At 44.3% G+C, this 122,500-nt stretch overlaps 5 protein-coding genes across 8 annotated transcripts in view; 3 read left to right on the plus strand and 2 right to left on the minus strand.

Annotated features, from left to right (window-relative positions):
• Window positions 1–14,497, plus strand: part of adcyap1r1b (adenylate cyclase activating polypeptide 1b (pituitary) receptor type I) — a 24,377-nt gene extending 9,880 nt beyond the window's left edge. The window contains exons 3-14 of one of the 2 annotated variants that reach the window (XM_069723120.1): window positions 2,161–2,257; window positions 4,159–4,272; window positions 5,241–5,344; window positions 5,458–5,555; window positions 6,723–6,855; window positions 6,961–7,114; window positions 7,265–7,325; window positions 7,412–7,481; window positions 7,584–7,675; window positions 8,852–8,981; window positions 9,071–9,112; window positions 9,777–14,497. In XM_069723120.1, coding sequence (XP_069579221.1) covers window positions 2,161–2,257; window positions 4,159–4,272; window positions 5,241–5,344; window positions 5,458–5,555; window positions 6,723–6,855; window positions 6,961–7,114; window positions 7,265–7,325; window positions 7,412–7,481; window positions 7,584–7,675; window positions 8,852–8,981; window positions 9,071–9,112; window positions 9,777–10,142 — 1,461 coding nt within the window. In that variant the 3' untranslated portion in view covers window positions 10,143–14,497. The remainder of the gene's footprint in view (window positions 1–2,160; window positions 2,258–4,158; window positions 4,273–5,240; window positions 5,345–5,457; window positions 5,556–6,722; window positions 6,856–6,960; window positions 7,115–7,264; window positions 7,326–7,411; window positions 7,482–7,583; window positions 7,676–8,851; window positions 8,982–9,070; window positions 9,113–9,776) is intronic. The other variant, XM_069723121.1, reaches the window with a different exon arrangement.
• A 3,434-nt stretch (window positions 14,498–17,931) lies between these two features.
• On the minus strand, window positions 17,932–39,622 carry ghrhrb (growth hormone releasing hormone receptor b). Its single transcript, XM_069723122.1, has 13 exons — window positions 39,298–39,622; window positions 33,210–33,318; window positions 27,268–27,375; window positions 23,231–23,331; window positions 23,006–23,103; window positions 22,733–22,865; window positions 21,770–21,923; window positions 21,609–21,669; window positions 20,634–20,703; window positions 19,716–19,807; window positions 19,492–19,621; window positions 19,350–19,391; window positions 17,932–18,376 (listed from the first exon to the last, which is right to left on the minus strand). The coding sequence occupies exons 1-13, from the start codon at window positions 39,397–39,399 to the stop codon at window positions 18,182–18,184; spliced, it is 1,395 nt and encodes a 464-aa protein (XP_069579223.1). The 5' UTR covers window positions 39,400–39,622; the 3' UTR covers window positions 17,932–18,181.
• Window positions 39,623–49,180: 9,558 nt separating this feature from the next.
• Window positions 49,181–57,407, minus strand: cyldl (cylindromatosis (turban tumor syndrome), like). 2 transcript variants are annotated; one of them, XM_069723116.1, is made up of 15 exons: window positions 57,167–57,407; window positions 55,783–56,213; window positions 54,350–54,607; window positions 53,936–54,014; window positions 53,670–53,842; window positions 53,349–53,505; window positions 52,544–52,685; window positions 52,083–52,193; window positions 51,893–51,984; window positions 51,741–51,804; window positions 51,508–51,640; window positions 51,132–51,240; window positions 50,859–50,977; window positions 50,520–50,733; window positions 49,181–50,089 (listed from the first exon to the last, which is right to left on the minus strand). In XM_069723116.1, exons 2-15 carry the CDS (start codon window positions 56,191–56,193, stop codon window positions 49,905–49,907), a joined length of 2,247 nt encoding a protein of 748 aa, XP_069579217.1. In that variant the 5' UTR covers window positions 56,194–56,213; window positions 57,167–57,407; the 3' UTR covers window positions 49,181–49,904. The 2 variants fall into 2 exon arrangements, with proteins under 2 accessions (XP_069579217.1, XP_069579216.1); XM_069723115.1 differs by lacking the exon at window positions 57,167–57,407 and having other exon boundaries at window positions 55,783–56,836.
• Window positions 57,408–57,747: 340 nt separating this feature from the next.
• Window positions 57,748–110,364, plus strand: zc3h3 (zinc finger CCCH-type containing 3). Of its 2 annotated transcripts, XM_069723111.1 has the most exons (13): window positions 57,748–57,806; window positions 61,628–62,927; window positions 63,107–63,267; window positions 86,509–86,668; window positions 92,756–92,901; window positions 96,266–96,341; window positions 96,812–96,967; window positions 97,597–97,666; window positions 100,531–100,662; window positions 106,087–106,250; window positions 106,361–106,518; window positions 109,328–109,406; window positions 110,193–110,364. In XM_069723111.1, the coding sequence occupies exons 1-12, from the start codon at window positions 57,761–57,763 to the stop codon at window positions 109,357–109,359; spliced, it is 2,601 nt and encodes an 866-aa protein (XP_069579212.1). In that variant the 5' UTR covers window positions 57,748–57,760; the 3' UTR covers window positions 109,360–109,406; window positions 110,193–110,364. The 2 variants fall into 2 exon arrangements, with proteins under 2 accessions (XP_069579212.1, XP_069579211.1); XM_069723110.1 differs by lacking the exon at window positions 110,193–110,364 and having other exon boundaries at window positions 109,328–109,607.
• A 5,267-nt stretch (window positions 110,365–115,631) lies between these two features.
• mafaa (MAF bZIP transcription factor Aa) lies at window positions 115,632–118,859 on the plus strand. The gene has a single exon (XM_069723112.1). The coding sequence runs from the start codon at window positions 115,714–115,716 to the stop codon at window positions 116,644–116,646; it is 933 nt and encodes a 310-aa protein (XP_069579213.1). The 5' UTR covers window positions 115,632–115,713; the 3' UTR covers window positions 116,647–118,859.
• The last annotated feature ends 3,641 nt before the right edge of the window (window positions 118,860–122,500 follow it).

Genomic DNA, 122,500 nt, shown 5'->3' on the forward strand with positions numbered 1-122,500 from the left:
CATATCTTTTTAAACATAAATTTCTCAGTCAGGATATCTACAAAATAAATGATTAATTACAAACCTGCCTTCAAGACTCTCAGAGGTGGTGATTGTAGTTCATTATATTTTATTTGTATACTGCAGTTCATTTGATTTCTACTCGACTCTAAAACCAGTTAATTACGACTCGCATTTGCGCGTGAAATTTAAGTCTCGGTATATCGACGTATGGAAACGAAGCGTGATCAAGTGCAGTCGAGCAGCTGCGCTCCCGTTTTTGAACGCCCCCCCACCACCAGCCATGTGATCGTTTAGCAGTCATTACACAGCTGCACACACTCCTACACACAGCCGTGTAGCGTGAAGCCGGTCGTGCTGGGCGTACACCGTTTGCCCTAATTAGATATAGCGACAGTGATTCGGGGCCGACAAGTATGATATAATTAGTCACAGGATGTTACACGGCCGAGAAAAAAAAATTACAAAAAGTAAATTAAGACTTTCGGAGACTCGCGCGGTGTGTTTGGCTTTTTCCGGACACCTCATCATTTTAACGACCGCGCCACCGCCGAGTTCAGGCCAGATGCACCTCGTCTGAATCAGAATGATGTTCGCCGGCGGAGTTCAACGCCACGGAGAGACGTCGTTATTAGTGCCAAGTGAGAACTCAGAGGTCAGACGGGTGCAATGGTCTAAAATATTCATCATTTTAACTCTGGAGACTGAATCTCATCTCAAATTCAATAGTATACCCAACCAAAATAATAATAAGAAAGACTAAAATTATATGATTTATCAACGCACGTAGGTTTTATTAATATTTATCCACCACCCTTAATGTTTCTTTAACACCTCCACAGATTATACCTCATCTTTTCATGACCTGATGTTAATTTCAGCGACTTGAGGTTTGATCAGGCACATGAACTGAAAACATCTGAATAGATGTGCAACAAGTTTTTAATAAAGTGCTTTTACTTTATGAAAACAGAAAAAAAGAACCAGTTTTCTTTTTATATTCTGAGACAAACTGATTCAACCAGAAAGAAACTTAAAAAGTTGTGTGATTTTAACCAGTTCAAACTGTATATGAAGCGAGCAGATAAAAAAACACGTACTGCTTTAACAAACGGAAAAAACAACATAATTACGATTTTCTGAGATCCACATCTTATAATAATACTGAGGCTGAAGTTGCAGCCCACAGTGTGACTGACTGTTTCCATGCCAACGGTACACTTCCTGTTTTCTTGTAAAAGTGTACATCCGTAAACATGAGCGAAAACTTTTTACGCAACATTTTTCAAAATCTTTTGTTAAAACAACAACAAAAACCCCGCTATGATACAAATTTCCATCTTACAGCTAGCTTATAAAGGAAATCAGGTAACGTCATAATGATCTGTCTGCTAACCGCCAATAAACATCAGGAGAAGAACACGTCGCTAGTAGAGATGCCAATCTCACGACTGTATTTACAGTCTGCGGCTTTTATTGAAGCAAAACCGCGAAGTCGTTGGTTCAAAAACCAAAACAGAGCCGAAAGGAGCTAAAGCGCTCTGAAGACTGATGTTTGTCATTTTCATCACGGAGGTAAAAACAACAACAACAACAACAACAACAACAGGACAAACTGGTGTCTACGATGTAACTCATAAAGCTGCGACGTGGCGTCTCCCCGGGGGGCCGTGCACCAGCCTGGCTTAGAGCAGCTCTCAGCGGGGGGGCTGTAATCGAAAGGCGTCTCTGGACTCGACCTGAACGTCTGGAAGTCGTAGATCCGGGATCTTTGGCGGTCGTCCCGAATCTCTCGAAGCCACCGGAGAGCACAAGTGCAAACTAGTTGTGCGTTTCCTAACAGATGGGAGCGACGCCTGGCACGGTCCGGTGTGAGAAGTGCGCGTCTGAAAGCTTTCCCCTGCCTCGTTTCCCAGAGAATAATGGCCCCCTCCACCCGGTCAGTTAGCTCGGGGGGGGGGGGGGAGTGCCAGCAGCCCTGAAGTGATTTGTTTAATTGGTTGAGTGTTTAAATGGATCCCAGAGTGGAGAGCTCTCCCACACTGTGGCGTGAACCGCATGCAGCGGCTAATGAAGCGGCCTCTTCCTATTCCAACTTCCTCTCTTCATCTGCCCGAGTCTTTCTTTCTAATCTGTGCTTTGTCGGGTTTTTTCTTCCAGGTTTTGAGCCAACAGGTGCCCACGAACTGTGTGATCAAGCGGGAGCAGGAGAAATGCCTGGAAATGATGGCCTTCGAATATTTCAGTCCAGAATTTGGTAGGTTTTTGTGAGCGTGTGCCGTCACAGTCTTTGCTAGTTCAGAGCGGTTTGAAAGCAGGAAGTGACCATATTTGGACGAGCTGGGGGGGAGGAGCCAGTGTTGGATCTGACTGATCTGATTGGAAACCTGACAACACTATGTCCCGCCCACCGATAGCTGTAACCTGACTGCACCACAGACCTGTCAATCAAACAGACACGCCCCCAAAAACAGGTCTTCTTGAATCTTCTTTTCTAATGAATGAGGGATTATTTTCAGATGGACCTCCAGAAAACTAAGAAGAAGGAGTGACTCTAGCTAACAACACCGAGATAACTGATGGACACATTTGATTCACTTTGGATTTGATGAGAGAAGTTGAATGGGAGTCTATGGAGCCGGAGGCTTTTTGGAGCCGACCTCTAGTGGCACTCGCTGGTATTGCAGCTGAAGACACTTCTGGATCGGAACCATTTTACAGACCTGAAGCTACGAACACTTTTATATATAGACTATGTGGTGAACCCATGTTGGATGTTTGTGGTCATCCAAACAGGGCCTCCCTACTCAGACGATCAGATATTAAACCCATCTTGAACATCCGCCCCCCTCCCCTTCATGCTAACCAATGTTTTTGTAATAGCTTTAAACGAGAGCTAATGATCAACAATCTTCAGAGTCTTCACACTAATAAACTGGAGATAATTCTACAAACTGCGGTCGACGCTGACCTGTTTTTCTGCACCGAGAGATAATTAGAAAGACTAAACAGTTTGCCTTTGTGCTCGTTTTGCAGCATAAAAGAACAAAAAAAATAATAAAATAAAACTGAGCAGAAGAAATTACTGCTGATGTTTCTCTCTGCGCCTCCGTGTCTGGAAGCGATGGGCGAGAAGGCTACGGTTGTCAGTGGTTGATGAGTGAGTGACAGGCGTCTCTCTGGCTGATTAGATGACGGATGAAGGGAAGATCAGACCGAGAGACGCTTTGTGCCAGTCCTCCCTCTCGACCTCGTTATAAAGACTAAAACGGAGCTGCGGGAGGTGAAACAGCTGCTAACGCACATCAGAAAATAATAATAAAACAGAAAGTTAAAGGAAACAGAGGCCATTTGAATGTTAAAATTCAAATGGAAGAAAAGCATTGCGGCAAACTATTTATAGCTTTTAGTTTGAAAAAACTAAAACATTCAATGGCGTCTAAATGACACTAAACTGAGCCGTTACGTTAACAAAGGTCCTGGTTTTTAAAAACAGCTTGTATTATTATTATTTTTTTATTTATGAGACAAGAAACCTGAAAAGTGACACGTAGACTCCTCAACCAGCTCGGCAAAACCGGGAGGCCCAGAGCAAGCTCACGTCAGCAACGTATTTGACGTAGCAACAAAAACTCAACTACACCCGATGACAACGTAAATAAACTGTAGAAACTCAAAATTCAACACATGAATTATTCACTGAGACAAAAACAAACAAGAAAAGGGAGAGCAACTGGACTTTATATCAACATCTAGTACTAGTTCAAAGGTTTAGGTCACCTCTGATCCCTCCCAGCATCGTCATGGTTACTACTCAGGTGTGAGAAACAGTGGTGAATGTACTGACTATAGTTTTAAGTTTAAGGGAGGAGCGTTAAACTGACCTTCAATATTCTGTCATTAAAGAAAAGAGTTTAATCTAAACTAGATACACAAAAAAAAAACCAAGCAGGAGCTGTAATGGTGAATTTCTGTGGCCCCCTGCTGGACAAACTCGGAAACTGCAACGTCCCTAATACGTGTCAATGAGAGCACATCAGTATATTTTATTGATCTGTTTTATTATTGGCGATAAACACAATTTGTGATTTGTGACTGAAACTCTGTTTGTCTTTCCATTGTTTATTGTTGTTGTTGTTATTGTTGTTGTGTCCTCAGACTGCCCGTGGTTTTGGGACAATCTGACGTGTTGGCAGCCGGCCAGGATCGGCGAGGTGGTCGAGGTCAACTGTCCCGAACTCTTCTCTCAGTTCTTCAGTGAGGAAGACTTCGGTCAGTTTGCAGTGACACATTCCTCATTAACTCTGAATCCTCGTCATATTATTGGATGTTTGAAGGCTCCCTATTTGTTTTTGGACCGTCCTGACTTCACAGGACGTTTTCAGGGTCAAGTTTTGGTATTTTTTGGGGGGATGGAGTTCAGTTGAAACTCGAGGGACAGTTTTCGTCCTCACAAATATGTCCAAGGAAGGACATCTATCCACCTGCTTAAACAACACCTACAATAACACAGTTTACAGGAAATATGCCTGTGTGGGTGTTTATTTTTCTTCAGAGCGGAAACAATTCACAACGATGCATCACGATCATTTCCTTTCACCGGACTCATTAATGGATCCTCGAAGGGGATTTCCAGTTATGAAGGAGTGGAAAAATACATGCTTTTATTTGTTCCCAGAAGCTTCAAGGTTTTAAAAACCAAATTACACATAAATTACATTTTAAAGTTACTGTGGGTCTTTGGAAACAAAAATATAAAACATAAAGTTTTACATTTGAATGCAGAGACCAAAGTTTAATTCTAAAAAGAGAAATATATACTAGTCATCAAAAAACACTCCTATGTAATCATCGTACGGAAATACTGATGAGTTAGAAGGAGCTGATGCTGTCGGACAGTGAGGGAGAGGATTTTAACGATATTAAAGCCACTGGAGGTGAAATATGTACGTTAAGGGGCACTATTTTACAATATTATGCGGCATTACATCTTAAGGTAGCCGAGCAGGAGCCGAGTCAGCGTTTACCTGCTCGTATCTTAAACTGTAGTTCAGAAGGAAAATAAAAAGTCGCCACCACCCCGACGATTGATTATAACATAAGTATACAGCAAACACAAGGTTTCTTTTAACACGTCTTTGGTAATAATAATCACCATCAGAAAGGTCGGCCTCTCTTCCTGATTTTAATAATAAGTCAGAAATCAAATAATCAAATAATAAAGTGTCGTGTGTCCTCAGAGTTGGGGAAGGTGAGTCGTAACTGCACCGAGTACGGCTGGTCGGAGACGTTCCCCCACTACATCGACGCCTGCCTGCACGAGGAGGGAAACAGCACCAACCTGGTGAGTCTCACGGATTTAAGACTTTTTTAAATGTTTTTAAATTGGATGTTTTTCTACATCAGTTGTTGTTTTGTTTTTTTTAAATTTGTTTTTATTGTGTTTTCCCGTTCCAGGGCCTGTATTACGTGTCGGTGAAGGCTCTGTACACGGTGGGCTACAGCACCTCTCTGGTGTCCCTCACCACCGCCATGGTCATCCTGTGCAGGTTCAGGTGAGACCAGATCAAATCGGGGGCCAACTTTCATTTCATGAGTTTTAAAAATTCAAAATTTAACAAAAACAAAACACTACTGAAAAAAAAAAAAAAAAAAAAAAAAAAAGGCAAAACAAATAAATTAACAAAATGGAGCATTGAAAAGGATCAATTGATATTCAATCAAATAGTTTAAGGTGACCCTGCCACGTTTTAGAGAAGCCAGGGTTGCTATGGTAACGTCAGTATCACAGTTTGATGGTTTATTCTTTTTATTATTGCGACTGAAAATCTGAGATTTGAACGGAGAGAAACTGAATCTTCAATAAAAAATTTGGATATCTGAAAAAAACGAACGTGAGGTTGTCAAGGACGGATATCCACTTTCTGAAGTGTTGAACCATTTTATAAAACACACACACACACACACACACACACACACACACACACACACACACACACACACACACACACACACACACGTCAATAAAATATTTAAAAGTGATATGAAGTTTATAACGGCTGCAACAACAAGATAACTTCCTTCCCCACTCTTGTCAGATTCAACTACTTTTTTTTTTTCCATTTTCAAAATTTTTAAATCGACGCTTCGTCCATTAATAAATTAATTTTATGGACTCGTGTCGCACTTTTTAAATCTCATTTACGGTAACACGTACGACCGGGGTCAAAGGTCACGTGACAAAATATGATAAATTCCACGTAGGACGGATGGAAAACAAAAGTCAGCAAATTATTTCTTTCTAAACGAACATAAGTAACGTACGCGCCGATTTATCTCCATGTTACTCACGTTAGGTTACGTACTTTAAAACTGTCGCTGCTTGCAAAATGGAAGTCGTGAGCTTGTGTTTGCGACACGAGAAGTCGTGTTCAACGTACGCTTGACTTTTCAAAATCCGGAAAAAACAACAACAAACAAAAACACCGTTGCTAGGCAACGGCAACGTGGACGGCATCCAGAGGCGCGCAGAGAATGTAATCCAGGAAACGCGACAGTCACAGAGGGGAAGAGATGAGGCCGGCGGGAAGACGTTACGCCGTTTTCTAAGTTACGAAGAAAAAAACCTCGACGTGACTAAAGTTAGTCCCGTCCTCGATGAGGGACGAACGTTTGATCGGAAATAAAAAGTTCGTCCGTCATCTTCTGGTTTTCCGCCGCAGGAAGCTGCACTGCACGAGGAACTTCATCCACATGAACCTGTTCGTGTCCTTCATGCTGAGAGCCATTTCTGTCTTCATCAAAGACGGCGTGCTGTACGCCAAAGACGACAGCGAGCACTGCTTCATACACACCGTGAGTATATATAGATATAGATATATAAAAGAAAAACTCTGGTTTCCTTGGAGATGTTTTTATAAACACGACCCCTAACTGTTTTCCTCCGTGTGGTCCTGAAAGCTGGAGTGTCGAGCGGTGATGATCTTCTTCCACTACTGCGTCCTCTCCAACTACTTCTGGCTCTTCATCGAGGGCTTGTACCTGTTCACGCTGCTGGTGGAGACCTTCTTCCCCGAGAGGAGGTACTTCTACTGGTACATCATCATCGGCTGGGGTGAGACGTCTCACACACACACACACACACACACACACACACACACACACACACACACACACACACACACACACACACACACACACACACACACACACACAGTTTGAAACGCGCCGTTGTTTTCCATCCTGGTCCTTCTGTCTCCGACAGGAACGCCGACGGTGTGCGTGACCATCTGGGCGGTGCTGAGGCTGCACTTCGACGATAAAGGGTCGGTTATATATTTAATAAAGAAACGAGGTTAATGAGCAGATGTTGACGTCTTCCTGCTGAACCCTCTTGCTGTCTTTCTCTCAGGTGCTGGGACATTAATGACAACGCTGCCATCTGGTGGGTGATAAAGGGACCGGTCCTGGCTTCCATCATGGTAAAACAAACAACAACAACCTGGGTCATTAAAAAAAAAAAAATTCTTTCATCGAAGATATTTTTCTTTTAATTTACTTTTTTTTTCCTTCTCTCCTTTCAGATCAACTTCGTGCTCTTCATCGGCATCATCATCATCCTCGTCCAGAAGTTACAGTCCCCAGATATCGGTGGAAATGAGTCCAGTATTTACCTGTAAGTCCGACTTCTTAGTTTTCTGCTGCTTGTATGAACTTTAAAAACAACTTTAAATTCCTTGTATGTTTTTTCTGATTAATGCTCAACTAATTGATGTGGTTACGCATTACTCAATAAATATATACTTACTACTTTAGAATTTAATATAATTAGAGTCCTTGAATGTCATATAACAGTTAAAAAAAATAACTAATTCGATTTATTCAAGGACTCCTACTGGTTGAGTATGAATTTAAAGTATTTTAGTTGAGTATTTCTATTTTATGCTCCGCACAGATAAATATTATTTTTTATTGTGGGTAAAAAAAAAAAACATTTCCAGATGTTTTATAACCACGCAGAGGAGAGGCTGTTGTTGTTGTTGTTGTTGTTTTGGCACACAATAAATTTAATGAAGACTATTTGATGTGCACCCGTCTTTGTTGTGCGCAAAATAATTTTCCTCATCTTGTAAAATATAAAATATAAAATCTTGGATTTGGTTGCAGAGCTGATAAACGGCTCTTCTTCAGGAGGTTTTGTGTCCGAATGTCCGTGACTGTGTCGTTGGTGCTCTCGTTGGTCTTGTTGGAAACGTACCTGACAAGCTGGAGGAAAACAAACAGTTTGTACTCACAGTTTTCTTTGGAGACTCCGACATCTTGCTGGCAGCCATGTTTTTGTTTTTCTTACAACTCCTCCGTCCGTGGGTGGAGGCTGCGGTGGAGAAGCCCGTGGTGGCGCTCTGAACGTGTGCAGCCGCAAAGCTGGCCAACCATACAGTCTGAAGCACCCTGTCCACAATATCATCCAAAGAGGTTTTTTAACCTTTCCTTTTGACTTTCTTCTTCTGCTGAGTTTTTACCAGCGGTGGACGGACTGTGAACCCGGAGCCACACAGCGCCCCCTTCCTCTCCGGAGTGTGAACTACAGATTAAAATCCGACCCCATTATTCAAAATCTCTAATAAACTCTGATCATTATCGTCTCTGAAAGGCTGCCTGGTGCTGCTGTGGCTGAAACGGACGCAGCATCAGATCATGTGTTGTTTCAAGGTTGTTGTTGTTTTTTTATTGACTGATTTTACAGTTCAGAAGCACTTTTCTTGCGATGAAAATGACTACAAATGTGCACACAAACCTCACGATTAATGGTGATTAATGGTGTGTATACGTGGTGGTGTTTTTTTTGCAGGAGGCTGGCCCGCTCCACCCTGCTGCTGATTCCTCTGTTCGGGATCCACTACACCGTGTTCGCCTTCTCCCCCGAGAACGTCAGCAAGAGGGAGCGTCTGGTGTTCGAGCTCGGCCTCGGGTCCTTCCAGGTGACCGACAGGAAACAGAAACCACCTCCGCGCAGCCGACATTTAGAGGTCATAACGACCCTTCATTAAAACCCTCTGTGTCTCCTCAGGGCTTCGTGGTGGCCGTCCTCTACTGCTTCCTGAACGGAGAGGTAAATCTCCTTTAAAAAACAAATATTCACACTTTCACACATATCTTCTTATTTCCTCCCCGAAGCGCGACGTAGAAAAAAACAGGACAGAAAAGCGTCACCGAAACACAACAGTTACACACGAGAGATGAGATTGTAAATAACGCTCATTATTTTTGGTTTTAAAATAAAGAATGATTTACTTTGCTGCTTTAACCCTCGTCTGCAGCGCCCCCTGCTGTGTGGATGTTACGCCTGGCAGTCGATGAGGCCTAATTTATAATAAAAACCTTTTTCCTAACACAATAAAAAGGCTGGTTAGTAAAAAAAAAACAAGAAAACTGTGAGACAATCGAAAATAATTCTCACTTCGTATATTTTTACAAACAAAATTTCTGCTGATACATTCATTGGTACGAGTGTCGTCTTCAGTTTAAAAGGTTCGGCGGCTGTAGAAAAGATTAAAAGCACACTTTAAGTATCTCATTAACATTTCTCCCTTTTTCACTTCACAATGCTGCAAGTTTTCTTCATGTTTTTCTTACGACAGGAAACGTGACAATTTTTTTTTTTTTTTTTTTTCTGTCGACACAAAATCCTGTGAAATGATATTTTCCAGTTGTGAACCCAGAAACAGTGAGCTGGTGTCTTTCCAGCGAGGTCCATTAATAATGACCGTGTGAAGTATGTCCCTCAAGGTGCAATCGGAGATCAAGAGGAAATGGCGCAGCTGGACGGTGAACCGGTACTTTGCTGTGGACCTGAAGCACCGGCATCCTTCGCTGGCGAGCAGCGGGGTGAACGGCGGCACGCAGCTGTCCATCCTCAGCAAGAGCAGCTCGCAGATCCGCATGTCCAGCCTGCAGGCGGAGACGCCGGCCACCTGAGCGCCGGGGACGGGGACGACGGGGACGCCGCCGCCGGGGACGCCGCCGCGCCCGCCCTCCTCCCGATGACCAGCCTCACCGACCCGTTCCTCAACCCGTACCCCGACGACATCGTCATGGAAACCCAGCTGAACTCCAGCGACCCCGAACAGCCTCTCGTCTGAACCCCCCTCCCCCCCCCCCCCCCGAGGTGCAGCTGGAAACTTCCCCCGAGACGTCGTCATGCCGACGTGGATGAATATTTCTGTCTGTATATATGTCGTGTTCGTGCTCCAAGTCGGGACCGGCTCTCCGTGTCCGGGTCGTTCCAGTCGGACTCTCTTTAAAACATCTGAGCTGCTCGAAAGAGGTTCGACAGAAAACACGGGGCCGATGTAAATACTTTTAAAAACATTTTAAACAAGAAGATTTGTTTTCTCCGAATTGTCGTAAAAAACAAAACAAAAAAAACCCACGTGAAACGTCTTCTGTAGGTTTCGGAGAAACTCGGGACTTGTTATATTTTGAAGACTTGTTGCAGGTTTCCACGGAGACTCGAACGGAGACTCGAACGGAGACGCGGTTGTGTTGCATTATGGGACGCGTCGTGTCGATCGGTTTTTGGGGAGTTGAGGATATTTCTGCCTCTGCTGCTTCAATTTTGACCATTTAAAATAAAAAGGATCCGTCTCACGTGGGTCCCGTCAAACATCACACAGCCGGAGGAACTCTTGAAGACCAACTGGACAAAATATCTCAACTGAGTCGGTTACGGGCGACTTCCACCATCACATCAAATTTGAAAGAAAATGGCTCTTTTTCTGTCTTGTGTCGGTGTTATTAATGGAGGTAGGAACGCCCGGAGCGGCTCATTTCAGTAGCATCATCCCGCGGCGCTCCACGTCCCAACAGCGACTCGCTTTCTGTTTTCTATCCAGGAATCTTTGTTTTCTGCTTCCTGTGCAAACCGATGGATTTTTAAACAAGGCGACGGATGTTGAAGACGGCCGGGACGAAGGACGGGAAATGTCGCGACAGCTGGGAAAAACGTGGAAAAGCAGAATTTTAATTAGAGGGATTTATTTTCTACAGTTGTGATGAAATGATGTTAGAAAACAAAAACACACGACGACGTTTGACTCGGAGGTTTTTCCACCTGAATACGACCACAGACACGAATCTCCTTTTAAGAATCTCACCGGAGACGTGTTGTTGTTGTTGTTGTTGTTGTTGTTGTTTTTTAAACAGCCGTTCATACGGAAAATGTCAACGAACTTACGACCGGAGCGCCGCGAGTTCAACTCGCTTTGCATGAAATTTGCATTTCTTATCCGTATAATTTCTCTTTTTATTGGACTTTTTCTTTTGAATTCTTTGGTCAGAAGTCTGTTTTTAATCGGACGTGGATGAATTTTCTCTTCAACGACCTCCTGCAGGAACGTTTCACAACGTCGTGCCGGTCGACGTGAAGCTGCACGCCGGCGTTTTGGAAGATCACATTTTACGATTTGTTTCTGAAAAATCTGTTAATAATCTCGGTTTGTTTAAACACACTTGAGACGGATGCTACTTCCAGAGAGGGTTTTTATTTAATTACATTTGTTAAAAACTCGGCGGGTTAATTTCTCTCTTTCCAAAGACGAATGATTCGACTCCTCGCTGAGTATTTGAAGGCTGACTCAGCTTTGCAACTGATGTCGCTGCAGATTTTTCCTTTTGGTCCAAACTCAACTGTCCTCCGAACGTCCGACTCGACTTTGTGTCTCCAAAAGTGCCTTTAAAGCACAAAACAAGTAGTTTGGCTTCTGTTGATGAAAAACGAAACTGCAAAGTAAAGAAAACAAAGGGTCTAACAAAGTGCTTTTAAGATGCTTAAGACAAAATCAGTGTTTTAAACCTGGAGGCCTTCGAAGTACTTTAATGAATCTTTTAACGATGAGCAGAACATACGACCGAATAAAGCAGCGCTACGATATATATTGACTTCATACATACAGGAAGTCGATGTACGCTACACTACGTCACATGTACACAGTAATACACATGTTCTAGTTCCTTGTTTGACAGGCATTGTTTATTTCTCTACGGCAAAAAAAAAAAAGGGAAATTACTGGACTGGAAAAGAGAATTTTTTTCTTTAAGATGTTTTTAAATTTCTAAAAGTCATTTAAATTTGACACAATTTGCTAATAATGTCTTTAAAAGACAAACTGGATCTGTAGCTCCAAACCAGTGAATTCTCTGATTAGCATGAGATATATTTGCTTTGTTTCTTGAATACATGTTATTTATGAGAAAAAGCACATCTCAGTTGAGCTTTTTACTGTGGATGAGTTATTCTTCATATCAGCTGTTTGAAGTCACACAATAAACCTCTTTCTGGTGATTTTCAGGTAAAAAAAAGACGTCTCGAAAACTGACAGAATTTCTTCAAATGATAATTATTCAAGAATTGATGACATTTCCAATTATTATCAACCGACTAAAAGCTATTTTAAAAATATTTATTCATGTTTTCAGTTGCAGGTTTGAATTTTTGTGACAGTTTTGTCAGTTTAAGGACTCCATATTTCACATCTGGATTTTAAAAACAAGGTCATGAGTCCAAACTGAAACCAACAAAAGCAAAATATTGTCATTTAATCACGTCGACATTTTTACATTTAAATTGAATGGTTTTCTACTTTTAGAACAATTTATCTCTCCAGATGATGATTTACAGTAAATGCTTTTACAGTCCTTATTTTATTATATTGTATCATCATATCAAACAACAGCCATGTGTTTGGGTTAAAAACTGAGATAAATATGGCTGAAAGGTTTTTAGACGTCCAGGTTACATATAAGGTTTATTCGTCACGTTGTGAAAATACAGTTTGCTAGAATTAACGTTACAAAGGCCGTTTTTACTTTTTCAGTCGAATCACAGGAACTTTAATTAAGTTGGTTTAAAATAATTAATTATCTTAAAAAAAGAAAAAAAAATCCATCAAAGATGAAAAATAATTTTTCTATATTTTTTAAATAACTTTTAGTGACCAAAAGATTAAATAATCATTCTCCATGTTTTAATGTCAAAGTAAAATTGTCACCGAAATTACGTGGAAGAAAAGTTTATGTGCAACTTTGATGTCTAAAAAAAAAATGTTCAGCCGTTAGGTTATGAAGCGTCTTTTGGATCCTGCAAACATCCAAATCATCCTAAATCCTGGGAGTCCAGACCACTCAAGGGCAAAAGCGAAAGGAACGAAGGGCTGACCAGAAACTGTACTGTCCTGTTGCTGTGCTGTGTATGTATTCAGTCAGACCTGCGATAATACCAGTGCAGATCCAACAGCAGCCATAAGGGGGCACTGTTTCATCGGCGGTGAGGCGGGGGTGGGGGGGGGGGGGTGAAAGGGCTGGACAATCACTACTGCTGCTCTAGTTCACGTCATCAAAACAACAACATTAAAACAATACCAACGAGGCTTTTTGTTTTGTTTAGTTTTGTCCCGATCACGTATTTATGAATCATTCTGCGTCGGTGTTGATATGGGAGCTGGAGCCTTATATTGCCAGTACTATGTTGATGTCAGACAAAAGACTTTGCTCTTTATTTTAAGAATAAATATTCATTTCAACCTGTTGTTGTTTTTTTTAAACTATGAAGTAGTTAGTCGAAGTGTTTCAGAGGTCTGTAGCCGACCCCTTTGTGTGACTAAATAAACTTGCAAGTTTAAATGTGTAAAGACAGAAACAAGCTGCCAACGTCTTGTAAATGGAGTTCTCTGTGGTTCGAAGTGAATAGCTGTCATTTAAAAAAAACTTTGTGCCGTGATTGTTCTCCTATTTTGTTTATATTATTGTTATAATTTTTTTAAATGGTGATCGTGTTTGCTAAAAGTTTAAACGCCTCCTGTGATGCCTCTGTACTCTCTTAACAGGCTGATGCATGTGTGTTAAATCGTTGTTTTTTTTTTAATCTCATTTGACCAGCAGATGAAATTGAGGTTTCGAGGCTCTCAGGCCATTAAAGGGAATCCGAGTCCATGTTTTTAAAATCCACTGGTAATGGGCGGATGAGGCCATTACAATTACGGGGTTTCAACTGTGAACGATTTCTCAAAACCGTCAAATACTTTTCCTTTGAATGTTAAACCGTCTGCAGACATGAGGAAAAGTACAATTAAAAAACAACAACTGCTGCACTTTCTTTTCTTTTTTTACTGCACAGCATGACAAGATAATTTATTTCCTAAATGTCATTTCCTTTCTTGACGGTGGTTTATCTTTATTGAACTGCTTCGTTGTGCTTGATTTCCTGTTTGAAACTGTTAAAGGTGAAAAAAAATAAATAAACAGGGCTCGGCAGTTTGTGTACTGATGGCTGAATGTAAAAGTAGCTTCAAGCACTCTGCTGTGAGCTCGTCTGCTTAAATGAGCTCCTCTTTTTGATCTCTTTAACTGTTTTTTTTTTTTTTTTCCCTTTGGTGTGCACATTAGAAGGTTTTTTTTTTGTACATTATGGAAGTATCAACAATAAATGTTTTTAACTTGTTGGGTCAATGTTGTTTGTTAAATGCTGTGTTGTACCTCAAAGGATGTGGTTGGCGTCATTCTGTTTTTACTTTTTTTTTTCTTTTTTTATTGTCAACAAAGTCACATGAAAAGACCAAATCAACCATTTCTGAATCCCGTCTGTGGCACACGGTCTCATTTGTTACTCTGTAAATGTACATCTTTAAAAAAATAGCTCACATATCAGCCAAATGAACTGTGAATATTTGGAGTATGGATACGTTGCACGGTAAATGTTTGCACCCTACCGGGCGAAAGACTTCGAGTTAAGTTTGAAATGATTGGACGAGCTTTAACCAATCAGTGCGCGCCACTGCTGCAAGTACATTTAGAAAGAAACGCTCGACTTCAACACATCGACTGGATATAAAAGTTTTCGTAGCTTCCGGGTCTGAAAAATGGTTCTGATCCAGAAGTGTCTTCAGCTGCAATACCACCGAGTGCCACTAGAGGTCGGCTCCAAAAAGCCTCCGGCTCCATAGACTCCCATTCAACTTCACTCATCAAATACGAAGTCAATAATTTTTTTTCACAAGTTATCTCGGTGTTGTTCGCTGAAGTCCATCTAAAATGAAACTTTTGCTTATGTTTACAGGTTTTTTTGTAATTACATTTTCAGCAAGAACCGATGGGATTAAAGCCGAGTGCCACACGACAGGAATATAGAAAATATCGAGAAACATTGTTGACAATAAAAAAAAAAAAAATGAAAGCACTAGCATCGTCCTTAACCGTCATCCCCCGTCTCCCAAATAAACAAACACCAAACCAGAAACTGGTGCTCTTGTAGTAAACCGGAAACCTGGAAGAAAAACATTCACATCACACTCAGAAAAAGAGAACTAACACTTTTTCATTGTTCACACTGGAAAACTCGTAAAGAATCTATTGCGAAAAGCTTTCTTAAAAAAACAACAACAAAAAAACAACATTACACCTTAACACCCGGTTAGCCTTCGCTTCCTCGCAGCACATTTTTTAAATACGACGAGTACAAAGTTCGTATCTTGAATCCGACACAACACAGAAGCACATCCGTTATGCTGCTCTGCAAAAAAGCATGTTTTTTGTTGTTGTTTTTTTCTATCACAATCTTTAGTTACACAGATTATGAAGGCAAAACTTCCTGTTGGTTCAGTCCACCTGGAGGAAGGCACTGTGGCGTCCAAAGATGAGGAATCCTGTTTTCCTTTCCATCGGACGATACCGTACAAACATACATCTGCATGTAAAGTACCGTATTTGCTAAATGCCGGTCAGGTCAACGCGCAGAGGAAAAGTACCGAGAGGAGATCCACAGGAGAGGAGATCCACAGGAGAGGAGATCCACAGGAGAGGAGATCCAGAAGCAGCTCATTCGGTCTCTAACACTCTACAAACCGTTGCTAACGAATAGGAGCACGTACAGGAACGTTTTCTTCCACATTTTGCGATATTACAGCATATAACAGTGAAACATGTACGATACAAAATCAATGTTCAAACAAATCTTTCTATCAACAACGTATAATCTTTACACTTTGTATTTTTACAGTAACAAGGCCATTTACAGCCCAATCGGACGCCAAAATGTCGGGTAGCTACGTTGGTCCGCGGAGAAAAACGTCGTAGTTTTCGCTATAATTTTAAGGACTAACTAATATTGCGTAATACCTGGGTTCCAGCGTCCGGAGGTGGACGTAAGGGACGTTGGATGGATTGAAACACAGGACTCAACGTGGTTTTTATCTTAAGTCACGTAAATAAACGTACGTAGCGAACGTAACTTAGCTTCCGTACGTGACGCTCCTGACTTAAGCGACGTACTTATTTGGTTCCCGACACGTGACCGCGTGGTTTTGGCGCCGAAACCTGGAGGCTGCAGGACCACGAGCGTTAAACGACGTTAACACGATGCCTTTCTCACGTATATCCTACGTCTGTTTCTGAGCTCCGGTTGTGCACGTACTCAGACATTAACGCAAAACGTAAGCGAGGTGAATGATGACCTGGCGGAGGTGTGACAGTTACTCTGGTGCGCCCTCTAGTGGAGCCCTCCCGTATCAAACCGAGTATGTGAGGGATCAAGTTTACCACGCAAATGTTTGTCAACACGTAGCGTGGACGCAGGCTGATGAGAAGAAAAAAAAAGGTCCACATTTTTTTCCGGCTTCTCTTCAAACTGAGGATCCGTTCCGGTGAACCTACGACCTCTCGCTCCGCGGACCCACGTAGCCTTTTACACATTTTGCCGCGAGACCGGGTTTGTACGAAATCAGCTCGACGAACCGTAACGTTGTCATAAAATACACGTAAACTCTAGTTCAGGTCTATTTACATTCACACAAAGACACAAAAAAAACAAAAACAATAATCCGACAAATAAATAAGCTTTTACAGTCTGGTGCTCCAGATGTGCAGCAGGTGCACCGTGCAACATGTTGCATGCGTGTTGGTGGCAACATGGCCGTGGTCCTCCAAATAAAGAACGTCTTATTTTTAGAAACCTGTCTGGAGTCAGTCACAGAAATATTAACACGAACGGATGACAGCGATCTACTGCATGATGTTTATAAAAATAAATAGGTATCTGAAACTGAGGAGCAGTAAGACCTTTTGAAGTGTTTGTTCTTTTCTTTTTCTTAATACTGTGACGTCATGTGACATCACGTCATGTGACATCACGTCATTCTGCTGCTGCTTTAAGTGCAAATTTGGAAACCTGGTGGATGAAACGTGTCTGTAAACTCACTTCAGTGACTTTCTATCGACGGCGTGTGAAGAATAAATGCTTTGCAACTTCTGCCAAGACGTACCGAAGGGTTTCACATGAATATCTTCGTCTGTGGTTTCAAGAGATATTTGATGTCAGTCTGAATTTCTGCGCCATATTAAGGACGCCACTTTCAGAGGGAACCGATCGGACACGTTCGCTCAAATTTCTCCAGAATTGACGGCCGTCTTTGTTTGAACTCCAGAAGGTGAAGGGCTGGACAGCTTTGAGCAAAACCTGAACGGAGAGCTGAAGGGAAACTGGAAACCGAAGGACTCCAGAATGAAGAAAACCTCCTTCGACACCATACCGACATTTGCGACAACGGCAAAAAAACAACAACAGCATTTCCCGGGAAACGAAGGGCGGCGTTTTAACGTAGCAGAATAAACAGAAGTTAAAGACCTAAAGGAATTTAAAAAAAAGATTAGAACTGGAGCGTTAAAGAAAAACATATTTAGAAGAAAGAGTTACCGAAGTTTTATAGATACGTACGGAACCGCGTTAGAACGACACCGACGCGTTTGTATTTGTTTTCCGAGCTCACGAAGCTCTCCGGGAAACTTCGGACTCAACTCGACACGCACCAAAGAAAAGCTCCACAAATACTAGAAGAAAAAGAGTTTTTGTGCTCTCAAACAACAAAGATTAAAGATCTGAAATCTTTCTGCCGACTCTTATAATCGATGTCGCCAACGTTTAATGTGCGTAAGATGTGTTGAATTATTAAGTTAAACTGACTTATTTACACTCGTTCTGCAAAAAAACAACCAAAAAAAAGCTCGTACGGTCCAAAACTGAAGAGGAACCTTCAACATTCGACAATCAGGCTGTTGTGGTTTGGTCTCCACGTCCGGCCGCCGGGTGGTCGGCACCTCGGCACCGCCGGGTCGGGTCGGCACCGCCGGGGTCTCAGACCGTGGACACGTTGTTGCGCGTGAGGACGTGCGTCTCCGAGCCCGGCCGGTCCTTCGGGCTGGATTTGTCCAGGACGGATATCTGAGTGACGGTGCTGCTCTCCGTGAAGAAGGTACGCCGTCGTTTACTGTAGCTCAGGTAACTCTGAGTCTGCCACTTCCAGAACCGCTTCTTCAGCTCAGCCTGCACCTGGAAAGAAATAAAGAAATAAAACCACAACACGGGAAACAAGTACTCAAAGACGCCAGCTCGAATTTTAGTTGTTTTTTTTTCTAGAAAAGACGTTTGGGTGTCAACACTGAGCTTTTCACTTGTAACGAAATGCAGGAAACACAATATTGTGACGATAAGACGAGGCCCTCGGAGCATCAACGTTTTTCTCAGATGTATTAATAAATAAAGAAAAGAAAATATATGACTAAAATTGTATTATCTTAACTTATTATCCATCAAAAAAGGAACTTCCACGGCCTCCACTATTTAACATTTGTATTCTCACTGACATTTCCTTCACTCTTTTTTTTCTCCTATTTGGGTGGAACGAAATACACCAACTATTCATTTTAAAATAAACAGTAAATCCTCCTTAATCACAAATCAAATCAACCAGAAGACGTGAAATCACCGGCGCTGGAAACTCAAAATGTTAAAAAAAAATGGTTCCCAAGATCTTCTTCTTACAAACGTTAAAGCATTTGTTCAGCGTTTTTAAAGCACATTATCCTGCTATAAAATTAGTCATTTTGGGAACATTAAAAATGACTTGAAATAAATTCAAGATTTTGGGGAATGATGATCTGACACTTGAGGAATGTTAACAAAAAATGTTTATAGAGAACTTTATTTTACCTTTAACAGGAACATCGTAGAAATAACTAAAAAAAAACATCCATGCAAAACTACAACTGTATGTTGTGTAGTATTTGTGTCGTATTTGTGTAGTATTTGTGTCGTATTTGTGTAGTATTTGTGTCATATTTGTGTAGTATTTGTGTCGTATTTGTGTAGTATTTGTGTAGTATTTGTGTCATATTTGTGTCGTATTTGTGTCGTATTTGTGTAGTATTTGTGTCGTATTTGTGTAGTATTTGTGTCGTATTTGTGTAGTATTTGTGTCATATTTGTGTCATATTTGTGTAGTATTTGTGTAGTATTTGCTTACCTCCCCGTTCAGGAAGCAGTAGAGCAGAGCGACTCCGAATCCCTTCAAAGCACAACGACATTACATAAACCTGTTACATATTAAACTCCATTTATGTTTTTATTTTTGTTGTTCTTCTTTAAGGTTCGGGCCGGAGTTTCACCTGGAAGGATCCCAGACCGAGCTCGATGAAGAGTCGGGCCTCGGCTCCCGTGTTCTCCGGCAGGAAGGCGAACACCATGTAGTGCATCCCGAACAGAGGGATGAGCAGCAGCGTGGATTTGGCCAGTCTCCTGCAACACACGCCAACACGCCAACACATACATGTGGGTTTTTTTTAAATTTATTAGTGCCGTATCACGGAAGAGGATATTTATTCTGTCTCACTTGAAGTGACTGGTGTCGTTCCCACCGACACCCGGAGACCTGAGCTTCTGGACCAGGATACGCATCACGTTGATGAAGATGATGAAGTTCACCTGCACGAAACAAACAGACTTGGTCAAGCGCCTCGTTATTTATTCTGCAGACATTTTTTCTTGCTGAAATTTTGTTTTGTTAACATTTTAAACTGAATACAGATAGATGGATGGATAGTTGCAAAAATAATATGTAATATAGTTATATAAGTATTTCACACCTGAAAAGAAGAATTTATGCATTATTACATGAATGTTTCCACCCTGAGTATTTATTTTTACAAGCATGTATTTCTGCCGCACATAAATTCACAACTTTTAAACATTGTGGATTATAAAGCAAACAAAACCTTTCGTCTCCGCAACATGCTTTTTTTTTTTTCTTTTCTTTTTTTAAATGGTGGATCATCTAAAAAATAATAATCTTGCAGCGACGTCGCTGCACTGTTGATTTGGGAGGTTGTGACAGCAGGTGTGTAGGAGGTGTGCAGCTTATTATTTCTTCACCCAGACTGACAATAAAAATACCAATCAAAAAAATAAAATGAATAAAACCCAAAAACGATGCAACAACTACGTTTCGAAAGTACGAAGTCGCCGGCCCAAATCAAATTCTCGAGGAAGAGCGGAGACATAAAATGAAGTGTTCAACGAGGAGGATAATGGCGGCTGTAATCAGCCTCTCCGTGAAACAAACGAAAGCACATCAGCGGGGAAACCAGGAAACGCTCTGATTAAGTCGTTTCCGTGCAGGAAATGAATCAACTTCCCCCCCGACTTGTTATTGTCGCTCACAAATGTGAACACGATGCCGAGTCTCCAATAAGCTGCAGGACAGATCCAAGATTGAGGACTTTTATTTTCCCCACTTTAACGTGGTACTCACCAGCAGCGACGCGGTTATTGGAGCTTTTATGATCCACCAGATGAAGGCCACGTCGGTGTCGTCCCAGCACCTGAGACGCACAACACGTGTTCATGAAATAAACAAGACAAGTCCCGGGTCGCCAATATCGTCCGAGACGGACGGCGGGCTCAAAGTCGGACCGCCGAGAACGTCGTTAGAAATGAAAGAAAAGAAATGCACTCGTAGCTGGAGCGTAATAAACAGAACAAGATAGAAGAAGATCAATGAATCTTGGTTTTCGGGAAGCTTCTTATTCCCCCAAAGAATACATCACGTAATATATTATTTTCAATTTCATAGGAACATTTGGTTTTTCTTTCCCATCTATATCGTTTTAAAGGAAAATGTTTTGACTTTGAAATATTACGTTTTCTTGGAGAAAGTCAAATTCAGGCTACAGCTAGCCAGCAGGTTAGCTTAGTTTAGCACAAAGACTGGAAACGGGGGGAAACAACTAGCCTGAAGCTAACAGCTACAATTTGCTGCCATGGGCCGGACTACTTCCTGAACAGGATCAATAACTAGTTTGGCAACACACGAGAGGAGTTACACTTCAATATATCTATATGTACATTTCAAAAAAATGTTTCCTGTAATAATGTATTCAATAAAAATTGTAGGATATTTACCATCAGTTAAACATTTATATCAGTTTATATCACTTTTCCCATTTTGCAGTTTATTTACCATAAAATAAACCCCATCATTTACATAAAACCCTCTGAAATATGAACTAATGCCTAAAGGTTGTTTTTGATCAGTGCAGTTCTCAACGGGCAAAACAATGGAGCATAAATTCATATTTAAGCTGTTTAAAACCTAAAAGTTTGACTGTTTTGGGGCCTAAAAAGAGGAAACAAACCAGAGTAGACGTGTTTTTGATGCCAGATATTGTGGCGGTTGGATGCACAAAAATTCGGAGGTTTCCTCTTTTGTTATTTGACATTTTCTCACCCTTTGTTGTCGTAGAAGTTCCGGGTGAGAATCCAGGCGGTTATGATCGTCGTCGGGAGACCTGGAGGACACAAACATAGGTGACCCCGCTCGTAAGGTGGACGGTCGAAGAGGACGCTCGTAACGAGAGACGGAGGAAGAGGAGAACGTGTGGAACCCACCCCAGCCGATGAGGATGTACCACCAGAAGTATTTCTTCTGGAAGACGAAGGTGAGGGCGAGCAGCGTCTGCAGGTACATGCCCTCCACCAGCAGCCAGAAGTAGTTGGCCAGGATGCTGAACTGGAAGAAGGCCACGGCGGATTTACAGGACGCCTGCGGGACGAACGAACAAGAGTAGTCATGGTAACGGCCTCTCCTCATCCGCCTGTGGGTCACTAGGAGGTTAAATATTGATAGGATAAGGTAAGAAGCCATTAAATGCAGAAATTCTTTGCTTGTCACCGAGCGGCGAGCGGCAAGTTACGCCTTGCTGGTTCGGAGCGGTTTGGCCACGCCCACCTGAGTGCACCACAGGCCTGTCAATCAAACAGACACGCCCCCCAAAACACATCCGGTTTGGTCTCATAATTAATGTGCAATTAATTAGTAGATTTACTGGGTATTTTGATCGCTATTGTATTTCGACGGTTTATTCTCACCTGGCTTTTTTTTACTCAAAAAATGTTGTTTTTGGTGTTTTTGTTGGAGCCTGTGCTCCATCACAGGCTTAATTCATCCGCTGCCGACCGCCTCACATCTCCTCTAAATGATGTGCTGATGCCGGTTCCTCCCGGACACATAAGAGGGACTCTCACCTTCACTCGAGGCAGGAAAACAGGAAGAGAAACACTCCATGCTCTCAACAGCATCTCAACTGATAATAAGCTCTTCATATCCAGAAAACAAAACGTGCTCATTATCTATCAGCTCCGGTTTAAAGCAGTTGATATATATTTTTTCTGCAACTATATCTTATTTTTATTTTTTACCTTTATTATATGTCTGTATGCAGGACATTAAGTAGTGTGACTTATTTATTTCATTTGTGGTTTCCTACAGCTGTTGTTTCTGAAATAAAGGATTTGAGTCCTTCAGCGGTAAATATCGACCCGTTGATGGATCTGAAGGGTTTGCACGCTCACCGTGGACATGAAGCAGTGGTCCAAGTTTTCGTCTGAAAAAAGGACGCCGTCTTTGATGAAGACGGCGCTCGCTCTCAGGATGAAGGAGAAGAAGAGGTTGATGTGAATGTAGTTCCTGGTGCAGTGAAACTTCCTGCAGAAGCAGAGAGAGAAAAGACTTTAACTGAAAGGATTTTTTCTTTTTTGTCTTCATTTAAACTTGTCCGGGAAAAATATTCCTTCATAATTGTCCCCTCGGTTGTTGTTTTTTTTTAGAGAAACATTCAGCGTTACCTGAAGACGGTGAAGACAAAAATAGCGGATATGAGAGAGATGAGGGAGGTCGCGTAGCCGGCGGTGTACACCTGTTTGAAGTTGGAGAAATATGCTGTCTGAAATACAAAAAAAAATAAAAAAGACGAAAGAGAAACATTCATCAACTGAGGAAATAAACGCACCTCCAGAAACTCTTTGTGCTTATGAACTATTTAGATGGAAGGAATGGATTGAAACCTCTACCTCCGGGTCCGGCTCCTGATCATCTGCAAACACGCAGGCCTCCTCGTAGGACGGGTAGAGCTCGGACCATCCTTCTTCAGTGCAGTTCCTGTAAATGTAACCTAGAAAACACGGGAATGTTTCAGTCGATGAGAAGTCACTAAAAAGAAAATCCTCGGTAAACCAAATGATGAAGAACAGCGGATTTAATTTCAATTCTTCATTTTCTTTGCTGTGCTTCCCAAACATATGCAAACAGACGTAATATTAAAATGACTTTATATAAAGGAGCCACCGGCAATGAAACAGAGCACAAAAGGAATCTGAATGCAGACTGAGATAATTCAGCTTGAACTGAACAGAGGAACAAAACATTCCTCTCGAGGAGTGGTGCGTTAAAAACACCAACATACATTTGTGTGATATTTTGTCAAAACTAACGTAATAATTATCGTGTTATTTGAGGTCGCAATGACTTCTGACCACCAAAATCGAACCAGTTCATCCTCCGGGACCGAGAGAGTCTTTGTGCCAAATCTTAAGTAGTTCAATTACTTGAGGTCACGGTGACCTTTGATCACAAAAACCAAACCAATTCTTCGTTGGGACCAAGTGAACATATAATCATATGGAAGGGTGGAAGGCTTTTGCCGGCAAAATGCTCTGACAAGATTAGGCCGAGATAAAGTCACAGTGACCTTCAGCTACCAAGATTTGGTCCCGTTCATTCTCAAACCCAAGTGAATGTTTGTGCCAAATTTGAAAATATTTGAATAAAATTCCCTCAAGGTTTTCCTGACGTAGCCCACTTACAAAATATGGGTGAAAATGAGGTCATAATGACCTTTGACCTCCAAAATCGAACCAGTTCATTCTCTGGACCAAGAGAATCTTTGTGCCAAATTTGAAGAAATTCAGTTGCGGCATTCCAGAGATAAGACACGTAGAAGAATAAGTCGACATGAGGTCAGTGACCTTTGATCACAAAAACTTAACCAATTCTTCCTTGTGACCAAGTGAACATATAAACACATGGATGGATGGAAAGCTTAACCCGTTCATCCTTAAACCCAAGTGAATGTTTGGTTTCAGCAGCACATTAACATTTTCAGCCTGTGTGTGAAACGTTTTGATGATTGAATCTCAATGAAAAGGAAAAATATTGTTTGAATTTGGGTAAGAAACCCTTTAAATAACCCAGACTCACGAAGCCTGATTAAAGTTGACTTGCTGCCATTCGTTTGAAACCCTCCGGCATTAACATGCATCCCTCCTCCTCCTGATGATGATGATGATGATGATGATGATGTCTTGACTGATGGGATAAATTCACTCATCGCTCTCACACCACGTCCTCTCGCTCGTAAACACACGAGCACAGATGTTCTGGTGGGTTTTTCTCAGAAGCCAAAATGACACCGCGGCTCTTCATTTGGATTCAATAACCTCCATCTGCCTGCTAATGATGCCGGCGGCTGGAGACGCACAATCCTCCCATGGAGAGGGGCACGCGGCACACACACGTGAAACACACTCCTACAAAGTGAGGCTGCTAAAGAACCATTCAACGGATGCCAAAGGTCAAAGGTCAAAGGTCAAGGGGGCTCAGAGGCGTTCAGGATGTTTGTGTCCCAAATCTATACCACGTACTACTTTTATATGTGTAACTTAGACCGACCGTACTGTTTATAAAGGTTGTAAAAGACATCCAATTATTTATTTTATTTTTTCACAAATATTTAATTCTTGACTTCATTTTATTTACATTTTTTTTCCAGCTGTGCGTAAATGGACTGAACTCATATAACGTTTTTTTTTTTTTTACAATTTGCCTCCCATTGACATGGTAGGTAGGTATATACTTTATTATACATATTTACACCAACGGTGACACAGCCGCCACATAACCTCCTTTATTTCCACTCAGCGTCCATCAACATCACACTGTTCAATTCCATTTTTGGAAACCGTGAGTTAAAGTGTTGTTGTATATTTAAGTAAAAGAAAAATAATATCTAAACTTTGAAATATGAAGCTCTGTCTTTCCAGATAAGTATTACTGGAGCCTTGAATTTAAATGAGCTGAATTCCCAGCTGTGTTCTCCCACAACGGCCCGCGGTCAGATAACGGAGCGCAAACTCCGAGGTCACCAGGTAGGAATGTGCGTTTCCAAAAGGGAGAAGGATGCAAAAAGTTTACAAAAACAAAGAAAAAGCTCTCGGTTTTCACGGTGCGGAAAATGCCCGTCCGGCAGCGGAGGAAGAGGAGAGTGTGGGTGGATTTATCCGATATCCAGCCGTGTTAGCCTTGGTGCTACGCGGCGCGCAAGAGCCTGCAGCTGGATGTGAACAGAGGGTTGAAGGTCGCGGCTCCGGAGAGGCCGGCGGAGCTTTCCTTAACAACAGGCAGCGCCGATTCCTTCCTCGTGCTCTCGGGATCCGCCGGCGAAACTCTTTTTGATTTTTCCAATTCATTGTTTTCTCCACTGGATCGACAGCACAACAAGCAGCGGCGGACTCATCCGAGGGTTGGGGTTTTTTTTCTGCGGAGGAGGAAACCCAGCGGGGTCCAGGAACCCACTTACACTGAGTTATGAGGTCGTCCGCGGCAACCTCCGCCTCCCTGATCCCTCCACGCAAAGTACAACGCTCAGCTTTTTTTTGCTTCTTCTATGCTTCGGTGCGATCTTTCATTCTCGATTGGAAATCAGTCAAGTAGGTCGTTTGCACCGAGCATCCCACATACTGAGAAAAACTGTTGTGAAAACTACTCAGCAACAATAACTGGAAGAGTGAACACATCATTTAGTGTGATTGCGGTCTTATTTTGTCCTTAATGATAAACGATTTGTTTAAAAGCAAAGCCCCTAAATTCATCCCTCCACCGTCCCACCCGCAGTCCTGGTCGTCAATACGAAACATTCAGAGCATCATAAAAGGTTTAGAAATATCCATCATCAGAGGAAAGTTACAGGCAGGACTCGTGCAGAAGCAGCAGATTAGCATGCAATATAAATAAAAGATAAATAAAATATGTAAGTAAAAGAAGGAAAAGTCCCTCCAGGCCTCATTAAAATGCATCTCTGCATGTCGCATGATCAGCGTGAGAAAAAACATAAACGAAGAATTATTAACGATGTATTTGTCTGCCACAAAATAAAGCTTTATTTTTTGTGTGTGTTTTTTTCTTGTTTATATTAAATGTAATCTGCTTGAATAATCTAATTTCCCTTTGGGCTTAAAAAAAAAAAAAAGCTCTTATTTTAGATTAAAAGTTAAGGGATTTATCAGGTTTTTGAGGATTCATTGTCTGGAAAGCGTAAAACGTAGATAAACTCTATTTGATGAAATACAGAAATATATGGATGATTTTCTTATTTCTCAGATCAAAATTTATGAGATGATTGGCTCAGAAAACAAAATGTTTCTTTCCTAAAGTGGTTCTCACTTGTTTAGTTTGAATTTTTTGTTTTTTTTACAGCCTCATCTTCCACGACGCTACATGTCCACTGTCCTAATTCATGTTTTAATCCTCTCATTACGTCCTCGTGTGTCTGTCAGCTACTCAATGAGATCTCGAGTGGACTTTTGTTTTTCTTTATCGACCCGCTGAGGGGCTGGAGGGGGGAGGGGAGGGGGGTGTCATTGTGCATAAGACAGAGATGCTTAAAGCACTCGGCGAAGAAGGAAACCGCCGGTCCTGAGAGATCTCTAAATATAACGCGATCACTCTGCTGCGCTGCAAAAACTGAAAGATGCATGAACCGAGCTCAAGATCATGACGCTGTTCAAAAATCTGCATGTTTTATTGGCTTCTGACAAAAATGAGAAAAATAAAAGTCTTGACGGACAGCTCGGAGGACGGAAACACGGGATGTCAAAATGTCCCTGTGATGAATATTTGCTGTAGTACTCAACCGAGAAAAAAAACAAAACGGGTTTACAACGTTTAAATTGTCCTCAAAATGTCAAACTTTCGTACAGTTTGTTCCCTTTAAATAAACACATTCAGATTATTTTTCCACCTGACGGCCCATAAACCTCCGTGTGCGTTTTACCTTGGTTGTTGGCGAACAGCTGAGAGACGTTGGCGCACGAGACGCTGACCACCAGTCCCACCTCGGCACGGTACCAGCACCGGATGTCGTCCCAAACCGTCGGACAGCCTGAGACGGGAGGAAAACGTTTATCACACGTTAAAATGGAGTCACGATCAACAGCTGCAGAGTTCACGGAGCGAACTAAAGCATGAAGCATCGATTTTGGAATTTGTCCGACTCCATCTTTGCTAGCTTGGAGCAGGAAGTGACCATATTTGGGTGAGCTGGGGGAGGAGCCACAGGTGGAGCAGACTGATCTGATTGAAAACTTCACCATCCTACGTCCCGCCCACCGATAGCTGTAACTTGACTGCACCACAGGCCTGTCAATCAAACAGACACGCCCCCCAAAACAGGTGTTCTTGAATCTTCTTTTCTAATGAATGAGGGATTATTTTCAGATGGACCTCCAGAAAACTAATAAGAAGGAGTGACTTCAGCTAACAACACCGAGATAACTGATGGACACATTTTATTCACTTTGGATTTGATGACAGAAGTTGAATGGGAGTCTATGGAGCCGGAGGCTTTTTGGAGCCGACCTCTAGTGGCACTCGCTGGTATTGCAGCTGAAGACACTTCTGGATCGGAACCATTTTTCCAACCTAGAAGCTACGAACACTTTTTTGGTGACGACTGAAACTAACGCCGACATACTGAAAGAAGACGGCATGCCTTGGGGGGTTAAAGAGAGAGAGGGGTAATGAGGAGCCCGTCACTCCCTCTCCGCCACCACAACACATCGTACATCAAAAGCTCCTCGGCCCCCCGTGTCAATTAAAAGAGCCGCGACCGTCACTCATTCATAATGAAACACAGCTCCTGGATCTCCTGCCAAAGCTGCGATGACGCAAACATCTCGCCGGATAAACGCGGCTTTGAACTCTCCTTTAGAATTGATTTTCTCGTAGTTTTTTTTACAGCGAGCCGCAGACGACTTCTGGTTTTATTTTTTATTTTATCTGCTGCATCGATTAAAAGATCGGGAATGACCCGCTAGGTTTAAATGAATCGCCACGACGACGTCGGTGTAAAAACGGACCCGCAAAACCCAATATCTAAAAAAAATAATTAAAACTGAAACCTCTAACAAGCATATTCGTAATCTCTCGAAAGGTGCTTTAAATCCCGAAGATGACTCTGCTCATCGTTGTCTGTTTCACGTCCGACGCCCTCTCGTTTAATTTATTCGGTTTTCTTTCTTGCCAAGAAGCTGCGGCTGGTAAACAAAGTCAAACCTCGCCGTGTCTTTGTCGGCATTCAAGGACGTTAATGCGACAAATAAACATCATGGCCGAGTTACGAAAGTGCCGTCGTCACTCTCGAAGGACGGAGCCGTGATGACGAGGACAATCAGACCGGAGTTAAACTTTATGGGTTTTTATTCCTCCTTTGGATACAACTTCACCGCCCGCACTTCATTTTCCAATGTTTTTTCCTGCCGCTGCCATAATATATCATCTTTATGATCGTTTTTTGGGTGATAAAGCAGAAAACAGAGCGGACGAGGGGAGATTTCAAACCGACAAAGTGCTCCAGCAGAAATTCAGGAAGTCCTTTGTGTAGATTAACTGACAGCTCATGGAAACATAAAACTTTAGTTTTATGGTCTGTTTAAACTGAACCTCCCATCTAATCTCCGCAAACACAAACTCTGCAATCTCCTTCGCGTCTTAACGGTCTCTGGAGGGAAAAGATCCACGTCGGGAGCCGAGGCGACGGAACGGACAGCAAACGGCAATGTTGTCCTCTGGAGACGTGAAGTCTCGAGTCCTCACCGGTGGTTTCAGAGCCAGATCACAGGAAGTCCACCGGTCAAGTTGTTCTCTCCTTCGGGATCCACTTGAGTTTGAATATTTCAGAGGATTCACGGACGGTCCACGGCGACCGTCTCCACAGCAACCGTCTCCTCAGCAGGACAACAACAGGATAATCAGTTGAACAAAAAAAATGCTGGATTGACTGCAAATTATTTTAACTTCAATAATCAGCTGTTCTAATACGTTATTGTTTGATTGACTGATCACATGTTTTGTTTAAAGAACTTCAACGCCATAAAAACTGTAATACGTCCTGTTTCTGGCTCTCAAGTTGTAAGAAATTGTCTTCAAAATTAACTGTATATATTTGTCAGCAGTCCGCTGTGACATCTTTAACCGTCTATTCAAAAATCATCAATTTACAGTCAAATGAAAGTAAATTCTGACATTTGTTTTTTTTATTGTTGATTGATTTCACGTCATATTTATAGATCAGTCTTTTCTACAGTTAAATGTATTTTGTGACTTTCCACCTCTGGTATTAAGTGGAGATACGAGGAGGGCAGGACAGTCAAGGAGAGAAATGATGTGATGGAAATGCCAGCGGCGGAGAGGGAAAGCCGTGTGGAAACACGTGCACATAAATTCTTGCTCGTTAAGCGTCTAATGAAAAGCTTCCGTTTTGTAATGGAGAAGACTGTTAACCTCCCGTCTGTTTATTTCAGTTATTTCCTCGTCTCCTCCGTCGCTGGTGTTGAAGGTGTAAAAGAGTAATCAACCCGAAGTAGACGAGACATCTGCCCGCCGTCCTTTCAAAGGACAGTTGTTGATTATAAAAAATAAAAAAAACGAGTGGTAAAAACGGAAAGTGTTTTAATGACAAATAACGACAGTAACAGCAGCCATCGTTTTAGCGTACGAAGCATCGTAATTTCCCAATCATTATTTTTCCACGAGCCGTCTGCCTCGTCTTTGTCCTGCCCATCTGTTCGTCCCTTATTCAGTCACATCTGACGGATCTTCCTCTCTTCAACCGCATGAAATAAGACTGAAAGGAGGTACAGTTGAAGCGGGTTCCACAATTCATCCAACAAACACTCTTTTAAAAAGTTATCCATGTTGGAAAAAAAGAAATTCATTGGGAATTTCCGTTTTTTTGTCGGAGACACAACGAAGCCGGTTCTTTAAAACCAAGTACGACTTCCATATGTTCGTTCATATTTTCATTCTTGCAGTGTTCGGCAAGTGTAACTTAAAATGAACGCATCTGTGTATAAATTACTTTTTGGTGCTTTTAAATTGCTCATTTCTGGGGACAAAGCATTAATTTCCAACGAATTGGTTGCAAAATAATAATAGCCTACATCTGAGGAAAATGTTGATCTTCCCGACGGCTTCATCTGTGTCTTTGTGTTTCCCGAACAGTGACGTTCTTCACGGGTTTCTTATGTTGAATTAAACTTCAGTGGACATAACTGTGCAAACGTTTGTGATATATTATCGTAGATTTAAAGCAAAAAGTCTCCCAAAGAAAGAACAAACTTACACTGCTTCGAGTCCACATTCACTCCCCATGTCCTTTTCTTTCTGCTCACCTGACCCTGCAGCCCTTTAAGCTTCTCCTCAGGACAGTTGTGGTAAAACATGGCTGAATATTCATGAGTCTTAAGCTCATTAAAGGTGCTTTGAATGTGGATGAGATGTCCACTTTGGCCGAGCTAGTTTTTCATTTCTTAACATTTTCTCAGACTGGCTTTTATACAGAATAATTTATACTCATTGTTTGATATTTGATGACACTCAATCAGGTCAGCCACAGAAAAATCAGAGAAGAAAACATACTTGTTTGTAATTTTGAGAATATTGCACAGCTGAAAGACAGCAAAAATAAGTCCAAGGTTCCTCAAAGTTGAGACGGTGCCATCCAGAGAAACTATAACGTGTTTAGAGTCAAGTACATTCACATCTGTTCTGTTTCATGTTAAATGTAGAAAATTACAGGTCTTCCAGGTCTTTATGTCTTTGAAGAGTCACTAACTGATTTGTTTTATCTGGCTTCATTGATATAATACAGCAGGACGTCATCGGCATATCGACATTTATGCAGAAGCCTTCCAAAGACAAAGTAGGTGAAGTCCACAGAGGTCAGAGGTCGGATGGAAGAAAGTGAGCACTTTAAATGGGGGAGTTGTGTTTGAGCTCATGATGAAGTAAAACTCAATGTGGATTTCTTTGAAGTGTCCCAAACCATGTTGGAGACGCGAACCGCCTTGATAAAACGTCTGTACATAAAAAGTATTGGACCCAATACAGAACTCTGTGGAACTCCGTGACAAACTTTTGTGCGAGTGGAAGAGTCAACCTGAACAATATAATTTGAACCGGCCTCTAAACCGCTTGATCACAAAGACATGTTCCGGTTTCCGTCATAAAATGCTGCGGTTAACAGCGTCAACAGGACAATTACAGAGTCGAGTCCATCGAGGCAATTAGAAGACCATCGATGACTTTCATCGGTTCTGTTTCTGAGCTCTGATCCGTTCGACTAAAAAAATATCTTCAAACAGACCAATACTTCGTAGACGGTCACATAATTGACTTGCAACGACCTTTTTGAGTTTTTTTTTTTTTTTAAGGCGGGTTGGTTCAGTAGCGAAGGTCTGTAATTAGGTAAGAAGTCTGAATCGGGAGACGGCAACCTTAAAAACACCCTGCGGTACGTAGCCGGTTAGAAAAGATAGACTGAGCTCATATGGAAGTGTTAAATACAAAAAAATCAATACAACTCCATAAATAAAAAGCAGAGGTGGTGTTTGGACTCTAGTGGTGGAGGCTTGATAGCAAACTCAGAATTAAACGGAGGTGGCGCTCAAAAATTTGCACTAAAAACATCATTTTCAATGACTGATTGAATCTTTTGTAAAAAGCTGTTTCTCATGGGTTTTTTTATTTAATTTTGGAGCGGCAGCTCGAACGCTCATTGTCACGTCTGTTTCTGTGCACTGATCACAGGAAAAGGTGGCAAACGATGTAATTAATTGTGAGCCACGCCAGCTGTAGCGGCGAGCGGCCGGTCCCAGCGGCGAGCCGGCAGTCTGCCTCGGCTTTTTACATAACGAGCTTTTTCAGAGGAGAGCGCCGAGAGCTGCAATGGCCTCCGGAGGCGTCACTCAAAACGCTTCAACACAAAGACAATTCGTACTCCAGGTGCGATCGACGACGCTCAGCGAGTCAGACGGCGTCTCGGGTCGGGAAATGAAGATGCCTCCTGCTGAAGGACAAGCTGTGTCGGAGTTTGTTGTTTTGTTTTTTCCTGAGGCGGTGAAGGGAGGATGAATTCAGTCGGCTCACCTGCTGCAGATGTTAAACCTGATCAGTTCCCCTTTGATTGTTTCGGCTGCTATGCCGAGCGAAGGACGGTAATTTGATAACAGGAAGCAAATGAGCTTCGCCGTGCTTTTGATTAAAGAGCGGCAATTATCAGTCATAGGGAAGGCAGCCAGACGGCCTGGTGTGTGTGTGTGTGTGTGTGTGTGTGTGTGTGTGTGTGTGTGTGTGTGTGTGTGTGTGTGTGTGGCAGTCAGTTGCACATTCAGGTGTTGTTAGTCTGACACTGTAGTTTAATGGACATACCTGCATTATTGTTAAGAGTCTGTTAAAGGGAGATTACAACCAAAAAAAGTCTTTAAAATTGTGCTCGACATGCCAGTGTTTGTTACTAAAGCTACACACAGACTAGATATAAAAGAGTTCGTAGCTTCCGGGTCTGAAAAATGAGGCCTTAAGCTGCAATAACAGCGAGTGCCACTAGAGGTCGTCTCCAAAAAGCCTCCGGCTCCATAGACTCCCATTCAACTTCTCTCATCAAATCCAAAGTGAATAAAATGTGTCCATCAGTTATCTCGGTGTTGTTAGCTAAAGTCACTCCTTCTTCTTAGTTTTCTGGAGGTCCATCTGAAAATAATCCCTCATTCATTAGAAAAGAAGATTCAAGAACACCTGTTTTTGGGGGCGTGTCTGTTTGATTGACAGGCCTGTGGTGCAGTCAGGTTACAGCTATCGGTGGGCGGGACGTAGTATCGTCAGGTTTCCGATCAGATCGAGTCTCCCTCATCGGAAATTAAAAAAACGCCGACCGACCTGTTTGTGCCGAGCAGTTCTTCTCCTCTTGCTTCAGGATCAGGTCGCACTCTTCCTGAGCCTTCATGTGCTGAACCACCAGAGCACAGTCCGGGTGGATGGCGTCCACCTGGCGGGGCGGGGGTGGAGGTGGGTGGGGGGGGGGGGGGGGTGTCAGACTGATACTTCAACACACTCACAGTCAGTCAGGTGATTTAATTACAACATAAAATCACTGCAATCTGAGGAAGAAATATGAGATTATATGATAGTTATGTTCAGAATATTATATTAAGAATATTATATTCAGAATATTATATTCAGAATATTATATTAAGAATATTATATTCAGAATATTATATTCAGTCGGCTGCTTTGCATCTTTTCTCTTGCAGGACTCATTCAGGAAACCGTATTAAATCCTGTGAACGGCAACCAGACCTGTTGATTGTTCAATCATCACCGAGTCGACCTGAATGCCAGAGACGAACCTCTAATCGGCACTCCTGACAGCAGAGACGTGGGTGTTTGACATCTTCCCCTTTTTAAAGTCCTGACATCTTAACGGTCTCTTTACGCCTCCTGACGAACGTGGAGGCAGAAAACCTGCAGAAAATCTGAAGACGCTCTATAAAGTCACATCTGCAAAGAAAATAGGAGATTCCTTTTCACCCTGCATCTGTCCAGTTGTTGTTTTCTATGTGTCAGTCCGTGTGTGTGTGTGTGTGTGTGTGTGTGTGTGTGTGTGTGTGTGTTGTTAAAACTAAAATATTAAGTAGGAGATTTCTCTTTGACTCTTTGTTTTGAGTTGAAACTGATCAAATAAAAGAGTACAAGTGACTTTCTGTATTATTTCAACCCCATTTTCAAAAACAAAACCACATCTGTAACCCAATTAAAAAGTTCTTTGTTCATGGAGAATAAACGCTTCTGAAAACATCCTCTAAAATGTTTTAATCAACACGATCTTCCGTTTCGCGCATTATCCGTTTTGTTCAAATCACGTCAACTACACAAAAGTTGTTAGAAGTTAAAAGTGCATAAACGTGTTTGAAGGCCTGTTCGCGTTAACATGCTTCTCCGGTGACCTCCTCCGCTCGACATAAACATAAACACATTCAAGCACGTAAACAAACAACTAAATAAATAAGTAAACGCGTGCAGGAACACGTCGAAGCAGCAGGAATTTACCGTAATGCTAAATTTTCTTTCATGTTTTTAAAGCATTTTTTTCCCAAGGCCCGGTTACGGAAGATCATTTTTGCCACGTTTCACCCGTCAAACTCAAGAGCCCCGTGAGACCGGAAATTAATCTGCATTTTTTAAAAGTGAGTTATTTGGGTGACAATTTGCGCTGCTTGTATTCTTACAAATCCCCTCGTGTAAAGACTTGTTTTTAATGGCATGTAAAGTCCAGGTTTAATTGGGGCACTGAAGCAGCGAGCGGCGTCCTGCTTCTTACACGCTCGCGCTTAAGTCACTTACAGGGTCCCGAAGGGGGAAAAGATTACACGGGATTAAAACGAAACTATAAAAACTAAAAAGGAAGAAGGCAAAAGAGAAGAGAAGTCGATAATTTTGTGCAGCAGAACTGGTAATTATCCTGCACTCAGGTCCGGCTCGGCAGCTTTATAAACCTGATGAATAACCATCCCGGGACCACAGCAAAACGTGAGATAGCCACGCTTTGGCCTCTCCAGGCGTGACAGTTTCACGCTTTCGCAGTAGTGGACCAAAAATAAAACTACTGCACGCTTACAGCCGTGTGATTTACGGGAAAATGGAACTTTTAGGGAAAAAAACCACGGTCTGGATTTCGGAAATCACCTCGTGGTTTAGGGTTTGTAAAAAAACAAAAATCAAGTCAAGAACAACGTTGTCGCCGCCGTAGATTCAGGCCACGCCCCCTCTGACCTCCCAATACCTCTGAAAAATGTCCTACTCAGTCACATGATTCTGAGTTACTTTTTACGTCCACGTAAGTCTTACACTTACAAAAAGGTGAAACTTGTCACGCCTAGAGAGGCCACAGCGTGGCTATCTCACGTTTTGCTGTGGCGGACGGGGCGTGTCAATTTCACGCGTTGCCGTGACACCAGGTTGAACTAACGCCATCGGTAAATGAAACTTTTAGGAAAAACACTTGGTCTGGAAGAGCAACGGGAACGACGACGGAGGCTGAAAATATTTTCCAACAGCGCTTTATTATCTCTAATCGTCCCGTTTTCTATTTAAAGGACGATCAGATAAACGTAAACACACGGCTGCACACGAGGGAGGAGGATTGACTCTGAAAGGACTCAATATTTCCACCAGGTCAGTCATATCTGCCGCGCGAGGTTTACGGAACAAAACTCCTTTTACAGAAGTGAGATATCAGCTCGACATGTCGACTCACGAAGCGCCGCGACGCTTCTTCTACAGTTCAGAGACTCTCGTGTGACGATGAAGGTGTTTCATCAACTTCAACAGATGCAGAATAATCAAAATCACACTGTCGTGAAACTGAGAGAGTTTGAGGTTGATTATTGTATTATTGTGTGTGTGTGTGTGTCTGCGGTGTCATTTGAACTCAATCATGGCGTTAACCGGGTCGTTATCGCCCGTCGCCTGCGGCCGGCTTTTAACTGAGCCGCCATGGTTTACATTTTGAATTTCACGTAGACACAGAGGACGGTAATCAGCAGGTCTCCCATGTCATTACTGCACGTTTCATGTTTTCAATTTACATTTAACCTGCGGGTCAAATCTTCCCAGTTATTCTGTTTTTTTTTGCAGATGACACGTTGGATTCATCGGATGTCTTCCCGCTTAAACGACTCACAGTATAATTTATCGTGTTTTCTTTTCCTATTGAGATTTAGTAGTTGAATATGAAGCCACAGCTAATTAGCTTAGCTTGAGCACAAGGACTGAAGGGAAGCAGCTGGCCTGGCTCGAAAAAGGCAAACAAGCACTTGTAAAGCTGATATCTTTTTTTTTTACTAATGTTCATATTTCTGATGTTATTTTTGTGGATGATGATCTGATCTGTGAAGCACACGTTAGCTACGAAGAAGCCTGAAGTCCTTTTGGTTTTTCAGAAGGAGATAAATCGGATTCCAGTTTGTTTGAAACTTCCCAAATAATCACAGATCAGATTTGACGCGTCTGGACGTCACCGACCCATCTGCGTGGGTTGCTGTGGCAACGACGTATATGCATAGCTACGCTGGTGACGTAGCTTTTCCAGCGAGGGAGCGAAGTGCCGGCGGACGACTTATTTGGGCGTCGGTCCACCGACTTGTCTCTACGGTTGGTAGCGTAGATTCTGCTGACTCTGCAAATTATGTCAATTATCGTGTGTCGCGTCGCAAGTTACGCAAGAAATCCGATCTGAGACGCATCCGTAGAAATACAATTGGAGTCGCATTTCAAACCACCTGCAAATGTGGTTTTGGATCCAATTTGCCAAAAATGGCATTTGAGGTGTATTTTTTTTTTTTTTTTTTTTTTTTTTTACCGTCCAGACTTAATTTTTTTTTTTACTGGATACGATCCGGATTCGACAGAAAACCGATTTGAGCGAGCACTCGTTTTTGTTTTTCATAGACTTCGTTCTTATTCATTAAGTTATTCTTTGTTTTTGTTTTAATTGTTCTCTGCAGCACAGTTTGAGTGACATTTCTCGCTGCTTATTGGCCACCGTTAACTAAAACTTCAGGCCTTCCTACACACGAGACTCGACCTGCAATTAACTGGAATGATAATTGATTTCTTTTTTTAAACATTTTTGCAACATAAAGTTGTCGATCTATCTCCTTCGAAGCGTCCGAAAATGTTTTATCCTTCTTTTCACTTCCAGACAGAAGCAGCTCTTCGTTTACGACTGAATCGCTGTCGCTCCTTGTTAGTCTCAAACATCAACTGACCGCCGGCAGGAGAAGGACGGTCGCTGGATGTGGAGAAAAAAAACTGCCTTGACTGTCTTTACTTTTATTTCCTCATTTCACCTCGGTTACCTGTGGCCTTTACAATTGATTTTAAGGTTTCATGGCTTTGTTCTGAAGGCGGAGACGACTCGCCTCGGGGGTCGGAGACGGAGGGCGGCGGGGTCGAGAGCTCGGGAGCTCTGGAAGAGTCGGCCGGCGGGGAAATCAGATCAGGAAGCTCCCAATGTGTTTAACGACGTACTTTTTTTGACCGTGTGATGGCAGGCGGTGACGCTGGTGTGCTTCCATCCTTTTTATGTAATTATATCAAACGGAGGTGTGACGGACGAACCGACTTCTCTGCACCAAACGTTCGTACAGAGTTTGTAAAAATCGACTTTGGAAAGGTTTAAAACTGCGATGTGATTATGAGTCGTTGGGGGCTGCGTGGCTTGTGTTGCACTTTTATTCCATGAGATTTATTATATATTCGGATTCTGCTCGACTTCTTCTAAATTCATGTCGCTGCCTGTCTTGGCAGGGAATCCCTTGAAAAAAAGAGATTTTTAAATCTCAATGGGAACCTTTCCTGGTTAAATAAATAAATGTACTCTTAGATCTTAATTAATATTTGGGGGCGCTTTCCATTTCATGCTACTTCACACTTCCGCTTCTCTTAAAATGGAAATCTTGTACATTTTTACACCTAAATTCATCAGATTTTGTATTTCTTACTTCCTTTTTTCAGGTATTTTTATATCATTTCTATCTAATGTCGTAACGTCGTGGTCTGTTTTTTTTTTTTTTCTTTTCTCATCGCTTATTTCCAACCGATCTGGACTGTTTTTTCGGGGCCAAATGAAGATGACGTACGCTGATGAGGAATCTGACCAACCTGTTCATGTAGATAAAGACTGATTGTATCGTACGCATGTTTTCAAGAGAAGAAAATGTCGACGCAAAACAAGAAAAGGGGGCGTCTCACACCGAATCACTCGCCGCAATCAGGTTCGACGCAATCAGTTATGCAGCGGGTCAATAGGTGACGACACGCTTCCACCGAGCTGCCATCAATAGAAAAGAGATCTATCATGAAATGAAGGAGATCAAATAAGCTAAAGGAGCGCACGACAAGAGAATCATTGACAGCCTCCAGGATCGGGTCACGACCTCAACGCCTTCTGAAAAGCTTCTGAATCCGAGTTTAAATATGGATAAAAAGGAATAAAACCCTGTTCTTCATATATGCAGGAAAAAAAAGGGAGAAAATATTAATGCTTTCTCTTTGCTGTCTGTCTGAAGGCGGCCGAGTCAAGTGAGCGTTACGGTCTTAATGGAGTCACAGGAGACGCCGCTGCATCTCCTTTTTATTGATTTCATATTTATTTGAGGTACGTTTTCCATCACACCTGAAAGAAAGTACAATATAAAGTACAATACGTCAACTTGTATTTGTTTTTCGAAGGAGGACACCAACAACAAAAACAACAAAAAACCTAAAGTCTGCGGAGAAGTCTGGACCATTCAAACCACGTGCCCATGAAATGACGCCATGATTAGTAAATCACGTGACACTACTGGAGCCAAATTAGTGGCCCATCAGGTAACCTAATAATGATCCTGATTCACTTCAGAGTGACATGACAAACATGGAGGCAGCCCTCTGTGGAAATCTGTAGGAAATCGCTTCTAATCTGCATTTAAACTCACATAAATAACTTTTTTTTTCCTTTTCTTTCTGCCACAATAAAACAGAGCAACTTATTTTATACATAAGGTGTTAATAATTGCATCTGGTAGTTTATCTGTGATGTATTTTAAAAATCTTCCATTATAGACTAAATTAAACGTGAAAAATATGCAAATCTCGTGAAAAGTTGCTTTAATAAAGCTTAAGAAATATAAAATCCGAAAATAAATGAATGAATATGCAACGAAGCAATCACGTTCATCCTTTTTTCAAAATACAAATCTTGTTTTTTTCTTCACTAAATGAAACTCGTATGAGACCTGACGAACACTTTGCTGGGACATAAATCATGTAAATAACTCTTCTATAAAACTGACAGATGATTGGCACCTCAGTAAAAACGCAGATTTGTTTGGTGTGTTCACGCGCAGAGCTGTAAAAAGGCTTCATGTCCGAAATTTAAAAAACCCCACAGCGACACCGACACGGATCCAGGACCGGGACTCACCGTGTTCCAGCCCGCCAGCTGCAGGAGGAGACCCACGTGAAGCACCGTGTCCGTCCATCCGAGCCACGAGCCTCCAGACACGGACACACTGCGCAGGAACATCTCCGAAGGTTTGTTCTGAAAAGTCCGCACACAAAAGTACAAAAAAAACAAGGTCCGAGAATGACGTCAGTCCGCGACAATAAAGAAACTATTAAATCTCCACAACTGGCGACACATCCACGAGCCGTGCAGCGTCGGTCGGGTGTCTCTCCGGTGTCCGGTGCGTGTCACGGTCCGCATTACGCGCGTGGGAGGGAGAGGAGAGGAGAGGAAAGGAGAGGAGAGGAGAGGAGAGGGAGAGCCGGGACTCGACTGAGCCGAACAAGGTGCGCTCCTCCCTGAAAAAGGCAGAGACGCAGCAGCGGCGCGGAAAGACGCAGCAGCGGCGCGGAGCGGAAAGACGCAGTAGCGGCGCGGCGCGCTGCTGACACATCAGAGAGAGGACAGTCCGCACCTGCACGACTGACAAGACAGAGTGACGTCACTCCCCACCTGCAATCAGTGACAGACAGTGACTTTATAGTAACCTATAATTAAATTGGCCTACTTAACGGTCGTCTATTTGAACGTCCTTCTATGGCATGAAAGAGTCTGAATATTAATACAGGATATCTGAAGAAGTATTCACATCCTGTATATTCCTAAAAATACCAAAAAACAATACAGCAAAGTAAAACTACTCAATTACAAGAAAAAGTCCTGCATGAAAAACGTAAAAGTACAGAACTATTAGGAGTAAAATGTAATTGAAGTATCAAAGTAAAAGTCTTGTTTCGGTCCCTGTGACTAATACGTGATTACATTTGACATCATTAGATTATTAATCTATTAATCATAAATGGAACTAGGAATCTAAAGAACTACTTGGTATACAGTTTTATACCCAGATAAATGTGAGGGGTCGTCAGATAATTACTGAGAGAGGAAAGAAGAAAAAACAAAGTTGTGATTCCACAAATCTCTTTAGTTTTTTTTTCTGTGAGCTGTCGAAACATTTGAACATTTATTGAAATGAAACTACGTGAGAAGTTTAGAGGAAGCTCGTAGCGAGTGAATGAGGTGACGTCAAACACACCTTCAGAGGGGATCAGCTGTGACTTTGGTTTTAGATCATCGTCCTCAAACTTGCATCAAAAAGTCCTTATTTGAGTCCTTTTAATGTTCGTACGTCTGCTTTCAGCCTGTAGAGAACGTTTTCAAATCAACAACTGATCTATTGCTCTGCATACAATATAATAAAACACACTCCAGAGGTGCATTACATGCGTTGGTGTGATACTAAGCTGGATATTCAGGTTTTTTTCTTCTGTGCCGTCGCCTCGGTCCTTGTTGAAGGGCAACGTGTCACTCTGACGAGATTATATTTATTCCTGTTTCCTGTCAACAGACTCTGCAGGAGAGGATTATGACAGATTTGATCTTCGTGTCGACTTCTGAGTTCACGTCTCGGGAGACTTTACATAAACAGTTGAAATAGACTTGCAGGTTGTCAGCAATGTGTGTGTTTATGTGTGTGTGTGTGTGGGGGGGGGGGAGGTCAGCAACTATGTGCAGCACGTGTTTGCCGTGTTTTCATCATGTGAGGAAAAAAAAATCTGCTCACGCAGTCAGACTAAGAGAAAGCTCCCTGAACATCCAGGACATAAAAGATAAATCGGTGATTTTCAAAACGTGCTCTCACAGGCCCGGAAAAAACAGACTTGTTGTCACTTATTTAAGAAATGGCCTCCTAAAATGATTCAATGAGAAGTTTTATAATGAACTGAGTACTCCTGAAAACCTGACTGCAACCCAGGCCTGTCAATCAAACCAAACAAGCCCCAAAACATATCTGTATTTGAACCACTTACTGGATATAAAAGAGTTCGTAGCTTCAGGTCTGTAAAATGGTTCTGATCCAGAAGTGTCTTCAGCTGCAATACCAGCGAGTGCCACTAGAGGTCGGCTCCAAAAAGCCTCTGGCTCCATAGACTCCCATTCAACTTCTCATCAAATCCAAAGTGGAGACTTCATAACGTTCACAAACCGACGGGTGACGTCGCCGCTGGTTGGTTTGAGTCCTAACATCTAATCAATTCTGGAGTTATTTTCAGATTTCCTGACTTTGTAAGTCGGTGCTTTTTAAACGTCTCTGGATTTGTTCTGTTGATTGAAAGAAAAAAAAAAAAAAAAGTCGGGGCAGAGCTGAGCTTTGAGGGATTTTGGAGATCCGTCGTGTATAATCTTACATACATTTACAGATTTGAGCGTTGTTCGGCGTTGACGTACAAATCTCTCCTTGTGCTGATTCCTTTTCTATCCGTGTTACAAAAATACGCTTAAATGCCCCAAAATATCTCTGCGGCTCTGCGCTCCGACAATATTCTTGGAAACGGTCGGTCCCCAGAGTTAAAGGGAAATCATGCTAAAAAAGATTTCAAACCGCACAGAGGACACCGGTAGCCGTCGGAGCTGATCCCTACAGGGAGGGTTAGAGGTTGGTCTGTTGTGTGTTTTTACAAAAAGACTTTTACCTCATTAAATAAAGAATATAAAAATACAATATGTACAAAAACATCTTTAAAGCTAACAATAAGCCTATAAAGTCTGTCAGGGTTTTGATAAGTCATTAGGGGATGAATGCAAATAAAATACAATGTCCTCACAAGGGTAGAAATGTGTCTGGATGTGTGACATTTTGACTCGAGGACAAAAACGTCCCACTTCAATCCCAGAAGATTATTTTTTTTCTGTGATGAACCTCCAGAGGTTCGACTGTATGTAAGAGGTTTATTGAAGCGAAATACTTCCGCTGGTATCGTCACGGCCTGAAAAAATACGGAAAAAAGCTGATGGGGGAAAAAAACAACAACAACAAAAACTCCGGGTCAGTTCAGTACAAAGGACTCATTCTGTGTGGTTCTAGTTGGACAGTTGAATATGAGTTATTTCTCCAAAGTTGTTACTATAGCAACAATATGTGAAACACTTATTTACTGATTTTCTTAACTTAACAACGCCGTCGTCGCTACGAGCGGAAAATGAAACGCAAGATTGGATATTTGGGTGAAAATCAAATGAGTGAGCATTTTACTGATCAGCTGATTATTATGGATAGAAAATATAAAGTTTTTTTTTTTTTTACACGTGTAAAGTATAAAATTGTCGCCGTGTCTCCAGATTTTTTGTAAATAATTTGGGGAGTAAAAAAAAAAAAAATGTTCCGTAACCTCCGACCTCTTGTTTGTCCAGATTTGTTCTTTTGTGGTGCTGCAGCTCAGAAAACATTCCTGTGTGTGTGTGTGTGTGTGTGTGTGTGTGTGTGTGTGTGTGTGTGTGTGTGTGTGTGTGTGTGTGTGTGTGTGTGTGTGTGTGTGTGCTGGACCCCCTGCTGTGTGCAGCTGCATGTCCCAACACGGCTCGCGGAGACGCTGTGAGGCCACGAACCCTCCGAACGGAGAACCGACTGAGAACCGAATCACCCAGATGTGTCACGTATGAAACTCCACGTCGTCGCTGCCGTTATCCGATGAAGAGCAGCGAAGAGGAAGAGGAGGAGGAGGAGGAGGAAGCTACTGTCAATCATCAGGTATCGATTTTGAAACTTTTAGCACAAACCGTGACAATTTAAATATTTTTCTCATCCGAAACCAAAAGAGGCCGGCGGCGTCAGGTGACCAGGTGATGACCTCACACACCTGCTTCTCTGGCTCGCTTTTCTTTTCACAATAAAAGCTCGTTATTCAGCTGCGACGTCGACCTTTATACGACCACGCGTGTGCATCATCTGAAGTCAAATCTCCTTCTTCCTCCCCGACGCCTCGGACGGACGTTTCGATGACGCGCCGGACGTGATAACCTTCACGCTAACGCTGGAATTCACCGGGAGACATTTTCATAAAGACTTGAGTGATGACACACAGAGATTACATAAGGTTCAATATTTCATACCGCTGAGGCCAGACTGTTCTGAAACGACTTTGCTTTGCCTTTTATTTCTTTCCTTTCCGTCGTCGTAAAACATTCTTTAATTCAACTTTTTTTTTTCTAACTGGTGGTTTTGAAGTGCTGAAAAAAAGATATGGCTGGAAGTGAGCAAGACCAAAATAACTCTGACATTTACTGACATTTCTCTCGTGTTTGTCAATTACTTTTTTTTCTTTTTTTTTTTACCCGTTTGTGTGGGAGACGGATTTCTTTCCCGCCGTCCGTGTGTTACAGATACAGTCGATGTAAATGTGAGTTTTGAAATTAGTCTTAAACTGTTGTGTGGTTTCGATGTTTAGTTGATATGTGAGGAGCGTTTTGTTTTTGCAAAGACACATTTGAAGGTCAGGTCTAATTATATTGCAGTGGTGGGGGGGGAGGGGGGGAAGGGGGGTACAGCTTTTATATTCTCACATCTGACAGTCGGAGATGGTAAAACGGTCATGAGGCTGACTTCCTGACGTCCAATCAGAAAAGCTATGACATTGTTGTGGCCAATTATGTTGTTGAGGGGGAAAAACTTGCGTCTTTTCAACCAGATGTCATTTGGGAAATGCCTGTTGCCATGGCGCCGCACTTCAGGTGGTTTTGCAGCAAATGTTTTTCCCCCTCAGAAGTTCCCAGTAGAACTCAATGTTGACAGTCTGAGAAGATTTGGAGTTTTTTGGGGGAACAGAAAAGCTTCAACTTGCAGCCAAGTGTTCCTGAGCCCATGCACTGATTTCCACAGCAGGATTGTGGCTAGTTTTTTTTTTTTTTTTTTACAGAGGGGCCCACAGCCATCCAATATTGGGTTTTGGCGCTTTTCAGCTTTTTGGTTAAATTTCTGGGGAACAAAATCTTCCTCGTTGGAGAACCGCGTTGCCATGGCGCCACAGTTCAGGTGGTTTGCAGCGAATGTTTTCCCCCCAAAAAAGCCGTCTTTTTGAAGCTTATTTTCTAATTAATCACAGGATTATTTTCAGATGGACCGCCAGGAAACTAATAAGTGACTCCAACTAACAACACTGAAAGAACCTACTAAAAATTGATGGACTTTGAATTTCATGAGAAGTAAAATGGGAGTCTATGGAGGCTTTTTAAAAAAAAAAATTAGCCGACCTTTAGCGACCCTCGGCGGTATTACAGCTTAAAACACTTCTCGCGTCGGCCTTTTTCTCAATCAGCCTCTGCAGCTGTCGGTGAATCGGCTCTTTTCGTTTTTTCTCTCCTGACTTCTGTGCTGCAGAGTTGTGCCTGAGCAGTCACGACTGAGGGCACACCGACTCCCGTGTTGTCAACGGTAACACGGCATGTAACACGGCCCAGCCTTTCTCTGTGGATCAAAGGGAATGCAAAAGCAGTCCAGAAAATAATCCCCCCTGTGACCCTTAATCCCATGTGCAGGCTGTTTCAGTTCTATTATAGGAGAAGAAAAAAACTATACCGAACAGGAACTGGACTTTCTTTAAAGGGCCTGGATTTAAACGCTCCAGAGGCTTCTGCAGGAAGAAGTATTTTCAACAGGCTGGCGAACAGCTTTAAAGCAGGAAATCGCTCCCGTTTTAAAAACGAATGCACAACTTGAAACTTGATCAGAACGGAAGAGCTCGGTATTTTTTCCATTTTATTCTTCAGGAGCGCTCCAGCCACACGTTTCATTGAAACTATGAATCGTTACAGATGGTTTAGAGCTATTTAAAAAAAAAATTATATATATTTTTTTTACAAGAAATACATCTATATACGTATTTAAAATGTAATAAATTGATTTCATATTCCAAATGAACACTTCCCTGCATACCTTCGCCCCCCCGCCTGTTCCAGGAAGCCTTCAGCTCCTCTGTGCTGCGACTTGTGAGCAGGTTTTTAATGAGGATATCAGATTGGAGACGGAGAGTCGGCTCTTAATCACATCCTCGTCTGCAGTCGGAGGCCGCATCGATCTCCTCCGTTTACATGGTTTTTCCCCCCCGAAGAATCATTCTTTTAATTACACGAACGAACCGAAAACCGTCGCGTTTCCCGCCTCGTTCTTGATGCCGTCCCTTTAATTGGACACTCAAAGTCCTGCATTCATCACCATTATCAGACAATTCTCCCCCGCCAGGACGTTGCTGTTCATTAGGATGATTTGTAGTTCAAGGTGCAGATGTGTGTCATATGCTGATCAGGGATAAAAATAATTTAAAAAAAAAGCTCACATCACCACGACAATAACACTCTGTACGCTTCCATTTCACGTCTCGAGGTCATCTGATTCGCACCTTCGGGAGGAAAATAAAAAAGTCAAAGGATCACCGGAGCGGCTGTGATTCATCCTCCGAGGGCTGTGAACGTCTCTACAAACGTTAATGGCAGGGCTTTGAAAAGTTGTTGAGATATTTCAGTCTGGATAATAGATATGTATATACAGACAGGTTCCAAAATGTCTGCATCGCCCCCTACTGGCTGGTTGCTGTATCGATTATAAGCCCCGCCTCCTTCCACATCGGCCAAAATACACAAAGTATTAAAACGATTTCTGTCATATTAAGTTCTTTTCAGCACGTTAATGTTCATTTAAGGGTTCAATTTTCATGATTGACAGCTGTGATTGACAGCCGCTGTGTATAAAGTAGTTACGGAGGCAGGAATTGTACATAAGGGGAAAAGAAACATCCTTTAATTAACTGTGTGACTTATCGTGATCCGTTTCAAACCAATAAACTACGAAGTGACCTCATCGACAGGTTAACGCGAATGTTACTGACAGCTAACTGATAGCACAAACTATCTAAATGGAAAATGGAGTACACCACGGGGTTAAGATTCGGATCACAGACTGTATCCTAAAAAGGACGGAGTACTGGGGCCTGAAAAGTGAAGGCAAAGCTTAAGTGCCCCTAAAGTGCAATACCACTGATGGCCACTAGGGGGCTCCTAAAAGACTTCCATTCAAAAGTTGTAAACTTTCAGTAAATGTTTTCCACGAGTCGTTACGGCGTCATTAGATAAACTCCCTCCTTCTGGAAATAACTCCAGCATTCATTAGATATCAGGCCTCAAACACAGCTACGTCTAAATATGGTCGAAACTTCTGGCTGCATAAAAAAACCCCGTCAGTTCGAGAGACTCAGCTGACTGAAACAAACAATCACAGCAGCGGCCCTCGAGCCGATCCGATCTAGCGCCGCAAACTCTCTCAACGTTTCATTGTACGCTAACAACACGTTTTAGTTTCCTCCGCAGTCTCGTTTGTGAGCTTTCGATACGAGAAGTCAACATTTTGCCAGATGTGACACGTCGGTCGGGAGAGACTCGTTTTCCTTCCAGACGGCATTAAAAAGAGACGTTTGCGTGTTTTAATGTGACGATATTAAAGTCTGCAAATCAGCGGACGGCTGTAAAGAGGAGCAGAACGTTGGAGAGGAATCAATCAAGCCACGTCTTCACTGTCCCATAATGGGAGGGGGGGCTCACCTCTCTTGTTTATTGTGATGGATAAATCAGCTGCAGCCCCCCCCCCCTCCCCCCTCCCTCCCCTCGGGGCACGACAACATGCTTTTCCCATTATTTGTCATTAACAGGCTTTTTTTCTAATTTTAATTTTTTATTTTTCACATCGCACACTTCCACATTCACGTGTCAGCTTCGCTTCCCGTCACGCGTCAGTTGGCCCGAACTATAAAAGAAAGGACACGTATAATAAAAAAATTAAAAAAAACGATCTTGGATGAAATCTTTGAAGCTGCACGATGAGACGGCGTTGACCTTTTTTTTTCTTTTTTTTTCCCGCTGCTGTATTATGCAGATGAAACATGGTGATGGATGGACGGAGATCCCGCGGGTGCTGACATACAGAATTCAAATAATATCTAAACATCCTCGCATGCGCCTGCTGCAAATTAATATCAGACTCTGGAGGGTTAAAAAAAAAAAAAAAAAAAAGGTGTACGGAGGCCAACGTGGGTTTTAATGACACATTCACGAGCACTAATGCCGGTAAGTGATTGAAAAGGCATGTGGCAGTGAAACTCTCACGGTGTGTGTGTGTGTGTGTGTGTGTGTGTGTGTGTGTGTGTGTGTGTGTGTGTGTGTGTGTGTGTGTGTGTGTGTGTGTGTGTGTGTGTGTGTGTGTGTGTGTGTGTGTGTGTGTGTGTGTGTGTGTGTGTGTGTGTGTGTGTGTGTGTGTGTGTGTGTGTGTGTGTGTGTGTGAGGGGGTGTGTGAGGGGCAATAAAAGCCTTTCTTCTCATGGGAGAAGAGGAACTTTCTTATCGGCCCAACTTGATTTAAAAGTAGATTCAGGAGCAAAATGTCCATAAAAGCTTTAATAAATGTGCCACCTTTTGAATGCAAATGGATTATTAATAAAAAGGAAAGCTGCTAACGTAAAAGAATAAAAAAAAAAATGGTCCATTCAGACATTAAAAGAAAAAAAGTCTGAATTTAGCACAATGACATACTTTCCTGAGCATCAGAGATGAGCTCATTAACATTTATCTGCCCACGAGAAATCTAACAAAATGGATTCATCCAGAATGTGCTGTCAACAGGCTGTGTGTGTGTGTGTGTGTGTGTGTGTGTGTGTGTGTGTGTGTGTGTGTGTGTGTGTGTGTGTGTGTGTGTGTGTGTGTGTGTGTGTGTCACGTTGATGTCCTTCCTGTTCGACGCTTCCTGAGCGATCACGCGTCCACATCTGAGGCGGATAACGAGTAAACACAACGTCGAATGTATTCCTTTCTCCTTCTTTTATCGGCAGGATATCTGGATCAGTGTGTCGGGGGACGGCAGAAATTGAGTTTTCTCCAGCGGATCCCAATTACAAATGTCAAGGTCTGCAAGCTTTGCGTTTTATTATGCAGACATAATCTTCCTTCAACAAACCCCGGAGTCGTCCGACTACTCTCTCCCTTTATGTGAACACACAAACGCTGGATCGGTACTTCTTTCTTTTTTTTTTTCATAATAATGCTGAATCAGCCTGAATAAGCTGAGGAGTAACAGAGAAGCTGCTTCGTGGAGTTTCAGGGCCGTTTATTAAGGACTCGAGGCCCCTCGGTGCCTTCGAGTAGATAAAAAGAAACCCGACTCATCACGGAAGCACCGCAAAGCACAGCAACTGCTAACTAAGCGTAGAGGTCGTTCAGAAAGCCCACGACGGGATCCAAAGCTTCGGGGAGGAAGACAAATATCCAGCGAGGCACCGTTTTGAGATGAAACTCGAGGAATTGTTCAAATACATTCAGCTTTAATTGACCTTTTCTATCTTATTTACCAAAGAACAAAGTACTGCAACAAGACTTTACAACAGTTCACACCTCTGGACAAATCTGCCCAACATCACTGCTGACCGTTGTCGTTTCATTTTATTCCATTTTATTTGTATATACTGTTCATTTTTACATTTCTCTTTATATTTTATATTTGTACATTTAAATTTTTTATATATTTACATTTAAATGCAATTTTAAAAAAAAAGTTAAATATTTGTAATTTAAAAAAAATATTTTATGTTAAAAAAAAAAAGATATATTGTTTTTAATAATTTTACCTGGATTTTTATAGCTTACCCCGTATCTTCTCTGGTGCCCTAAAACCAACGGCCGCTTCACGTTCTGTAGCAAACTGACAAATTAAAAGAGCAAACACACAATGTTTGTTTTACTCACAACGTTCCTGAGTTGCCGTCCGAAACACAGGAGAGACTCTGGCTAGATTCACAGTCCAGGTCCTGGTCCTGGTCCAGGTCCAGGTCCCGGTACTGGTCCAGGTCCCGGTCTTCACCTCATCAACCCGCATGTTTACCGATGTAAATAAATAATGCTGCATTACTTTTACCTTTACTTACACAACAAAGACATAATAACAAGTCTTATCAATCTCTGGGTTTAACATTTTAAATTCACAATGAACTGTTTTAAAAGATTATTTATTGATTTTTTTTTTTAATATATATACATATGTATTTTCAGTATATTCATTGTGTTGTATATCAGAACCAGAAACAATAAACAAACAATATAAAATGAAAGAAGGCCTCGAATTCGGACCCTGAAGCACCCTCTTACCCAATTATTAACCTCAAACATCATGATTCAAAAAAGAGGCATTTCATCCCCCCCAAAAAATCTACGTATTATTTACCATTCTGCGAAATACTAGAATCTGAACACATTTTTTACTGAAATATATAAAGTATGTGGTCCGGCCGCCTAGTTAGAAAACATGAAGGCCAAATGGTTTCACAGCATATTTACAGTAGTGCCGTTTAGATCTGAATCAGTCTGCCTGAACTCTAAATACGAGTACAGATAATCATCCGACACCGAGATCAAATATTCACGTCCATCACAGACTGCATGTCGCTGATTGTCATTTTATTCTTCAGATTATTGTTCAGAAATCACTGATAAAGCAACATTAGTTTGTCCTTCGCTTCATGCTAAATCATGTAAAACAACACCTATAAATTATTTGTATTTTACCCCCCATCGCTGAGGGAGCAAATTATACATATATACATATACGTCAGTTTTACATGTTTGTGTTTTCACACGATCATAAAAGGAAAAATTAAACACTTCAGCAAAAAAAGGGAAATTACATAAAAAATAAAGTGTGTGCCGTGTTTTCCTCGTCAGCGATAGAGACACATGCTGGTGCTCTGGTACAGGTACATGTAGGCGTCACAGAAGAGACGCTTGGCCACGCCTTTCATGTCCCGAGGCACCTGATTGGCCAGCTCGGCGGGAGACATTTCCAGGTACATGGCGACCTCGGGGCAGGCCTGCACCTCCGGGATGTTGAAGCCGTCTCGCTCTCCTGAACACAATGATAATAATAACAATAATAATAAAAAACTTTATTTGTATAGCACCTTTCATGCAAGAAATGCAGCTAAAAGTGCTTCACGGCAAGATAATTACATGCAGTGTTTCACAGAAAAACAGATATAAAGGAAGATTTAAAAAATATAGGAAAGAAATGAGATGCATGGGAAACAGATCAAATGCACAAGAAACACATAAAATGTATAAGAACAGATCAAATGTTTAAGAAACAGATAAAATGTATAAGAACAGATCAAATGTTTAAGAAACAGATCAAATGTTTAAGAACAGATAAAATATATAAGAACAGATAAAATGCACCAAATTAAACACAAACAGTGACACTATAAAATAAGCATTTTCACAACACTGCTGCTGCTATTAAACACTTGTATGAACGATGTTTCTGAACTGAGACTCACCTTGTCTGTCCGCCATGCTGTCGAAGAAGATCCAGTCCTCGTGGTCGGGCCCGTGTTTGACGAAGGACACGTAGTGGCTGGTCTCGATGCAGAGCACGGCGAACAGCTCCAGCTTGTCTCGGGTCAGAGCGTGAGGAGCGCCGTGACCCACGTAACCTACGGGGATGTCCAGACGGGCCGGCCGGTGGGATTGACGCTGAGGATGACAGTGCACCTGCGACCAAAACACACGCAACTAATGATTATAGTTCAAATCAGCATTATTTTTGAAATATGAAATGACCACCACGGGTTTCTCTTTATATCTTCTTATTAGATCCACCAGATCACGAGACAAACCTGAGCAGAACACTCCGCGCAGAAGACTTTGAACCCCGTGTGGCTGAAAACGGGATCTTTGAAACAGTCGGTGCACTCGTTCACGGCCAGGTGTCCACACAGCATGCACTGCTGAGGACCTGAAACACACACACACACACACACACCATGTGTTCGAGCACGTTAGTCGGCCTGTGTGTGTGTGTGTGTGTGTGTGTGTGTGTGTGTGTGTGTGTGTGTGTGTGTGTGTGTGTGTGTGTGTGTGTGTGTGTGTGTGTGTGTGTTTAATGATACCTTCAGAGAGGAGGTCGGTGATGTCCAGCTCCAGAGAGGGAATGATTTTGTCAAACATCTTGAATTTCTTTCCGAAGCGAGGCATCTGGAGGATGAGGCAGGACGGCACCTGCAGGCAGGAGACAAGTGAAGTGAGACGGCAGGAAAGAGAGTCAACTGTTCAACGGCGCCATCTGCTGGAGAAACCGACCCCACAGGGGTTAAATGAACAGAAATGTTTCTTTTGCAGCTTAAAAAAATGCAAAGAATTGTCTGTTTTAGAAATAGTTGAGTTGTTTTACTTTAAAGTGTTTAAAGCGAACTTAACTGCTAACAGTTCCATCAAATAACCAAAAGCTGAAGAGGATATTTTGCGTTGCTGTTGAAGGACTCTCACCTCCGCTAGCTTCAGTCCTGCGCTGTGGAAGGAGTGCTCCAGGAGCTGCTGGACCGTCGGCAGAACCAGGCTGTGGTTCTGGTCCAGGAAGATCTGATAGCAGTAACTCTCCTGCACTTTACCGGCAGCTGAACTAAATAGAAGAGGACGGAAAAAAAAAAAGTGTATTCGTTTCCATAAAAGAGTGTTAAAAACTCACAAAGTGGGAAAAAGCGGCGGTGTTGTCATCGTACAGTTTGAGGAGCGGGTCCAGCGCCAGAATGTGGTACATGATGACCATGAGGAACTCCTCCGGATCTGAAACACAAAAGTGGCATCGGCGGCTTTAGACTTCGCGACTCGAAAACCAAAACGACGAGTCAGCTGTTCTGAGAGCAGAACGGACCTTTCTCGTCCGTGGTGAAGGAGCGACTGTAGCCGTGTTTCTGCAGCTGCTGCCGGAGCTTCATGATGTGTCGGCCCTCCACGAAGCCCTGACTGCAAACAGGCAACGTAAACAAACACAGCGCTGTTTCAGAAACACACACAACAAAAATGTTATGTTTTACGTGACATAAATGTGTGAAAGCGCACACCTGCGGAGCGGGTTGACGATGTCGAGGAGCAGCGTTTCCTGAATCGGGGCGTCTTGAGGCGTCGTTGATTTGAACAACACGGAGTCCAACACGGACGAGCAGGAAAACAAACTGGAAAGCAAAGAAAGGAAACGAGGTTTGACGTGAGAAGCTGCCTGTTTTCGAATCCCTTCAGTGTCGTATTAAAACATCAACCAGCAACTATTTGAATTGTAAACAATATCTGTAAATAACAAATACATGGCTCAATCCCTTCGGGCACATTCAGCATTTTAAGACGTATAATTGACCATTAATCACATTCAATTAAATACAGAATGAGAACTTGGTTGTTTCTTTTGTTAGAAAATGAGTCTCGAATACAACAATTAAAGAGAGCGTTAAAGTCTACCAACTTTATGTAGGTTTATGTTTTAGACCGAACAACACATCATTTATGGTGAGACATTGATCATCCTGACCCGAAGAGGGCGGCGTCCATGTAGCAGGAGTTGCAGTGCCCCTGGATCCCCTTCATTCGTCCAATCAGAAGATTGCTGACCTGCTCGGTGGTGATTGGAGGGACGGTCTCCAGCTTCCCTGGTTGGCGCTCTGTGTCTCTCTCTGAAGACAAACAGGAAGAAATCATCACGTATTAAAACAGAGATTGACTAAGTATTTTATGTACGTTATGAATACAGCTAACACTACATTCAAAAATACAATCTGTAAAGTGTACGTAATATCTGTCTTAGAAATATCTGAAAATACAAAAAAGCCTTCAAAGTAAAGTGGAAAATTAATAGGTTATTTTTTTACAGCTTTCTGGTGGCAAATGTGTTACTGCTGCCAGAGGGTGGCAGTGTTACACCTAAAAGCTCTTTTTGAATTCAGGTAATACTGCCAATTTTTGTCGCTTTGATTTAGCAACTTTCCAGACTCCTTCAACGACTTTTGTTAAAAGAAAAACAAAAGCACCTCGCAACAAATTTTAGTGACTTTTTGTAAAAAAAAATTGCTGCGTTCAAGAAAAAAGGGTCGCTGGTGCTTTCTAGGAGCAATCATTTTTAATATATTCTAAATGACAGCACGGCCATTGTATTGATATTATGTGTGAGGTGATATTGTCAGATGACGTCACAAAAATTCTCATTCTTATCGCAAACAACGCAAAAAGTTGGAATTTTTTTCCTAACTATTTTTCTCACTTCCAGGAGAACCAACGTTGGCCACAAGGGGGCACTGACTGTACTCTTGAGTCAAAATTGCGGTCGATCCTGTACTTACCTCCGTCGTCCAGCTTCTCGTCGCGATTGGCCGACAGGCTCTGGAAGCGCGAGTCCGGGCGGCAGGAGCTCAGCTTGATGAACAGAGCTCTCTTGAAAGGACACGAGAATAAACGTTCCCCCATGAAGACCCCGTCGCTCGCGCCTTTTTCTTCCTCCTGCGGACGGGAAATAATACGGACCGGTGACCGAAATTCAACCCAGAGTCCTTAAACCGCATCGCAGAGGATGATGTTGAGTCGCCTAAATGTAGTAAATATTATATTATATGTTCCTAATTATTAGAATTTGCAGTCTCTAATATTTCCGTGTAGAGATGTACCAGCTCCAGTCCGACCATGAGGACGTCTAGGTCAGGCAAATTGCCGATCCAGCGAATTATTCCATACGAGATGCTGGCGCCCATGGTGACCTCCACCATGGAGTTCACCCCCAGGCACGGACCGTCCACGTCCGTTTCCATCGCAGCTGCACCGACCTCGATGCTCTCCGACTCTACAGGGAACAAGACGTTCCAGTCAGATATATATACATATATATACATATATATATAGTAAAAAAACAGCTTCACACAAGAGTCGCTCCAACCTGCAGGAACCTCTCCCTTGGCGACCAGGTCAAGCGGGACTTGGATTTCGCCGCCACTCTTCCCGGCCTCGTCTTTGTCCTGAAATTTAGCAAGAAAGCAAAAAAAACAAAAAACTGTAAATGTCTCTTTAGCTGCTGATAACTTTTGTTTTAAGGTCTGGTTGCGACAAAAAAAAATAAATCAGTGGACAACATGGCGTCTTTACAAAAATATAAGAGCAAAAGAATGTGATGAAAAGCAACTAAATCTCACACGTATGCATTTAAGGAATAACTGCATCTTCAAACAGGATTTAAAGGAGCAAACAAACCACGTTTACCTCCCATTTGTGTATTTTTTTTGTTGTTTTTGGGGACAAATCAAACTAAAAAGCTGTAAAAAAAAAAAGAAAAAAAAAAAAAAGATGTTCTTACCGTAGAGATCCAAACAAAATGCTGTCCATCCCGTTCGTCCATCGACACCACCATCCCATAGCGGCATTTACTGTCAGAGAAGTACGTGACTCGGTCGCCCACGTTGAGCTCGTCCGTGTGTGGCGGCGGGGGGGGGTCGGGGTCGAGGGCGGCGGAGACTCGGGTGAACGGGGCGAAAACGCCGCAGTTCCTCTGGCACGAGAAAAGCGTTTCGCGTTTGAACGTCCCGTCGGTGTTCCCCTTCCGTCGGTCCGCTCCCTGCAGACGGAAAGAAGCGACCGCAGACTCGCACGTTTAAAAAGCTTCAGTCCAACCTTTTAGTTTTTTGGGGGTTTTCTACCTTAAATTAACAACATCGGCTGAACGAACTAAAGTCAAATATGAAGTTTCTAAGCTTTAAATTATGATTTTTCTTGCTGCATATTTGCTCAAAACTAGTTTATACCCATAAAAATAAGTCATTGTAAGAACTTCACTGTTGTTGTTTTTTATGGGGTTATATAGATAATAGATAGATAGATAAATAATAGATAGATAATAAATAGATAATAGATAGATAGATAGATAGATAGATAGATAGATAGATAGATAGATAGATAGATAGATAGATAGATAGATAATAGATAGATAGATAGATAGATAGATAGATAGATAGAAGATAGATAGATAGATAATAGATAGAAGATAGATAGATAGATAGATAGATAGATAGATAGATAGATAGATAGATAGATAGATAGATAGATAGATAGATAGATAGATAGATAGATAGATAGATAAATAATAGATAGATAATAGATAGCATATAGATAGATAGATAATAGATAGATAGATAGATAGATATAAATAGATAATAGATAGATAGATAGATAGATAGATAGATAGATAGATAGATAGATAGATAGATAGATAGATAGATAGATAGATAGATAGATACAATAAAAATAGAATTACAAATATAGATAATAGATAGATAGATAATAGATAGAAGATAGATAGATAATAGATAGATAATAGATAATAGATAGAAGATAGATAGATAATAGATAGATAATAGATAATAGATAGAAGATAGATAGATAGATAGATAGATAATAGATATTTAGTCGTCACAGTAGCATATAAACACAGTTAAGGAAAAAAAAAGTGCCCACAATAAAAAAAGAATTACAAATACGTATACAATAAACACACAAACTATATACACAAAAAATAAATAAATACAACGACCACAAACCTCCAATAATCTGAGGTAAAATGACTGGTTTTCTAAATATTGAATATCCTTCAACTGATATTGTTGTTTTTTTTGGTTTTTTTTAGGTGGCTAAAAATACATTTTTGTTCCAGAAGCAGGACTTTGCTTTGCTTCGGGCTCCGCTGACGTAAAAACACTTTTTCAGAACAGAAATCTCGCGTCCGAAGTCTCTCACCTTCAGCTCGATGCCGAAGAAGATCCCCGCGACGGGACACGGCGGAGTCGGCCTCGCCATCCACCCGACGTAGCGGACGACGCCCCTCAGCTCCTTCCCTTCCTCCTCCACGCTCACCGTCGCCCCCACCGAGAGGCGGAGGGCTCTCCGCAGAGCCTCCCGCTGGTGGAACCACTTCAGCCTCTCGGCGTCCTCGGGCAGCGCCTGCAGCAGCCCGGCTTCATCCAAACTCACCTCCGTCACGCAGCGCACGTCTACGTCATAATCTACGAGTGGACGGCCGGACAGAGGGACGACCTTCAGCTTCGGCACTTTCAATCTGTCTTTGCTGTAGCAGATGCATCCGGGGTTGACGGGGCAGTAATCAGGCTTCTCTGTTATGATGTAGTACGTGAAGCTCGATGATGTCATGATGCTGATGTCACGGGGTCCTGCACACACACACACACACACACACACACACACACACACACACACACACACACACACACACACACACACACACACACACACACACACACAAAGACACACACAAACACACACACACAAAGACACACACAAACACACAAAAAGACACACACACACACACACACACACACACAAAGACACACACAAACACACACACACAAGACACACACACACACACACACACACACACACACACACACACACACACACACACACACAAACACACACACACACAAAGACACACACAAACACACACAAAGACACACACACACAAACACACACACACACAAAGACACACACACACACACACACAAAGACACACACAAACACACAAAAAGACACACAAACACACACACACAAAAAGACACACACACACACACACACACACACACACACACACACACACACACACACACACACACACACACACACACACACACACACACAGACACACACACACACACACACAGACACACACACACACACAAACAGGTGTAAAAACAACAACAACATTAACAACAACAACAACATTAACAACATCAACATTAACAACATGAACAACAACAACAACATTAACAACAACATCAACATTAACAACATTAACAACAACAACATTAACAACAACAACATTAACAACAACATCAACATTAACAACAACAACAACAACAACAACAACAACATTAACAACAACAACAACATTAACAACAACAACAACAACAACAACAACAAGTCTGCCATCAGTTCGGTGATACACATTGAAGCTAACTTGCTAACTAGCTTAAAAGTTAAGTAAACAATGACCTGAAATCAGAACACGTTACAAACACGTTACGTTACAAACACGTTACGTTACAAACACGTTACGTTACGTTCAGTTGGTTCTGCGTTACTTTCCTCCGCGCTCGTTCGCTTGTACCTTCTTCTCGCCGGTGAACTTTAGAGCTTCTCTCTGTTGTCTTCGCTGTTCTTTAGCTGTCCAACTTTCACTTCCTGTTTCACTTCATGTCTTCAGGACGAAACAATCCGTCTCAGCTGGTTCTCGTCCTCTGAAACAACCGGCGGCTCTCAGTTCACTTCTTCGACAGGTTTGTTTGTTTTTCTTTTATGTTTTAAACCGCAAACACGGAAATTATTTTTCTAAGTGACGATGATTTCAAATCAGTTACACAGCAGTTTGACAGGCAGCGGAACATCTCGCGAGAGTTATTTTAGAGGTGACGTTTGTCCCTCATTACGGTCTTACAGGCAAAAACAAAAGGCTTTTCTAGATCAGTACAAGAAAGACAACGTGAGTCACATTGTGCTGCGGGTCAATCTAGTAATATAGGATTCATAATCTGGACTACAGATGATCGATCTGCCTCTGCCGCAATAATAAAGTTTAAGACCGTAAGTCAAAACTGAGGGATAAAAACAAAAAAATATCAGAAGGTGATTGGCCAGTACCAAAAATACGTCATCCGCAAGGGCGTCGCTTTTTTTATGACGGAAACATCTCAGCGGCGTAAACATGGAGGAGAGAGAAGCTCTCAAGAGGCAAATTGAACTTCTCCAAAGTAAGTGGTCTTTCTCTTTCGGTAAAATGTCGACATCTATGTCATGTAAGATGTTACAGCAGCTCCCCGAGTGTGTTTTATATGAAGTCTTTTTAAGCCTTTCTCCTCTTCGGAGTTGTTGTTTGTTTTCTTCTCGTGTTCAGTTAACGGTCAGAATGAACCGTCATTTTTCCTCGTTTCTGGATGGAGCCATTGTTATTGTTTACTCTGGTGATCAGCTGATCGCTGAGTAGCCCTCTACCTCTACTGCTGCTGCCCGGAGCGAGGCCTGAGATCCCCGATGAACTTCGGAGAAGACGGCGGGGTTGCAGAGCCGGAGCTAAGATGAAGGCGAAGAGGAGGAAATATAAACCAGCGGTACCGGAGATCTTAACGGGAACGTGAGGTCGTTGGCCAACAAGACGGACGAGCTCGGTGCTGGTAAAGACCCAGAGGGAGTACCGGGAGTGCAGCATCATGTGTTTCACCGAGACATGGCTGCACTCACATCTCCCGGACCACAGCGCGGCCGTACCCGGCTTCAGGACTGTTCGGGGGGACGGAGACGTTGAAGAAAGGTGGAGGGATTGCAGTCTATGTGAACGAGAGGTGGTGCAATCCCGACCACGTGTGTGTGAAGGAACGTTTCTGCAGCCCGGACATTGAACTGCTCGCCGTGGGGATGCGTCCTTATTATGTACCGAGGGAGTTCACGTCCGCCATTGTTGTCGCTGTGTACGTTCCTCCATCAGCTGACGTAGAGGCAGCAGTGGACACTGTTGGACTCGGGCTGCTGCTGGTACAAAGCCAATATGAGTCCTGCGTGCTCTTTAATGAGGCAACAGGAGAAGATGTCAGGCTTCAAGATATTTATTTAACAGAACAGAACCACCAGTTTACAGAGCTCTGGGTCCAGACGATGTTTCCCTGACAACAACAGAGTATGTGTCAGTTCATGAAGTCTGACCTCTGACCCTCCCTGACCGTCTTCTTATAGTCCAGACACCAAAAAGTCATGTGTGTTGATGTGTCCTTTGTTGGTTGGTGGAGGTGGTGGTTGTCTTCCTTCACATCCTGGAGTCCTCCAGACAGCCTGTTCCTGTTTATGCCTCAAACAACAACAGTATGTGACCTCACAGGTTGCCGACCCCCCCTGTGACCTTTTGGTTTGGCCCAGCAGTATCACTCTCATTCACAACCACACCCTTTCGTCTACACCTTCATTCACAACCACACCCTTTCGTCTACCCCTTAGGATTAATAGTTGATAATACAACCTATATATAATTAATATGATATGGCATACATATATGTTGTATTATTGTAAACATAACCTAGCACAGAATTGCACAACACCATCCACTCCACTGTGTCTAAACTGCAGACTCAGCATCCCGGTGCATTTCTGTTAGTTACTGGAGACTTTAACCAGTCTGCCAACTTTGCACCAGTATGTGAACTGCCCCACACGGAACAATAAAACTCTGGACTTACTGTGTGCTAATGCCATGGATGCATACAGTACTAATGCCCCCCCCCCCCTGCCCCCCTCTCCCTTGGTAGATCAGACCACAACCTGGTCCTACTGACTCCCAAGTATGTTCCCCTGGTGCAGAGGCAGCCTGTGACCACCAGGACTGTGAGGAGGTGGACACAGGAGGCTAAAGACGCCCTGCAGGACTGCTTTGAGTCCACGGACTGGGATGTGCTGTTTGGACCACATGGGGAGGACATCAACAGCATGACGGACTGTATCACAGAATACATCAAATTCTGTGAACACACCACCGTACCATCCCGGACTGTACACTGCTTCCCCAACAATAAACCGTGGATCACTAGTGACCTGAAAGTTCTTCTTAATCAGAAGAAAGCAGCCTTCAGGTCTGGGGACAGGGAGGAGCTCAGGAGAGTGCAGCGCCACCTGAAGGAGAAGATGAGGGAGTGCAAGGACTCCTACAGGAGGAAGCTGGAGGCCAAACTCCAGCAGAACAACGTGAGGGAGGTGTGGACCGGTATGAAGGAGATTACTCCTTCATGGAAGACGTCCTGCCTGGTTCCTGTCCCCAAGAAGACGACTCCATCTGGCCTCAACGACTACCGACCGGTTGCCCTCACATCTCATGTGATGAAGGTGCTGGAGAGGCTGGTCTTGGCTCACCTCAGGCCGCTGGTGAAATCTTCTCTGGACCCTCTGCAATTTGCGTACCAGCCTCATGTGGGAGTGGACGACGCCATCATCTACCTGCTGCAACGAGCTCAGTCTCACCTGGTGTCTCCATGACAACAGACTGAACTGGAAGACCAACATCAAAGCTGTCTACAAGAAGGTGATGAGTCGACTCTTTTTCTTGAGGAAACTTCGATCCTTCAATGTGTGCAGCCAGATGTTGGAGATGTTCTACCATCTGTTGTGGCCAGTGAACTGTACTTCTCTGTGGTCTGCTGGGGGAGCAGCATTGGAGCCGGTGACACCAACAGACTTAACAAACTGGTGAAGAAGGCCGGCTCCATCATCGGCTACAAACTGGACAGTCTGGAAAAGGTGGTGGAGAGGAGGACGCTAAACAAACTATTATCCATATTGGATAATCCTGACCACCCTCTCCACCACCTGCTGCAGGGACAGAGGAGGACGTTCTCCAAAAGATTCCTCCAGCTGCTGTCACAAGGACAGATACAGGAGATCATTCCTGATACAGGAGATCATTCCTGATACAGGAGATCATTCCTGTTACAGGAGATCATTCCTGATACAGGAGATCATTCCTGCCGACCGCAATAAGACTGTACAATAACTCACTTCTGGCAAAATCCATCACATAACAATAACACTGTTGTCTGTGTTTCTTGGTTGTTTGTATATAATATATATAGATATATGCTGTACTGTATATACTGTGCATTTTATATTTTATAGTTTTACTGCTATTTTACTGCTATTTTATTGCTTTTCTATTATTCTATTACTATCTATTGCTTCTGTATGCTGCTGTAGCGAAAAAATGTCCCCTCGGGGATTAATAAAGTAACTACCTAACCTAACCTATCTGTAGTCGTAACGGGAGCAGCTGGAGGACGTTTCTGAAGTGTTGCGTACTATAAATTAGTTGTCGCTCGCGCGCTTTACGAGTATTTAAAAACAAACAAACAAACACGAACCGTTAGCTTTGCAGCTCCGCCGCTTTCAGACTGAAACAACGTTCAAATAAAGACGTTAGTGTCTCTTATTAAATGATGTGTTGGAAGGAAGAACCGAGCTGACATTCTCTTGTCGTAACGACACGGCTGGAAAATTAAATTTAAATTAAATTTTTATTTCTTGAGCGGCCAAAATCACAACTGAAGTTATTTCATGGCGCTGAAACATGTTTACAGAAGAACTTTACAGCATTTATACAGAGAAACCCAACACACGTGAATGAGGAGGGGAACATAACCTCCAATCAGAACCAGGCTCAGAGGTGGGTGGAGCTTCTGCCTCAACCAGTTGGAGGTGAGAGGAGAGCAGAGAGAGAAAAGGACAGCATAGGGATCTGCAAAAAAGAAACAACACGAGCGAGGGAACTGACACTAAGCAGAAACTATGGGAGGGTGTATTTGAGAGTGAAAGAGTGAGAGGAAAGAAGCCCGGTGCATCATGGGATTTTATTTGTATATACTGTGCATTTATAAAATGTTTTTACTACCTCTATTTTTATTCTGTAATCTGTCTGTCAGTCAAACTGCCGACATAATTAAATGTCACTAAAGGAAAAGGGAGAAATACACGTTTGGTAAACTGGATTTTCTTATTATTGTTTCAACTACATCACCTCAATTATTTTTTTTAATTCCCCCAGATCTCATCAATAACCACAAGAGCGTCCATGGCGACGCGCCGTTTACAGGAAGTGAGCAGAGACACCCTGCGACCTCCACGTCATCCAGAGGTCACGGCTCATCGTCTGTCGGCCCTCCTCGCGACTCCGGAAGGGGAACGTACGCTCCTCAGAGCCGCGGCAGCTGGAGGAAAACGTACTCTCTGAAAAATAAGAGCCCCCCGTCCTCTGTCGGACATCCATCGGCCTCTTCCTCCTCCTCCGTTCATCAGTCTACCTCCGGAAGCCCGACTCCTGGCGTCTCACTGCCCAACGAGACCAAAACTGCCACCGCGTCATCAGGGATTATTGAACAGAAGAAAGACGGACATATCGGCAGCGTAAAGGGAGGAGCCGGTGAGAAAAAACCCACAGAGACTCCGGGACAACAAGACGAGCATGAAGACGGACGACGAGGTTCAGAGGACGCCAGAGTGCGACACGAAATTCTCAGAGGAAAGGCCGAAGAGTCTCGGGACACGGCTGAAAGCGGACACGTCGTCGTGGCGGGAAAGACGGTCAGCGTTCCTTCAGAAGCGCCGTCGTCGGTCAAAACCTCGACGGCCGCTCAGATCAAACCTTTGCTGAGCAGCAGAACCGCCACGGAGACCAAACGGACCGCGACTCCGGCCGCTCTCACCGCCGGCGCCTCAAAACAACCTCCCGGCGACACCTCGTCCCAGATCAGGCAGGTCCAAGCCGGCGCCTCTTTTTTGAAAAAGTCCAAGTTCACCTGGGTGAAGAGCCAGAACACGGGAGCAGCGGAGCCCAGAGTTACCGCCGGCAGCACCTCCTCGTTGGCAGGTGGCAAGAGAACCCCGGCGAAGAAGTTACCTCGAAAGCTGAGCCCGGTCACCGCGGCCCCCAGAACCTCCAAGTACAGGTGGGTCTCCTCCGTCGGGGCCCAAACTAAGACGCCTCGGAAGCCTCTTTCTCCCAAAGCTCTCATTCCGAGTCAGAGAGACGCCTCCAAGAAGCTCAAACCGGGCTCCGCTCCTTCCGCCAAGCTGAGGAAGGGAACCGCCGGTTCCTCCGCCGGTCCGTCGCCCAGTAGTCGGTACCGGTGGAAGGCGGCGGGCCAGAGTCCCTCTCTGGCGGCAACGGGCGGCGCCACGGCGGCCCGTCGCCGATCCGCCTTCCACTGGACGGCCGAGAGAAGCAGCAGAGGAGCGAAAGCAGGACTCGTCGTCGTGTCGCCTCAACGGGCCTCCTTCCCGTCTTCGTCCCCCGGCGGGTTCAAGCTGCGCAGCAGGATGAAGATCATCAGGAGGTCGGCCGGCAGGTAAATTCACCGCAACGCGCGTTTTGTTTTTGGTCCTCAGCCAGAAGGTGGCAGCAAAGTCCTTCACGTGTCCTCGCTCATGTTGTTTACATGGATTCAAATCAGTTCCTCTCCATACCTTTGATGAATAGCGTCCCTCCAGGTGTCTCACTGTTTCTCTTCTCCCTCTGTGACCACAGCGGCGGCGGGTCGGAGAAGGCCGGCGGCCCGTCAACAGGAAAGTTCTCCCCGCGGGGCCGAACGCACGCCTTCACCAGGAGCCCCTTCGCGGTCCGGAGGGAGCTGGTGTCGTTCGGGCGACACAAGTTGAGGCGGCTTTCCCCCACGTCGTCAAGGACAAGTAAGCAGCACCGCACTACAGTACACAAATGTTGTTGTTTATTTATTGTTCCTCAATAAACTGTCAACCAGATGCTCATCAAATAACATCACATGTTTAAATAGAAATGTTGAAGCCCTGTAGTTATTGATGATTAGTCTTATTTTACTTAAATATTCTCACTTGGTTCTTTACCTCTCAGTTTGTTGCTTTTTTATAGACTTGTTTCTTTTTTTTTTCGGCAACACGTCTCCTCATAGTGTTTTTTTCAGTCCTATACACTGAATGCTCCACATAATAGACTAATAGTCTTTGAGATATCATTTAGCAGTTAGTTTACAAGAAATCACAGTTTCATTTTGTGCCAAAAGGAAACTATGTAAATGATGTGCTGATGGGTTCAGTCAACTTGTGAAACTCAGAAAGAGAAAGCAAAGATTGTCTAAAGATTTTAAGGCTTATTTTTTATTTTTATTTTTTTATTATTTTTTATGAAAAGAGCTGTCAGCTGCTGTTTTAACGTTTCCAGTCTGAGCACACTGGTTCCTGGTGTCATGGGAGAATTGGCCCTCTGAGCTGCAGCTGTTACAGCTGGTGTCCAGTAGAGGGCAGCAGCTCACATGTGTGTCCTGCTTGTCTGCTGTCACAGGGAGAGAGGCTGTACAGGCAGACTATAAGAAGAGGGGGGGGGGGGGGGTTAATTGATTGCCCAATTCAGCCGTGATGGCGAACAAGTGCCGATAGCGGGTAATTTGCAGAGGTGGAGGCGGGCAGCGCCGCCGCTATCGAGCCCCGGCACCTCTCTCCCTCCAGCAGATAAAAAAAAAAAAAAAAAAAGGAGCTAATGCGTAATTATCCTTTTGCAAATTGGATTGTTTTAACGAACTGTAGAATATAGGCTCAACCTGATGGAAAGCAATCATTGTTTTTACCGCCCTCCTCCACCTCCCCCCCCCCCCCCTCCTCCCTCCTCTTGCCCCTCCAACCCCTCCAGTCATTCAGCGTGTACCCTACACGCCTCATGCCCATCTTTTTGGGTGCAGTCATCCCGTACTCAATGGAGTCGGAAGACATTAGAAAAAAAAGAAGCCATCTAGCCATTAACGTGAAGCTTTTTATTTCGTCTCTCAGCGTCTCTCCGAGTCCTTTCGTCTTCGGCTCCTCCTTGCCTTTTCTGGGTTTTTTTTATGTCACGTGAAGAAGGAATCAACACGCGTCTCTAATTGAAGACGGGCATCCTGAATCCCCCCACACACACACACACACATGGGGAGAAGAGGTGGAGCAGTGGGGGAGGAGGGGGTGAGCGGAGGAAGATGGAGAGAGAGCTGCTGCGAGCCGTCTGTGCCTCCGATAAGAGCCGCTAATAAAGAGCAAATTGAATTACTAATGATGGGAAGCAGAGTCCCTATAGATGAGCCCGTTAAAAAGCAACCTCATGACCACTGGCACACGCGCACACACACACACACACACACACACACACACACACACACACACACACACACACACACACACACACACACACACACACACACACACACACACACGCACACGCATGATAATACTCCCCCCAAACTATGTTTCTTAATTTCCTCCCGAATGGCCGTTTTGAGGCTTCCCGTCCACACGGTGTTCGGAGCTCTTTGGTTTATCTGTGGTTTAATTTAAAGAGGGCATAAACCTAAGTAAGCAGTTAGGACTGTAATGAATCGAGGGGTGTGTGTGTGTGTGTGTGTGTGTGTGTGTGTGTGTGTGTGTGTGTGTGTGTGTGTGTGTGTGTGTGTGTGTGTGTGTGTGTGTGTGTGTGTGTGTGCGGCCACAGACAGCCATGTAGCCCCAGATAATCTAATAAAGCAGATAAATGTCAGGAGCGGACAGGACGCGGGAGGAAGAGTGCTGAGGCGTGCGGCTTCGGGGCTCCCGGAGCGTTTTTAGGTCTCTATCTCACTCTGCTTCCTCTCAGCCGGTCCCACTCACTCCTCCTCCTCCTCCTCCTCCTCCTCCTCCTCGCTGCTGCTGTCTTCACTCTTCTCCTAATACGCCTTGTGATTTTATTTTATTTTATTTTTTTAAAGCCCAGCGCTGTAGATCACTTTGCAGAGGAGAGCATCAGACTTTCTGTATTCAAAAAAGTGGAAATGCACTTTTGAGCATCAACAAGTCAGCAAAGTATCAGCAAAAATAAATAAATATATATCTAGATATATATATTTATTTATTTATTTTCGGGCCTGACTTAAGCATCACTTCATGTATTAATACCTCATAAATGATCAGGAAGTCTTTCAGTTATGATCTCATGCACGAACAACACATGAAGGCGAGTACATCATCAATGAATCCGATTTATTAACGATGGAAACTTTGCTGGACAAAAAAATAAGTTCCTCGCAAGGAGGGGGGCGGGTGGGGAGAGAGGGGGGGGGGGGTCAGATTATACAGTTGTTGTGGGCGGGGCTTTCGTACAGTGGCAGCGCTGCCACCTTTGCTCTCTCAGCATCGACTTACCAACATGCTGCCCACCTCCCACCCCCGTCCTCCCCCCGACACACTGGAGGCCATTACCACCACAAAAGAGTGCCCCCCCGCCCCACAGGGATCCCGTTACCGTGCCTACACTGATCCCATTTATTTCTCTCATAAATCACACGTGCAGCTCTGCATCGAGGCTTCGCTGACATTCTCCACTTTCTCCAGTGATCAGGACTGAATGTACACACACACTATGTACACACACAACATGTACACGCTCCAACACACACACACTATGTACACGCTCCAACATGTACACACTCCAACATGTACACACTCCAACATGTACACACACAACATGTACACGCTCCAACATGTACACACACACTATGTACACACTCCAACATGTACACACACACTATGTACACACACACTATGTACACACTCGAACATGTACACACACAACATGTACACACTCCAACATGTACACACTCCAACATGTACACACACACTATGTACACACTCCACATGTACACACTCCACATGTACATGCTCCAACATGTACACACTCCCCTGAATGTACACACACCTCATTTCAATTGTTGCATCAGCTGTTTTTTTTTTTTTTTTTGTGTGATCCTGCACGATGACCTCATCGTGATGTCACCGGACGCCCCTCCTGTCGTGTTTCCCAGCATCTTAACACTAAGTCCTCCGTCCATACGATGCGTTCAGGTGTGTGCTCCTGATTTTGTTCCCTCTCAGTGATTCACATTTTGTCATTATGGCATCGTTGCTCCAGTTTTGCGTGTATGAAGTTACACATTTACGAATCACAGGGTTGGCGGTTTGATCCCCCGTTTACCTTCCTCCACCTACCGAAGTGTCCTTGGGCAAGACGCTGAACCCCTGAATAGGAAACCAACACAAAAAAGGGGAAAAGTGTTTGTGTTTTCTTTTAAAAGTGTGTTTTAGGAGGTTTTTTTGGTGTTTTTTTTAAGGATATCATTCAGTAATCACATAACTGGAGCAGTCACACATTTGTCAGGCATTGGCACATGTGCAGCTGTCACCCCGTCGGTCCCTCCGTCTCTCTCTCTCTCTTTTTTTTATTTTTGACTTCAGCTTGGCGCAACATACATTTGTTTATTTTTGTTTGTTTATTTGCATCACTGCCTGGTTCACACTTGCTCCAGTTTCTCCCACTTTTCCTTCACACGGTGGCCACTTGTCCTGCGGTCTCGTCTCGCTGACTCACTCTCCCACATTAACACACAAAGAGGCAGCTTACAGAGGACATTAAATCACTGTTTGTTTGCTCCTCGCCGCCATGTCAGTGTGTATTTGTGCGCTGATCTCTCTGAAGATTTTTATCGGTCAAATGATTTTAATACTTTGTGTGTGTGTGTGTGTGTGTGTGTGTGTGTGTGTGTGTGTGTGTGTGTGTGTGTGTGTGTGTGTGTGTGTGTGTGTGTGAGATCCTCCCATCAGCTGCTTTTCTACATACCGTTCTCTAAATGCCATCCCCCCGGTGCTCCTGCAGTATTATCAGTTGGTACACACACACGTGCACACACACACACACACACACACACACACACACACACACACACACACACACACACACACACACACACACACACACACACACACGCACACACGCATGCGCGCAGGCATTCTGCTCATTCCTTCGCACTTTCTCAGGCTCTCTGTGTCAAACAGGTGGACCTCTGTCTTCTCGACCTGTCTTCTTCTCGACCTGTCTGTGGCTTTCTCCGTCTTCTCCTTTCTCTTTATGTCCGTCACCATTTGTCCCACACACACACACACACACACACACACACACACACACACACACACACACACACACACACACACACACACACACACACACACACACACACACACACACACACACACAGGACATGTGCGCCCACACACAAACATATAGCGTCGGCGTAATGATTTAAGCAGGAACTGCTGTTGTCACTGCAGGAAGAGGAGGACGGTAAATGAGACAGACGGTCCTTAATGTCCTAATTTGGACCTCACATGGACTGGCAGGTTTATGAGCAGGAAACCACTTTATTTATATATATATGTATATATTATGTTTTCAATCGCTTCTTTGTGGACACATTAAGAAGGCAGCACGCTCTCATCTTTGTGCCTCTATATATAAAGAGTTTTGCTCTTGGGTTGCATGAATGATTCAGTTTCTGGTGTGTTGTGCGGGACATTGCTCAGTATAGCTCCTCTCGCCGCGGTGCACGGTAACATTTGGCATTTTGATTAACCTCACAAGACCCCGACGGAGCCGACCGCTGTGCCCACAGTGTGTCCACACAAGTAATGTGGCGAGACCCCCCCCCACCCCCGCCTACCGCCCTCCTCCTTCCCCTCCCTGGACCCTCATCAAACTGTCAACTGGCCATAATTAAAATTTTCGACGTCGGACATCACCGGGCTTCCCGAGGACGGGGCGAGTGAACCGGAAACACTCGAAGCGCTTCGGGGAAACCTCGTTCCAATGACCGGATAACTTTTAGTTTAAGTAGATTTCAATTGCTCAACAGGTTTTTACAGATTTTTCTCTCGATGCTTTCTTACACTATTTAATTTTTTTTTTGACTGCGTGCCATGATGAGGGAGGGGGGTCTTTATCCCACGTTTTGGAGCGGGAGGGTGAGGGTGGGCGGGGGGGGGGGGTGAGACATGGGCGACATTTGTCGAAGTGTGTAATGAAGACTATCGAGGAGAAACTTTATCCCGACGCGATTGTGACTCCGTCCCAGTTAAGGAGGTAAATGTTGTGTTGGTATCCAGAGGAGTGGCCCGTGTGTCAGGCTGTCTGAATAAATCAGAAACCTAACAGGACCGCGGGCCAGAGACCCACTAATTATTTGAGAACACATGGCAGGCAATACAGGGTGTCACTTATTGGTAAATGGCTTCGCAGGAATGAATGTCTCTGTTTCCATCTGTAGATAAAACGGTACGGAGTTTGAATCCTGACCATCATTTTCCCAAGAACTTAACGGGCGCATAAACTCTTAATCTCTTCAACCCTAAAGTCTGTGGGGGGGGGGGGGGGGATTTATTGACCATTATTGTTCTTTTTTGTTTTTTAGGGACCATACTGGGACTTTTTTTTTTTTTTGCAAGTTATCTCGTAAATAAAATAAATAATACTGCTGAGTCGTGAACCGTATTTACTCAAATAAATGTACTCAAATTTATTTGACAAAAAAAATAGTGCATTAATAATGCACAACGCCTTCATGCAGTGTTTAAACATGAGGAAAAAGTGCAACAAGCAAACGTCAACTGTGATAGATGATAAAACTGAACCGTTGCCTTTCTGTTACAGTACTAAAAAAATAAAAAAGCTGCCTAAAGGGAGGAAAATTATCCAAAACACAGTTTGCTGAATAGTCAAACATTAATGTAAAAGTTTCATGATTTATCATAAATTGGCTTAAAAAGCGGTGAAATAGTCCTTTAATTGTTGTAAACATGAATTCAGAGCTGTTTTCTCTAACGTGTTAATCAGTGTGTGTTTGTCCTCGGCGGCTGCGAGTCTTGTGTCACATGAAGGTGTGTTTGTTCTGGTAACAGGGAGGGGAAAGTTGGACAGGGGGGGGTGCGTTAGGTGCTACTCCATAAATCTTCCCCCCCCTTTTGTCAGCTGGAGAGAGCGTGCTGCTGTAGCCTTCCAGCCCCCCCTAACCCCCACCCTCCCTCACCCCGCGGTACCCCGACCCGGTGACAGTAACCCGACCCGGCCCAGCTCCCCTCCATATGTCTGCACACACTGACATGTTGCCATAATAATCACTGGGGGCTTGCCATTTACGTGGGAAGACGAGCAAAGAGTCCGAAGAGCGCTCGGCATGTTAATTATGCCTCACACAAACACACAAACACACACGCACACACACGCACGCTCTGATTTTTGTCTGGCTGGACTGCAAAGAAAATAATTTTTAAAAAAAACTCCAGGATACATTGTGCAGGAATTCAATTAAAAAATGAGCTTCAAAAAAACTCCTCAAACCATTCATATTAATCCAGGAGTAGAATATTACAGTGTTTTGATGAAGCAACTAGTCATCAATAATGTGCTTTTACTTTTTCAACAAATCTCATTGCCTTTTTAAAACGATTATAAGCGCTAATATGGTGATCAATAAAGTCCGAAAGTTTTCGCCGCACGACTCCATCTGCTAAAGCTCCAAAAGAACTTTAAAACGTATGCAGCTTATTTGTAATTCAGTACTAGTAGTAGTAGAGGTAGTAGTTGTATTAGAGGTAGTACTAGTAGCAGTTGTAGTAGAGGTAGTAGTAGCGGTAGTAGTAGTAATAGTAGTAGTACTAGCAGTAGTAGTACTAGTAGTAGAAGTTGGTTGTCGTGGAGGTTCAACACACTGAAACCTTTCAACCCTTAAAGAACATACATTTTTGTCTTTCTGCCAAAATCTAGTTTACTGTTTAAGATCAGCAGAAAAATAATGACGTGACATAAAATGTGAATATTTAAATCAGCTGTTGTCTTGTGTCATGGTACAATGTCGTAAATGTTCCCAGTTAAACTGAACTGAAGCTGGTTTCCAGTGTTTGATCAGTTTTAATGATTATTATTGGATGACATCGCTTATTCATTAAAATCTGTAACGTTTGTAAGAACACCAAATGGCACGCCAATTCGTTCGAATTAGTTTGAGCGAATTTCGTACCGTTGCTGCAAAATCCGTTTGAATTATCTATAGATTATAGCGACTCTTCGTGCCCCCCCCCCCCCCCACGGTGTTTCAGTCGGGGCTCTGAAGTCAGAAAACTTATCGTCACACTGACCACACTAGTAGTACTAGTAGTGTGCAGGATGTTGTCCACGGGGATTAAACGTTTCTCTCCTAATTGATGGCTTGGCTCCGTGTCCGCTCTAACCCCCCCCTCCCCCCCTCCTTTCAGTCTTATCCCCTCCTGCTCCACCTGGCTCTCCGTCCGAGTCTTCAGTTCGAGGCCCCCTGCAGGTGGAGGAGAAACCTTACCCCTTATACCATCTTGCTGTTTTTTTTCCCCCATTTCAGTCATACCGTCCATTCGAACCCCTCCCCCCCTGAGTCTATTCTGGTCTGAGTGAGTTATTCAGTGACACCCCCATCCCCCCTACTGTGTCCCCCCCCAAGTCCCCAGCACTCCCCTCCAAGTAGCTCCTTTCCTCTCTAAGCCGTCCCTTGTCCTTTCTTTTCCTCTTCATCCCCCCTGGGGAAAGTTAGGTTTTCTCTACTCCCTCCCAGGGGGGTTAAAGGGGCCTCGAGTATTTCGCCGTGTGCCTCCAGTCACGATTGGCATCCAAACCTTCTAAGCTCGTTGCCCCCGACCCTCCGCTATGTGCCTGACCTCCCTGTTTCCCTATAAGCACAGCCATAACTTCCCTCCAGGTGTCCCCTGGATTTAACCATTAGGAATCATGTTGTCAGTTGCATGGGAACAAATGTGGAGGTGACATGACGGACGGGTTTTTAACTCAACCTCTTTCTTAAAATAAGCAAATTCTACTTTGTCTTTTGTCAATTGGCAACAGATTGATATTTTCCTCGATTTTTACTTTTGAATCGTACCAGACAAAAAAAAAAAAGAAGCAAAAACAGATTCAGCAATTTTTCGGGGGGAAATGACAATTGTTTTTTTATTATTTTAATTAACAACTCATTTAACATCTAGTTATAATCATGTCTTCGTAATGTTTTAACGTTGCTCTTGTTAATGTTGTACTGAATTGTGGCATTAGACCCTTAAACTGTTAGTTATATTTGTGTGTGTGTGGGGGGGGGGGTGAAATGGGCGGAGCTACCGTCTGCATGACTCTTACCCTTACACAGGAGTCAGTATAGAAATGTAAAGCAGCTTTTAGCGCCAAAGTAAAAGCTTTTTTAGAGACTCATGATAAACTGTTGGCTTGTTTATAATCTGCCCGATGGTTTAAAAAAAATTTTCCCTGCTGGGTTTTTGTATTTTAAGATGTCTGAGATGTGTACTTCCAGATTGTAGCAAAAACTTTGGTGAGTAAAGTGTAAACAAAACGCCCCCAAAACAGGAAGTTAACAGTAAAGTACAATTAAATTATCCTTTTAATTTTGTTTTCCTTTTAATTCATCTGTTTAATTCCCCACATCACCCATGTACCAACCGCGTGTCCATATGCCCCCCACCTTAACCCACACATCCTCCGCCCCTCCCTTTGGGTTGTGTTTTGGTATTCAATAATGGATGATTGTTTGTGCACACTCTTGTTAAAGGGCTTGAAGATAACTGTTAATTCCAGCAGGGGTTGTATTGATTAGCCGCGCTGGCTGCCAATTGTTTTATAGCTTGAGAAGACCCCCCCACCTTCCCCCATGCTACTCCAGTGTGTGCCCCCTCCCCCCCGCCCCCGCTCCCTCTCATCAGGAGTCCCTTTCTCCTACTCTGGTTGAATAATTAATGCTTAACTTATTTAATTAGTGAGATTTGCTCCTGAACAGACGCAGAGTAATTGAGTCCTCCGTTCTGTGTGTATGTATGGCGGGGAGGTCGGCGGCGGGGAGGTGGGGTGGTGGTGATGGGGAGGGGGGTGAGATGTGTTTTGTGTTTATCTGTGTGTAACTGTCGCACATCCCGTGATTGCACCATTAAGTAGCTCACTTCCCTCCTCGTGCAACTGCCGGCGGCTCCGTGGCCTCCGGGTTGGGCCCGTCAGTGATGTTGGCTCTGTTGCCTTCGGGTCGGGCCCGTTAGTGATGTTGGCTCTGTGGCCTCCGGGTCAGGCCCGTTAGTGATGTTGGTTCTGTGGCCTCCGGGCCCGTCAGTGATGTTGGCTCCGTGGCCTCCGGGTTGGGCCCGTCAGTGATGTTGGCTCTGTTGCCTTCGGGTCGGGCCCGTTAGTGATGTTGGCTCTGTGGCCTCCGGGCCCGTCAGAGATGTTGGCTCTGTTGCCTTCGGGTCGGGCCCGTTAGTGATGTTGGCTCTGTGGCCTCCGGGTCAGGCCCGTTAGTGATGTTGGTTCTGCGGCCTCCAGGCCCGTCAGTGATGTTGGCTCCGTGGCCTCCGGGTCAGGCCCGTCAGTGATGTTGGCTCTGTGGCCTCCGGGTCAGGCCCGTTAGTGATGTTGGTTCTGTGGCCTCCGGGCCCGTCAGTGATGTTGGCTCCGTGGCCTCCGGGTCGGGCCCGTCAGTGATGCTGGTTCCGTGGCCTTCGGGTCGGGCCTGTTAGTGATGTTGGCTCCGTGGCCTCCGGGTCGGGCCCGTCAGTGATGCTGGCTCCGTGGCCTCCGGGCCCGTCAGTGATGTTGGCTCCATGGCCTCCGTGGCCTCCGGGTCGAGTCCGTCAGTGATGTTGGCTCTGTGGCCTCCGTGCCCGTCAGTGATGTTGGCTCCGTGACCTCCGGGTCGGGCCCGTCAGTGATGTGGCACTGCTGTGCGCCGTCGGCATTTTTTGTGTAACCGGTCCGGTACATGGCACCTCCAGCGCTGTGGTTTTCCTGGAGAGCTGCCATGCCAGCTGAGGGTTTTGGGCATGGATGGGGGGTGGGTACGACTGTGAACTGTTGTCATTGATATTAATAACTGGCACCACAAGGCCAACACCGTGATGGAAGACTTGTTGATTATGTTGTAATTGTAGCTCAACACTCTGATGCAGCGTTCAGATTAAATGGACTGATAAATGCTTCAGGAGTCACTGCGGCTGAGTCGGAACGCACATTTTTTTTTTCTTCTTCTTCTTTTATATTTTTTGGAGCCGTTGTTTTCCTTTCACCCCCGTTTCTAACAAAGGCAAATGTTTGACATCATATTTGGCCCCCGAGGATGCACACAGTGTTTTGGTATGTAATACTGAATGTGGACATGACTTTGTTTCTTGAGAAGATTTCACAGGGAACCTTTAAGATTAAGCTTGTTTTATATCCTAAATAAATCAAATTAAGTTGTGTCAACAAAGTAACAGCAACAGGGCTTTTAAATAAACATCAGTGTCACACTGCAGGCTGCATGCATTCACTGTTTAAATAAGATAAAAATATATAAATGTAAAACAACTTCCAACACCTGTCAGACACACGACTCTGCAGACGAGGGCTGAAATCCAAACAGAACAGACACATTTATCATAACTTTACTCGTCAGTTTATCGTCATTGAGTGGAAAACCTTTTGTGTTTAATTGTGCGACGATGCGCTTCTAATCGTTCCGGCGCTGCAACCGAAACAAAACCGCCCGTTTCCCGTGAGCGACTGTAAGAATTGCGATGATGCTGGTTGGAGATCGGCGGTCTGCCAACGGCAATGACGAAGGTTTGGCCGTTGACCCACAGCGAGTTGACTGCTTGTCATTCTATCGGGTCCTTTTGGAGCCAACAGAGTCTTGGCAGGGAGAACCGGGACTATTTATACTCACCTGTTAGTGGGTCGGGGTGTACAGCCAGATGAAGGTGTCACGCACATGTACACGTAGAGCAGATCCTTCCTCTGTGCTGCTGCCAGCGAGCTGCAGAGGGGGCTCTGCTCATGTGTTCTGCTGCCTCAGCAGGTTCGAGCGCCTCGTCGACTCCTGTGTGTTTTTCTCTCGGCGCAGAACTGACGATAAAACGTTTATTTGGATGAACGCATTTCTAGAGATGTGTTTTTGTGTTGGCGTTTAAAACGTTATTAATTTGATGATTTCGGAGCATTATTTTATAGTGGTGTTTATAAACGTTAAAACTGATGCTGGGTTGCAATTCTGCTGCTTTGTTTCATTCACTGACTAATATCTGAGAAATATTCATATAATTTAGTGTCTAACTCATTAGATTTGATTCGAAATAAAAAAAAAAAAATGCTTGCATCTCCGCTTGAAACTCAGTTTCATGTTTTTGTTTTGTTTCATCTATAATCTACTTTTAGTTCAACTGACTATGAAAGAAATCAGCAGCAACTTTTGTCAGTGACAAAAAACATGACACTTAAATCTATTACATTTCAGAGAATAAAGAATAATAAAGGTGATAAAAAAGGTACAGTAATGTTTCTAAACTGTTTGCCAGCAGTTAGAACTGATGCACAACTTCGCATCTCAGCTTGAAATGTTTTTGTTTGGTCACATCCATAATTTATATTTGAAGAGAGCAGTTTAAAAAAAAAAAAATCACTGTAGGATTCGTCTAATCTGGAGTCATCTGTAGTTTTTAATATTATAACTTCAGGACAAAACAAAATATACATTAAATAGTGTACAAACAAGACAGCATGAAAAGCACACATATCTATATATATATATATATATGTATATATAGATACATATATATATATATCTATATATATAGATATAGATCACGCAGGTCACGCGTAATTCAAACTGCATTTGCAGGCTCGACAGTCGTAAATATAGAAGATGAAAACATAATCGAGTATTATCTGTGTGAACTTGTTTTTTTAAATAGCTTTGTTACGTCTGTTGGTTTCTTTCGTGGTTAAATTGGTTTATTCATGAAAGCGGATATTGAGTTGCGGCGTATTAAAGCTGCACGTAAGCAGGCTGACCTTAACCAGAGGATGACAAATGGCCCCGGAGCTGCATCGCAAATGTAAAACGCACCGGGAACTATTTGTACCTTCAGGTCTTCATTAACTAATCTCACCTGTGGCCCCTGAAAAACACACTTTTTCTGTGTGTTTTTTTTTTAAGTCTCTGTGTAACGCATGCAGACACACAGTTGTTGTTATTTCCATTGTGCGCGATGAGAAGTGAACGTGTCTCGCTGTGTGAGTGTCTGCGGAGCGGAGAGAGTACCGTATTGATCCGGGGCAGTTCATTTTCTGCTGTCCCCGGTGAGTTGCTCTGGGGGAAATGGCTAGTTTGTCTCCTGTCATTGTGGCTTCACAGTTAAAGAGGAGTTAAGGGGGGGGGGGGGAGGGGGAGGAGGAGGAGGAGAAGGAGGAGGAAGAGAAGGAGGAGGAGACTCGGCAAAAGGAGCTCGGCCACCGAGCAGCGGACTCCAAATGTTAACTCGTGTGATTGATGCGGCCGTCGTCCTTCGACACATGTTTGTGTGTTTTGCACGTGCACATGCGTGTGTTTTCCGTGTCTCTACACGTGGGGGGGAGGGAGGGGGACTGATATCGTGCGGGCTCTCCTGAAGAAGTGCCGTATTGATCATTCACCGTTTACTGTCCCCTGCTCCCTCGTGAATTGCTCTGCGGGAAGTGGTTAATTTGTCTCCTGTCCAGGGGGGGTATTTTCTCTCTCTCTGTGTGTGTGTGTGTGCGTGTGTGTGTGTGGTTCAGTTCATTTGTGTCGTCTCTTTGGGAGTGTGGGGGGAGGAGGAGGGGCTTAGCTGTTAAATACCCCACTCCGTCTCCACGGAGACATGCGCTGATATCATTGATCGTCCTGTCCGATGACAGTAATGCCGGACTGATTGCCAAATAGTCGCCCATTAATAAAATAAACACTAAATACAGAAAATGAAAAAGCAGGTTAATGGAGTGAAAGTTAGTTTCTCCTCTTAAAATGTGTCTTCATCACTGTTCACCTTCAGATTCAGAAAACTTTACAGATGATTGACAGGCCAATAATAACAGACTGTTGTAGACCAGGAAAATAAAATGAATTTAAGAACAAGTTAAAAGGAAAATAAGACAATTTGAAAACCTCTTTGAGACGCTGGATGACGGAGATGAAACAAATGCAGAAGGTAGATTAAACGTTAAATTAGATAGTTACATTAAAATTCAGTTTTACAATCTACTTAAACAATCAGCAGTATGTCAGTGACCAAAAATCATGTCTATGTCTCCATCAGCTCTTTGCAGAATATCCCAAAGAAACAAATACATCAAACAGAGCGTACTTACGAGGACAAAAGGAGCACATTCGAGTCTCTAAACCTGAAAATATTCAATAAACAAGGACTAAATAAATGAATAAAACACGTAAATAAATGCATCTGTCATCTCTTCAAACCAGAACTCATCTGATTCATCTTTAAGAAGACGAGGTCATAAAATGAAACGTAGCATAGCAGTTTAGCTTGTGTACTAAATCATTATTTAGATATTTGGCCTCAAACAGCGGTATGTTTTGGGGGGGGGGGGACTGTCTGTTTGATTGACAGGTCTGTGGTGCTCGTCCAAATGCTTTGACTTCTTCCAGTGAATTCCTGATGTTAGTTCAACATCTCTGAACCGACGCGTTCGGTGACTTTGAAGGACCTTTTTTTTTTCCCCCGTCCGTACTCCTCCGTGTCTGCCAGCGGTTCCTGCAGCGACGTCCGCTCCGAGCAGATGCCCAAGTCTTCCCGCTTGCGATCAGCACTTTAGCGGGCCGCTGCCACCCCCCCCCCCCCCCACCCCGCAACCCCCCTTTTCCTTCGGGGGCCCAAAGGGACCAATTAGGGCCTGGCAGCTGCACCCCAGAATGCCACCACAGAACGAGAGAGGTGGTGGTGGGGGGGTTGGGGATGGGGGGAGGGGTTGGTAAAGATGCTGCACACGAGAAGGGCAGATAGAGATGAGGACGTACACGCGTGTAGACGTGAGGAGTTACCACAGAACGAGTCGACGGTTCTGATGTGAGCAGAAAGTGATCGTTTCCTGGAGACGAGATGAAGAAGACGACGGTGGACAGCGCTCAGTGGGTCAGTTCTGTTTATTTGGAGCATGTCCTCCTCGGGACCACCTGCTGGTCTTCTCGGAGATGCCATGCCATGTCACTGAGCCGATGGTGAAGTGTTGTGCAGTTATTCTAGCAGGCCCTCTTCATTACATCGACACCCAAAGGTCAAATATCAGCATCACCGCCCAGGGTCGTCTGTAAATATATACTCTATATATTATTGGACGTGCAAACCTTTACAGTAACACAAGGAGGCCACTTTCTTATCCTAACGCTGTCGTCAAGTGCTGCGTACTTTATATGGCCATCTTAGATAGAAGGGTTTCTTTATTATAGTATAGAATAGGAGAAAAAAAGATAGGAGTGATTTACAGCCTCAAAGAGAGAAAACCAAACAAAAAGGAAAATAAAACGATAATATCTAAATGAAAAGAGCGCAACACAAAATCAAACTGCGTTAAAAAACAACTAAAAAAGAAATGTTAAGAAATAGAGTGTAGCTGCAAAGAAACACAAGAAATAAGTGATGACGCAAGAAGATTTGGGTTTTTAGAGAAAACATCTTAGAAAAGACAAAATGAGGGAAAACGATCAGCTGTGTGCAGGGAGATTATTCAATTTATAAAAAGCCCCTTTTGGGTTTGTGGCATCTGTTGACTTTTAGAAGTACCTGTTGATATATTTGTTACAGCATCTTCCTTCAAACTTCTTTTTACAACATGTAAACGTGGACGTGATGCCGCGGAGAGCTCAGTGTCCAACCGGGTTTCTGTCCGCTGACCTTGAAGGACTGCAACTGACCTTTAGTCCTCTGACCGGTACATCTCAACGGGGTGTAAAGAACACCTAATGTAAACGCCCCCCCCTTATTCCCCCCCACCTCCTCCCTCCCTCCTCTGTCCCCTCCTTCTCTCTTAACACTTTGACACATTCACGGTGCTTGTGTGTCTCCCGACGGGCGCGTACATCACCTCCTCGTCTCTCACTCGTTGGCTGAAACAGAAGTCGGGGGGGAGGGAGGGAGGAGGGGGGGTTGGGGAGTCCCGAGCGGCCGACCTGAGGTCCATCACTCATTTGCCCAAAAGAATCGGCACCGTGATGGATGCTCTTCGTGCTGGCATCTGCAACCAGAACCACAATCCTGCTTTAAATCTATATCAGTAAGCCACCTCTGCTCCTTGTGTGTGTGTGTGTGTGTGTGTGTGTGCGTGTGCGCTGATGGACAAACTGAAGTGCCCCCCCGATGTGTCCTCAACCCATCACTCAGTATGATGAACCAAAGTCAGAGCAGCGCACACACAAGAGGCCCAGACACACGGAGCAGCAACACAAACACAGAGGTCAGAGGACCACAACACGTCTGAGAAAGATATGCCTTCTTAGAAAAACTAAAAAAGTGTTCCTGGAAAGTAACAAAAACACAAACACCGAAGTCAGAGGACGACAACACATCTGATAAATGAGATGTATGTTATGCAAAAGAAGAAAAATTAGACATTGAAAGAGTTAAACGACCAAAAACATGCAACGGTAGAAATAGTGAGCTAAAAGAAGTAAATGATGCAAAACGAGCAAAACAAATATAAAATAAACAAATGCAAATAAGATGCACAGGTGAAAAGGAAATAGAAAAGTTACTATTAATAATTCAAGATTTAAACGAATTAACTTTTAGTTACCAACGGAGGAGTTGAGTTAAAAGGGGAAAAAAGGATTTGATGCTTTTATGGTCATAAATGATACTAAAATCATTTTTATTTTTAACTGTTATCTGAAATTTTACCGACCAAAACATTCAGACAGATTATTTGGTCGTGAATGAAAAAAACGTAGCGAGTAGGTTTGGGCTCAGTGTTCACTTTTTGAAGATTGTGTTGATAAAGTTTTGTAATGAAGATAAATAGGAAGTAAAGTGTCCTCGGGTATCTTTTCCGTCGCTCGTGTCTTTCAGCTGCCCTCCATCGTTCGGGGCAGAAGTTCACCTCCCCGGAGTGAATCCACCGCCGGCCTTCGGGGGTGCACTCACTTAACCTTCAAGTGCCTGGGCCGCACTCGGAAAAGGTTTTTATTTTATTTTTATTTTACGAGACACACTTTAGCCTCCTCTCGCTCTCACAAATAGACGCACGTGTAACGTACGTATTAATGGCGGTCCTTAAGTGGACGAAGCTGCGGGCTCTTTCCTCTCCGGCGCGTCCAATGGGACGTGCTTGATTGACAGCCGGAGTCATCCCTTCGACCGGGGCTGCAAAATATAAAAAAATAAAAAACATCCCGGGAACGGGAAGCGTCGGAGGCGACTCGCCAACCTGACGGAGTCCCGATCACCTTTTTGTCAGCTTCTCTGGGTCGAGGTCTAGGTCGCAGGAAACGCGTGTTACCGTCATGTCGTATTTCCATTATTGATGCCCTTTACGGCTGCCGGGAGCGTATGGCCGCTCTCGAAAAGCACACATATAGGAGGCATCATCATTTAATTATTCATCAAGGATGTTGTCAGGTTGTTCAACACTTGGAAAAATACTCAGGGTGCCGTCGGCATTCAGAGACTCTTTAAAAAAAAAATAATAATAATTTAGAAAGCAGATTTTTTCAAACACAGGTCCACGATGTGATGATTTATACTGATTACACACCACAGACAAGAAAATCGACTGATCGCTGTTCTGGCAGTTTATCAAACCTCGATAATTTTAAATTAAATCTGTCCACGTGTCCTTTAAACCCAGTAGTTCCTGATTTCGGTTAAAATTTTCCAATATTAGACTGTTATTTATACAGCATTCATGTACAACTGGTGTTATTTACAAGTGTTCAGACAATCTGAAATCAAAAATTCTCCCCAAATTTTTTAAAAGCTAGAACAGGAATTAAATAAACAATAATCCAAATGCTTAAATACTAAACTTCTGTGAAAAAGATGAAGCCATAGCGTCACACGATGACTGGTAGCAGAGAGAAAAGAGGAGAGAGCTCTAAATTACAAATAACCTCTGAAGCGCACCTGTTAACACGTGTTTCTTTAGTTTTGCATGTACAACACCCCCCCCCCCCGGCCCCTCCTCCCCTGGTTAGCCCGAGGTTTCCCAGGGTCAGCTGGTGTGTGTTACAGCTGATGGCTCCACGGTGGTGATGGACGAGGCCCAAAAGACCCCCCCTTCCCCCCCCCCACTCCCTGCCTCCCCCCTGAACACGCCTCTATGTGGTGACATCACCACCACAGTGGCTGATAAATATATAATACTGCGTGTTCTCCGGCTTCTGACTCGCAGCCAAGTGTTAATTTGGTCACGGACCGAGCAGCAATTGATGAATGCCGTCTGTCTGTCATCACGTTTACAGTAACACACCGTTTACAGTAACACTCAGCAAGGCAGGTCTGTTTTTAGTCTGCAGGAATTCATCGGGCTCATAACGAACATAACTTGAATCATTTAAAGTACACAAACGCTCATGCATCCTTAAAGCTGCGCGTTACCTTTTTTTATTTTATTTTTTTTATCTGAAAATCCATTCAAATGAAACGATGAAATATCGTCGATGTTTCTTGACGATTTCAAACATTTCTTTGACTTTTTTGTGCTGTAATTCAATTAAGTGTGTAATATTGCAATTATACATGTATGATGCAAACATGATATGTAATCAAAATGTTTCCACATTGTGCGGCAATTCGCTCTCAAAATATAAAACTTTTTGTCGGTGCGATCTCCGTTTCCACGGCAACACATGGTGTACGACTAAGAACTGGAAAACAATCAGTTGTGTCAGTAGACTCTCATGTGATGTACGCAATGTTTACTACTCCAGGAAGTAGTCCGACCCTTAGCAACCACCTTAACAACAGAGAGGCTTTCTATTCTCCAACTGAATAAATACAGAACATAGAAACACTAAACTGCTCAGCTAGCTCAGTCTGGTTGGAACAAAGATATCTGATGAACAAAGATATCTGATGAACAAAGATATCCATGGACTCGTGTGTTTCTAAGATTTTAGCACCGTGTCGTGCCGCCACTAGGATTGTAAGTACGTGACTATCCGTGGTGTTGCGTTACGGGTGCTTTTGCCGCATCAGCTAAACTGTCCAAATGTAAATAATAGTTTAATTTATACGAAGCACAAATCAGGAATTACAAATGGATCCACATCCTGCAGCGAGTGACCCCCGAGTTTCCTCTTTTAAAAACTCCGGTACATTATGAGACTTTACAGGCCGAGATGTCTCCAACATTATAGATACATATATAAATATAAACATTTCTCCGTCCTTATTCATTTCCCTAAAACGAGAAGTTAAACTCCTTCACAAGCTGCACAGCTCACGCTCCAGTCCAAACTTCCAGAAGTACATGATACGCTGAGATGAGTTACGGGACGCAGTATTTTTAAGACAGCGGGGGGGGCGGGGCATCAAACTCCGTTGACATCTCCGGGTCCGTCTGTCAGGAAGCGTCGCCGGTTGTCAAAACGCGCAGAGATCATATTATCATAACCGCGCCGGCTTATTAAAAAAACGCAGTAACTCCCTTGTTAAGTCGGATGTTAGCATGGCACCGCTGTCTGCCGGAGCCGTGGCACTCGCAGGGGGATTGATCCTCCCCCCCAGGGGGGCAACAGGGGGGATGTCAATAATAAGATTTATTATCCGTGGGGTCGTCCCAGGGAGGGGGCCAGACGGAGACCGCTGTTCCCCCGGAATTAGCCGTCAGGTAACGGGCGCGGCAGGAAGCTGAAGGATCCCTGAGAGGATGGAGGACGGGAGGATTGGACCTGTCAGTAGCCCCCGTTAGGAGGGCTGAGGGGAGACGGGAACACTTTCTACTCCCCGAGTAAAAAGTCGTTTCACGTCGACAAAAGCGTGGATCTGCGTTAGTGATCTGTCACCGGTTTTGAGTGGATCAGGACCCGTTTATATCGCAGAGAGGATAAAAACCAAGAGAGGAACTTTGGGGTTTTTGGGTTGTTGTTCTTTGGAAAGGTTACAGTCAAGAGGTTTTCCAGATATAAGCAGGTTGTCGTTCTGTCTGTCAGATTTCTGCCTCCCACCTCCTTTACATAGAATATATATATATATATATATATATATATATATATATATATATATATATATATATATATATATATATATATATGTGTGTGTATATGATAATAATATGATGATAATAATAATAATATGATATTATTTAATAGTAATAAACAGAGAAAACACTGATTTCCCCGAATTGCTGCAACTTCTAAACACTTTCAGCTGAAAGGTTGAAATTGTAGCCGGATTTGTAGTTTGCAAACACAAATGCTTTGTTATTTTTTTTTTAAATAAGTATGATAAATGTTAATAGTCCAAAATAATGATACACCGGCTTGAGTTGGATAACTGCCCACCAGGTCCAGCGGTACCAACGGCATCGAGAGAAACCAGACAAAAACATGAATTGGGTCGACTGAAGAAAAAATGTAATATCTGGTAAGATTTACGCTGCAGCTGCAAATTTTGTATATTAATGAGGTCCTAATTTAGTTTTGTAACCGTAATGTATTATGAGTAACACGTGTTGTCTTTTCATGGAGATTATATATAAATATAATATAATATAATATATATTTTATTGAATTTATGTCATTAAATTTCAACCGCTGTTAACAGAAACTGAAAAATACGAAAACTAAAGGAACTGAATCGCATCACGGCTGATAACCTAGCAGATTAATCCGGCCCGGTCGGGTCGGTATCGATCTTGTCGTGTAGCGAGCCGGCATAAATTCTAAATTTCCTTTCGCTGAGCCCGGATGTTGAAGCAGCCGTTTAGCGCGGCTCGGTGACGGAGGAGGAGGAGGAGGAGGAGGAGGGGCGGAGCGGCTGCAGGAGGAGCGATGAGCGCGGAGCGAAGCGACGGGAGTAGATTATCTGTGGATTCACAGCAGCGAGTCGCCGAGAGATGGATGGACGGAGAGGGAGCTGCTGCATGCGTCGGCAAATGGTGTCTTCACCGTAGCCGGGCGGCACTCGCACGGCAGGCCACTGTCAAAGGTCTATTAAGGGAAGATTGAGACCCCAGGTGTGTGTGTGTGTGTGTGTGTGTGTGTGTGTGTGTGTGTGTGTGTGTGTGTGTGTGTGTGTGTGTGTGTGTGTGTTCACATGCTCATTGGTCATGGTCCTGTATGGTGGAAGATTGAGACCCCATTGCTCCCAGAGCCACTCAACCAACACAACCTGCAGTGGTTTACAATCAGAGCAACACCGTCCATCCATCGCTGCTGACACACACACACACACACACACACACACACACACACACACACACACACACACACACACACACACACACACACACACACACACACACACACACACACACACACACACACACCAGCAGCACAGCTCACTATAGATGTCATTAAACAGTAGCCGGGGTGGAACAGCTGTGTGTGACAGCGCCTCGGACACACCGGGTGTCACGATGTTTAGATCGAGGGGTGTTTCGAGGCAGATTGAGGTGCAGGTTAGGTGCGGGGGAGGGGGGGTGGGGGTGTTTGAGGTTTGCAGGTTGGGAATCGTGGCAGCACCTTTGACAAGCCCTATTTGTCATCTGCCAGGACTCCCAAATAGCTCTGACTGCGGTACAGATGGATTGTGGGAGAAAAAGTGACTACAAGCCGGGCAACTAATCCTGTACACCCCCTCCCCCTCCACCTCCCCACCCACACACCCCCAACAATATACACTCTCCGGCTCCCTCTCTTGTGCTGTCTGCGTATTTTTTATTTTTTTTGGTTGTTGTTAAACTAGGTCTCTCTTTTATAACCCAACACTGTTTCAAAGAGCCAAATCCAGAGACTGGAGGTGGGCGGAGCCACGAGGCTTTAGGTTTTGTGTTACAAAGAAATGCTAGAATAATACCTATATACCGCACTATGGTACATCTGCCTGAACACACATGTGAGCCTCTGTGTGTGTGTGTGTGTGTGTGTGTGTGTGTGTGTGTGTGTGTGTGTGTGTGTGTGTGTGTGTGTGTGTGTGTGTGTGTGTGTGTGTGTGTGTGTGTGTCAGTATTTGGGCGGCCCACCAGCTCCCGGTGATTTGTTGAACAGTAAATGTTTGTCTGAGATGAATTCTCCAGCTGATCCAGAGCTGCATCACAGCTGACAAATGAAACCAGCGCCTGGGGGGTGGGGGGAGGAGAGGAGGATGGAGGGGATGGAGGGGGGGGGGTGTAGAAGTGGAAATCGAATCGTTTTATTGTTTGTCGCCGCGGCCCCTCGTGGTCACGCTTTGTTATTGGACGCTAATTAAAACGGCAACAATCCTCACAATTGGCAATTAAAGAGTTGATAGGAAATGAGCTCCTCGCCGGGTTCATAAACTCATCCGTTATCCTCCCTCACGCCTCCGCCGACTGTCTCTTCTTTACTCGTTAAGAAGACAGAGCGCTGTCACTGACCACTGCGGTGAATGATTGGTGGAGGGGGGGCTGGGGGAGGGGGGCTGCAGATAATGACTTCTTTTTTTATGATTATTATTATTATTATTATTATTTTGGGGTGGAATAATTTGAATACGTTGAGCCTCTGACTGGATGGATGACTTGGCTGGTTTCTACCTCTTCGTGCAGCTTGTGGCGAACATTTATTTACGAAAGGCTTTTTTTCTTTTTTTTTACACGTAATTTCCCACAAAGATTTTCCCACAGAAAAAAAAAAAAAAAGAGCCAAACTTAAAAAACTTCAATCAGTCACTTCATTTAAAGAAGGAATTTATTTGATTCAGAGGGCATGAAAAAGATTAGATGAGGAGTGTCTGGCAGTGAGACTCCATTTTTAAAGTATTATTTTAAACCGACAGGTCTGGACTCGTGTGAAGGCTGAGATTTGACGTTTAGTTGGGAACAATTCAAAAATGTTCAACGGATGATTTATCGACTCAAAAAAGAGCTCGATCTGATTGGTTGAAGTGAAAACGACCCAGTTTGTGTAATACCCGTCAGAATTATTACGTAACGACCTCATCGCTCTTATTTCAGACGGCCGCAGTCGTTTTGTACAATCGATTAAAAAGGAAATATCATATTTCTGTCACTTTCTCCACCGTTTGAGGTTTGACTTTTGGTTTAAAGGCACACAAGTGGAGAATCATTTGATTATTATTTTGATTATCGGTTCCCGTCATCGTCAGGAAGTTTCGTCGTATGTTTCAGTTGCTCTTTATGTCAAATCTGCTCTGTGTCATTGGGAGGAGGAAGAGGAGGAGGAGGAGGAGGAAGGACAAATGAAATAACTTCAACTACATCCTTTAAAAGTGCAAAACAACTTTCAGCTGTTCAAGTCGAGGTCACTTTTATACGACGGGAGACGTTAAGTTGGTCAAAAAGCCCTCACTTTTTTTTTTTTTAAGTTTTAAGGAAAAAGTTTTTGTTTGATATATTTGGTCGTATACCAAAGCGATGACTGCTAATTAACTCCGGAACAGAAAGGAGTAGAACTACAGAGGAATAAATCCACAGTGACGCCAAGAGTTCAGACTCCGGCAGACAGACTCCTGGCCCTCGTCCTCGCCCTCGCCCTCGTCCTCGTCTTCGTCTTCGTCCTCGTCCCCGTCGTCGTGGTTTCCACAGATGCAAATTCTCTTCTTTTGTGCGAGTGCGTCAGCCAAAAACCCGGGCCATCATAAAACAACATGATGGATACGCAGCCAAATAAATAAATAAATAAAAACACTTAGTCCCTCCTACCCCCCACCCCCTCCTTTTTTCTTTTTTTTTTTCTTGTTCGGATCTCTCTCCTCTCGTGCTTCCTTCTCTGATGGATTTGTAAAACGATATAACGAATGAGACCGAAAGGAAGGAGGGAGGCGGCGCAGGAGGAATGAAGGCAGCGAGCAAAGAGACAGAGCCCGTGATTTATTACACTCATAAAAATTCTGCCTTTGTTATTCCCTCTCATTTTTATATGTGAAGCTTATTAAAGAGCACACCTGCCAGAGTCCTCAGACAAACTTGTGTGTGTGTGTGTGTGTGTGTGTGTGTGTGTGTGTGTGTGTGTGTGTGTGTGTGTGTGTGTGTGTGTGTGTGTGTTCAACTAGATGTTGAACCTGCACTTTCTGGTTCTGTTGAGTTTCTCATTTTGTTCTTCGTCGTTCTTCTCGTCTCGATAGACCCCGCCTCCTCCTGCCATCGAAGCCCCGCCTCCCAACGGGTGTTCAGGACACGCTACAAGATGGTGACCCGCCCGGGCTCCGGCGCCGCCACGGCCGTGCACACCCTCCACTACAACCCGGCGCTCTCCTGGCGAGCCAAGAGGATCCAGTCTGCCAGGTGATCTCTCACACACACACACACACACACACACACACACACACACACACACACACACACACACACACACACACACACACACACTGCAGGCCCGGCGTTAATGCGACTCGCCGGCTAACATCCTTCAGCGCCGAGCAGCGGCCCGTCGTTTATGTCACCGTCATCGCGCAGCGTGAGTGGAAGAGGTCGGAAATTTATGGCGCTCATTTTTCCACAGTAGATAACCCAGAGAATAAACCATTTACACCAGCGTGTGCCGCTCGCATTAATTTACACCGGCAGGGCGAGAGAGCGGGGGGGGGGGGGGGGGGGGGGACAGAGCGAGAGGTGGGCGGGGCTTCTTCTTAATGTCATTAACTGCTCCCCCTTCTTCTTCTTCAATCATCAATCTAACTTTCATCTCATTCTTCTGTCATTCTCACATCCTCAAAACCACCAGTCTTTTTCTTTCACGGTAAATACACTTGACTGGTTTTCATTACTGCTTAATCTCTTCTTTTTTTATATAATCAAAAATAATAATAAAAACGAAGCCGAAATGACAGTTTACATGAGCCCAAAGAGAGGTCGTTAAATTACGTGTCCAAAATCCAAATATTTTCCAATAGTATTATATTTTAAAAAGCTGGAATCAGGTCGTGTTTTTAGTGTATTTGTGTATTAACGTCTTAAAATTGTAACTTTTTTTTTAAGAGTTCAGTTTCTGTGATAAATAATTTTCATCATATTTCACATCCGAATACAGAAGAACTGAAAACGATGCGTTTTGTGTGATTATGGCGGCGATGAGGTCATCTCGGAGTGAATTCACGTTTAACACGTTCAAACACAAACTTCTCCTTTTTGTCGTTGTTGTGTTGATTTGCATGTGTGTTGGTGATGTGTGTGTGTGTGTGTGTGTGTGAGAGGAGGGTGGGGGGGGGGTCATTTGTGTAATCCAGATTTGGTGAGACAGAGGGGGGTCCCGGACCGACGCCTGGACGCAGCCTCTGGTGACTTATTACTATTCATTTAGCTGCTGCAGTAAATATTGATTCATCAAGGGATTTTCAATTTGAGCCCTGTGACATCCTGTGAAATATCACCGAGTGTGGAGAAGTGAGGAAAGAAGATAGGGAGGGGAGTGGAGGGGGGGGGGGTCGGGTCCCCAGGGAGACCCCACCCCTCCCCACCACCACCCCCTCCTCCCTCTACCTCCTCTCCCATGCTTATCTATCTGAAGACCGCCGCCACCGCTTTTATCAACGTGAAGCCATCGAGTCGAGCTCGTATTCTCTGCTCTTAACTACCGAGCGCTGCTCTTCGTCTTTGGCCTATCAGACCCTCCTCCCCCTCCCCCCCTGATCCCCCCTCCTCATATGTTCTCAGGTCTTATCTGTGTGAGTGTGTCTCAGCCACTAGTCTTAAAAAGAAAAGAACAAACCCAGCCTTTCACTAAGAGTGTGGAGGATCCTGTGTAGATTAGACCTGATATTATAATTATAGCGCTAATTAAAAAAAAAGAATAGATGAGGTTTTTGATTATTTGCTCAAATATTATTCAAGATTCAGTCCAGATACTAAAGCAGTACATTTTCTTACATTTCTTTTAGTTTTGTAGTTGTTTATTTGACAAAAGAGGTCAAAGTTATCTAATCTTAAACACAGGCTTCCTTTCAAAAGGTTCCCCAAATGAAATGCAATAATGGCAGATCGCCAACGGCGACAACACCTATCTGTCACTCAAAGCAGCCCCGCCCTTTATTACGCCCAACTTTGAGCCCTAATACGATTTAAACGGTGAGTTCTACAAAAATTTGTACATTTGTCATAAACGGGGAAATTAGAGACCAAAACTGGATTTTATTACCAGGCTGGTAAACATGTTTCTTTCAGCTGTAAAATTGGGCATTTTAACGAGCCGGGGAGGAGAGCAAGCGGGGGCATCTGACTTGACCCGCCTGCAACCACAGGCCTGTCAATCAAACAGACACCCCCCCCCAAAAAAAAGCCTAATGTTTAATTAATGACGGTGTTGTTTTTAGATGGACCACCAGAAAGCTGTAAAGAATGACACCATAATGCTTGCGGAAAAAAATTATTCATTTTGGATTTGATGAGAGAAGTTGAATGGGAGTCTATGGAGCCGGAGGCTTTTTGGAGTCGACCTCTAGTGGCACTCGCTGGTATTGCAGCTTAAAGGCACTTCTGCATTGGAACCATTTTTCAGGCCGGAAACTCCGAACACTTTTTTTCCAGTCTGTGGGAGCCACAGGAAGTGAGGTTCTCCCTACCCAGCATGCCGTTGCTCCGACATCGTTTTTTTTTTTTTTTTTTTGCCGTAACGAGCACGGCGGGTGATTTAGTGGCGGGCGGTGGTTTGAAGGAGGTGTGTGTGTGTGTGTGGGGGGGGGGGGAATCGGCTGCAGTATTTCAGGCCCCCCCCGCCACCAGAAAATAGATATAATCTCAACATTAACTCCATTAATAGTAGCAGGAGTTGAATTAAGAAAGCCGTAAAGCATGCACGCTGGAGGATAAATTACACCCCTACGCCCCAGCCCCGCCCCCCACCCCACACACACACACACACCCCCCCCCACACACACACACACACACACACACACACACACACACACACACACACTCATCGCTCTCACACCCTCTCCTCTCAAACAGCCTTTTCATTCTCCATGTTTGCTCTGTTGCTTTTTTATTTCTTTTGTTTTATTCTTGTTTGATGAAAAAATATATGTATATCTTTGCTGCTTTTAGTTCCGTCATGAACGTTAAAATGCGTATACTATCGTTGTGTGTATATTCTGTAATATCTACACACACACACACACACACACACTTGGTCAAGGCGCTCATCTCCTTTAGTGCTTCGGTATCGATCAGCACAGGATGTAAGAGACTTGGGCAATAAAGTGAAGCTCCCTCTTCTTCTTCACTCCTTTTCATCCCCTCCCCGCACCCCCCCCCCCACCTCCCCTACATTCATTCATTTACTCTTCACTCATCATATTAGTCGTTCACCTGCTCTGTTCACGTGTTTTTCGATCGTTCTCTGCTGCTTTTCGACAACTTTAAATGTTATTTTCGAGCCTTAAAAAGAGGCTTGCGTCGTTGTTGTTTTTTGTTTTTTGTTTTTCCTGTAAGTAGCCCCAAAAGAAGAGCAGCGTGTCCTCGTGGGTCGGGAAAAAAAATCAGCCCGCGCGACTCTTTTTTTTGTTTTTTTGCTGCGCTCTGTTTCAAGGGTAACTGTTTCCCCGATATGAGCTGTACTAATGCTTGGCTTTGCACACAAACAGACGAGGGTAGCATTATTCTGAGCAGCGGCGCGACCCCTCCGAATTCCTCCCTGCCACTAAAACAAAAGTCGGATCATTCATCAACGGCACCGGTAGTGCTGAATCGCGCTCTCCTTTTATCTGTGCATCGCATGGTCACAGCGGCGCTCATACACACACCTGCGCGCGCACACACACACACACACACACACACACACACACACACACTCACACACTCGTCTCGGGAGTTTCTTCGCGCCCTTGTCCGTCCTCTATTTCTAATTTTTTTTATTTTTTTTTATTTACTCTTCTTTTTTTGATGAGTATAAGTTCTTCTTACTTTGACCTCCCAAAAGAGTACGCGCTGCACAAACTGTACTTCAGGGGCTGAAAATGATCATTAATGAGCTGACTGACAAGAAATTGAACCTATAATGAATTCTGTTTTATTGTTTGTCATTAAACCAGCAAAAAGTCCGAAAACTTCTTAGCTTCCATTTTCTCTAATGGGACGATTAACTTATCGATTTTGTAAATTTACTTGTAACTTGATATTTTGGGATTTGCGTATTCTTTCTGGCAAATTAAGACACTTGAAGATGTAACTTTGGTCTTTTTGTTGACATTTCGCATTTAATCAATCTGTAGTCTGGTTAACTGACTAAACATTAAAAAAAGAAATCCGTAACTTTATCGAAGCCACAGTTTGTAATGGGTTTTATTTGTTGTATCTGTTTGTCTGTTTAAAACCACAGACTGTATATAAAAGTGTTCGCAGCTTCCAGGTCTGAAAAGTGAGGCCTTAAGCTGCAATACCACCGAGTGCCACTAATGGTTGCCTCCAAAAAGTCTAAAGTCAGATGCACCTGCTGGCTCCTCCCCCCCAGCTCATCCAAATATGGTCACTTCCTGCTCCGAAATAGCAAAGGTGGCGACGGACTAAAATGCGAACTGGAGGCTTCGTAACGCTCACAAACCGACGGGGTGACGTCGCTGCTCGGTGGCGCTCGCTCTGCTCTGACGATGCGTCCGAGACGTTCACGGTGTACATTCAGAAGAAGTGATGATTCATGGGAAGCGCGTGAGGGGACGGCTTGTAAACACACCACACAGACTGAAGCGGTGAAGTGTGTGTGTGTGTGTGTGTGTGTGTGTGTGTGTGTGTGTGTGTGTGTGTGTGTGTGTGTGTGTGTGTGTGTGTGTGTGTGTGTGTGTGTGTGTGTGTGTGTGTGTGTGTGAGAGAGAGAGAGAGACGGCCACTCTGGCATCCAAAACATTATAAACATCCTCACAGTCTGGATGCTACCTCCTCTCCCTGGTCACCCCCCCCTCCCATCCCTGCCGCCCCCCGTGTCAGGGTTAACTGCCGTCTGTGTTAACTGTTCATGTCATATCCCCATTAACCTCCATTGTGGCTCCCCAGGCCACCCGCTCCTTGTTTAAGCCTCCCTGGGTGGCAGTCAGCGCTCCGACATTAGCCTCCATTACAGCTCCCCTGGCTGCAGTTGCCCCGGTGTAGGGCAGCCACTGATCTTGTACCGGTGAAACTGAGTGTCTGTGCTGCTGAGTTATGGCACACGGTCAGGTGGAGGGAGCATGTGTGTGTGTGTGTGTGTGTGTGTGTGTGTGTGTGTGTGTGTGTGTGTGTGTGTGTGTGTGTGTGTGTGTGTGTGTGTGTGTGTGTGCGTGCGCGTGTGAAAACGCGACAGATATTTGCTCCTCTTCGCAGTAGCTCTGCGCGCACTTAAGCGTCTGTTTCAGTTGTTTCGTGCGCAGCATGCGTTTGTAAAGGTGTGTGTGTGTGTGTGTGTGTGTGTGTGTGTGTGTGTGTGTGTGTGTGTGTGTGTGTGTGTGTGTGTGTGTGTGTGTGTGTGTGTGTGTGTGTGTGTGTGTGTGTTGGGGGAGGGAGGGAGGAGGAGGGGGGATAACCCGCTCTCTTTCTCTCCGTAATGGGAGGCATGAACTCTCGCTCCAAACCCATTTCCAACCCATCTGAAATACGGCAGCAAATTACCTCCAGCGGCGCCCTGCACACCAGCCCCAATCCGCCCCAAATAGAAGTGACAGGACAGCGCAATTTATCGCCATAACCTCCTGCACACACACCCCCCCCACCCCCACCAGCACCACCCAGCAGCATCATGTTTTCACACACACACACACACACACACACACACACACACACACACACACACACACACACACACACACACACACACACACACACACACACACACACACACGTACCCCGCTCAGGAGTCAGTCAGCGGGCTCGTGTGTGTGTGTGTGTGTGTGTGTGTGTGTGTGTGTGTGTGTGTGTGTGTGTGTGTGTGTGTGTGTGATTGTGTGTACTGTACATACTGTAGCAGGAGTGTGTTGTAATGCTGCGTGCGGTCCTCCTCCTCCTCCTCGTCCTCCTCCTCCTCCTCCTCCTCCTCTATACTCCGGCGTGTGGGGCCAACCTCTCTGCTCTGGCCCCCTGCCCTGCCTATTATCTCATTGATTTCCTCCTCTCCTCCTTTTCAATTCTCTCCATTTCCACACTGCCGTCCTTTCCATTAGAGGAGCAATTTAACAGAGTGCTGTGACATGGGAGGGGAGGTGGTGTGGTGTGGTGGGGTGGGGTGGGGGGCCACGGGATGGTGTGGGGGGGGGCATAAAGGGGAGATAAGGTGGAAGATCCTGGAGATGAGTACGAGGGTTTCATAATCTGTGGGAACTATTCAGTCGTCCTGTGCTTCGAGTTCGTGATATATTACATAATTGTTATAAACAATATTTCAGTTTGACATGTTCCCCCTTCACTCCCTCTCAGGAGCTTCCTCCAGAGTCGTCTCCGAGCTCCGACCCCCCAGCACTGGAGAGGAAGCAGTATGTGCTGGATCGGCGACTCTTTGTACCGGGTGTCGGCCAATAAGCTGTCTCGCACCGTGGCAGCCAGCATGTCGATCAACCGAACAGGTAACGGGGGGTTTCATTTTGAGTTTTTAAGGCGACAAGTCACACAAGCACTCTGAGGGAATAAAAAAAATACACCCCTAAAAAATCTGATAAATTGTGATTAAAAAAAATCAAATAAATACAGACAGACATTTGGAGTTTATGCTACAAGTCAGAATATTTTGAGTGTATTTTTAAAATCTGTGATTCAGAAACGAGTTACACACAAAAATGTTTTTGGAAATTTTTTGGCTTCTAAGCAACAAAATTTCACTGGAGCTCTAAAAATTAGCTTTGAAAAAAAATCCAGACTAAGCATGGAGTTGCATTTATTTCTTTTAACATTTTCAGATTTGTGTAACTGACGAGATAAAACTATTCAGTCTTAAATATACCAGTATAACACGTTAAAGCACAACCTCTCGTATAATATTACTTATTTACTGGCGTATTTAAGACTGAATCGGGATATCTAGTCAGACACGCCCCCAAAAACAGGTCTTTTTGAATCTTCTTTTCTAATGAATGAGGGATTATTTTCAGATGGACCTCCAGAAAACTAAGAAGAAGGAGTGACTTTAGCTAACAACACCGAGATAACTGATGGACACATTTTATTCACTTTGGATTTGATGAGAGAAGTTGAATGGGAGTCTATGGAGCCGGAGGCTTTTTGGAGCCGACCTCTAGTGGCACTCACTGGTATTGCAGCTTAAGACACTTCCGCATCGGAACCATTTTTCAGACCTGAAGCTACGAACACTTTTATATCCAGTCTGTGGTTGTGACACGCGTACATTGCAAGTTATTCTTTCAAAGCTATAACAGGTTGTCATCTTATATTTTTTGACACTTCTGTCAATATAATCCCCGAGTTACGTTATTAAATCAATACTGTTTCTTCAACATGGCTTCACAAAATCCTCATTCCGGTTCAAAACGCATCAATGATGAATGTTGTTCACTCACAAAAGGCTGAACAGGAACTTTTCCTGAAATAAAATACATTAAAAATAAAATTTAATTCAGGAAAAAGACTCATTTGAACGTAAGCAAAAGATCCGACCTCTTGTTTCATGCCTGCATTTGCTGCTTTGGATGCTCTGAGCTTTGGGTTCGATACCCAGCGAGAACAGGGCTGTGTGTGTGTGTGTGTGTGTGTGTGTGTGTGTGTGTGTGTGTGTGTGTGTGTGTGTGTGTGTGTGTGTGTGTGTGTGTGTGTGTGTGTGTGTGTGTGTGCGTGTGTGTGTGCGTGCGTGCGCGTGTGCCCCCCCGACGTGATACAGGGCTGTTTATTCATGTGTGTGGTCGCAGCTCCGTCCACATGCTCTCTAATAGACTTTCGGGTGGGTGGGGGGTGGGGCTGGCTGGCTGGATTTGCCATCTGAAATAATAAAGTTGTCATCTGTCAAAGCGGCGACGGGGGGATGTAGGGGGGCGGGGCCCCGCAGAACCTGGAAGGTGCAGATTAAAGCCTGGATCTGCCTCCACCTCTCTACGTTACACGTTGTGGGGCAGCTGAACCTGCAGGTGAAATTGAAGAGCTGCACTTGTTTTTTTAAGTCGTGACCAGCATCCCAACACGCTTTCACACACACACACACACACACACACACACACACACACACACACACACACACACACACACACACACACACACACACACACACACACACACACACACACACACACACGTTCCTGCAGAAACACGCCCCAGGTGTGCCCCCCTCCCCACCGCCCCTCACGGCATGCTTCACATATGTTCTTGGTCCCGAGCCACCCGACGGTAATCCTGCTCTTCTTAAATAACACCGTGGCCTTAACATCCCCCAGAAAAAAACAAACTTCCATAATTAGAGGTTGGACCGAGTTCGAGTGCCGTCTGTAACCCCAACCTCCTCGTCTCCTCTCTCTCTCACACACACACACACACACACACACACACACACACACACACACACACACACACACACACACACACACACACACACACACACACACACACACACACACACACACACCTTTCCCTCCAGTGTTTGCAGAGTGCATCGGGTACATCGTGTTTATGATGTTCTCAGACATCAGGGCATCACGTTCAGCTCTGGCACTGACGCGTCAAACCACCGCGGTATATAAATAGCCGCTCGCATATCTGCTTGTTATTGCATCTGGCTGCACAAACTTACACTGAGGACGGCCGCGGTGCCGTCATATCTGATGGTGGAGGGTTAGTGGGCCACTCTTCAAAATTGTTTTAGTCTAGATATGAAACGTAAGTAAATATCAGAGGATGATGAGTGAATCCAAAGCTGCCTGCCCACTTGTATTTTTAAATACATCTCCATGTCTTTATCAACATGCAGAACTAACTGCTTGTATTACTGTAGCGATATTTCATACCTTACATTAGTTAGAAGGAGATTATGCATGGTGGGACTTGTACAGATTTCTCCTGCACTTTGCATGATGATGATGATAATAATCATAATAATAATAATAATAATAATAATAAGAAAAGTGTCAGTACAGCTTTAAATGCTTGATAAGTTGTTCTCTTCAACCGGTGTGTTTAATACTCGTGTTTTCATAAAGAGTTTCACACGGGCATAAGTTAAGAAGAATTTTTGTCGTTAGTTTCATGTAATGAAGCAGGAAGTGACCATATTTGGATGAGCTGGGGAAGGAGCCAGCGATGGATCTGATTAGAAACCTGACGATACTACGTCCCACCCACCGATAGCTGCAACCTGACTATACCATAGGCCTGTCACTCAAACAGACACGCCCCCAAAAACAGGTCTTCTTGAATCTTCTTTTCTAATGAATGAGGGATTATTTTCAGATGGACCTCCAGAAAACTAATAAGAAGGAGTGACTTTAGCTAACAACACCGAGATAACTGATGGACACATTTGATTCACTTTGGATTTGATGAGAGAAGTTGAATGGGAGTCTATGGAGCCGGAGGCTTTTTGGAGCCGACCTCTAGTGGCACTCGCTGGTATTGCAGCTGAAGACACTTCTGGATCAGAACCATTTTTCACACCTGGAAGCTACGAACACTTTTATATCCGGTCTGTGGCATTAATCCAATTCAATAATGTGCTCCATAATACCCCTGTAATCATTTTTATTTCTGTTTTTTGACCTCTGTGTGAAAACTGCTTGAAAAAAATAGGACACATGTTTGAGGATTTTATGTCTGTTTGCAGGAGTTGGACAGAACATTTGTATATTTTGTTCAAAATAAATACAACATTGCTGCATCCTGGTGACAAATGCAAAAAATACAAATCCACAGGAAATTAGTTGATTGAATTCATCTCTCCACCGTTTCCTTATGCAGATTTGAAATGCTGATTTGTTGTCTTTCTTCCACTTTCAGGACGGTTCTCCGGCCCCAACGTCTCCCACATGAGTCCGGCCTTCGCCCGGCCCTCCAGCACTCGGCACCTGGCCAGGTAGCACTCACGGTCCAGACACACTCCAGCACTAATAAACACAGATATGTTGGCAAAAACAAATATAGAAGTCCTCCAAACTTTTTTTAATTGCCATGAGCTCTTTGTTTGCTGTCCTGCTTGGATCTCTTCGTACAGCAGCACCAACATGAAACCAAATCCAGCCAGGACGTTTATATCTGATCCTCCTCGCCCGCTCTCCCCACTATATTAATTACCTTTCATCACTGTCAACTAAGAGCTGTAAAACCAGAAGTAATCTTTCGAGATTAAAATTAGTATATGGTGGATACATTTACCCAGAAACCCCCATGGCATTAAGAGCTGAAACTTTAATCCCTCCGTATTTGGGTTTCCACAAGCTGCTCGTTATTGATCACTGACGTGTGTGTGTGTGTGTGTGTGTGTGTGTGTGTGTGTGTGTGTGTGTGTGTGTGTGTGTGTGTGTGTGTGTGTGTGTGTGGTTCCAGCCGTGCGGTCCAGCGGAGTCTCGCCATCATCCGACACGCCCGTCAGAAGAAGCAGCAGAAGCAGTACTGCATGTACTACAACCGCTTCGGCAGGTGTAACCGTGGCAACAGCTGCCCCTTCATCCACGACCCGGACAAGGTGGCCGTCTGCACCAGGTGACGCGAACACGCCGAAGCATCCCGTCTTGTTACAGGAGAAAGGGGCTGGGTGTGGGGGTCATGGTGTGTTCAGGGGGAGTGGGAAAGTTCGGATTTGGTAACATCCAACCTCCCAGTTAAGAGCGTTCACATGGCAACAACAAAGAGGCAACATGGCAGCTCCCCGAGAAAACCTGCTGTCTGTATACAGAAAAGTGACAAACATGCTCCTCGTCACCCATGTCGACCATCACAGGGACCAAATGGAATCATTATTATTTGTACACTACATTTCTACATTTTGTTTTTCGCAGATAATGTTTAAAACAGCCAGCAAAGTAACGGCAACAAAGTAGCTGTAACAAAGTAACGGCAACAAAGTAACGGCAACAAAGTAACGACAACAAAGTAGCAGCAACAAAGTAACGGCAACAAAGTAATGACAACAAAGTAACGGCAACAAAGTAACGACAACAAAGTAACGACAACAAAGTAACGACAACAAAGACTTGTGTGTTCCTTGGTTGATAAACATGGAGGATCTTATTAAATAAATGGGAATTTAGTAGGAAAAACTATTTTGAAAATCAGAAGCTCCGCCCACTTCTTCATAACTCCAGCATCTGATTTTTGTTTTCTATCTGCAGGTTTCTGAGAGGGACGTGCAAGCAGGCGGACGGCACCTGCCCGTTCTCCCACAAGGTGGCCAAGGAGAAGGTAACACACACACACACACACACACACACACACACACACACACACACACACACACACACACACACACACACACACACACATACATACATGGCTGGGTACAGTGTATAAGTTGACGCGATTGGGTCCAGTTGACGTGGATCGTATTCGCGTTCTTGGCTCGGCTCCTGTTTCTGTGGCGCAGGAAGAGGACTGAGGAAGGACTTGACCCGAATCGAGGAGGAGCCAAAAAAATGTCAGAAACACGACTCGTGTCCGAGGTTCACGTGTTCGATCTGAATCTGTGTAACCGTGCCGACTGGTGGACATTGTTTGATGGCGTCCCGCAAATACAGCAACACGAAAGACGATCTTCACCATCGGACCTTCTGTTACACACTCTATCCTCCCTAATCAAAAAACAACTCATTTAAAGGTTTAACATTTATAAGTAATGGAAAAAAGTAGGTAATAAATAAATGTTAAATAATGAAGTTCTCCCACATCACAAACTTAACACCAGGAAATAAACTTCATCGGTTAAGTTAATAAGTAACTTTTCTGTAAGATGGGAAATTATTCTGGTATTTTACAGAACAAACAGCTGATCGATTTATAGAAATATTAAGTTTTAAAGTCCAGATATGTTTTTTTAATTGAGCCGTTGATCTGTTGGTGGGGCTGATTTATGAGCGTGTGCGTGTGTGTGTGTGTGTGTGTGTGTGTGTGGGAAGGGTGTCTGATTTCATAAGTATTTGTGGTGGTGGATGGACAGGAGGGAGTGGAGGGGAGGGGAGGGTGTGGTGGGGTGGGGTGGGGCGGAGTGTAGGATTCGGGGTCCAGCCTCATCAGAGCAAGTGTATCCTGTGGAGGGAGGGGTCACAGCTTTAGGGGGAGGGGAGGGGGGGTGGAGAGGGGGGGTGGAGAGGTGGCATTACAAACAGACAGTTGGGCTCTCAGCAGTTACAGGCTAGCAGGGTGACAACCTGCACAGGTGCGCGGGGCATTGTGTGTGTGTGTGTGTGTGTGTGTGTGTGTGTGTGTGTGTGTGTGTGTGTGTGTGTGTGTGTGTGTGTGTGTGTGTGTGTGTGTGTGTGTGTGTGTGTGTGTGTGTGTGTGTGTGTGTGTGTGTGTGTGTGTGTCTTTTAGAAAACACTCTTGCCATCTAGGGGAAAGTGAACAGTCAAAAAGGGAAAGCTGTCTTTTGTCACAAACAACCCTACAAACAACAGGTGCCCTCCTACTGCCTCACACACACACACACACACACACACACACACACACACACACACACACACTGAGAGCCCAACTGTCTGTTTGTAATGCCACCTCTCCAGCCCCCCCCCCCCCCCCACCGCCTTCCCACTAAAGCTGTGACCCCTCCCTCCACAGGATACACTCGCTCTGACAAGGCTGGACCCCGAATCCTACACCCCACCCCACCCCCTCCCCTCTCCTCCTCTCCTGTCCATCCACCACCACAAATACTTATGAAATCAGACACCCTTCCACCTCCCCTGGCATTATACACACACACACACACACACACACACACACACACACACACACACACACACACACACACACACACACACACACACACACACACACACACACACACATCATGAGAGCTGGACGAGCCGCAGGCTGGATAAATATTTCTGTAGCAGTTAATTAGGTAGAAGTGATCCCATCTCAACGAGGTGGATCCCCCCCCTCCCCCACCACCACCCCATGTCTTTCTTCACTGTCCCCTCTCTTTGGTATATTTAGACCAGGCCCGCAACCTCCCAACAGTAGATCTCTCTACACGCACACACACACACACACACACACACACACACACACACACACACACACACACACACACACACACACACACACACACACACACACACACACACACACACACACACACACACACACACACATGCTGTCAAGACACACATTCACTCTCACTCCGCCGCTGTCAACTGCAATTAAGGTCAATTAGCTGCTCGGCGTGACAGCGCTTGGCACACGGGACACATGGGACACAGGGGACACATGGGACACATGGGACACACGTCTGAACCGTGCAGGAGCGCCCGTGTGGTTTTTAGAAACCCGCTTGTCTGTTTACCAAGTGGTGTAATCTGATGTAATCTCACGGCTTTCATAATATAATAAAAAGCTTTTACTTATTGTCCAATAGTTTGTTTTTAGGAGTAATGATGTATTTTATCTACTCAGACACTCAAAATCACTCCAGTTTGTTTCTGGACATTTTGCCAATAATATGATGAAAGTATGAATATATAAATGAAGGCAGTCAATCAATAAATCAATCAATCAATCAAGCCCTATTTATACAACACTTTTCATACATTTCGGAGCAGTTCAAAGTGCTTTACAGATGATTGACAGGCCAATGATAAGACAAAACTACAATCAAATTTGAGACAGAGGAAAATCAGACAATTTAAAAAACACTTTGAGACCGACGCACTCAAGACGGTAGAGATTAAATAAACGTAGAACAGATTAAAAGATAAAATGACTATAAGAGTGGTTAAATAAATTTTTAAAAAAGAGGTCGGATAAAACATGAGATAGGATTTAAAAGTAGCTTAAACAGATGATAAAAGGTTTGAAATTGAAAAGGAAGTAATTAAAGAAAGAAAATAGATTAAAAGAAAAGTTTCAAAAGTAAGTTTATTGAAATGAGGAAATGTCTAAAAGCCATTAAAAGCAATTAAAGCTTAATCACAAGTCACATTAATTGTTGTGTTTCAATGAATTAAGGAATTAAGTGGCCCTTCACTTACATCTTTTTCTCTCAGCTTTTTTTCCTTATTGTTATTAAATGTTTCGTATCTTTTCGTATCTGTTTGTCCGTCTCCGTCCAGATGCCGGTGTGTTCCTACTTCCTGAAGGGGATCTGCAGCAACAGCGACTGTCCCTACAGTCACGTCTACGTGTCCCGCAAGGCCGAGGTGTGCGAGGACTTCGTCAAAGGCTACTGTCCCGACGGAGAGAAGGTAAACACACACACACACACACACACACACACACACACACACACACACACACACACACACACACACACACACACACACACACACACACACACACAAATGCACGCACACACACACGTCCAGTTATCTTGGTGTTGTTAGCTAAAGTCACTCCTTCTTCTTAGTTTTCTGGAGGTCCATCTGAAAATAATCCCTCATTCATTAGAAAAGAAGATTCAAGAAGACCTGTTTTTGGGGGCGTGTCTGTTTGATTGACAGGCCTGTGGTGCAGTCAGGTTACAGCTATCGGTGGGCGGGACGTAGTATCGTCAGGTTTCCAATCACATCAGTCAGATCCACCTCTGACTCCTCCCCCAGCTCGTCCAAATATGGTCACTTCCTGCTTTCAAACCATTTCAAGGCTTCGTAATGGCCGTTCACAAACCAGCGGGTGACGTCGCTGCTGGCCGCCGCTTGAATCTTCTTTTCTAATGAATGAGGGATTATTTTCAGATGGACCTCCAGAAAACTAAGAAGAAGGAGTGACTTTAGCTAACAACACCGAGATAACTGATGGACACATTTTATTCACTTTGGATTTGATGAGAAGTTGAATGGGAGTCTATGGAGCCGGAGGCTTTTTGGAGCCGACCTCTAGTGGCACTCGCTGGTATTGCAGCTTAAGGTCACTTGCGCATCAGCCTCATTTTTCAGACGTGGAAGCTACGAACATTTTTATATCCGGTCTGTGGTTTGATCATCTGTCTGTAAAAGTTCTTTCTTCAAGCGGCGCTCATCATTTCAACCTTACAGTAATATTGTATGACATGTATGAAGTTCCTCTGGAGTTTAGGAGGCTTAGGTAAACAAGTAGTTTGGTAACCCATCCTATACCCCCCTCTCCCTCCCTCCCCATTACACACACACACACACACACACACACACACACATGTACACAGGGACACACAGGCAGGAACAGCTGCAGGGGGTGGCGGTCCATAATGGCATAACTGTAGTGTCTGAGTGACACATTGAGGGGCTGATGGGTAACAGAGAGGCACACACACACACACACACACACACACACACACACTGTCCCCATGTCCACCCCACTCCTGTGTTTGGACCTCCCTTCCCCCTCCTCCCCTATGCTGTGAAACAGATGCTTCTTCACACTGTCAGAGCTCATTTAAATAGCGCACACGGAAAATGAGGATATAGAAAACAAAAGGGATATTAATATTTATTCTATTAGCTGAAGTGCTTAGGTCTGTGATTTTCTCCCCCCCACCACCGTGCACGTGCGTGCGTGCGCGTGCGCGCGTGTGTGTGTGTGTGTGTGTGTGTGTGTGTTTATGGAGCGGTGCGTTGCAGCTCCGGCGGCTCTATGATGGATAGCAGGCAGTAATTATAGATGGGAAAAGTGCTGAGGACGGCACTCTGAGCCCCCGGGCAGGCAGACACTCCAGCAGCTCAGGGGTTAAAGTGTGCTCCTCCATCCTCCTCCATCCTCCATCCTCCTTCTCCATCCTCATCCATCCTCCTCCTCCAGCCTCCATCCTCTTCCATCCTCCTCCATCCTCCTTCTCCATCCTCATCCATCCTCTTCAATCCTCCTCAATCTTCCTCCTCCATCCTCCACCTCGTCTTCCTCTCCTCCCATTTCTTCCGTTTGAGCTGATTTTAATTGTGTCCCATCTTTTCATTAACTCAAATGTTGCTCCTGTATCACGTCCAACTAAACCCCCCCTCCACCTCCCCCCCACCCCCCCACACCTCCCTCCGACACGTCGAGCCGACAGTCACCAGGAATCGTTAAAGAGTCCGTGGGCCAACTGTCATCCATACTTTTTTTGGAAAGGTTGGCGTTATATAGCCGGCTTTCATCTTTCCTTCATCAATCTTTTAATGCAGCTTCTTCTTAATGAACTCTTTTGACGGATGTTTTATCAAATCACGCTTCCTGCAGCGCGCGACGACACGGTTTCAGTGCCTCGTTGCTCTTTTTCGACCGCGCGTACAAACACTTACGAGATATTTCCCCGCCGGCGTGTGAAAAACGTCACCGAGCGTCCACAGTTTGCCGTCAGCCGTCGTCTTCGCCTCGTGTGTTTTAAGTGAAAGTGATAAACTCAGAATGTGAGGTCAAAGGTCAACGCTCGCAATTTCTTTCACTCCCGTTTTTTGTTTTGTTTTTTTTGTCAAGATTGAAGTTACTGAACTCCGGATTCACAGACTTCCTGTCGACGTCAGGATCTCTGTGGTTGGCAAGAAAACAAAACACTTAAAGTGTGCCACATCAAGATAATATCAGAATACTTTTTACTATGATTTCTTTTTTAAGAGCTGATATTGTGATGGTGGAAATATTCCTGCTTGTTGACGTCGTTGCGCAGCGTGACAGGACGATGTAGAGAGACAGGAGAAGATCAGATGTACAATAATAAACAGCAGAAACGTGCTCTTTTTTTCTTTTTCTTTTTTTTAAATATATATTTGAAGGCAAACTGCTGACATGTAAGACCTCGTAGGAAGTTCAGTTTACGTCCTTCACCGCAGCCAAAACCCTGCAGAGCGTTTCATAACAAGAACTACGAGGATAAGAACAGAACCTGGCTTCACTTTTTTGCTGCAACAGGACGGACGGCCGAGTTTTCCCCTCCGCTGACTCTCTCTCTCTCTCTCTCTGCGTTGGCACCTCCTCATCGCCATGAATTAAGAGGTCTCTAATGTCGATGTGATCGCCGCCTCCAGTCCGGCGACATGTTGAACCCTCCCCGCTGTCGTCTTCATGTTTTTCTGCTTTTGTAATCTGAATAATCCGTCGGTCCGTCTCGATGAGTGTTTGGCTTCCTGCCCGGCTTATAAATGCGTGATAGTTTTTTTTTTTTTTTTTTTTTATATATATATCTTTTTTTCTTTTTTTTTTTTTTTACTGTCTTTTCTTCCATCTCCCCTCCTCCTCCTCCCTTCCTTTCCTGCTTCTGTTGCTCCTTCTCTCGGGTCTCGTGCTAAATGTGCTGACTCGTCCTGGTTCTGGCCCAGCAGAGAGCTCTCTAATAGGCCCGAGAGACGTCCCAGCATTCCTTAAATCAAGTGGAAAATTGTTAACTTGGTGTGTGGGATAAAGATGTTCTGTCCACTTTAGCTCTTTTCCTCCCATCCCCCCCTTTTTTTTTTTCTTCTTCTTTTCTGTGTCTCTTATGAAAATGAGGATGTATGGAGCCGTGGGGAGTGGACTCAGATTTTGCAGTCAATTTCTCTCGACGCTTTTCTGCTGAAGTACTTTTTAACCCGTCACGCTCCTCCGGACGAGACCTCGCGTAGAAACTACGTGACAAATAAAAATTCACGATCTTTTACGCTGTTATTTTCTCACCGACCTCCTTCCTGTTAAAAGGAAGTTTTTCAGGCAAATCCAGATGTTCTAACGGTACCGTTGTTACTCTGGTGCGCCCTCTGGTGGAGGAAAAAGTATGTGCGCGAGAACGTAAACAAACGTTTGGCGGTCAAAAGCCTCGCTGCCGCCGGGATATTGGAGAATCGCAGAAGTCCGACCTCAGAGTAACTTCATGCACGAGGAGCTCTCTGAATGTCCTTCAAAAAGAAAGGAGGGGCTTAAACCTCAGCTACAACTCAGGCTCTTTAATTAAAGATTCACTCTGAGCCCTAAAACGTCAAACATTCTCTGGTTCCAGCGGAAGTTTGAGTTTTTTGTTTTTGTTTTTTTTAGCAGCTTTTTGCGTGTTGAAAATTGAATCTCTTTCGGTTTCAAGGTTGTTATTTTGGAGAAAAAACGTCCTTTTAAAAGTAAGAACAAGCGACTAAAATGAAACATGATGATTCAGGGAGCTGCAGATCAGCAGTGACGTCGCGCAAAACCAAATATAAAAAGCGCTCATCATCGACACCGGCTGATTTGTTGAGCGAAAACGTCGTGTCGAAACCTCAGCCTCCGACAAGATAAAGATGATCCAGGGGGGGACGAAGGAGGGAGGGGGGAGGGGGCAATTGACAGCGAGCACCCCCACGATGCAGGAACACGGGTGTGAGGGTGGTGAGAGGGGGCCGCGACGACAGCGAGTCAGGACCGCTGGCCTCCACAGAGTTGACCAAGAGTCCATCGTGTTCCTGGAAAATCTATCTCTACGGCCCCCCTCGCCCCCGCCACCCTCCCCACACACACACACACACACACACACACACACACACACACACACACACACACACACACACACACACACACACACACACTCCTTGCAGCCTGCACCCCAGAGTGAATATAATTAGCTCCTCTGACAGGTGGGGGGGATCGGATCTCTGGGAGAACGAAGCTACCAATTTACACCCGTATTACAGCGTCACACACACTCACTCGCTCGCCAAACGTCTCACGCACACGCCGCCGCTCGGAGTGACACATTCGCCGGTGACCCACTTCATGCACGTTAAAGGAGAGAGTGACAGGAACGCGGTCTCATGACAGACAGATCGTTGGAGGCGCCGAATTCGGCAGCGGGCCGCGCTTTTTACCAGCTGAAGGTCCGTTTCAGTGGAGATCAATGGAGCCGGTTTCACTTTGTGCTGTTAGGAGTCACTTCAGCAAAGTAAAGTTAAGTTCGTGAACATCTTTAATTTAATCGTTGGAGAACCCCGTTGCCATGGCGACGCAGTTCAGGTGGTTTGCAGCGAATGTTTTTTCCCCTCCAGACGCCTCAGAAAGGTCCCGGTAGAACTCGGTGTTGACAGTCTGACTCCGGGGGACCAATTCTACGGTGACACCAAGAAAACCCACCTGGTGTCTCCTGACCTGACGCGCCTCCTGCAGGTCTTTGGACGGTGAAGCTCCGCCTCCTCTTGAAACGTTAAACGTCACTCAGAACACGTCGCCCGGCTCGTCGCTTCATCGCCGTTAGACTTTCTGAAGCATTTCGAGGGGTCTCTGTTGACGATTTCCAGAGTTTGAAACCAAATCTGATGTAGTCGGTGATCTTCGGGCTTTAAAAGCAGCCACGATTCTGTCGTGGAAAACCCTGCATGGGCTCAGGAACACTTGGCTGTTCCTCCAAAAGTTTACCCAAAACCAGATTCAGGTCCGTGGTGAAATCACAAATGTTCACGTACCCAGTGGTCACAAAAACACGCGCAGATCTCACTCAGCTGATGATGTCCATCAAGAGACGCAACGTTGAATATTTTCTGTTTCAGGTTGTTGCTTCCTTCAGCTTCGTGCACATCACCCTCATCAACGGGAGCAGTCTCTGAAACAAATCCACCCATGATGCATTTCTTTCTTTCTGTATGACTCTGTGAAACATCTAACCAGCTGGTGTGTGTGTGTGTGTGTGTGTGTGTGTGTGTGTGTGTGTGTGTGTGTGTGTGTGTGTGTGTGTGTGTGTGTGTGTGTGTGTGTGTGTGTGTGTGTGTGTGTGTGTGTTTAACCTCCAGTGTAAGAAGAAACACACTCTGGTGTGTCCGGACTTCTCTAAGACCGGCTCGTGTCCTCGGGGTTCCCGCTGTAAGCTGCAGCATCGGCAACGAGCCAAACGAAGCGCCGCCGCTGCCGTTGCCGCTCCGGCCAAGAAATCCCGGAGCAAAGAGCCTCCGAAGAGGTCCAAGACACAAACCGCCACCGACACACCGTCCGTCTGCGCTCAACCGAGACCGGTGAAAACAAAAAAAACAACAAAACTTAGTGTTTCTTTCTTTTGTCTCTCGTAAGGCCCCGTCTGTCCGTGGTCATGCCGGACGACCTTCAGGCGGCTCCGCGGACACCCGCGGCGGGTCCTCTGGAGCTGCCGTCCTTCATCTCCCTCTCCAGCTCCCCGGAGGAGGCGGACGCGCCGGAGACGCTGCCGGCCGACGCGTCGCAGGTCAAAGGTACAAAAAAACACGCAGAACCAGAACCAGAACCAGAACCAGAACCAGAACCAGAGCGCCTGAGAGGTCCCGGAAATGAACGTCCCCTCTTCCGACGCTGATTTGTAGGATTTAATACGACTTTATCAAACTTCTGAGCTCAACTTTGACCCGAACTGTGAAATGAGTCTGAATTACTTCATTTTAAAATGGTTTTGATTATCAGGCTAAATTTAGGGTTCATTTTACAACATGTCTGGTTCTCTGACAGTTTGTGTGTCTCCTCCCTTTCTTGGACTCGGTGTCTCCAGGTTGGGTTTTTTTAAGAGTGGTTTTAATTGATATGATTGACAGTTTAAAAAGTAAGATAAGCCACATCCAGTGTGTGTGTGTGTGTGTGTGTGTGTGTGTGTGTGTGTGTGTGTGTGTGTGTGTGTGTGTGTGTGTGTGTGTGTGTGTGTGTGTGTGTGTGTGTGTGTGTGTGTGTGTGTGTGTGTGTGTGTGTGTGTGTGTGTGTGATGATGATGATGGTGATGATGCCCGGGGGAGGAGTCATAATGCTCAGAGGTAATAATATTTAGGTTTTGGGGCAGACGGAGGAGCAGCTGAGCTCTCTGCTGACAGACATGACATAGAGGATCAGGCTGTTCCCCTCCACCCGCTCCACCCCCTCCACCCCATCCACCGCCTGCTGGACACACGCACACAAACACACACATGCACGCACACACACACACACACACACACACACACACACACACACACACACACACACACACACACACACACACACACACACACACACACACACACACACACCAGTTGCCACTCCAGTGCAACATTTGACTCACACCTGTGTTCAACCTGTCTGACCACACAGACCTGATTTCTATCTTTTGACTCTTATATGTTATTTTTTTACTTTATTTTATTGTCTGTTTTATCTATAATTGAATAATCAATATAAATGATGGGGAAAAAATGACTAAAATGATTAATATATCCTCATTAAATGCTGGTTAACATTTAATAGAAGTCAGGTTTTTTGCCTTTCTTTTCTTTTCCTGCCCTAAAGTCTTCTTTAAAAGATGATGAATGAGCTGTTCATCCTCATTTAAAGCTTTAAAGAAGTATATTAAAATCTGGTTTCAATATGAATAAGAACATTATACCACAAACCAAATTTTAAAAAAGCCCCAACAGACCGCTCAAACATCTGGACTCAACCGTGATTCAGTGGATCGTCAAATTTAGATTTACAGTTTGTAAGTATTCATAAAAAAAACTAAAAACTAAAACCCTTTGAAATAAGACTCTTTTTATCCACTTTTTTTTGTGTGTGCCATATTTGTTCAATTTGTTTTCCTTTTTATGTTAGTTTTTATATGTATTTTAATATCAAGCTCATTTAGATAATATGACCTTAAGAATAGCTTGATTCATTTATAAATGTATTAATGACAGTAATAACTCTCTCTGCTTTATATTTACTCTCCTCTCCTTAGAAACAAGCAGCACCTTTGACCCCGGCCCCAGTCATCTCGACCTTTGACCCCCCTCCACTAACATACATTACAGTCACAGCCCAGATTTTCTAATAATAGTTTTCAGTAGAGTTGTCATCATTTTTTTTTTCTTTTATTGAAAACATGTATAGCCGGCGAGCAGCGCCGGAATCTAACGAAGTACATTTACTTGAGTACAAATTTAAAGTACTTTTTATTTTACTTGAGTTGTTACATAATACTTTTAAACTTCTTGTTCCATTTTACTTATCTGACAGCTTCAGTTACTGTTCAAATAAAAAACAAAAATTCATACCTTTCCCGTCCAGTGAAAACCACGTATCTCCACAGTTATTGATTTTAAAATTCAAAATATTTGTGATAAAGTGCGAAAATTCTCCTTGATGTTAAAAAAAACAAAACACATTTCTTAAATTCGCTATAAAAACAAACAAACAAACACAAAGCTGAAAACAGAACTGTGTTTTCTGATGTATGTTGTAAAGTTAGAATATTCATCCTAAAACTTCAACAGTAAAACACTGACAAGGAGTATTTATACTTCTGATACTTAAAGTACATTTTGTTTAATATTACTTCCAGACTTTTATCAAAGTAAGTTTTAAATACAGGACCTGATTTGTAATCGAGTATTTTCACTTATGAGGACCTGAATACTCATAAGTGAGTATAAAAGGACGTCCAGTGTACTTTGACACAGCAGCTGGTGTCTCGTCTCTCACATCCCTAAAAAAGGACGAGAAAAACTCTTTGAACTGAAGTGTTAAACTGCAAATAAAAGACACACACACAAACAAACAAACAAACAAACACACACACACACACACACACACACACACACCCAACTGTCCGGTCGGTTTGTGCCTTTTAAGTATTACTAATGACGCTCCGGTCTCTGACTAACAGCGCACCGCCCCAGAGCCTCATTAAAGGTGGAACCGAGCCAAACAAGCTCCTCTTCACTTTGCATAAATTAGTCGAGGTGCAATGTATCACTGCCAGAGCGGGGACCTCACACACACACACACACACACACACACACACACACACACACACACACACACACACACACACACACACGCCTTCATCCATCCCCGTTGTCCTCCTTCCTCTTCCTCATTTACTCATCAGCTGAGATGCCATCACTCAACGTTTCTGCAGGATTCAAGTGTGTTTTTTTCCTCCAACATCAGAGTCCGTCACACACCAGCGAACGCACACACTCTGGGTCTTTTGGTTCTTGTCATTTTAATTTGTGCAATTTCCTTTCATCTCTTTGTGTGTGTTTTTTTGGTCTTATACAGAGAAGAAGCTGCAGATCAAACCTCGGCTGTGAGAGCAGCAGCATCAGGAGGAGGAGGAGGAGGAGGAGGAGGATCGGAGGTGAGCAGATCTCACCGGCGTGTGTTTTCTGAGCCCCAGGTTTGTCCTGACAGGTGCATCTCTGTCCCATTCACTCAGGGCCTCAAAGCTTTTATCTATAAACTGCTTTTACATGTTCGTGTTTACACAATAAAGATTTTTTTTTTCTCATCAGGTTATTTTTTTGTAAATTTAAGAAAAATAAATAAACCATCAGCTTTCCACGTGTGTCTGTTTCACGGTCTCTTTCTGAAGTGTTATAGGTTGTGAGTGTTTCTGTTTGGGAGCGGCCGGTGTCGTCATGTCCCATCTCCTGCGACTGACTGACAGTTGGGTGTTTTAGCTGGTTGATGGAGCTAAATTAGCGGTCAGCTTCGTTAGCTGGTTTTTGGATTCGTCTCCCTGCGACTTCTTTCTGTTCTCCGATAACTCGTAAACTCCGCTCAAGTCTCAGGTGCGCAAAGAAATCGCCGACACGCCCGGAAACACTGCTCGCAAATACCCCACGGCTAAAGTTCTGCTAACTTTGAGTACTTCCTTTTCTCCGTGCGCTGCGCGGCGCTGCACACTGTTCGTGCGCAACAGGAACAGACTCTGAACTTTCTGCCTGTTTTTTTTTTAAACGCTGTTTGAACCAGGTCTTAAAAATCTTTAGTGGGTGTTCAGATTGTCACCGTGTTGAATGTATATTCTGTCAGGAGGGATATTTGAGCTGTGTGTGTGTGTGTGTGTGTGTGTGTGTGTGTGTGTGTGTGTGTGTGTGTGTGTGTGTGTGTGTGTGTGTGTGTGTGTGTGTGTGTGTGTCAGTCACTCTTCAACTCGCCCCTCTCTCAGACGTATTGACAGCCGCGAGCAGAGATGGAGAGCTCGACATGTTTCTCAGAAAAGGCCGGAGACAGGGAGCCATCACTCTTCTCCCCTCGCCACCTTTTTTTTGTTTTGTTCCTCTCTCTCTCTCTCTCTCTCTCTCTCTCTCTCTCTCTCTCTCTCTCTCTCTCTCTCTCCGCCGCTGAAGACGTAAGTGCCTGAGACAGATGTCTGCTGCCTCTTGTCTAAAAACCCTCAACGCGAGCTGCTGAGCTCGGCAAACTCTAATTAAGATCAATATTTCAATTTTTTAGTAAAAGCGCACGAGATGGAGAGAAGACAGGGAGAGGAATCGTCTGTCCACGGAGACTCGGAGAGACTAAGAGAAAGGTCAACTGTGATCCTTCACGGTGTGTGTGTGTGTGTGTGTGTGTGTGTGTGTGTGTGTGTGTGTGTGTGTGTGTGTGTGTGTGTGTGTGTGTGTGTGTGTGTGTGTTCAAAATCCTCTTTTCTTGTCTGTCAGTTTTCTCCTGTTGAGTTTCACTTCCAGATGACGTTGATCTTATTTTGGAGGAGTTGATCAAAGAGGGAACGTTGAAACCAAGTGAAGACAGTTCATCACATATGAACATCTACAAACTAACACACTTCAACTGCGCATTAGTTTACAGTAAGTTCATAACTTCACCTAAAACGAGACCAACAAAAACAAATTAAACAGGAAATACACGAGAAACGAAGCATAAAAAGACATCGAGGACACGTCCGATATCACGGAGAACAAATCGGTCGTCTGTAACCGTCAGAATTACACTTGAACTTTGGTTTGAACTCTTCAAAAGTTTCAGAAACATCCTTTTTTTTTTTAAACATTATTAATTGTCCATAAAACATAAAAAAGAAAAAAGACACTGACCTCAAAATCTGTGGCGGGAAACATTTCAAACCTCAAAGGATTTTAGTTTCCAGAAGAAAAAACAACTCGAGTTCATATTTCAAAAGTTTTTTTTTTTTTTTATAATAATAATAAAGCTGAGAACAGTTTCTGATCGAATCTGTACTGATCTCGGGTCCGTTGAGATGAAAATCACTGTTGAATACTTCTTGGACCTCAGTGGACCGGAAGAAAAGACCTGACGGTTCAGGTCACAAACCACGAAAACGACGGAAATTTGACACAAAGCAACAAAAACGTAGAAAGAAAACGTCGCTGCTCTCTGAAGTCACGCGTTTTTGAATCGGTGTTTTATTGGAACTGCAGATTGTTCTTCGTCGATCTTCATCTCGGAGGAACCGCGGGACTCGGCTTCATCATGTCGTGTTCCCGTTTCTGTCCACTCGGAGTTTCAGGAACATTTCATCAGAAAAATATTGTTTTTGTTTCTTTTCCTGTTTATCGTTGATATTTCCTACTTTGTAGCTGAACGTTTTATTTCTTCTTCATTGTTTCATAACTGTCACATCACGGCGCCTGTTCGCAGTCGACGTGATGTACGAACAGGATGTTTTATTTTGAAAACGGACCGAAGTCTGACTTCCTGTCTGACCGATCGGCACACTTTTATAAAAACTGAGGAGTTTTTCGAACTACTTCGTCCCTCGAGGATAAAATACTGCGTCTGTTCCAATCTGAGACTCCAGAACTATTAATTTATACCAGAATCAGAAACTTGAACATCTCCGGAAAAACCAAACCTGACGACGAGTTGCAATTTTCTGATGAAGTCGTCTCCAGAGTTTCCACCGTTTCTCTCATTTTAAATTCAGTCTTTAGTTTCCTCGTTCGTCACGACGACTCCGGTCCAAATCGACGAGGTGGACGTTCTGGTTTCCATGGTTACCGCCGGAAACCGTCCGGCGCGGCTTCCTTCGGCTTCGTGCTTGTCGTCGGGTGAGAAGTTGTCGTTTGTTGGTTTTGTCTTCGGTCTTCACAGGTTCCACCGGGTCGGAGCGACGTCACCCTGTTTCCCAAAAACCTTCCACCTTTACTTCGGTGAGTTCTCGTAACGGATGGAAAAAAAGAAAAAGACAAATTACTCTGCAGATTTCTTACTCGACTCGGACGTTCGTCGCATGTTCGCGTCTCTTGAAGAACCATAAAAACCCTTTTTCTAACAAAGAGGACGTGTGAAGAAGCGCGGCCTCCCGAACGCGGTGAGACTCTCCGGTTTCTCAACGTCGACTCTCCGTCGTCGCGCTCGCTGCCTGCAAAGCGAGCGTGTCACAATTAAAGCTGATTCCTCTGCGGCGGCATTAGTGACTTAACGGCGGTGACAAAAAGAGGAAGAAAAAAACAACCCACGATAACCCTGAGCCACCTCGCCGAGCCCGTCGGCTCTCTCTTGTTCGGTCGGGCCGCCGGCTACCTTTTTTTTGTGTGTGTTGCGCGGCGGCCGGCTCCAAAGCGCCGCCGGCGATCCTCCAACCTTTTGCTGATGTCCGTTAAGTCTCCAAGAAGTGCACTTGCAGCGAAGTCACCCCCCTCCCCCCCTCCCAACCGATATGTAAAAAGGCACAATGGAAAACCCTGACTTCCAAAAATTTATGTCTCAAGCCCCTCGGCCGCAGACACCCCCCCCCCACCCCGACAATGAATGGACCACAGCAGATCTTCTTAAAGGTGCTGTTTCAATGCAGACTGCTTAGCTCGGCGTTCGAAGGGACCAGCTCCTGCTTATTTGATAAAATATGACTGACTTCAAACTTCAAATACCTTGATATGATTTCCGTCCCCCTTCATCTCCCGCGCTTCTTTTCATCCCTGCCAGCAGATTTGATGCAGAGGTGGTTGGGGGGGGGGGGGGCGTATTTCATGGCCAGCTCGGACTGGAAGTTAAGCTCAGCAGCTGTGCAAAAGGTTTTTTCCTGTTTCACATCTGACCAAAGTTAAACTTACTGCCACCTGTTTTTCTTTCATTTTTTTATTTCCTCAGATCGGCACTTTTCCCGCTCAGATATATCACTCCCTGGAGGAGGTGCAGGAGGAGGAGGAGGAGGAGGAGATGGGACTCCGTTGCTGAAGAGGCTAAACGGTCAGGTGCAGGTGTCCCTGTTTTAAGTCCTGCTCCCATGATAGTTGTCAGCAGTATCGACATCCTGCTTGACCCCCCCCCCCCCCCCCCCACCCCGCGAGACAAGACGTATGTGTCCAGAATGGAGGCGCACGCGGCGCTGCTTAATTACCCGTCGATCCGCGCAGATGAGTTGGAGGATGCAATTTGTGGTTAATTGCGAATGAAAACCTGCCCGGACGATCCAATCATACTTAACCCGCGCGCAGCCGCAGAGAGCACCCCCCCCCCCCCCGATCCCCCCGCCCCTCCCCCTCGCAGTTCTGGCTGCGAGGAAATGCCGGATTGATTTTATTTGGCAGAAGAGGGCGCGCGGCCTAAAAAAAAAAAAAAAAAAAAAAAAATCGATCGGTGATTGATAGATTTTGGTGGTTTGTGGTGTCAAGAGGCGTCTTCAGGCTTCCTGTGAGACCCCGACGGAGGAAAAGAGCAAATAATAAGCTGGTTTTAATATAGTTAATAAGACGGAAGGGGGGTTCATTTGTAGCAGATTTATTATTATTATTATTTATTTTTTTCTCTTTATATCCATTAAAATAAGAGTTTTATGTTTGATTTATGCTGACAGGCACCACACAGGGAGACTTCAACGTCTAGTTTATTTTCCTGCTGTATATTTTCTAATTTCATCCATATTTACTTTATATTGCTTTTGTTTTTTTGATCCTGTCTTTTGCTGCATATCTCCTGTTTTTCTTTCTGCCCTTTTGTTGCCAGTCAGTCATTTTAATGTCTCCATGCAGCCCATCAGCTTGTTTCTGATTTAACTTTAACATCAAGAGGTTTCCTTTTTTTAGGGATTAAAGGGCATCTGAGACACCTTTTAACACAGTATTTGACTATATTATTAGATTTCACTCTATATTTTGCAGTTAAAAACTCAAAGAAACGTAAAAAGCCTGTGAATCCCCAAGACATTTTTATATTTTGATAAAAACATATTTCAAACATAGTACTATATAAGATCAAAGCCTTTAAGAGTCTAATATAGACTTTAAGGTCCATATAAACATGCATATAGCTAACCTGACCCCACGCGCACAGCCTCATTACATAACATGACAACCGGCTTTTTTTTAAAACGTCCAAAGTGTTTCTCTGTTTCCGAGTAAACCTTTTTTCTTTTTTTTTTCTGAGAAACTCCCGGAGCTCTCGTCTTACGGCGCCGCCGTGCAGTAGCGTCAGCTCGGTCACTAGAGGGGGCTCCGCTCGGCTCTCCTCTGTCTGGATGTACTGTACTGTACAGGCTTTTTTTTTATTTCTGCTATGGGAGCATGCAAATGCGCGGCTGTGATCTCCTCCCATTGGCCCGTGGCACCTCCGTGTGGGAGGGTCGGAGGGCCACGCTGCCTTTATAAGTGCAGATTGCCTCCCAGCGCCTCAGTGACACTGCGTGGCTGCGCCGTGGAGCCGTGAGAAACAGTCTGAAGGGGGCCAGTTAGAGACAAAAAACAACTGGAATTTATCACCTCTAGTATAAAATTCCACACACGAGTCAACACGTAAGGTCAACTCTGCACGGAGCCGGCGTGGTGGGGGGACAAGCGCGCGTGGAAGGGGGACCGAGCCTTGCAAGTATAGAAGCTGCTTGAATTAAACACACGGGGACTGACCACCACAACAACAAGGACCAGACTCCCCCTGCAAGTAAGACAACTACCTGCAACTTCAGATTCGTCTCTGAAAACATCTGCCACGTGCCATTCCGGTTTTTGGATCCTTGGGACTGTTGGCACACTTTTACGCGCGCCCGCTGCAGCGCCCTGTGACGGTCACACGCGCCAGCTCTGTGTTGACTGTGGGAGAAAGTTTCAAACCCGGGCCATGCTGCAGTGACTTCAGCCCCGCTGCCCTGGGAGCTTCAGGATCGAGTTGTAAACAGCGGCGAGGTGAAGAAGGATGCTTGGAAAATATTTGTAACGCACCGAGCGGAGGGAGACGAAATCTTTTGGGGTTACTTCACCGAACAGGAACCGGGGACAGAAAATTACACGGCGGAACGTGGGCTGCAGAGGTGAAGCGAGGACAAGACAGGTTGGTGTCTCCAAATTCAGCGGGCTCGAGTTTCAGCCGCCCCGGGAGGCTCCTGGTATTAAAGCGTACATTTGACCTGGGATAAGTTGTCAACAGGAGCGTCGAGCAGAGGCGATCTGGCAGGTGTACAAGTTCATTTACATGCATACGTATATTCACGCCACTATAAATAGAAGTTGTCTTAGGGGCGAGCAGCCTTAATAAGTTCCTCCACCCGGCCGGCCCTGCAGCAGCTCCACGCACCGGGCGTGTGCGTGTGTCTTTATATATATATATATATATATATATACATATATATATTATATATATATATATATACACACACACAGGCTTTTATTCCTCTCCGTAATCTGTATCCGAGAGGGCTGCCCGCCGTCGGTTTGGCTGTGAGGGCAGGAGTCGTCGCATGGACTGACATGGCAACCGACCTCGCCATGAGCGCAGAGCTGCCCAACAGCCCTCTGGCCATCGAGTACGTCAACGACTTCGACTTGATGAAGTTTGAGGTGAAGAAGGAGCCTCCGGAGGCCGACCGCTACTGCCACCGCCTCCCGTCGGGCTCCCTCTCCTCCACCCCGATCAGCACACCCTGCTCCTCCGTGCCTTCCTCGCCCAGCTTCTGCGCCCCGAGCCCGGGCGCGCAGCCCAACCAGGGCCTCCCCAGCGGCGTCAACAGCAGCGGCAGCAGCAACAACAGCAGCGGCAACAACAATCACAGCAACGCGGGCAAGCCTCAGCTGGAGGACCTGTACTGGATCCCCAGCTACCAGCACCACATCAACCCGGAGGCGCTCAACCTGACCCCGGAGGACGCGGTGGAGGCCCTCATCGGCAACGCGCACCACCACCACCACCACCACCAACCCTACGAGGGCTTCCGCGGGCAGCAGTACGTCGGGGAGGACCTGTCCACGGCCTCGGCGGCCCACCACCACCAGGGCCACCACCACCACCATCATCACCACCACGGCCACCACGCGCGCCTGGAGGACCGCTTCTCGGACGAGCAGCTGGTCAGCATGACGGTGCGCGAGCTCAACCGGCAGCTGCGGGGCTTCAGCAAGGAGGAGGTGATCCGCCTGAAGCAGAAGCGGCGCACCCTGAAGAACCGGGGCTACGCGCAGTCCTGCCGCTTCAAGCGCGTGCAGCAGCGGCACATGCTGGAGACGGAGAAGTGCACGCTGCAGAGCCAGGTGGAGCAGCTGAAGCAGGACGTGGCGCGCCTGGCCAAGGAGAGGGATCTATACAAGGAGAAGTATGAGAAGCTGGCCAGCCGGACCTACAATGCCGGCGGACCCGCGAACACGAGAGATCCGTCCGGGAAACAGGCCAACGAGTTCTTCATGTGAGACGGACGATTTGTAGCATCCAGACTCTGAATTACAACCCCCCCCCCACCACCACCACCGCCCCCTCCCCTCGACGTAAACACCCTTCTGACACTTATTTATATTTTTCTGCGTTTGTATTTTGTTTACAGTTATTCCCGCGACAGAAAAAAAAGACTTTTCTAAACTCAACATCTTAAACGTGAGATGCAAAATCCTTTTTTCTTTTTTTTTTTTAGTCTTAAAGATGTTTTTCTGGGCACATGATGGGATCACTGGTGCAACAGTCAGAAGTCTTACTGAACCAATCTGACGTTTAATCCATTGAGAGATGACTTTTTTTTTTTTTTGTCTTAAAACTTTGGGGGAGGGAGGGACGGAGGGGGGGGGAGGCAAGGAATGCAAGGAATGCATTTTTTTGTTTGTTTTTTTAAAAGTCTGAATGAACTGAAACAGAAGCAGAAGAAGCAATACTCCGCCTCCCTCAGCTGCTCCGGAGAGACTGTTGGGCTGTGATGCAGTAGAAGAAGAGACCTTTCAATAATGCAAGTCTAATAGCCCCCCCCCACCCCCACCCCTTGCAACCCTGCATGCAGGACATGTATGGTAACCTCCAGCCACCCCCTCTCCCCCACACACACACACACACACACACACACACACACACACACACACACACACACACACACACACACACACACACACACACAAGCATGACCCATGGTTTTCTTCCTCCATCCTCCCCCCCCCACCCCCCTCCCTCCCATCAGTAAGGCCTGGGTATGCAAAAGAAAAAGACACCAAATTGTCCCCCCCACACACACAAAAACCACCGAGAGGTGCAAAGACTGCGGGACAAAAAAAACTGCAAAAACAATCTGCTGTACTGCGAGAACATGGATGATGCGTCTTTAACTGCTATTTTCAATCAATTTTTCTATTGTTTTAAAAAAAAAAGAAAAAGGAAAAAAACATGACAAAAAAAAACAACAAAAAGAGATTAACTGAGCCAGATTTTAGACTGTATTTATTTCCACCTGTACATAATGTGTAGAGAAAGAAAAACAACAACAACAACAACAACAACCCAGTTCCCTGTGTTATTTTACCTTCTCTCTCTTTTTAAAAATGAAATCTGCTTTTGTTGCTTGGATTCTTCGACAAAATGTCTTAATACAAAAATGTTTGTATGTTACAGCATGCAAATCTGTCTATGGTTATCCTCCTCCTTTACTGAACATGTGTAATGTCAAAGGCGAGCCTATACTGCACTAAGAAGAGATCCAACTGGACGAACCTTTTCTTTTCTACTCATATAGGACCTTTGATCTGTTAGAAGTAAATTAGATGGACTGCATTCGCTGCTAAAACTCTATGCACCAACCTGATGATTGATTTTTTTTTTTTTTACTTTAAATATTTGTGGAGAAGTCGTTTCCAGGCCCGGCGGGTTCTGTCCTGCAGGTGTCCCGGTGTCTTAATGAGATCTGGTGTCTGATTGGAGGACGCTTGATTGTTAAGAGAAGAGGAGACTTTGCCTGGTTTTGGTGGAGCTGAACTTTATTCTGTCAACAAGATGCCCCCCCACCCCCCCCACCCCCGCCCTCTCCGGTTCGTGTGTTTTTTCTGCTGCCTAGATATATGTGCAATATTGTGCAGAAGTGTCCCAAGCTGCAGCAGCGATTACCTGTTGGACGGCCACACGTGCAGGAAGAGACACCGGAAATGAAAACGTTTAGGTCCAAAAATGCCGGAGGAGAGAAAAAACAACAACCAACAACTCGAAAATAAACGTGAAATTATTCTTATTTATTTCTGCTCAAATATCTGATCTTTTTTAGGAAAACTAAATAAACAAAAACAAGAATCATTAAATAAACTCTTGGGATCAATTTACTAATTAATCTTTATTCATTTTGAATTCAGGCAGAACAACGAATTTCTTGCAGTGAATTTTCTTTATTTCAATTCGATTTATTTATTTTTATTTTTTTTAAACGTCAAATTAGAAGAATTTTTTTCCCAAATGTGAAATTAAAGATTGTGACAAATACAAGGGAGATTTAAAAAAAACAAACTTCTGCACAGTGCTGTAAATGTATATCTGTACATATGATTTCTATATTTATTCAATGAACGTGTCCTGACGTGTCAACAAGTGAAAAACCTACAAAGTGGAACGTTGTTGAGAATCTTGTTTTCATAATGTTTAATAAAAAGTTCTGTCCCAAATCTGCCGCTCTGCTGCCGCCCTCCTTCTTCTGTAGGTTTTATTTTGAAAAAAAAAAAAAAAAAAAAAAGGCTTCCTGCCGCTAAATTATTGATTATAAATGTCAGAAACTGGTCCAGTTTTATTTTTGTTTATTTCAGGTCAGATGAGATAAAAAAAAAAATTTAAAACCCCGAACATAATTCAGTCTTTGGTTATTGACTAAATTATTGAATGTTCATATTTGTGAAATAAACATCAAAAATGATTTTTCTGGAGTCAAAAGTTGCGATTTAGCATTTTTTTAACCATCAATAAAAAATATTATATATTATGAAATATTACTTGTTGAAATATATTTAGATATAAAAATATGGCAAATAATTTTGAGGGCCTTGAAATCTGAATATAAAGATGTTAACGTGGATTGTATTTAGTTATTATTACTCTTGTTATTTTCATGCGTAAAGGCGTAAAAAAATTGTTCTGAATTTCCAATCAGCATTTGACCCTTAATTAATCTTTCCCCTGATTTTATTTTAATTTTCTCGTGGCAGTTTTTCAATCCTGAATATTCCACAGAGAAAAACTCCGCTCGGCTGTGATTGTGTGTTTCTGCTGTCAAGAGGCGGTGACAGAAGTTCCGGTACCGGAACTCGCTGGAGTCTGGAGCCGGACCGGAGTCTGTTCTGATCGGGAACATCTCAGTCCAGAATTCCCGATTTGTGTGTGTGTGTGTGTGTGTGTGTGTGTGTGTGTGTGTGTGTGTGTGTGTGTGTGTGTGTGTGTGTGTGTGTGTGTGTGTGTGTGTGTGTGTGTGTGTGTGTGTGTGTGTGTGTGTGTGAGAGAGAGAGAGAGAGAGGACCACCAGCGGAGGCGGTTCTCCTCCACCGCGCTGCCCCGGCTCCGGCCGCCTGTCAGCGGGCCTCCGCTCGCCTCGTCAGCCGGTGATGGATGGATGAAGCCGGGCTGCTTCCCGCCATGCACCGCGGACAAGCGAGGTAGATGAGCAACTCTTTCTCACTCGCTGCATGTTTTGACTGCGTCCATAGGGCAGCTTTTGCATGATACCCTCGGTGTCCACGCTGTGTGTGTGTGTGTGTGTGTGTGTGTGTGTGTGTGTGTGTGTGTGTGTGTGTGTGTGTGTGTGTCCGCGCGGAGGAGGAGGAGGGGGGGAGGGGGCTCGTGCACGCGCCCTAAGAGATGCATTAAGCGGTCTGTCCTCCTCTCAGGGTGGAAGCAGCGCGGGCTGAGACAGATGCCACCCCGCGTTGGTGCTGATGTGACACGGAGGGTGGCGGCTCACTTCAAACAGCGATCATAACTCACGTGGATGAGTGTGTGTGTGTGTGTGTGTGTGTGTGTGTGTGTGTGTGTGTGTGTGTGTGTGTGTGTGTGTGTGTGTGTGTGTGTGTGTGTGTGTGTGTTGGGAGTCAGTGATCTGCAGCTTCATGTTTCCACCTGTTTGCATGCAGCTGGATGTAATCTGACTCTTTTAACTTTAAAAACTTGATTTACTTTGTTGTTGCGAAAGTGTGATGAATTGTAATATTTCTCTTGCAGGCTGACGGATTTGTTGTGTTTTGTGTTGTTGTTGTTTTTGTGTACATGAGAAAGAGTGAAGGAGCTGAATGGAGAGATTCAGGTGCATCTTACTTAAATTTCCATCTGCGACACATCGTTTGAAACATAATTTAGTAAATTTCAATATTAAACCATCCTCACATTTCTTTGTTATAATTATTCCTCTTCCTTTAGGGAACCTGTCGAATTGTCATTCTTAATTCTCTGCCGAGCGAATTCCAGTGATGGCGTCCGCATCCATTCAGTCTGATGTCAGACGCCATCAAGTCACTGATACACAGTTCATCTGTTCAACTGTTTCTCTTCTCCAACTTCAGAAACTCATTCATTTGCTGAGTCTTTTGTTTTTTGATTAAGGAGGTGGGAGAGGGGGAGGGGGGGGCATCTCACCTCATTTCAAATATTAATTTTCTCCTAATATCGCTCCTCCTCCTCCTCCTCTCTGCCTCTCCATCACTCTCCTCCTCCTCTTCCTGTTTTTGCTGACTCAGGGGAAAACGTTGAGCAGTGTGACAGCCGTCACCTCACCGAGTCTCACACACACACACACACACACACACACACACACACACACACACACACACACACACACACACACACACACACACACACACACACACACACACACACACACACACACACACACACACACACACACACACGGATGTGGTGGTATGCAGGGGGATGAAGGAACAGATATGAACTCTATCTGTGTGTGTGAGACAGACAGCGAGAGAAAGATATCACCATGACGACACGGTGGGCTTCTCTTTCCATAAATCAGGCCGAGGTCCATCTGAGGAGGAGAGGAGGAGGAGGAGGATAGAGGAGGAGGAGGAGGAGGAGGAGGAGGAGGATGGAGAGGTGCAGTGTGTCTCTGGCGTCTGGAGCTGCTGCTGCTGAGATTCAACACAGTCAGCGTCTCTTCGGCTCAGCTTACCTACAGTATCCCAAACTACACACACACACACACACACACACACACACACACACACACACACACACACACACACACACACACACACACACACACACACACACACACACACACACACACACACACACACACACACACACACACACACACACACACACACACACACACACACACACATCATAAACAGACAGTCCAGACAAACACAGTGGAAGCTCCATGCAGCTGATAGATTCACATCCTTTTTCAATAAGACCGACAACGACCTCAGTCTCCATCCTTCTGCCTCTTGTTGTTGTTGTTGTTGTTGTTGTTGTTGTCGTTGTCGTCGTTGTCGTCATTGTCACGGTTACCAGCAGCAGGTTCACTGTGTGACTTTTGTTTAATCTTTTTAGTGCTTTGATTAACCAGAAAATGTGTTTGTGAATTTGCACCACAAAAATGTAATTCATGTTGTGGACTTTTAAAGGAGCAGTTCACTGTTTTCATTCTTGTTTTAAAACAGACTAAAGACAATAATTGTGAAACCATTCCTTTAATTATCTTTGATTATATTGTGCAAACGGGTCTGAAAAGTGATCTCCTGAAATACAAAGTCAATGAACGTTGTCTTTAGATGAACTTCTGATCGGTGTTCTGGTGGATCTGACCGATCTGATCGGAAACCTGACGATACTACGTCCCGCCCACCGATAGCTGTAACCTGACTGCACCACAGGCCTGTCAATCAAACAGACACACCCCCAAAAACAGGTCTTCTTGAATCTTCTTTTCTAATGAATGAGGGATTATTTTCAGATGGACCTCCAGAAAACTAAGAAGAAGGAGTGACTTTAGCTAACAACACCGAGATAACTGATGGACACATTTTATTCACTTTGGATTTGATGAGAGAAGTTGAATGGGAGTCTATGGAGCCGGAGGCTTTTTGGAGCCGACCTCTAGTGGCACTCGCTGGTATTGCAGCTGAAGACACTTCTGGATCAGAACCATTTTACAGACCTGAAGCTACGAACACTTTTATATCTGGTCTGTGGTCTAATATCTAGAAAATAAAAGCCATTGATGCTTTTATTTAGAAAAGTCAGTTGCCATGTTACTCGTATCCGAGGTGCACGTGGAGGCCTTTTTTCACTGGGCAGAAACCC

Source organism: Brachyistius frenatus, unplaced genomic scaffold, assembly GCF_029030835.1.
Source record: "Brachyistius frenatus isolate BFR_SWC_R1_liver_20210118 unplaced genomic scaffold, ASM2903083v1 Contig_316, whole genome shotgun sequence".
Lineage (NCBI taxonomy): Eukaryota > Metazoa > Chordata > Actinopteri > Embiotocidae > Brachyistius > Brachyistius frenatus.

Excerpts from the sequence above, each read along its gene's own strand:
- ghrhrb (XM_069723122.1), bottom strand. The coding sequence starts at position 39,399 with ATGTTCCTGCGCAGTGTGTCCGTGTCTGGAGGCTCGTGGCTCGGATGG. Across the intron at positions 22,866-23,005 it reads TTTGTCTTCACCGTCTTCAG|GAAGTTTCACTGCACCAGGA; the intron begins GTAACGCTGAAT and ends CTGCTTCTGCAG. Across the intron at positions 19,622-19,715 it reads AACGACACCAGTCACTTCAA|GAGACTGGCCAAATCCACGC; the intron begins GTGAGACAGAAT and ends CGTGTGTTGCAG.
- cyldl (XM_069723115.1), bottom strand. The coding sequence starts at position 56,835 with ATGTTGTTGTTAATGTTGTTGTTGTTGTTCATGTTGTTAATGTTGATG. Across the intron at positions 52,194-52,543 it reads ATGGACGCCGCCCTCTTCGG|TTTGTTTTCCTGCTCGTCCG; the intron begins GTCAGGATGATC and ends TTTGCTTTCCAG. Across the intron at positions 50,734-50,858 it reads GCGCGGAGTGTTCTGCTCAG|GTGCACTGTCATCCTCAGCG; the intron begins GTTTGTCTCGTG and ends TTTTGGTCGCAG.
- zc3h3 (XM_069723111.1), top strand. The coding sequence starts at position 57,761 with ATGGAGGAGAGAGAAGCTCTCAAGAGGCAAATTGAACTTCTCCAAA. Across the intron at positions 86,669-92,755 it reads AAGAGGATCCAGTCTGCCAG|GAGCTTCCTCCAGAGTCGTC; the intron begins GTGATCTCTCAC and ends ACTCCCTCTCAG. Across the intron at positions 106,519-109,327 it reads CGACGCGTCGCAGGTCAAAG|AGAAGAAGCTGCAGATCAAA; the intron begins GTACAAAAAAAC and ends GGTCTTATACAG.
- mafaa (XM_069723112.1), top strand. The coding sequence starts at position 115,714 with ATGGCAACCGACCTCGCCATGAGCGCAGAGCTGCCCAACAGCCCTCTG.